Genomic DNA, 144,179 nt, shown 5'->3' with positions numbered 1-144,179 from the left:
TGCTATCCAATAGTCATTGAAATAGCCTTCCGTTTACGGTCTACTACAAAAAAAGGGTCTCTGTATAATTTCGAGCACAAAAGTTGAGAATACTTACAAGAAAAGATAATATTCAAAATATTATTTAATTTTGTACAGTATAACATAAGCTATCATTTAATAAAATAACTATTACATAGGGCTACTAAAACAAGCTCAGCCATGAAAATCCTGCAGGAGTTCTGTGATCTACATAACGTATAACTACTAGAAAACTTGGGGATTCTCTAGAGATACGTTACATACGTAACCAAGTAAATAACAGGCTCACATACGCGTAGAGGAAAGTTTAAGGATGTAAATTCGACTGAATAATTTAGACATAACTCAAGTACATCTATGGCTGTCAAGGAAAATATGTAAACTCTAGGTTTCGGGGTCCATTAATCTGGCGTAGAAATCTAACTATAGTTCAGTAAAAATGAGCTAAGAAGAAGCATTCATTCTCTAAGACTTTGATGTCTCCAGAGGGTAATATACACTCAGCCACGCGTTGAACAACAGGCCAATCATAAATTACGTAGACAAAGCTCATACTTAATACACTGTAAAACGAAACAAGCGTGTATTTATCGTTCCTAAAACTATCTGATAATCAGGTGGCATTGGATGTTTCTTTCAGATAAAAGTTTTTTTTACTTCTCTTCTTATATTTCACAGTCCCATACACATGTCTGTATCCACTAATTACGTTATATCTAGTTGACCCTTTAACTTTAGCTGTTAACCATGCTTTTGCTTGTTTGTTGTTGTTGTTGTTTTCAAAACATTACAGATCATACCGAAACTGAATCGCGTTTTTAGAACAGTGTTAGAAGGATTCATGTCTGTTATAAATATATATATTCTTATATATAAATTGGCGTACCGCATTAACCAGGTTTCGAGGACGTTGCATATTCTTAGGAAGTTGTTTTCATTAACCAGGTTTTGTAGAACGTTAGATATTCTTAGGAATCTAGAAAGGCAAATCATACCTTTTAGAACACTGCAGATTCTTAGAAAGTTGACAATTTTAATACACGATTTCCATCGTTCAAGACTATCGCAGATCATAAAAACTGAACCACGTGCACCCAACTTCAAATAACTATGTCTAACTATGACCCAAATGTTTTATCTTCTGGAGAAAAAAGTCATGATAAAGAAACTTAGTAAATAAATGTAAAGTGAATAAACTGATGTAATAATTTTTTAAAATATTAATCTGTTAATATTTCACGGAAGTCGTTTTTTTGGTTGAATATATTAATATTCATATTTAATATATATTAATATTTATATTAATCTAAGCAGAAACTGTTCAGTATCAGAAAAGGGTTTTTGTCTTATGAACTAATAAAACACAAATGGAATCTCGTGTTACTGATGAAATCCAAACTGCTAGGGATGTGGCTTTAAGGACGGTTTTTTTTTATTTAGGAGATGGGAGCGGATAATTGTATATGTTAATATTATCCCTGTAATGGTTGTGAATGCTAACGAAAACAAGTCATTATGAAATCAGTGAAATAATTATTTTTTACAAGCTTATAGCTGTGTAATTTATCAAACGATTTTATATCTTGTTGATTAGTTTATTGATACTTACATTAACGTACTATTATAAATTAAGCCTATTGCTTAAAGGCTATTACTTCTATGCGCAGAATAGATGTACAGCATGGGTACGTGAATGTTACCCAGACTGTTACAACGTGAATATATTTTCAATTCCGATGTTATTGGTTTAAAAGAAAGTACTCTAAATGAACGTCCGATATCAAAATGGTTGTTTACGACTTTAAAATTCTGAGTAAATTCTTCATCTTGTGTGACACTGGTTTATTGTTGTTTTATCACAGTTTTGATATGAGCTATATATTGTCTTTCCACATCGGGGAATGGAGCACTGTAATTTAGTGTTATAAGTCTGTAAACTTACTTGGAAATTTAATTTATTCTGTGACTCATTACTCATTGTATTATGAGGTTTGAAAAAAGAAACATTGGCTGAAGTTGAGAAAGCGGCTGGTGTTTTATCAACGTCTAGAGATTAAGAGATTACAGGACATTAAATGGTTAGGAAATTATTAGAGGCAGCTGCCGCATTTTCCTTCAACATTAAAATCGTGTTTCTTTAAGAAAGAAATATAAAAACGGAAGTTTAACAGAAGAAAGAAAAATGCCGGTAGATGTGAGAGAGACCCAATAAACCAAGAGTGAGGTGAAGAAAGAAATAACTGCAACCAGTAAGAAATAAAATCTAGTTATTAGTCTATTTGTTTTTGATTATTCTAATATAAAGCTGTTTGTTATATATATGAGGCAATTCCTAATAAAAATAAGTAAATATTTCATAAAGTTGAAGGGAAGCGAAGTGCGATAACATTAAAGTGCTGTCAAAACCGTCGTATGTGTTTGTGTGTTTGTTACAGCAATACCCACATCAAGCTATCTGCTGAGCCCACCGAGGGAAACCGAACCCCTGATTCTAGCGTTATAAACCCGTAGACGTACCGCTGTACTAGCGGGGGGCAAAACCGTCGTAACAAAATTATGTATGAAGCGGTCTACTACACTGCTGGCCAAAATCTTAAGGCCAATGAAGATAAAGAAAAAATACGCATTTTGCGTTGTTAGACTCAATTACTTATTTGAGTAGAGCTTCGAAAGATGACAATAAGAAAAGGAAAAATAAAAATAAAAACTTTTTAGCATTTAATAGGGAAAAGGTGAACACTATGAAATTAGCCTAAATACTAGCCGGTCAAAAGTTTAAGACCGTACTGAAACAAAGCGTTAATCGGTAAACAGGTAACAAAATTTAATCATTTGTGTTCAAGCATTAGCGTTGTCAACATCTTCCACTGACATCTCTTGTGTTACATTGGGTTACATGGCAAAGGCTAAAAAGTTGACAGAGTTTAAACGTGGCAGAATTTTGGAGCTGCAAAAGCAAGGTCTCTCTCAACGTGCCATCGCTGGTGAGATTGAGCATAGTAAAACTGCTCTTGCAAATTTTGTTTAAAAATCCTGAGGGATACGGAACGAGAATTTCAAGTGGTCATCCCAAGAAAACTTCGCCAGCGTTGAGCAGGAGGATTTGACGTGTTGTCCGGCAAGACACTAGCCGATCGTCGAACCAGATTAAGGCCCATACGGACACAGAATGCAGCTCAAAAACAATAAGAGGGCATCTACGAAAGAAAGGCCTTAAAAAACGTCTTTAAAGGCCACGCCTCCTTTCACACCACGAAACAGCTCGGTTAAACTTTGCTGAGAAGCACCAAACATGTGACGCAGAAGAGTGGAAGAAGGTTTCATTCTCTGATGAGAAAAAAATTAACATTGATGGTCCAGACAGCTTCCAACGTTACTGGCACGCTAAGGATATCCCACCGGAGACATTTTCTACACGACACAGTGGAGAAGGTGGTTCCATCATGATCTGGGGTTGCTTTCTCCTTCCATAGAACAATAAAGTTTCAGGTTATACAGGGGCGTCAAACAGCAGCTGGCTACATTGGCATGTTGGAGAGAGCATCCATATTGACTGAAGGCCCTCGCTTGTGTGGAAATGATTGGATCTTTCAACAGGACAACGCTGCAATCCACAATGCCCGCAGGACAAAGGACTTTTTCATGGCGAATAACATGATTCTTTTGGACCATCCAGCGTGCTCGCCCGAAATGAAACCCATTGAAAATATTTTAGGGTAGATAGCAAAGAAAATTTATAGAAATGGACGTCAATTCCAAACACTGCATGATCTTCGTGAAGCCATCATCACCACTTGAAATAACATTCCAGCCAACATTCAAGCGTTCTGCAAACGCTTATATCGACCATGCCAAAGAGAATATTTGAAGTTATTCGCAATGACGGCCGTGCAACTCACTACTGAGACCTCTTGTTGGGTATTTTCTACCCTGTTTAGGACGTCTTTTTGATATGGTCTGAAACTTTTGACAAGCTAATATTCAGGCTAATTTCATAGTGTTCACGTTTTCCCTATTAAATGCTAAAATAAGTGGTTGAGTCTACCAATGTTTTTTCTTTGTGTTCAGTGGCCTTAAGATTTTGGCCAGCAGTGTATACGTTGATTTAAATATTTTAATTCTTTTTACGTCATTCGTTTAAAAGTATAATAAAACCAACTGACCTGCTTGTTATTCTATATTATTTGTTTTAAAATTCTGCCATAAAATTTCCTTTTATGTTGCTGGATGTAAAAATGTCCTCATTAAAATTAAAATCTTATGTTGATGTAATTTTGTTTTCCATTTATTTAAAGTTCTTTAAGTTAGCTCCCTACGAAACTACTACTTCCAGTGTGATATTTATAAAAATTCACACAAGTTTTTACCGGTTGATCATGGTAAAAACATTGTGAATAAAATAAACAAAAGTTTTACAATGTACAACCAGAAAAGTTTGTGTACAATTTTAAAACATAGTTCTTCATAACATTGTAACAAGTTATTTTAACAATTACTATAAGTCACTGGTAAAATCAACTATAACATTAAAAGGCCTGTGTGTGTGTTTTTATAACAAAGCCACATTAAGCTATCTACTGAATCCACCGAGGGGAATCGAACCCCGGATTTTAGCGTTTTAAATCCGTAGACTTACCATTGTACTCGAGGGTGGCCATTAAAATGTATGGCTTCAAACCCTTGGCGGATACAATACAAATAATCCATTGATTTTCACTCAACAAAAATAATATAAACCTTTTACTTTTATTATGATATCAATAAAGAAAAAACTTGGTTTTAAGGTTTTACCAGTATTAAAGCATGTATTACGTTATGCCTAAATATATCAAAACGTTATAACCGACAAATAAAAATGTGGCTAACCCTAATTAGTTTTAATATAAAGGTAAAAGAGCAAAGCAGCTGATAATGTTAGTTTTTAAGCCCCACGCTAGTACAGCGGAAAGTCTACGGGTTTACAACGCTAAAATCATGGATTCGATTCCCCTTGGTGGGCTCAGCAGATAGCCCAATGTGGCTTTGCTATAATAAAACACAAACACATGTTAGTTTTTAAGCGTTCTCTGACATATCTATAACACCAGTCGACGAATCATATAAATTGTACTTTCTAGATTTTATATTTACTTTTATCACTTGCATGAGCTGTAACTCTAGCTCCGACATAAACATTCGCAAACTATTATTATGATTAGCATCAATTATTTAAATTTGAATTGTGTTTTCCCAGGAATGGACTACGTTTCGTGCCTCGACTATGTGCAAGATGATACGTAGAAAAGTTATAAAGCACATGTAGAGTAGCCTTTTTTCTTTCATTGGTGTATGTAATACACGTGGTAAAAGAAATGTTGCCATTTTATTAGCAACATTTAACTCAGGTTTGTAAGAGAGTATGGTGTTTAAACTTAGAAGCAAGCAAAGGTGTCCTATTTTTTTCTTTTTTCAAGTGATGGAAGCTCATGAATAATTAATATTCTTTGTTTTATCCTTGGTAGGCATTCTTTTCTTTCCAGCTGACTTAATTAATTTGGAGTTTGTGGAAATAGTGGTAGGTCATAGCGTGTCTGGCGTCATATGAAACGGAAATGTGTTTCAGGTTGGAAAGGTACTGAATGGAACAAAAAGGTAACTAACTAGTGATTTAACCTATGTATCTCTTCAGAATATCAGCACAAAAAGGATATAAGAAACCGGATAGCTTAAAATTGAAAGAATGTCCTACAACAATAAAAAAATTAAAATCCTCCACTGGTCATGAGACACTTAATGTTTTAAAAGTTATTGTTGTTTAAATGCCAAAAGAAGCCTCCGGTAGCGGTGAAAAGAAAGGAAATATGTGTATATTCTATTTAGAATTATTAAATTTTGAAAACAAAAGAACACAACATGTTGAAGAAGGGAAGACTCGTCAGTGTTATCGATGAATGTGGAAGCATTTAGAACAGCAGGATGCTTAGGACATCGTAGGCTCTGAAACCACGCCCCTTGTCGAAGCCTTCATACACAAAGTGACCATTATGGTTGCAAGAGAAAACCGCAAAACTACAAAGCTGGTAGAATATTCTACTGTTATTACCAGGAAAATAAAAGAAAAATTGAAAGTGATGAAGTAAACGGTTCACAAGGTTTCAGGGAAATTTAAAAGTCAACATTTATTTTCACGGAAAAGACAATCGCAGATACTACAATCACAACAATTTCGTTCAATAACATATCTGTTAAGCCTTTTGATACAGCTTCAATAGATTTGCTTGTTTGTTTAGAATTAAGCACAAAACTACACAATGGGTTACCTGTGCTCTGTCCACTAAGGGTGTCGAAACCCGGTTTTAGCAGTGTGAGTCTGCAGACATACCGTTGTTTCACTGGGGGGCGCTTCAATGGATTATTGTTTCTTTGATCTAGCTAAAAATAGGCGTAACAGTCAGAGACCTTTACTGGCTTTCTTGAAAATATCGCTAGCGGAAGGGTGTAAAAGTGGCGACAAGGCTTTTCTTCGAGAAACCCTGATTTTAATGAAATACCACTGCAGAGTTGTTGTTAAAAGAGAAGGAAAACAGACAGAACAGTAGAAAATGTTCTTTAATACGATATATTGGACACAGTCATCGTTTTATTACACTAAAGTTCAAAATATGACTCCCATTGATGTTTATTTTGTTGATGCTTTTAAAACTTACTTGAAAGACGTTGTTATTTAAAGGATGTCTCACGTCACGTTAAAGAATCATATAATTGTTTTCACTTTTTGAATGTGGAATTTTCTACTATTACGCAGAAATTGTTTTAAAAGTCTTTAAGAATAGGTTATATGTTTGAGTGTAATCAGTTTATTTTGTTATGATAAATTCTAACACATTTCAAACATTTATTCCACCTTAACTCTGCTTTTGTTTCTATAACCTTCCAAGCATATGAAAAATAAAACTATTCTTCAAATAACCGTGTCATTTAAATTTCAGATAATACGAGTTCACATTGAACTTTAATTAAAATTACTTTATATCACGTAAATATTTTCAATGAACAATAATTTGGTTAAAAACTTTCAAAATTAAGGGCGAATTTAGCAATATTTCAATTGTGTATAATCAGTATGGCTTTTTTTCTTTCGTTAATCCAATAACCTTTTAAACTTTGCTTCGAAATTAAATTTTCTGTTAAGTGACAAACCTCGTGTGCCATTAGAAACATCACCTCATGCACTCAACGGGAGTCTGGCATTTACAGTTCAACTAAGTGACAAACAGGGATAAAGGAATGTTTGGTGACTCAGAGAAACTGGGCCAACACGAACGCTTGACTTTAGCACTATAATAATGTAATGCATAAACTTAAATTTACGTTATTATTGCTATTATTTGTTATGCCTTAGACGTTAATCGCATTATCTATGCCTCTGGGAAATCCGGGGTACGTCAAATTTTACAAAACATTTTTCATAAAATCTTTAGTGTGAGTACGTTATGTTAAATTATATACAGATGTAGCTTATTCACACAAAGTAGTTACTCTAGACATGTTTTACTTCAATAACATGACCATCATTCAAGACTGGTAATTATGTACAGTAAATAAGTTGCCGGAAATCTTGTAATTCATGTTCGTATTGTTCTGAAATTGTTATTTTATTTGTTCTGTACATGAGATTCTGATAACAATAATGCTAGTCATCGTATCTGAACAAAAACCTGACATTGAAGCATCTGAGAGACTTATAAATATATAGAAAAGAAGAAATAAACTGATAGATGACACTATGTTTAAACGATACAGAGCTTATTATTATGTTAAAAAATCCTTACATTTCCGTAGGTTTATTATTTGGTTTAGTTACGAGAGCAGATAGTGTCGATCAATGATTCGTTAAAGTTCTGACGAAGATGTATGATGATGCTATGTTTGTGTCAAAACATGTGTTTTTAACGTGCTTAAACAGTTTACGTGTAAATAATTAAAATGTGTGCAATTGTAAAACAGTATTTTTGCGCTATCTAAAATGATTTACATAAATCAAGATTTACTTCACTAAAGCTTTAGTCTTATTTTTTTAAAAGATTTTCTCACCATACCTGCTGTGTGATAAAACAAAAGCAGCCATGCGTTATTCTTGGCAACTTCATTAGGAAATCTAAAACACCGCTCTGTATTAGTAATAAACGTGAAATTACTTTTTGTAAATACGTGAGCAGAAAAACGTAATTTATAGTACTCATTACATTTTATCACAGCTAGTTTCTCTCAGAAACTACTAATGTGGTATTCTAAACTCAATTAACACATCTAGGAACTTGGAGTTTCGAAATTTAGAGTTTGAAGTGTATTACAAAACTGATGGAATCAATAACAATGTTGTAAGTAATAGAGGGACCTCTATACTTGAAAAATGAAACAATTACAATAAAATGGTGTTTTTCTACCCCATTTTCACTGTCTATAGTTTTTAATCTATAAGAATATTAATTTTTATGCAAGTGAGTAGGAGAAGTGGAATATCAACCATATCGGAAGTGTACCACAATCACAGCGTAATACTATATAATTGTGTACCACAGATGAAACATGTAGTTTTATATGAAATGTGAATACTCTTGTAAAAGTATTTATTAAATCATTTCTCATGATCATAAGTTTCATATGAACTTAACATAATCATATACAAGTATTTATTAAATCATTTCTCATGACCATAAGTTTCATATAAACTTAAAATAATCATATAGAAGATTTATTAAATCATTTCTCATGGCCATAAGTTTCACAGAAAGTTTAAATGTCCATATAAAAGTATTTATTAAATCAATTCTCATAACCATAAGTTTCATATAAACTGTATACGTTCACAAAGTTCTCATTAAAATAAATGTTTGACATACACATCTCCAGGTTAATTATCAGTTCTTACGGTAATTATAATTAATTTCATATAAACTTTAAATATTTATATGAAAACGTTCATGAACTTACTTAAAATATTAATATTTTTACACTAATTTATATGTATGGGTTCCTTGAAATCAAAGTTTACGTAAATCTACATTTAAATGAACGTTGAAATTATTTCACATAACCTTAAGTTTTATGTAAACCGTAACTTATTATATGAAGGTACTCACTAAAATCATAAATCTATATGTTGGTGTTTATGAAATCATTTGAAGTGAACACAAGTTTTATGTAAACTGCATGTACTTGTATGAAGATGTTAACTGAAATCAGTTATAATTATTTTAAGTTGTATGTGAATTGTAAATGCTTAAAAGAAAATATTTAAGTCATTTTTGGTGTTCTTGTGACTCATGTAAACTAGAAGCAAGATATTTATTTCAATCGAGACACATCATCATAACTTTGGTTTCTAAAAATAAAATGATTGGCTATATGTACATTAAACGAAAACCTTTTTCTGTTATTGCTCAGTCGACAGTTAGAGGGAACAATACCAAGGTAAATAAGGCTTAAAATCGTTTTAGAAAAATAGTTTATCTGTTGCATTTAATATACACTAAGAAAATTTCGTGTTTTGACTTATTGTGTTACTAGGTACATAAAGGAAATTTAACGTTATGACTAAGGCTATTCATATTTAATATAATAAACAAGCTATGTTACTGTGTTTGTGTTTTCCTTATAGCAAATCCACATCGGGCTGTCTGCTGAGTCCACCGAAGGGAATCGAACTCCTTATTTTAGCGCTGTAAATCCCTAAACTTACCGCTGTACCAGTAGGGAACAGTTATGTTACTACTTCTAAGATAATAGTGAAAGTTTTTACGATGTTTTTAGTACCTTAGTACTAAAACTGTTAGAGACGAAAAGCTTTTTGTACCATGGAGTTAATATCTTGTTTATCGGATAACTTGGATATGTAAAATTACTTTAAAATATCCTAAGTAATTAGAAACTGGTATTTAACATTGTTGTAATTAAGATGAGTCATTGCACTTGTTTGTTTGTAAGATAAAACTTTGTTACACACCAAAATTTAAAAAAATGTAAGAAACCAGAAGACCATTTCTATAATTTTCAATATACAAAGAATAAAAATAACAATTTTCTGCGCCACTGCTAAAGCTTTAAATTATGTTACACGAATGAAATTACAACTTAGGATATGTTTCTCACGTGAAACTCTTTCATTAATAAAAAAACAGTAAAAAAACCTTCTTACCCTAACGCGAGGCGAAGTGCTCGAGATAAAATATTATGCATTAAGAATTGAAACAGCAACATCTTAAAACAATTGAAATTCCCCATTTACTATTAAATCTGTTTCGTGTGCATGTAACAGTTCGATCTCACTTTAGTTTTATATAAATAACGCGCGAGTTTGTTTGTTTTTTCTGGACGTAATAAAAAGTGTTTGTCAGCTTACGAGTAATAATTATTTATCATTAAAAACGTGATGCAGTTGGTTTCCCAAAGCAACACCCACAAGGAAACATCAATTACTAATAAACAATATACAGAGTAATTATAAAAATACACAATATACATAGTAACTATAATATATATATACACAATATACAGAGTAACTATAATATATATATACACAATATACAGAGTAACTATAATATATATATACACAATATACAGAGTAACTATAATATATATATATACACAATATACAGAGTAATTATAATATATATATATATACACAATATACAGAGTAACTATAATATATATATACACAATATACAGAGTAAGTATAATATATATATATACACAATATACAGAGTAATTATAAAAATATACAATATACAGGATACTTATAAGAAATATACGATAAAACATCTCACACTTGATATAACTGTATATTAAAAACTACTTATCAGAAATATAGAGTATTATAGATTGGTACATATGAAAATATATTTCAAAAACTGTCTTATAAAAATGTTCATTATGCAATATGCATTCCGTCATTTGCAATCAGCCCTTCAAGTCAAGTCCGGAAGGAAGTTTTATTATTTAAATCAACAATCTAACAATGCTGTTATATTGTTGAATGTTAACTTAAATAATTATCAGCATCAACTAAATCATAAAACCTTAATAATAGGCCAGTTTTGATGTAATCTCCCTCTTCACAGAAGTCCCAACAACTGAAGCCTGCAAGATAGCCTTAAAATTTTATATCCAAGATCCCAACCCATTAATACACACCCCCAGCAACCAATTAGCAACCCTTATATAATTCACTACACAACAATAACTTTATGTTCAATAACCAAAACTACCTGCAAATAAATGGCCTAAGTATGGGCAATCTCGTATCACCAGTTCTAGTCAACATTTTTATGTCAGATTGAATCACAAACAATTAATTCAGCCTTACACCCACCACTATACTGGTACAGGCATGTTGATGATACAATTGCTGGATTCACATCTACAGAATACGCACTTTTTTTTTCCAACTTCGTTAACTCTAAACACCCCAACATTAATTTCACCTGTGAACAGGAAAGAACTAACCAAATGGCATTTCTGAACCTCAAGATCACAAGAATCGATACAAAGTTCAAAACAGAAATCCAGAGAAAAATCACTCATAATGTACTGTACATTCACTGGGACTCAGTACATGACACAAAACAAAAACTCAACATATTAAGAAACCAAATAAACACAGCCACAAAACTATGTTCACCCGATAAAATTAACGACGAAATCAACAAAATAAAACAACACTTCATCAACATCAATATATTTCCTGGAAAAACCGTGGAAAAAATTCTACGCACACACCTAGACCAACAACAAACAACAATGAATCCCAAGATACAACAAACTACAAAACCTTATACTGCTGCATACCATATGTTCCCGACATCAGCAAAAAATAACCAACATTTGGAAAAAACCTTATAACAAAACACAACATTCCAGTAAACACCAAATTTATTCATAAACCAGGTACAAAACTAAGGTCTATACTATGTAAAAACTACACTGACAAACACAACACCAAATATCATTTATAAAATACAATGCAACAACTGCCACGACTTCTATATTGAAAGAACAAGCGGAAAAATGGAAACTAGATTCAAAGAACAAAAAGAATACCTTCACACGTTTATGAACACTGTAAATAAAATAAACACAACATAACCATAGAAAACGCCAAGATACTAAGTTGGTAAACAAATATAAACAAACGCAAAATCAAAGAAGCCCAGTTTATACAACAACTAAAACCAAAATTAAACCAATATAAAGGAATATCTTTATAGCTATATTAATTAATATCCTAACATTTAACTTAACGATCCATACAATCCTGTACCCGTTTATACTCTCGTCCCTATGATATGTGTCTGTCAACGGTCAGCTGCAAACTCTCTCTTTGTTAACCTAAAGATGAGCTAAAAAAGTCGAAACTGTGTTCTCTGCTTTATTAGTGAAAGTGTTAATACCCATACCAGCCGTTCTGAGATACATTTTTACTTCGAGTGTGTTTCTCGTCATCACGAATAAATAACAATCTAACAATGTATAAACGTGCACAAGTTTGTAACATGCTGTTTATTTTGTAATTGTCTCGTACAAGCATCAGCATTTTAAGTACGTCTGACTTGCTTTGTTTACATGCGCAAAATATAAGCAAAGTTAAGAAACTTTGTTTCGTGCCTTTTTATCATTATTTTTCGTTTTCGTATATACGTAAAGTCTGTCCATACTGACCAGGTCTATTTTATATTATTATATCGGTATAGTCGCTCGTGGAAAGAGTTCATAGGTTCAAGTTTTGATAAAATCTAAAGTATGCGCAGGTAGACTGAAATGATAAATACAGAAGCATGCGTGGATAAAATGATACACCGGCAGGCCTTTTACAAAATAAGAACTTGCTTCACACGAAAAAGGATTCATTTCAAAAACTGAAAAATTCACTTTCGAGATGGAAGTCGAATTAATTGTATAAAATTTTGTATTGTGTATTTAAGGATCGAACAACACTTTAAATGTGAAAAAGATCACCTGTAAAAGAAAGTGTTCACTTTGATAAGACCACTTTATTGTTGAAATAATCTATTTAGAAAAAGATTGACCCATTTTAATTTTAATGCTCAGATAGTTTATTGTATTGTTTATAACGGAGAAAAATAAAAAAATGTGCCTTTGAAAGTCCTCGGCCTCCTTATAAATTTCAAAGGATTATGGTTATTAAGCATGGCCAGGTGGTTAAGGCACTCGTAATTCAAAGATCGCGGGATCGAATCCCTGTCATACCAAACATGCTTGCCCTTTCAGCCGTTGGGGCATTATATTAATACGGTCAATCCCACTAGTTGTTGGTAAGAGAGTAGCCCAAGAGTTGGCGGTGGATGGTGATGACTAGCTGCCTTCCCTATAGTCTTACACTGCCAAATTAGGGACGGCTAGTGCAGATAGCGCTCGTGTAGCTTTGATCGAAATTCAAAACAAACCAAAACATTAAGTATGTTTCATCGACTGTAAGCATTTAGTACAATATGAGAGCGTCTGTCTTTTAAACTTGTACCTTTATCTGATGAGCTAAATTTACCGAAATAAAGTTTGTTTCAAATGCTATTTCTTTTTATACGGTGTTTCACGTTCAAAATACACATTCTATTTTTATTATACGGTGTTTCACGTTCAAAATACACATTCTATTTTTATTATACGGTGTTTCACGTTCAAAATACACATTCTATTTTTATTATACGGTGTTTCACGTTCAAAATACACATTCTATTTTTATTATACGGTGTTTCACGTTCAAAATACATATTCTATTTTTATTTCTGATGACAAAGTTCATTATTTAACGAAAGTGAAACTTTATATTGATCAAATTTATTAAGCATAAAAACTGGTTTAAATTATAAAAATAAATAACCTCCGTAAAGCTTTATTGCAAAAAATATATATAATCATTGTGTTATTGCATTAATCACCTACATTTTGAATATTTTTTAGAATTTCGCTAAGCAATTTAATCCGTTTGAAAGTAAACCTCCTCGAAGTAAAACCTTGATAAGCCTGGCTTTTATTTTTATTTTTAAGTAAATTTCTTTGCCTGCATGAGCAGTTCTACTAGGAAAGTAATATTTTCCTAAAGCAATCTCAAGATCAACCATTTATCTCAATGATTTACTCACTTATGCAGTGAAACTTTCCACTTTCTTTTTCTCTCTATCCTATTAAGTAAAAATAACAAACTTAGACGAATATCTTCAGGTTTAAACATAACTTTTCTAACTATAAACTAAATTCTTCCATTTTTAAATGAGCCATTAATATAAAGATATTTTATCCTATCATTTCTTGTAACGTAGGCAGTTACATATTTAAAATCGTCGTTCTGTGTTGTTAGAATCGAGAGCTAATTAGTGTTGTTTAAGGAACTACTTTCCAGTGACAACACTGAATTCGTCTGGATATATTTTATTAGAAGATGGCGCTACAAACGAAAGGTTTCTCAGTCACAATATTCAACACTCTTTAAAAGAACGACTTTCCAGTATTATAACCCCGAATTCGTGAAGATATATTTTTATTATGAAGCGAATAAAAAGATACCACTACAGATGAAACGTTTCTCAATCACATTATCCAAAGTCTTTAAAAGCTAATTTTCACTATTGTGTTCCGCCCGCAAACTCTTCTTTATACTGACGTAATTAAAACACACCTACTCAAGTAAAATATTTCTCAACCACAGCTCCTTTAAGGAGAAGAAAGTTTGTTTCGAATTACCCGCAGAGTTACACGAGTGCTATCTGCACTAACCGTCCCTAATTTAGCAGTGTAAGATTAGAGAGAAGGCAGCTAGTCATCACCGCCAACTCTTGGGCTACTCTTTTACCAACGAATAGTGGTATTGACCGTCACAATATAACGCCCCCACGACTGAAAGGAAGAATATGTTTGGTGAGACACTCGGATTAGGAGTCGAGTGCCTTAACCACCTGGCCATACCGTGCCTGAATGAAAAAAAATAACTAAAAATATTATTAAAAATTAAAGGATGCAAGGTGAGATTAGGGTACAAAAAGAACAGAAGGAAGGGTAATTCAGCTTAGAAACTGCTGATGATTAGCATCCCTATATAGTTAATATAAAGCTCTTTTCGTCATACTCTTTCCTTCTTTCTATATCGTCTTACATTCCTCGTCTCTCTGTATCTTAGAAGTTATTGTTTATTAACCTTACTGTTTCTTTTGTTTTTTATTTCAGTCACTGACCTGGTTATTTTCCACTTACTGCTTTTCAATTTCAGTTCAATCTTATTTAGTTATAAAACTAAAACAGTTCATTATTTTTTTCGTAAGGGCTATATAATTTTAACCTAAATTTGAATAATGAATATTTCTTAAAATCACATTTCTTATCGTGTAAAGGCAAATTAATGTAAGAACTGGAATAGATTAAAATTTTAGTTAACTTATTAAGTTGATGTGTTTAATGTTTTAGAAACATTTGTCATTTTGTCTTAACTTTCACACGTACTGAAAGAAATGGTATTTGGCTGTCTACAAGCCAATCATTTCAGGTCACAACCAGTGATCATGTTGAGAATAGCATAACTGTACATCATTTTTACCATAGTCCTTTTTAACTACGTTAATTTTTTACCCACTGTTCCTCGAACTTAATCACTGTTTGTTTTTGAAATTCGCGCAAAGCTACACGAGGGCTATCTGCGCTAGCCGTCTCTAATTTAGCAGTGTAAAACTAAAGGGAAGGTAGCTAGTCATCACCACCCACCGTCAATTCTTGGGCTAATCTTTTACCAACAAATAGTAGGATTGACCATCACATTAAAGCATCCCCACATATGAAAGAGCGAGTATGTTTAGTGGGACCAGCGGCCCTGAGTTTGCGAGTTAAGCCCCTGAACCTACTGGTCATGCCGGGGCCAAATATTTAAAGTTTTGAGAGTTCTAGGATTTCTGCCAAGATGAGTTTCAGAAACACACATCTAAATCCAAAAGCTTCTTGAACTTCAAGGAACATGAACGATACATCAAATGTAACCACTGGGCTACGTCACACAGACTGGTTAAGATTTTCAAAATAATTTGTTTATAAGTTGTTAAGTACAAAGCTACACAATGGTCTATCTATGTTCTGTTCAATGCAGGTATCAGAATCCGATGTTTTAAAAACCCTCACTGAGCCAACAAGTTCTTTGAAATGGTAAATAGAGCTTTAGTGCTAAAAATAAGTAAAAACTAAACGTGTATCTAGAAACTTCCCTGAGTAATTCTCAAAGGTTTTGAAAGGTGACAAAAACGAACAAATGGATTCAGAACATTTCAATTAGCTGAAGGGCTCGAATATCCGTGGTTTTTAAAATTTCATATTTAAGTGTGAAGATGTTTTGTTTTTTTAAATATACTAAAGTCTATTAAATAGACGATTCTAACTTCAATAAGATCAGTCCTAAATAACTTTAATTTAGTTTCATCACTTGACATGCAATGCATTTATTATTAAACTCTTCTTCGAAATAGCCACACCATTGTCTTTGTCTGTTTTAAACATAATAAATATTTTTTTTAAATTCCCTTAAGGAATTTTCCTTTGAAGAACTTAAAATCGAAGAAATTAGTTTAAGTGTAGACAAGGAAGCCGATATTTTAACACAATAAGATGAAGAAATGGGTTTGGTTGGAAATATCAGGAACAAAACTAAAGCTGGTTTAACAATCAGCGTGAACTAGCTTGAAGCTTTAGAAGTTCTTTCAGTTTTTATTGTTCGTATGTGAGAAAGGTGTAAGTTAAATTTTAATTTCAATTTTTTTTCGTGAAAATTCAAACATAATATCCTTTATGTGTCACAGAAGTGTAGGTTGAGATGTTACTTGTGCACTCTTTTTCGATTCATCCCGCTTTAAGCCAATTTGATTTTATCTTTCACACAAAGTACGACATTTCCTTTTTCAAGTTTAATTAATTAGTTTAATATTAGATACTTTATTTGAGTTCCGAAACATAAAAGTCTTTCAGCAACATGAATAGACGTCCACTAAAGTCCGAAGTTGCTAAGTTGGCTAGACCATTTCCAACTTGTAATTTTTCTTGTTAAAGGAAGAAATCAAAGATGTTTTCTCAGCAAATGATAGTTTCTCATTTTTTATTTGGATCAACAATCTTACGATACAGAATGATGGAATCGAATTTGTTCTATGTTTGTGCAATGCTTCAAATATGTGTGTCCAATCCTTATTCATTAATTGAATACTAATTTTCCGAAAAGTCAAAAGAAAATCCATAGGAAGTCCGTGTAAAATAATCAAACTAAAGAGTGATACCGAGAAAACGTTCAATAGTACAGCGGTAAGTCTGTGGAGTTACAACACTAAAATCAAGAGCTCGATTCCTCTTGATAGAAACAGCAGATACCCTCATGTAGCTTTGCTAAAATAACAACGCACATACATTTTAGGTGCCACGAAAAGTAAAATTTTATCTGTTAGAAGCAATTAATTGGTTGTTGAAAAACAAAACCCTAAATTCCACCTGATATATTCAGTTAGTTAGCTTGATCTTACCTATATAAACTTGCAAAATATGCCAATAAATAAGTCGTATTTTTGTCAGAGTTTTAGTCTTAATATAACCGAAAAATAGCAAATTATAAACAGGGACTTTCTTACATGCAAGTATTAATAGGTGCTTATTGTTTTCTGTTAGAAAGATTTGAACATTTAATCACAAAGAATTAAATAAATAATAGTATTATGGTACGTTTCTCACCAACTCATTCTTCTATCTATGTAACTTTGTGTTATGTCTTTGTTAAAGAAAGAAAAAACATTTCTTTTGGATTTAGTTCTACAATGTCATATTACTACTTTTGATTCTTTATATTTACGATAAATTATGTTCATGTAGTCATACTCACGTATTATGCGTTTATGTTTAGTATAGTTTGTGAAAATAACCGATTAGCAAGTTCAGAATCTGATTAAGAAAGTAAAGATGAGTTTGATAAAATTTACGTCGAATTTTTATAATTACAATTTTATTACCCAAACAAAATCTCTGAGTTAGAATAAGATTTGCTCTCCTAGTCTTGTAGTTATTTCAAATCGATGTCCTCATTCGGAGACAGTCCGGTAAGTTATTAAATTTCTCGTAAACTTTCTACGTTTCTACAGAACAACTATATTCTAATTTCCGGAAGCCCGTAGTTGGTAGCACGGTTATTATTTGCCAAGTGCGTGAAAGCTGGAGCATAATTATATAAACAGTTGTTTCCAGTTAAACTTCCTGCTGTTCTGCCATCTTTGGATATTTCAAACGACGACGACGACTGCACTATAATTCTGTGAATATTCATGAGTTACCCATCAACCAGGGGAACTTGGAAGAAAGATGTGGTCTTTGTTGGCAAAACGAGAGTTTGTTCAAAGTGAATCTCCATATCCGCCTGTCTGCTAATTGAAAATCTTAAGCAGTGCTGTAAGTTCATTGCACGTGCAAGTTGAGAAAACTTCATTGATTTTCCCAACTTGTTTAATAGAGCAGTTATATAGTTTAGTTTAAACAGTCGCACCTATACGCATCTTTGGCTTCTGGTTTTGAATCCATAGATGCAAACATTTCTTTATGCGTTTGAGATATTTCTAGTGTGTTTAGATATTGCTAGTGTGTTCAGATATGGCTAGTGTGTTTAGTATTGCTAGTGTGTTTAGATATGGCTAGTGTGTTTAGATATTGCTAGTGTGTTAAGATATGGCTAGTGTGTTTAGGAGGTTGATTTATTTCGTACAAGGATGGAAAGTTGACAACAAATTTAATGAATGCTTTCCTGTCAGCTGTTTAAAAACTTGAATTTTTTTCTATCTCATATAACACCCTGCATCGCTCAAATGTATTTGTAGAAAGTCGATATCAAAGGTGAAATTAAAATTTCTCTTCACAAAACTCTGCGATTATATAACACGTTACTGTTTATTCTTGTGATGACATCTTACGCATTTATAAACTAATATTATGAAGAATGTATTTAACATTTCATTATATTGTAATTGTTGGAATACTTAAATGTTTGCAGGGCATATTGCACATATTAGTTATAATGGTAAGTCCAAAGAATATTTAGATGCAAATAATTAAAATTTAAAACATATATGTTTTAATTCATGATAAGTTTCTCTTCCCTTACAACGTATACAACGTATATGGTATATATTACTTACAAGGGAAATGAATAATTTTCATGTATAGATGCAAATAATTCACCTTCAGGATATATGTGTTTAATTCAGGTGATATTTTTTTCCTTGCGAAACGAAGACTCCTACATGTAATATATTACTTATAGGCGAAATGAATAATCTTCATAAATATCTAAAGCACAAGTTGTTAATATTTTTCGCATGAGTGCCGTGGTACGAAATAAGATACATTACTCCTAACATCACTAGATATAACGTCTAGTTTGACTTTTGTCAGGCTCAAGGCACAGTTAAAGATGTGATTATATATGAGATAAGAAGCTCACACTTGTGTGTGTCGATACCAGTTTACTATCAGTAAATACCATGTAACAAATGTCAGACTTGATTAGTTTCTGTTAATTCTCTTGTCGTCCAAAAACTCTCAAGAAAAACAAAGAGATTTTTTAACATTTTTCGCTTTTCGTATTTTTAATTTTATCTTCCTGTGTTTTCCCAATAATAAGTCGGATTATTCTTTATTTTACCCAATTATGAGAAGAAAACTTCCCTATAAACGGATTCTGAGTGGATAAGAGAATATGATAGATAATGACGTATCTACGTTATGCCTGACGGCGTTGTTTGATTCTATATATCTGAATCAAACCTTTTAGCTCTAGTTCAATTGAAAAAGAAAATTATATACTTTCTAAAAACAATTGTGATCAACACTGTGTTATTTCACAACAACACAACTGTTGCTTGCAGTGAAAAAATACAATTTTTTGTGTTTTTCATTTCATAATTGTGTTTATTTAAATATATAGTTTGGTGGTTAAGTCACATTTTATTACGTGTATGTAAATTGTGTAACACTTAAACACACAGACTTTAGATCAACCAATACAGTTATGTTATGTTTCGTTATTCTTGCTCAGAAGAAACCCTCTTAAAGTAAAAACGTTTCTCAGAACGGCTTGTATGAGTATTAACACTTTTACCAAAATAAAGCAGTTGAACAACGTTTCGACCCTCTGAAGTTTAACTGAAGATGACCTAAGAAAGTAGAAACGTTCTTTTCTACTTTATTGGTAAAGGTGTTAATATCCATATAAGTCGACCTCAAATACATTTTTATGTTTCGTTTGTTCCCAATGATTGGCGTATACGTGTTCAAAACACATTTTCTTGTTTTTAACACATTATATCACAAGAGCACTGCCAAGTAATGTTTTGACAAAATATGTCATATCAGCACTGTAATGTTTTTACATGTTATGTAATATCAACTTTGAAAAGTGATGTTTCTAACACAGTATATCATATCAGTACTGTCACGTCTACAACAGAGTATATCATATCAGCACTGTCATGTTTTTAACACGCTATATCATATGAACACTTTAATGTTTTCACACAGTATATCATATCAGCACTACATCTTTTTAACACAGTATGTCATATCATACTATAAAATAATGTGTTTAACGCAGTATATCAAATCACATTGTAAGGTTTAACACAATATATCACATCAGGTCTGTAATATTTCTAACACTGTATATCATATCAGTACTGCATTGTTTTTAACACAGAATATCGTATCAGCAGTTATATTTTTAATACTGTATATCATATTAGCACTACCAACAAATGTTTTAATGCAATGTATCATATCAGCATATTAGTGTTTAAACACGGTATTTTATACCAGCACTGTAATGTTTTTACACAGTATACTATATCACAACTGTCATGTTTTTACCACATTATGTCATATCAGCACTGTCATCTTTTTAGAACAGTATATCATGTCATACCGTAAAGTGATGTTTTTAACACAGTATATCATATCAGCACTCCCAAGTAATGTTTTCACACAATATATCATATCAGCACTGTACTGTATTAACACAGTATGTCACATCAACTGTAATGTTTTTAACACAGTATATCATATGAGCACGTTAATGTTTTAACACAGTATATTATATCAGCACTGTAATGTTTTTGAAACAGTATATGATGTCAGTACTCTAAAGTATTTAACACAGCATATCATATCAACATAGGTATGTTTCAAATCAGAATATCATATCAACATAGGTATGTTTCAAATCAGAATATCATATCAGCACTGTAATGTTTTAAAACAGTATATCATATCAGCACTGTAATGTTTTAACACAGTATATCATATCAGCACTGTAAATTTTAATGCATTATATAATATCAGCACAGTCATGTTTTAACACGTTATATAATATCAGCTCTCTAATGGTGTTAACACAGTATATCATATCAGCACAGTAATGTTTTAATAAAGTATATCATATTAACACTGTCATGGTTTAAAATTTGTATATCATATCATCACTGAAAAGTGATGTTTTTAAGAGAGTATGTGACATCAGCTCTGCAAAGTAATGTATTTTATATCATATCAGAACTGCAAAGTAATTTTTAAACAACATATCATATCAGCACTGCAAAGTGATTTTAACCAATATATCATATAAGCACTATCATGTTTTTAACATAGTACATCATATCAGTCCTTAAAGTGATGTTTTTAACACAGTATATCATTTCACGTTGTAAAGTAGTTGATATGATATAGTGTGTTAAAGGTATAACAGGCTGATATGATATACTATATTAAAAACTTTACTATGCATCATGATATATTGTGTTAAATATATTACAGGGCTGATATCATATACTGTGTTAAAAACATTACAGTGTTATCATATTAGCACTTTCTTGTTTTAAACACAGTATATCATATTACACTGTTATGCTTTTAACCCAATAAATCCCATTAGCACTTTAATGTATTTAACACGGTTTTTCGTACCAGCGGTGTCATTTTTTTAATCCAGTATATCATATCACACTGTTATATTTTAACACAATATATCATATCACACTATAATGTTTTAACACAGTATATGATATCAGACCTGTAATATATTTAACACAATACATCATAATGCATTGTAAAGTTTTTAACATAGTATATCATATCACACTGTTATATTTTTAACACAGTATATCATATCAACACTGTAATGTTTTAAAACAATATATTCTATCAGCACTTTAATGTATTTAAGACGGTGTATGGTTCCAACACTGTCATGTTTTTAACACAGTATATCCAATCACACTGTTATATTTTTAACATAGTGTATCACATGAGCTCTGTAATGATTTTAACACAGTATATCATTACAGCACTTTAATGTTTTTAGCACAGTATATCATATCAGCTCTGTACTGTTTTTAACACAGTATATCGTATCACACTCTAATGTGATGTTCTATTTGTATTTTACATCTTATGTAATTACTCATGATTTCCCTTCTTTATTTCTTCGTACCAACCAGTAATAAATATTTCTGTGACTAAACGTTTTCATGATCAGTTTGTCGCATTATGAACTCTATTTCCAATTAAAATATTTTTAAGAAAAAAACGTTTTTTATGATCTAGTTATGAGGAGAATTCAAAGGTTATGTTAAGCAGCCTCGTCGTTAAATTCTATTCCACTTCTTGACAATAGCTCTGCAGCCTAGTTTCCCTTATTAAAGATTTCGTCTAAACTTTGTAATCTCTAGGCGCATCATTCCTCCCTTCTAGAGTGAATTAGCGATGATTCTGTTGGCTTATAACACTAATAAATGGTTTAGATAATCGCGGTGGGCACAGGACAGATAGCCTATTCTGTATCTCCTTATAACTCCCTTGCTAGTGACTATAACCCATCTAAAATAAACAAAGATAACAGCTTCCCAGTGCTAGTTCAGATATTTCCCTTGCTCTTTGTGTTTTGTTTGTTTTTTTAATTTCGCGCAAAGCTACTCGAGGGTTATCTGCTCTAGCCGTCCCGCATTTAGCAGTGTAAGACTAGAGAGAAGGCAGCTAGACATCACCACCCACCGCCAACTCTTGGGCTACTCTTTTACCAACGAATAATGGTATTGACCGTCACATTATAACGTCCCCATGGCTGAAAGGGCGAACATGTTTGGTGTGACGGGCATTCGAACCCGCGACCCTCTGATTACGATTCGAGTGCCTTAACCGACCTGGCTATGCCGGGCCATTTCCCTTGCACAAAAATCCAATGGTACTGCGAATGATGGCGTGAGTGGTATATCGTAATATAGAATAGATTGAATATCCCTTGTTTAGTACACTAGTTTCTATTCTAGTACATTTTGTTATGTTTTACAGTGTGTGGTCCACAAATTCTCACTTGTTACTAGTTTCTTTCTGAATGTTTTGGTACTCCAAGTTGATCCCTTAGAACAAATGATATCACTGTTTTGGAAATTCTAAATGTCCAACGTGAATACATCTCTATAATCTGAGTGTCAGCATAATTTTCGTCGGAATGGGTTGTTTCAAACCCTATCCAGAAACTAACAGACTTCGGTGGCGTCAAACTACCCACGAAACAAGAAACAATATGAAAAAATGTGATTCTGATACATTCCGTTTTATCACAATTTTATATTGGCTGTGGTTGTCACATAAGTTTCTGATTTGCTTATTCAAAATCGTTTTTATATGTTGGATAACAGAATAACTGTGTAACGAATTCTATTCACTCGTCTTCGACCATGTAATGCAGGAAATGGATTTTTTTTTTCTTTGATATGCCGTGTTTTCTCATAATTTTCAGTGAACTTCAAGACGTGCCCAAATTCTGAAAGTAATAGGATAGTGGAGAGTAAACGACTGACGAGAATAGCACATCATGTACGATTTAAAATGTCGTAACCTAGACTAGCTTGAATAAATGACGTGTATTGAGCGAAAGGCCTCATCCGTATCAATGTGCAATAAATTAGGCGTAGTCAAAATAATTTTATACGCTCACATCAGAAACCAGTACTGAATGGATTAAATATTGAGAATAATCAACAATTCTCTTCGCTTTAAATCCATTTTTTGTTTGGTTTTTATTTAATTACTAATGACATTCTCAGAGTATTTTAGTATAGATATAAATAATATAGAACATAATTTGGGATTCTAAAAGTATCTTGCTAAATAATGGTGTGATATATTCTAATAATTGTCATGTAGACCTGTCTTTGGTAACTTGGAAGTAATAGGGAATTGGCAGGGTGATAAAGCAGAAAATAACCCTACGATTCTTTGTCTTCATCTGTTGAACGGGTATTAGTTGACCCCCAGCTTGGCGTAAATGTGATAGTAGACATGTTACACAGTAAAATATCATAGCTTTACTGATACTAGAGTGTCAAAGTTGTAATAAGAAACTTGTTTGTAGCTTAATAATAAATAACTGAAACTAAAACCGGTAAAGAAAAATATTTTTATTTGATCTTTTTCCTAAAAACGTCCTCTGGATTAACAGTTTTTAGGGAATTTATTTTCAAAGTTACTTTACGAAATTTCTTCCGTAAACTTCATTAATAAGAATCGTAGTGTCATACTTTGGCAGTTTTTTTAAAGTCTGTTCTGTTTCTCGCATATAACATACTACGAATCTAGAAAACTTAATCAGCAAGTAAGCCAATAATGAAATAATTAATTCCATATCTAGAATACCAGGTAACTTCGGTCCATTTATCATTAGATATACTTTCGCAAGGTCTTCGAAAGTGTACTGTTTTGAGAATAAATAAAACCAAAATTAAAAGAAACAAACTGTTGTTTTATTTCTTGCTTTTAAAGTTCGTATGTCGTGCTGTGTTGTAGCCTACAGAGTGCATAAATTTTTTCGTGATTTATGGCATGCGCACGTTTTACTTGACATCATATTAATACAAAATGAAACGTGGGGTTATTCTAGTGGCCACCGACTGACTGACCGGCAACACACTAATGGATAGTGGTGCAAGTGGTTAAAACAGGGGGCCATCGGATCCCTTTCGGGGAAATGAGAAAGATCCCTAAAAGCTCTTGAAATCGTAACTTGAAAGTAAAGCAACAACTTTAACCTTTTATTATTATTAAATCTGGTCTTCCGTAGCTTTTACTTAGCGCTTTTCAAACAAAAACATCTTCAGAATGAATGGTTCTGATTTTATGAAAACAAACCAGTTCATTTTCTGCACTCCTTAATAGGGTATGGGCGTGGGCCAATGATTAATGTGCTGGAAAGTGAATAATGTAGGAAAATCGTGCCTAGTACTGTGTAGCCTTAGCTGCAATATTTTATCAGAATAAAAATAGCTCAGAAGTTGTAGAGTGATGCTGTTGACTAGCTGCCTTTTTATTGGTTCTTCATATAAAATTAAGAACTGCTAGGTACATGTGACAGTTGTGTAGTTTTATGCAAACATCCGATACAAAAAGAAAACTAATATGTATAGAAGTACTTCAAATCTATCATGTTTCTATAACGTGTATGTTCCGCAGCGAGCACTTCACGTGACTGAAAGAAACATTTAGGAAATTATTCTCTCCACCGTAAATCGCTGAAAAGCCAAGTTTTCCTTTCGGAACGTATATCCTACTTTGTAAATAAAAGTCCTAAATTTAAAAAAAAAAGAATTTTCTTCAACTGTTTTTACTGTGATATAACACTCAGATTCCTAATATATATTATGTTTACCCTGATTGTTGTGCACAATTTAAGGGTCGCGAGTTCGAATCCCCGTCTCACTAAACATGCTCGCCGTTTCGGCCGTGGAAGCGCTATACAATGACGGTCAAATCCACTGTTCGTTTGTTAAGTGTAGTCCAAGAGTTGGAGATTGGTGGTGATGACTTGCTGCCTTCTTTCCAGCCATTCACTACTAAATCTCATTCGAATTTCAAATCAAACCTTCTTACTTGTCTTCTATACGTTGATAAACAAAGAGTGCACGTAGCAGTAAATGCTTATATAAATGTTAATATTGTATGTTTATGTGGCAGGAAGTATTTGTGTATGTATACATGTGCGTCTGTGTAGTAACTTTGTTTGTTCCGAAAATTAGCGCAAAGCTGCAGAGTGACTAGGGGGAACTAGAGGAAAAGCAGCTAGTCAACAGCATCCATCTTTAACTCTTGTGCTATTCTAATCAAATGTTAGGATTTTACTGTAGCTCTTATAGCACATCAAAACCTAAAGCTCGAAGCGAGTTTTAGCTGTAGTAGGACGCAAAGCATGAACCCATAGGTTCACCGTTCGGCAAAATAAACAATAGGACCACGTCTGGTACTTGTATGGAAAGAAGTACTTATGCAGCAGTGTGATGTAGGGTCCAGTATGGCCAAGTGGTTAAGGCACTCGACTCGCAATCCGACATTCGCGGGTTCGAATCCCCGTCACACTATACATGCTCACCCTTTCAGCCATGGGGGCGTTATAACGTGACGGTCAATTCCACTATTCGTTGGTTAAAGAGTAACCCAAGAATTAGCGATGGGTGGTGATGACTAGCTACCTTCCCTCTAGTCTTACACTGCTAAATTAAAGACAGTTAACGCAAATAGCCCTCGTTTAGCTTTGCGCGAAATTCAAAACAAAACAAACCGTATGATTTATTTGCGTAAAAGGTAATACTTAACGAACAGTTGATGATGGTGAGGTCTATCGGTACCAGCCGTACTTTCTTATTGAGGTCTATCGGTACCAGCCGTACTTTCTGATTGAGGTCTATCGGTACCAGCCGTACTTTCTTATTGATTTCACAAGATAGAAGACCAATGAACTACACAATTATAAAGTAGTCTAGACATGACACACAAATATTGGCAACTTTTTACAGAGAAAAATAATAACCGCTTTCGTTAAAGCTTCCACTAGTAGATTGTTGTTTCATTTTGAAGTTTAAACGTTTCGCTGTTGCCAAGCAAGCTGTTTTTATTTATTTTATAGTTTATTTTTTGTTTGCAAATAACCAAACACTTATCTTAACTCCATATTGTCATATCCCTCATATGCTTAGCTTCCTACCATGCAGGTCATGCTTATAATTATGGAACCATTAATTTCGCAAGTTGATTTTATTTGAAGATTGTTAAGAAAGGTTTTTGATACAGTTTTGCACTAAAGTCAACTTTCCATAGGTGCCATATGTATTTGGCGATTTTCTCAAAAACAATGTTCAGGATGTTTGATATAAGAATAGGAGAAATCAAAGACAAAGGAAAATAATTATTGTTTGGACATTGTTGTCACAATAATCTCAAAGATAGGAATGTGTGCGACTTAATTCTGTCGGATTTCAGTCGATTCTCGAAGATTCATGGTACAAACTGATATACTTGAAGATATGTTGTTGTTATCTTTTACTCAAGTTTACAGATAAAAAAATCTGAAGTATCCAGTCGTACGTAATTTTATGGAGAAAACGGAATTATCTTTTTCTCGCTCACAAAACTATTTTTTTTTCCAAAAATTAAATAAAATTTGTTTCATTTCATTATCGATGATTTAAAACAACAACACTGTTGGTGTGTTTTTATACATGTTAACAAAACATTTCAGAAAGTCATTCATTCCACTTGGTGAACAGTTTCGTAATTACTGAATTACATATTATTGTCTCTGAAAAGTTTTAAGTCACTCATTGTTTCGCTTTTTAAAATATCAGCTTCATATTTATCATTTGCACCATCTTTGACGCTAACAACACAAAGTCAAATAATTCAGCACTTTAAGTTTAAATATCCTATATTCATAATTCTCTCAGAAGAAGTTAGATAAATGTCTGCTTAACTTTTGCTCTCTTACAAATCATGTTATAAAAAACTAATCACGTCTGTTTTACGAGAAATTAAGGAAACTGTATGCTTAATGTATAATTCGAAACCAGATTTAATCTATTCTTCCCGCGGAAATAAGTTACAAAAAAAATTACACATGTAATTTCCTGTGGTACGATCTGAAGTATTAAAGTATTTTCGTTATCACCAATCATCTATTTTTGGATTGCTGCATTTATAAATCATGGGGAAGACAGATTATTAACTGATGAGGAGAACACATGAACGTAGGCCTTCTTTTATTACTTTAATATTAATACAAAATCAGTAAATCGAGAGGTTCAGCTAAAGTCAATGTGGACACAATGAAAGGGTTACAAATCTTAAGGTAAAAGTGTTGTAAAGCTTTTGTTAAAATATTTTGTGCACGGAAATGTCTTCATAATAAATACCTGAGAAAAAGCAAAATCACAGAAATTTGAATTAATTGTCTTTGCACTTAAGTCTTTTAATCATTATTAAGAAAATGAAAACTGTCTTTTTCATGTGTTTTCATTTTGGAACCATCATATAACATTCAGAAGTATTGAGTATATTTGTCTCTCGTAACTCAAATCATTTGTTTTCAATCTCATATTTTGAAAAGTAACAGCCATTCGAAAATATGGCAAAGGCACTCGTTTGTTTGTTTTTGGAATTTCGCATAAAGCTACTCGAGGGTTATCTGTGCTAGCCGTCCCTAATTTAGCAGTTTAAGACTAGAGGGAAGGCAGCTAGTCATCACCACCCACTGTCAACTCTTGGGGTACTCTTTTGCCAACGAATAGTGGGATTGACCGTCACATTATAACGCCCCCACGGCTGGGAAGGCGAGCATGTTTGGCGCGACGGGGATGCGAACCCGCGACCCTCAGATTACGAGTCGTACGCCTTAACGTGCTAGGCCATGCCAGGCCTATCGGCAAAGGCACTCGACTCCTACTCCGAGGGTCAAGGGTTCGAATCCTCGTCACACCAAACACGCTCGCACTTTCAGCCGTGAGGATGTTATAATGTGCGGTAAATCCCACTATTCGTTGGCAAAAGAGTAGCCCAAGAGTTGGTGGTGGGTGGTGATGACTAGCTGTCTTCCCTCTAGTCTTACACTGCAAAATTAGAGATGGCTAGCGCATATAGCTCTCGTGTAGCTTTGCGCGAAATTCAAAGCAAACCAAACCAATCAAATGTCATACTTAAAAACTAACACTTCCATTATTTGTTATTAAAATGTACTCACTCCGAAGTTAAAATATTAATTTTAAGTAAAAATAATAGAATGTTTTCTATTTTTTAAGTCATTCATCTGAGTACTCCAACGTCTGTTAGCGAAACCTATTACCTTTATTATTTGTTAACTTCCTACTATCTACAGGCAAACTAAATACGGATTTAATGTTTCTGAGCTAAATATAAGGTTTCAAATAAAAATAGCTTTTCAATCTAATCAGATTCCTCGTTTTCTAAAATATATCTATACACATTATTAGATGTTTAATGTTAAGTAGGGAATGATTAAAGCCATCGTCTCTGTGTTTTGATTTGTATATTTAAGTTCATAGGGTTTGGTCGTCTTTGCTATGCTTACAACGGGTATCTGAACCCTGAGTATGAGCATTTTAAGCCATAAGACTAACGGCTAACCTCTAGCTTTAGTGTCACAGACCATTACAAAGGGTAATCATAGTAACAAGGAAAGTGAGTTGTAAACAAAGTAAACAAGTTTTAAATGCAGTTTAATGTACACTATCTATGTTAAAGATACAAATATAAACAGCTAGTCCTTCTTCCTTCACAGATGTGTTCTATATGATGGTCCTGATATTAATAAAAAAATCTATTTTTCGCTGGACGAGACGCAATACCCGAAGTTTTATGATGTCCTCTCCTTTTTACATTGTGAGATAGCAAATTCTTTTTTTTATAATTATGGTTGTGTTTATTGTTTATTTATCACTTCCTTCTATCTTTTAGTTTGTCTATGAATTTGCAGCTGCATTAAAACGCTAACTCATCTTCTCGTTAATCGTTTGTATTTTGAGTGTGTATGATGAAACTGACATCAGCTTCCCTAACAGTGACGTACAAATACTATTAATGCAGCAGAAAAATATGTAAATTTATGATCAAATGAGGCTGTACTCTCATGACATACACAGTGAATAAATACCCTGCAAGAAGCTTCATTAAGAAAGAGAGTAAGGAGACAGTTAGTAAATTACTTCTTTTTATCACTCGATATTATTATTGGTATTGAAAGGTGTTTTGGAATATTGTATTTGACGTTTTTTTTTTCTTGGAATTAAATATATCTTTCTAGTCCGTATTCCATTAGTTGAAAGAATATTAGTATTTATAATATATTGTTTATTCGTATTGGTATGATGTCCTGGTCCAGTACTTGTTTATTAAATGTGTTTCCATAAATGTTGAATTTATTTATACGTGTTGTTATTGTTGAATAACTTATTGTTGTTATAAGGTTGGGGCACTTGTAAATGCTAATTTTAAGTTCAGTGAGAAAGCTGCAAAGGCCATTTGCCATCGTATTTAATTTTGAACTATTAACCAGAGGGAAAGCAGCCACTCGGTCAACAGTACCCTACCGTTCACCACCCATGCTAAGGGTATGACTCTGATAACGACTCCAAACTTTAAAGTACGGGCATATTTTGTAATATCGCAAAAACTGGAACGGTATCTATAGCTGTACCACATAACTAACAGATATTCTAAAAAATAGGAAGAAATAGTTCCGACTCCAATTAACCCGATAGTTTACAAACATTTTTTGGAATATCTGTTAGTAATATGGTACAGCTATAAATGCCATTCCAGTTTTTGCGATATTACAAAATATGCCCGTATTTTAAAGTTTGGATTCGTTATCAGTGTCATACCCTTAGCATAGGTGGTGAATGGTAGGGTACTGTTGACTGAGTGGCTGCCTTCCCTCTGGTTAGTAGTTCAAAATTAAATACGATGGCAAATGGCCTTTGCAGCTTTCTCAAATACAAAATGTAAATACATTAACACTCCATTTCTTTAAAATGATACGATAGAGCTAAAATATACACTACCTATGTTTGTACAGCAGTTAGAAATTGGAATTCTTGGCGAATGTAATGGACAACCTATTTGACAAATAATTTTGTTTTGGGTGCGAAAACTCTAATAACACAAGCCTGTGATGGTTTTATTCTTTTGAAATATTTGCATGTTCTACAGTAATTCCTGTACGCTGATCCTAAAAAGAGTATCCGTTATTCTCTTTAACGTACAGATTTTTCACAAACGTCATATGTACTCGTTCTTAAAAGAACGTTTTTATTGAAATTGGTTCACATTTTGTTATGCTTACAATGTTGATTGTTTTTTTTAATTCCGCGCAAAGCTACAGGGCTATTTGTGTTAGCCGTTCCTAATTTAGTAGTGTACGACTAGAGAAAAGGCAGCTAATCATCACCACCCACCGCCAACTCTTAGACAACTCTTTTACCAGTGAATAATGGGATTGACCGTTACATTATAACGCCCCTACGGCTGAAAGGGCGAGCATGTTTGGTACGATGGGGATTTGAACCCGCGACCCTCAGATTACGAGGCAAACACCTTAACCCCCATGGCCATGCTTGACATAAAATGTTGAAAACCACAGTCTATAGACTTCTCTAGGCCAATCGGGACGTAAGTCTTATCGATCGTTCTAGAACCGATTAGAAATACATCGCTAGTAAATAAACTGTTAACAGGCTGTATGATGTGTACTTTTGGGCAGTATGTTTTTATGCGTGCACTTTGTCATTATTTGCAATATTATCTATTTATCTCTATAACAACAGTACGTTGTGTAAATGATTCAAACACATTGTTATATTTGTAATAAATATTTTGTAAAATTGATCTAAACAAAAAGAGTAGTTGTTTTTCTTATTCTCAATTTGTTTGTTTGTTTATTTTAAGCTAACCAAGAACTTCCACAATGGACTATTTGTGTTCTTCTCACCACTGTTATCGAGTGCTCGTGTGTTTCCTTATAGCAAAGCCACCTCAGGCTATCTGCCGAGTTCACAGCGGGGAATCGAATCCCTGATTTTAGCGTTGTAATTCCGTAGCCTCGCCGCTGTACCAGCGGGGAACACACTGTTATCGAAACCTGGTTTCTAACGTTAGAAGTCCGTAAACATACCCCTAAGTCGCTGGGGGCTTCTGGTTTTGTAAAAAAAAAAAATTCTTACGTTATTGAATAATTATTATTTTCAAAATCTGCACAGCTGAATCATGAAACATCCGGTATTAAAACCACAACAACTGTTGTGAAATTTAAAGTCGCAGGACTGTGTAATCCAGAGAAGACTAAAAACAAAGGGATGATTTATTAGCTAATTTTCGCGTGCTACAACTGCGGTTCGTGAAGTTCATTAAAACAGTATTCAAAAGCAATATTTCTAATTGAACAATTGAAGTTATCAGTGTACGACAAACGTAATTAAATATTGATACGAAATGCTAACTTTAAAATTGTCTGCACAAAACGCACCAGATCACTTCTCGTATGTTCTGCTAATTTTTCTAAGTAAAATAGACAGATGGAAAGTCGAGTTATCTATAAAAACACTGAACAGGTGGCTTACGATTTAATTTGTTTAGGTTATTTGACACTTCCCCTCAAATTTTGCTTTCTCACTAAATAAATATGTTATATGGATAGGTACATGTGGGTTTCCAAGTTTCTCCCAAAACGTCTTCAATCAAATTTAAAACTAAAATATGCCAGTTGTTGTACCTTACTGTGACATATAGTACTAACCAAGTGGTTTATGAACTTGGAAAAGTCTTAATTTTAGCAACTGCTACAATGTACGAGCGATAAGAAAAATGACGTCGCCTCATAATCAATTTAATCCATTATCATTTAATGCTTCGCTGAAAGTAACTGAAAGAAGTACTGATCTAGTGAAAAATATTATAGTCAAGACATTTTAGGTCACTTTGACTGTATTGTACAACACCCATACAATTACTTTTAAAAAATGTCAACACATCCGTTTGGTCGAATAGTCTTCGTTACATGGATTTTGGCCGGAGGTTATATGGTTCACTGTAAGTTAAAGTCAGAGAGAGAGCGTTTACTGCTGTTAAAGCTCAAAAACATTTGCTTAGGCAAATTAACTGTTAACTGTTGTTTTTTTTTAAGATTTGTGTTCATTAAGACGAACATTATGAATTGAGTCCAGAAATTAAAAAAAAAAAGGAAGACCGAAAAGTCATAGTTAAAAATTACCAGAACAAGTTTAAATAACACAAATTTGTTTACATTTGGAAATAGTTAATAAAAGTTCCATGGGAATAACTTAACTAAGGAAGAATTTGTTTAAAGAACTTACTAAATCAATGATGTTAAATTCGTGCTCTTAACTAAAAATAAGGCCTCAAATAAACATATTTAAAGTATTACGATATGGAGGAGCTTATTAATTAATATTACCCTGAGTAAGCTAAAAAATATATCTAATATAAGACTGTTTTCTGGATGACGAGAAACCCCCTTAAAATAAAAATGTATTTCACAATGGCTTGTATTGGTATTAACACTTTTATTGATAAGCAGAGAACAATGTTTCGGCCTTCCTCCATCCATCTTCAGGTTAACAAAGTAGAGTTTGCAACTGACTGTTGCCAGGCGTGTGTAAGACTGTTTTAGAAAGGTTTTCAACCTACAATATTGTTACCAACATATGTCATCCGAACTTTATATGTAGCCATTCCGTGAAAATATTTTTGGTATATGCAATAAATACCTCAGAGTTGGAGAGTGTTAATAAAACGTGTAAATTACACTTGGATAAATTAAAAAAACTAATAATAACAAACCACAAGATACAGGTGTAATTTATCAACCGTTAAGACCCATTCGAACACACAGTTTAACTTAAATTCTACAGTGTAAAACAGAATCTTGATTAAAGCGTCAAGGAATTGAAATGTGAAAGAAACGTTATTGTATGTGTATCACATTATATTAGAACACACAGTTATAATTGCTAGATTTTATTGTTACTATTATTACGAAAACTGTCTCGTTTGCATTTTTCTTGATGTGTATTGTTAAACCGTGAAATTATGAGCCATTTGCTCCTAAATAACTTGATACATCATTACAACAAATTAGTTAAATTATTCCCAGTTGAATGTCAACTGATAAACAGTTGTGAATATGAATCCTCTAAAATGCAAGGCAAGTGTGCGCTGAAGAGAAAGAAATATTTGAGATATATTTACTTTTTGTAAAGTATTTAACTCTAGAAAACAAATGTGTTGTACATTGAAGCAGATTTATAGTAAATATGTTCTATTACATATCGTATTATTTCTTGTCGCATAAACTCGCTTTATTACTTTAAATATACAACCTATTTTTTTAGTTATGTGTATATTATATTTAAAATAAATAACTATAAACTTCACAAATTTTTCCAACATAGTTTATTTAGATAGGACATTCTCAAGTTTATTTTACGCTGTAGTCGTGTGAGTACATTTACCTAATTTCACCTAATTTTTTTTAATCATCTCAGTGAAGAGAAATATAATACTTTTGATAAAACTACAAACTTCTAGCGATTACTCAAACACCAAGAGAACAACGCCACAATTCAAATAGCACTGGTCTAATATAGCTTAACATGGACTGGAAATAATCCTCTGCTAGAAAACACGAAATACAAAATAAAACCTTGCAAACAAAAGAAAAAAATCGAGGTTAGAATGAATAGACTCATTTCCAAACACGCTCAGGTCACGTGCAAGATCTCGTCACATACACTGTAGAAGTCGAAACTTTACCGAGTAGAATTACAAACTTGTTAGATAATGTTTTTAAACAATTTTCTAGTGTGGCCACAATCCTTCACGTAATGAGCATATTATCAAAGTTTTTTAGTTGTTGTTGTTTTGTGAAGGAACACAAAAGCTAAACTTTTCGACAGTCTGTCGAATTCTTCGATCTGTATATCAGGTTTCTTTCTCTACTCATCTTGCTCTGTATCCAAAACCTGTCAGAGACTGAAAAACTCTGTTGTTAAGGATATTATCAGGCCAGCCACCACCAAACTGAAACTAACAGCAAAGTACGAAGAATTTGTTCCAGATGCTGCAATAAGAAGTAGCAAGTAAATCAGAAAGTTTTAAACTAGTATTTTTACTGAAACTATTTCGAAGTGCATCAGATTTAAGTACATATAGTTTAATATTTCAAATTAATTTGAACCTTTGAATCGAATATCCCTTAGAATATACGAAAATGGTTTTAATTTTTCACTCAAGGTCTATTTAATATTAATAATTCAACTTATATGTGGTCATATATTGACCATCTAGTGTGTGATCTTCACCTAAAAATTATTTATTGTCTGTTTATTGTACTTGTATTTCCAAACCTTTATGGCCAAATTCAGTAACCTCCATAACACCTTGTATTTAACTTTGTTTGCTCTAGAAAAAACCACATTGAGCTATCTGCTGTGTACACTGCGAGGAATCGACCCGCGGATTTTAGAGTTTTAAGTCAGAAAACTTACCGCTGTCCCACCGAGGTTTATTTATACGGTTGATTATTTTAGCGTAAAGCCACATTGAGCTATTTTATATGTCTACTGCGAAGAATCGAATCCTGGATTTTAAAGTTATAAGTCGGAAAACTTACCGTTGTTCCACCGAAGGACGTGTGTTTAAGAAACCACTTTGTTAGTATGCGTACATCAACTAAGACAGTAAAAATGACTGATAGATAACATTATTTTCGTTCAGGTTCTACTGATAAATAGAAAAATGGCATTAACTGTGTTAGTCCTAGTACTTCGTATTTAGGTAACTATTTATAGAACTATTTTAAGTGAATTAATTAACCGTTTGTTATGTTTACCTTCCACCATCATAACTTTCTGGAGTGCCGCTGTCCTGAAAGAAGGGGAATCCGCTGAAACTTCACATTCAAATATCCCTCCTGCTGACACCTGCACGTCCCTGATGTATACTGTCATATTGTCTGATCTGCTAAGCTGTTATAAAATAGCAAGATATCAAAATAGCTATAACGCTCTATATTATCAGTTAGCACAAGAAAATGTTCCGAAACTGCAGTGATTTGTAACAAACGAACACAAAGAAACTGACTTATTGCAATTTATATGTGTATGCAGTAACGGAAATATTTACGGAACACAGGCGTAATACACACGCACAGGAGACACAAACGATAGGTAAGGACAACTGGGTGGAGTCGATTTGTTAATGGTACAAAACATAATCATAGAAAATACAAGAACAAAAACGAAAAGTAATGCGTTGTATGACGCAATAGCATTTTGTATGCGAGCGCTTTGCATTACACACACAGAGCGTTACAACCTGTCGTCTTGTTTCGGTCTACTTTATCAATTTCCACAGTAGTGGAATATTGTTCCAAGTGTCTTATGTGAATGTTCCATTAACGTCTTCATCATCATGTACTTTTCTATACAAGGGCTTATATTGTGTTGTTGGAAGATAAGGCTTTACCTAATGAGTTGTATTCCTAAGGGAAGAACATGATGGATCAGTATTTCCCTGTACTTGTCACCAGTCAGATTGGCATCAGTTTTCTGTAGATCAATGACACTGATGATTAAAATCCAGCATCAAATAATACTCAAATTTACATATTGTACAGTGACTATAATACCGTTTTCTCTCCACCACAGAATAAACTTTCGTTGACTATCGCTGAGACTATTTTAAATATCTCATTGCACTTCTTGTGGCCTGATACCATTTGGACGTTTTCGAGTAGTTACCTCTTCCCAGCAACAGCTCTGAGTAGCTGTATATACATGCAAACAATTTTGTATTAATGTTTGTTTACAGTTAAGCACATGCTACACAATGGGCTGTCTGTGCTGTGATCACCATGGATATCGAAACCCGGTTTCCAGCGTTGTAAGTCAGCAAACTTGCTGCTATTCTACTTTAGAGGGGAGGGGGGATTTGTATAAATGTACATTTTATTTGTATTAATGTACATTTTATTAGTGTATAAATAACTTTAGTACCATTATTTACAACCAGGTTATTAACAATTTATGTGTTAGACTTCCTCTATCTCAAACATACCTTGAGATATTCTAAACCACTTTTGAAGAGTTTCATTGTTCTATCTGGGCCAATCCGATTATTAATGATAACAGTTTTACATACCAGCATTAAAGTCTTGAATACAACTTCTAATGAATCATTGTGTTTTGCTACAATTGTTTGACAATTAATCAACCAGAACTCTGCGTTCTGCACTATTATTGTACATCACATCAAACTAGTGGATCAACACTGAATAAATAAGACTAATAATGGATATATCATATCTTTATGCTGAGTTGGCACTTTCCTGTTGGTTGCATGGCAACCAATCATACTGTAAACTATTAAGAAAAAGTTCACTCTGGTGCAATTCATTTACAGATGGCAAAGGGGATGTGGGGGTGCTTTTATACCATTTTCTTATCATTTCTGTAATTAGTTCCAACATCGTAAGCTCATTAAAATATAGGTTACCTTGTTTTCCTCGGGATATAATTTGTATTTATTGAAAAGTGAAATTAGCCATTCATAATTGAAATACATTTTTGAAATACTCGTTTATATATTTTTTTCTTGCTAGAGAGATAAAAAGTCACGTTTTCGCCTTAAAATATCTCTAGAAAGAGGTTTATTTGTACTTTATGTGAATGGCTTGTGTGTATTTTATCATTACCACCACACTATAGATATGAGACGCAGTACCACAAACGACATGTTTAGCATCTTTATGCTTGTTTCATAGCATTTTCCCAAATATTCTACAAAGCAGTGTCGCCACAGAAACTTATGGCTGAAGGCATCTTTTAGAGTCTTTGAATTTTTTATAGACATTTTTAAGCAACGTAAAACAAAGAACGCAATATTTTGAAAAAAAGGATCCTTTCAAGCTTTTCACGAAAATGGAAGAGGAAAACCTCATATATGCAGAGCATGTAAGACAATAACAAGCACCATGATAACGCTCCAAGTCAATTCGAGTAACATTTGCGAAACTAAAGCTATGGTTACGAAAGAGAACCTTCCGAATCATAAGGTCATTGTAGTAGAAATGGCCATATCACTTGTTAATAAACAAGGATTTGAAGTCAACGAAGGCTCACAACCGTTCAACCACATCTTAAAATCAGTAGTAGTTATTATGAAAATGACGTAATATTCAAAATTTCGTTATATATCCCAAAAATAGATCGATCGTACTGCAAATTACAGCTAATGACGCCGTCTGTGTGAAAAATGACTATTAAAGAAAATCCGGCCGCCATGCTGAAAATATTGTAAAATGACCATTTGTTTCATTTAATCACAGAAAGCACATTCGACCACATACCAGTTAAGACTCCCGATTTTTTTCAGTATATCTTCGCGCTTTTAATTTGCCTAAACGAGATCTTTAAAACCAAGAAGGGTTTTGGATAATTTATCAAGACGAATGGTCTAAAACTGATCTTGTTTTTCTTAGCAGAAACACATTACTATGGAAACTTCAGTGTATGGTGATAAGAGGTAATCGTGGCTATCAGAATAACTACGGTTGAAAGGAAATAGTTCCAGGCAGAACTCGACTTTGAACATTGTTTTTGTCGCGATTAACCTCAGTAATCCACAAAAACCATAACGTTAACACTATACAAAATTCTTTTTTTTGTGTGTGGGTTATTAAAACATGAAAGGTTATTCAGGTATTACACATCGTCTATGGTTCACCTTGTTGATATCATCATGACACTAAAAGATAAAAATAAAAATATATCATAATAAAAAGCTAGACAGTGTATGATACATTAAATTTAAAACATTTATTTATAAAAATATAATTACAAATATCAGGTGTATAAATATGTTTTGTTATCCTAAAAATATTAATATAACGTTATTTACTGTGCATTATTTCTGTCTATATAGCAATATTTATTTTTATCCTACTGGTTTTTGTGCTTTATTTGGTTATTTAAATTTAATAATTTTTCCTTTTTGCATGCGCTTACTTATGATAGATTCTTCAACACTAAATTTTAAAACTTCTACTGTATTAGAAACAATGAAAGGAGTTCTGATTTGTTGGCTGAACGAATTTTGATATGTTTAGTTGTAATCAAATGACGGAATTATTCTCTTATTCAACTTTTAAAATATTCTCACACTGATTCAATGTTTAGTATGAAGTTTCCCGCCATGCATTACTTGGATTTGATATGTAGCTTCTCACTATTTTCATTCACTTTGATTTGAGTTTTCCCGTTATGGCTTACTTGAGTTTCGTTTGAGGTTTCCCCACATGTTTTACTTGAGATTGATATGAAATTTCTTTAAATATGCTTGGTTGCAGATTCTTGCCGTGTCTTACTTGGGTTTGGTTTGAGTTTTTTCTCACCATGACTTATTTACATTGGGAAGCATGGCATGGGCTAATGTTCAAGGCACTCGACTCGCAACCTGCAGATCACGGATTCGAATCTCGTTACCGAAGATGATCGCCCTCTTAGCCATAACAGCATTATATTGATAATTACCATTATTCCTTGGTAAAAGAGTTGGCGGCGGGCGGTGCTGACTAGCTGCCTTTCCTCTAATCTATCACTTCTTAAGTTGGAATTACTAGCAAAGATGACTCTCTAATAGCTTTCGGCGAAATTCAACAAACAAACAAACTTTAAACTTAGTAAAGGTTACAATGAAAATTGCAGTGTAGAGTAATAATACGTCATCGTGACAATCAGTTGACAGGAAATAGTTTCACGCAGAACTGGATTTTGAACATTGTTTTTGTGAAGTGTAATTAAGCTCATTAATGCACAAAATCATAACGTTAACACGATACAAAAATCGTTCTTTTGTGTAGTTATTAAAAGAGGAAATATTTAGTACGAAGTTTATTGTCAGGATAGAACATGAGGGTTACAAAACTTAACAAGGAAACAAAACTTGAACTTGGTACGAAAATTTCTGGCGTATTTTACTCAAGTTTGATACAAAGTTTCTCACTGGAAGTTGATTTCAGTTTCCTCGCCATATCTTATTTCTATTTGCCATGTCGTTTCTTGCCATATCTTATTTGAAATTGATACGAAAATTTCCATCATGTTTTACTTCAGTTTCATATAAAGTTTCCCATCACATGTTAGAGCGTGTTCTGTAATTCTACGAATTTGTCTGATCAGATCGGTAAGGTATTTTTATAAACTAAATAATTCGTGAATGGCAGTGAGTTAACTATTGTTTTTTTTCAAATCGTAATTTTCTTCATAAAGTATACTCTCAGATAATTTAAAAACCTAATAATGAGAGTTTTACTTAATGTTTCGAATACCACTAACAGTAGCTATAAAATCGTCCCCAAGTGGCGCAAGAATATGTCTGCGGACTCACACTTTTACAACACGGTTTTGATACCCGTCGTGTGAAGAGCACAGATAACTCATCGTGAAGCTTTGTGCTTCCAAAACAGACAAAATTACAATAAAAATGAATTCCACTTCATACAATCTCACGGTTCTCTTAAACTTATCATTCAGTTTTAGTGTGGATTTCTTGTGGTGGCCATGACTCACAAACTGAAGTTACAGTAATTTATATATATTATCATTTAATAAAATCTGAGTTTTACACTGGGCTGCTGTGTGATCTATAAATAGATTATGCTTTCATATTTTTCTTTTCTTATAAACGTAACAGCCACTGTCCAATCACAGCTCCTAAAAGCTCTTTCTCATTTCCTTTGCGGTATGGCGACATTTTATAACAAGCTCTGAATCACCTACCTTTATTCCCCTATAGGCGGCGCCACAAGAACTTTCTCCAATCTGCTGGTTTTTGTGTAGATGGAAATGGCGGCAGAATGAAATTATGGTGGTACTCATCGTTTCCTCGGTAATCCCAGTAGATCGGTACAGACGCTTACAAATAATTCCGACTTGACAAGTCATTCTAGGTTGTCCAAATCAACGACCTTCTGAAGCAGACTAGCTTTCCAACAATGCTCTTATCCGTATCGACTTTGTAGAGTCTCATTTTATATTAATGTAGAATATTCGACATTTGATTCTTTTTTGTTACAAGGAAAACTCGTTTTTTCTCTTTTACTTCATCAAAATGTGCTGAAGAAATGAGCAGATTTATAAATGAAGAAGGACTTAAATTATGAACACATATTTGATTCTGTTGATGGCATACGAGATGTGCTTGAATTTTTAACTATTCTGAAACTGTAAATATTCTTATAAAAAAGTGCCAGAAGTCCCTAATTGAGATTAATATACTGTAATAATCATTAGTTTCAACGATTTGTCACAATTATTTGATGACATGTTTTTTAAGCCTTGTTTATTGGTTTGTTCGTATGCTTTACTCAGACAACCTTCTGGTAATATTAAACACCATCATAAGCGGATATTTCCAAGTTTTATACATTCTATAAGATGTCTCATAACATACATGCAAAAAACCTTTGCCTCTGCTTTTATAGGTTAATCGTTAGTCCAGCTACAAGTGGTTTCTCTTTCAGTATAACTTAGAAATACGAAGTATACCTACACTTATGTTGCACAGACAAATGGAAGAAAATATCTAAAGTATTTTAAAAAATGAAAAACAAACCTGTCTTATACTAATTAAATATGAGTTGTTTTTGCTGTGTCTCCACCTTTTATATAAACAAAAGTATTAATTTCAAAAATTTGTTTCTTTGTTATTTCTTACCCCAATTGTACACAATGCGCTGTTTATGCTATACTTACCAAGGGTATGTAAGCTCAATTCTTAGTATCACAAACCTTTAAAAGTGCCATTGAAAAGCGACGATGACAATTTCTACAGTTAAAGAACTATGCCACCTTCTATTTTTTTAAACATACGAATAACTATGATAGATATAGGAACTAGTAAAAAAACAGCTAAGAATATGTAGAAAATGAGTAACATCATATTGTAAAAATTGTTTTCTTAAGCAAAAGAATCTTCTTGTCATATATATGTGTGTATCTAATTGTTTTATGTTGTTGTGGTTTCTAATTTAGATAGCTGTCCAATGTTCGAAGTTTTAGCTGAGAATCGCATTTCCTTTTTTTAAGTCCAGCTAACTGTTGTCTTCGATGCTTTGTCTTTTTTCTTTATTATTTCAGTGTCTTATTTTATTTTTTCTTGGTTTTACTTTCGAAATACTCAACTGTCATTCAAAGCTTAGGTAGAGAAGGGTATATGATGCCCTGCATGGGAATAAATCACCTCAACTCAAACCGAAACATCATTACTTTCAAAGCAATTGTTTGTGAAAGATGTAGATTTTAGAATATATATATATATAAAACAATGACTATATACAGTTCAGAGTCATTTATTCTGATATATTTTTACTTTTTTACTGCAATACGGTTCTCAAGGCGAATTTTATGTTATTACGTAAAAGGGTTTTGATGGATGAGCTCAAGATTAATATTGTGTCTTTGTAGGTACCCTTTATATCAAACATAACTATTTTATTAGTAACTATTACAGTGGTGACATTTTCATTGGCGTCGTATTTCTACAGAAACGGAATCTCTCTAACAATAACAAATTTATTTCAATAGGATTAAATAAATAGTTCCTGTTTATTATCCTATGAGCATTCGCGACGTAAACCAATCAACAAAATAATGTGGTGGAACAATATCTTAATTAATTGGCAAAATACATTGTCTAACATAGGAAAACTTCAACAAAACTTTGAATAAACAAGTTTTTCGTGTATAATATTATACAAAAACTCAACTCAACAGAATTTTTTTTTACGATATAATGAAGAAAAATTGTTAATATTGTCTTTTTATATAATTATATACTTACAACATATTTCGAAAATGCTTATGGATTTCACTAAATAATTAAAACAATAACCAAGAAATAGAAGTCAATAAAAACAAAATAACATCTAAAAAAAAGGCAGATACATGATTATGCTGAGAAAAGACGACAACTGAAGGAGGTTTCTGATCACATAGAGAAAACACGACAGTTGAGGAGGATTTCTTATTGCATAGAGAAAAGATAACAGCTGAGGGACGATTCTGAATACACAGAGAAAAGTAACAACTGACGGAGATTTCTGATTACATAGAGAAAAGACGACGTCTGAGAGAGGTTTCAGATTATTTAAAGAAAAAACAACAAAGGGACATTTATGACAAAGAGAGCAGTTGGGAGAGATTTCTGGTTACATAGAGATAGAACAACAACTAATAAAGGTTTCTGATTACATAGACAAAAGACTACAATTGAGGGACGTTTTTGATTATATAGATTAATAAACAACTAAGGGACGTTTCTGATTACAATAAAAAACAGACAACAACTGAGAGAGGTTTCTGATTACATAGAGAAAAGATAGCAACTGAGAGAGGTTTCTAATTCCATAGAGAAAATACAACAACTAAGAGAAATTTCTGGTTACATAGAGAAAAGATAAAAATTGGTGTAGGTTTCAGATTACATAGAGAGAAAACAATAGCTAAGGGAGGTTTTTGATTACATAGAAATAAGACAACAGCTGAAGGAGGTTTCTACTTACATAGAGGAAACACCACAAATGATGTAGATTTCTGATTACATAGAGAAAACACTAAGGGACGTTTCTGGTTTGATAGAGATAAGACAGCGCCTGAGGGAGGTTTCTGATTACATAGAGAAAGGACAGCAGCTAATAAAGGTTTCTGATTACATAGAGAAAAGACGACAGCTGAGGCAAGTTTTTGATTGTATAGATTAAAAACAACTAAGGGACGTTCCTGATTACATTGAAAAAGACAGCAGCTGACGAAGATTTCTAATTTCACAGACAAAAGACAACAACTGAGAAAGGTTTCTGATTACATTGAAAAAAGACAGCAGCTGAGGGAGATTTCTAATTACATAGAAATAAGACAACTCACAAAGGTTTCTCATTACATAAAAAAGCAACTAAGGGACGTTTCTCATCACATAAAAAAGCAACTAAGGGACGTTTCTCATTGCACTGAAAAAAGACAGCAGCTAAGGGACGTTTCTGATTACATAGAGAGAAGACAGCAGTTGATGGAGGTTTCTGATTATATAAAGAAAATACAACAGCTGAGGGAGGTTTCTGATTACATAGAGAAAAGACAGCAGTTGAGAGAGGTTTCTAATTACGTAAAAAAAAAAAAAAAGCTAAAGGACGTTTCTGATTACATGGAGAAAAGACAACACCTGAAGGAAGTTTCTGCTTACATAGACGAAACACCACAACTGATGTAGGTTTCTGATTACATAGAGAAAAAACTAAGGGATGTTTCTGATTACATAGAGAAAAGACAACAGCTGAAGGAAGTTTGTGATTATATTGATAAAAGGCAACAGCTGGTGGAAATTTCTGATTACACAGAGTAAAGACAGTAACTAAGGAAGGTTTCTGATTACATAGAGAAAACACAGCAACGAATTAGGTTCTATTACACAAACACAAAAGTAACTAAGAGAGGTTTTCTCATTACATATAGAAAAGACAGCAGCTGTTGGAAGTTTCTTATTGCACAGAGAAAAACAACAACTAAGAGAGGTTTCTGATTACGTGCAGGAAAGACTACAATTGAAGAAGGTTTCTTATTACATAGAGATAAAACTAAGAGACGTTTCTGATTACATAACGAATAAACAACAGCTGAGAAAGGTTTCTGATTACATAAAGATAAGACAACAGCTTGTAGGATGTTTCTACTTACATAGAGGAAAGACCACAACTGATGTAGGTTTCTGATTACATAGAGAAAACACTAAGGGACGTCTTTGATTACACTGAGAAAAGACAGCAGCTGAGGGAGGTTTCTGATTACGTAGAGAAAATACAATAACTGACGCAGTTTTCAGATTACATAGAGAAAAGACAACAGCTAAGGGAGGTATCTGATTACATAGATAAAAGAAAAAAGCTGAGGAAGGTTTCTGATTGCACAGAGAAAAACAACAGCTGAGGGAGATTTCTGATTACATAGAGTATAGACAGTAACTGAGGGATATTTCTGTTTACATACAAAAACAACTAAAAGAAGTTCTTGATTACATAGAGAAAAGACAGCGGCTTAGGGATGTTTCTGATTACATAAAGAAAAGACAACTAAAAGAGGTTTCTGATTATATAGATAAAAGACAACAACTAAGGGAGGTTTCTGATTATATAGATAAAACACAAAAGCTGAGGGAGGTTTCCGATTACACAGAGAAAAGACGACAGCTGATTACGTAGAGTAAAGACAGTAACTGAGAGATATGTCTATTTACACACAAAAAAAAAACAACTAAGAGAGGTTTCTGATTACATAGAGAAAAGACAGCAACTGATGTAGGTTTCTGATTACATAGAGAAATGACAGCAGCTGAGGGAGATTTGTGATTACATAGAGAAAATACAACAGCTAAAGGGAGACTTAAGATTACATAGAGATAAAAACAACTAAGGAACGTTTCTGCTTACATAGAGAAAATTAGGAGATGAGAGAGGTTTCTGATTACATATAGAAAAGAGAACATCTGAGGGAAGTTTCTGATTTCCTAGAAAAAGGACGACAACTGAGGGAGGTTTCTGATTACATAGAGAAATGCAACAGCTGAAGGAGATTTCTGATTACGTAGAAAAAAAACAAATACATGACATTTCTGATTACATAGAAAAAACAACTAAATGACATTTCTGATTATACTGAAAAAAGGCAGCAGCTGAGAGAGATTTCTGACTACATAGAGAAAAGGCAAAAGCTGAGGGAAATTTCTGATTACATACAGAAAAGACAACAACTGAGAGAGGTGTCTGGTTATTTAGAAAAAAGACAACAGCTGAAGTAAGGTTCTGATTACATAAAGTAAAAACAACTAAGAAGAGTTTCTGATTTTTTTTAGAAAAAAGGCAGCAGCTGAGGGAGATATCTGATTACATAGGGAAAAGACAACAACTGATAAAGGTTTCTGATTACATAGAAAAATGACAACATCAGAGGGACGTTTCTAATTACCTATAAAAAAGACAGCAGCTGAGGGATGTTTCTGATTTCATAGAGAAAAGACAGCCGCTGAGGGAAATTTCTGATTACATAGAGAAAAACAACAGCTGATGGAGATTTCTGATTACATAAAGAAAAGACAACAACTAAGAGAGGTTTTTGATACATAGACAAAAGAGACTACAACTGAGGGACGTTTCTAATTATATAGATAAAGAAAACAACTAAATGACGTTTCTGATTACATAAAGTAAAGACAACAGCTGAGAGAGGTTTCTTATTACATAGAGAAAAACAACTAAGGGGCGTTTCTGATTACATAAAGAGAAGGTAGCAGCTGATGGAGGTTTCTGATTACATATGGAAAAAACAACAGCTGAGGGAGGTTTCTTATCACATAGAGAAAAAAACAACAGCTGAGGAAGGTTTCTGATAACATAGACAAAAGACAACAACTGAGAAAGGTTTCTGATTACATAGAGAAAAGACAGCAGCTGAGGGACGTTTCTGATTTCATAGAGAAAAGGCAGCAGCTGAGGGAGGTTTCTGACTATATAGAGAAAAGACAACAGCTGACGGAGGTTTATGATTACTTAAAGAAACGACAACAACTGATGGAGGTTTATGAATACATAGAGAAAAAACAACTAAATGACATTTTTGATCACCTTGAAAATAGACAACAGCTGAAGGAGGTTTTTGATTACATAGAGAAAAGGAAACAGCTCAGGGAGTTTCTGATTACATAGTGAAAAGAAAAAAGCTGAGGGAGGTTTCTGACTGCACAGAGAAAAACAACAGCTGATGGAGATGTCTGATTACGTAGAGGAGAAGAATAACTAAGGGACGTTTCTGATAACATAGACTAAAGACAACAGCTGAGGGAGATTTCTCATTACATAGAGAAAAGACAACAACTAAGAGAGGTTTCTAATACATAGACAAAAGACTACAACTGAGGGACGTTTCTAATTATATAGGTAAAGAAAACAACTAAATGACGTTTTTGATTACATAAAGAAAAGACAACAGCTGAGAGAGGTTTCTTATTACATAGAGAAAAAACAGCACCTGAGGGATGTTTCTGATTTCATACAAAAAAGACCGCAGCTGAGAGAAGTTTCTGATAACATGAAGAAAAGACAGCAACTGAAGTAGGTTTCAGATTATATAGAGAAAAGACAACAGCTTAAGGAGGCTTATGATTACTTAGAAAAATGACAACAACTGATGGAGGTTTATGATTACACAGAGAAAACTGAGGGACGTTTCTGATTACGTAGGGAAAAAACAGCAGCTGAGGGAGGTTTCTGATTACATAGAGAAAAGACAGCAGCTAAGAGAAGTTTCTAATTTCATAGAGAAAAGACAGCAACCGAAGTAGGTTTCAGATTATATAGAGAAAAGACAACAGTTGAAGTTATGATTACTTAGAAAAATGACAACAACTGATGGAGGTTTATGATTACACAGAGAAAAAATGAGAGACGTTTCTGATTACATAGAGAAAAGACAGCAGCTGAGGAAGATTTCTGTTTCTGATTACATAGAGAGAAGATAGTAGCAAAAGGACGTTTTTTAATCAAATCGAAAGAGGAAAGCAGCTAATATGGAATTTCTGATCATATCGAGGGAGGACAATAGTAAATATGAGGTTTCTAATCAAATCAAGAGAGGTAAAAAGCTAAAAGAGAATTTCTGATTCCATAAAGGGAGGACAGCAACTAAAAAGAATGTTTCTAATCATGTAAAAAAGAAAAAGACAGCTTGTGAGACATTTATGATGAGACGATAGAAGACCGTTTGAAAAATTGGTGAAGACGCAATCTAATTGGATATTATAGGAAGAAAAGGCAATAAGTGTGTATATATATATATATTCACAGTTAAATAAGACAGCCTATTATTTCTTGTTCTTCTTTTCAACACTAAAAAAAAAAAAAAAGAATTAACGTTATCGAGACAAAACTTTATCCATCATATAATGTCTTGCGGAAGGATATAGATCACAATAAAAGAACAGAACACAGCATGGAAGATAAATGTTAATATCAATATTAGATATGACGTGATCTCGTGAGATTGGTGCACGTCACGGCGAGAGAACTTGTGTTGTTCAGAAAGATCGCTACAGATTTTAGTCAAAAAACGATAGTTTCAAAAGAGATATGTAAATCAGAAGGAAAAAGAAAGAGCCTTATAGGAAACTATTGTTCATCAGAAGAAGGGTCATCTTCGAGTTAAAAGTCGGGGAAATAATTGTATAATTACATTTTGTTAGATACTTTGTTGTTAACAACTTGAAAGTACAGTCAGCACCTAGACAATGGGTCTCCATTGTAATAATGTTTTATAAGATATCACACGGAGCTAAAGATGTATCTAAAATGTGTTGAATAAAATATCTGACCATATAAATATTATTAAACAATCTACTTATGACAGCGTTCAACTTTAGATTAAGCAACAGTTAAAAGAAGAAAGAGAAATATAAGCCACCAGCTAGAAGACGGAAGTTAATTACAATCATATAAGGTGTCATCTAATGTAAATAGTGTATACAATCTCACCACGGTTCGTAAAACCAAAGATTTGACACTCCCTAACATATTTTCATTAAAAATTGATTTAGAAAGTGAAGTCGGGTACTTTCGTTCAGTAAATTAGGTCACGTGTCTCTTTCTTACATACCATAATATCATTCTTAGAGAACTGCGTTAATAATTTACTGAAATCATCCATCTGGTATTTTGTACAAGATATTTTCTTTAAGTTAAGATATTTGACATTGTAAATTACGTCAAGCGTTTCCCAAATATAAAATGCACATCTTAAAATGAGTCAGTAAATTATATTATTCGTTCCAAATATCTTAAAATAATCACTTCAGTGAATGACGTCATCGTTCTTCATATGCGAAATAACATTTAGTAATTACAATATGTTCCCTACATCCAAAGCTCAGTGATTTAATAAATCGCATAAAATATTCCAACGTCCTAAAATAAATCACTTACTAAGGTTATATCAAATTATCCTAGAATCTCAAAATGAATAACTCAGTAAATTACGTCATATACTTCCACTCCCAAAAATATCTTTGATAATTTACTTTAAAAACTTCAATCATCACAGTACAATTATTTAGTAAATTATGCCATTTGTATTTTTTTGATCACAAAATAAATTATTTAGTAAATTGTTTCATATAATCCGCATGCCTAACAAAATATTTAGAAATTTGTGTGGAAAGCTTCGCGCATTCTAGGATAATAATTAAGTAAGTTACACCATATAATTCCCAGATTACAAAATTAATAATTTAGTAAGTTATAATACTTACCACATACTAAAAGAAATCTCTCTCATAACATCCTTTGATCTTACTTCATTGTCTTACAAGGATATTTCTATATAACGCAGCGTATATTCAATTTGAAAAATGTATGAAATAACCCTTCATAAGAGAAAAAAACATGAACACAAGTAATTAAGCAAACTATCTCAGCCATTTTCCACAATGAAGGCTGGCTAGTTTATTAAGTGTTTGTGAATTACCGCTAGGTTAAAATAAATCACACGCTGAGATTATTAATCTTATTTTCACATTCTTAGATAAACTTACGTCAGCCATAAAACATGAAATATTAAGTAAGTTTTTTTATACAAAAATAATTCAGTAGGCTTAGGCCATTTATACCCCTTATGCTAATACAAATCAGTTTAATGTACAACAGTAATACCTCGAATACCAAAGTATTTCAGTAAGCTTACATCAGTTATATTTCATACATTACAATAAACATTTTAGTAACTTGAAGTTAGCTATACCTGATATACCAAAGCAAGTTTTAAGGTCACATTACGCCATTTGTTAAGCATATGTCAGATGTACTTTATATACTGACGCAAGTATGTCAGTAAATTTGCATCAGTTAGTTACACTTCATATGCCAAGACAAATCTTTCAGTAAACTTATGTGAGATGTACCCATATATAGTACAAGTGTTACAAGTTTACGTCTGTTACACTTCATATGCCAAGACAAATCTTTCAGTAAACTTATGTGAGATGTACCGCATATATCAATACAAGTGTTTCAGCAAGTTTACGTCTGTTACACTTCATATGCCAAGACAAATCTTTCAGTAAACTTATGTGATATGTACCGCATATATCAATACAAGTGTTTCAGCAAGTTTACGTCTGTTACACTTCATATACCAAAGCAAGTCTTTCAGATGTATACTGCGTGTCAACACGAGGTTTCAGTAAACTTACGTCAGTTATATCTCATATACCAAGTCAAATCTTTCAGTACGCTTATACATCTGTATTTTATGTACTAAAACAAGTCCTCCAGTAAGTTTATGTAATCTCTTAACATAAATCATTCAGTATGCTTACGTCAACTATAATTCCATCTAGCGGAAAGTACTGCTTTTGTGGCGCGTCCTTCGGAACAAATCGGTAAAATTCTTTATCATCTCTGTACCACTTGATAGAGTAAAGCCTGTCTCCCTCTAGATCGTATAAACATGTCAGTTTCACTTCTTTGCCTGATTTCACTTTCTTCGGAATATCGAGTGAAACTATGCGAAGGGTTGCAACTACTGAAAAGTAGGCAAAATATATTGATTAGTACTGTATCAAAAACATTTGTAATGGTTAAAATTAAATACTTTTGTTACAGTTATTTCTGGATATAATTAAATACTTGAGTTACAGTTACTTCTGATTGTGAATAAATATTTATTTTACAGTTACTTCTGGTTGTGAATAAATATTTATTTTACAGTTACTTCTGTTTATGAATATATTCTTATATTACAGGTACTTCTGTTTATAAATAAATACTTATTTTACAGTTACTTCTGTTCATAAATAACTACTTGTATTACAGTCACTACTGTTTATAAATAAATACTGTGTTACAGTTACTTCTGTTTATAAATAAATACTTGTGTTACAGTTACTTCTGGTTATGAATAAATACTTATTTTACAGTAACTTCTTGTTATGAATAAATACTTGTGTTACAGTTTCTTCTGTTTATGAATAAATACTTATTTTACAGTTATTTCTGGTTATAAATAAATACTTATTTTACAGTTACTTCTGTTTATAAATAAATACTTGAGTTACGGTTACTTCTTATTCTTCTCTTCAAAAAGTCAATTGATCCAAAAGTAGACTATGGCTTATTAGAAGTCTCATCGTGACCTAGTATTTCATTTAAAAATGAAAACAAATCTGATATTTGTGTTTGAAAGTTTTTGTTACACTTGACCTATTACAGAGCAGAATGAATGTCTTTGATGTCGTCTTGTATTGCAAGAATAACGTGATTATGAAGGTAAGCAGGTATTAAAATGTGTTAGAAAGCACTATGTGTGAAAGTTAGTGTTTCTATGGCAACATATTTCAAGCCAGAATAACAGTTTTTGTCTTGTTGCAAGACGTATAAGCACTAGCAACGCTAGACTAACATATAATTTTCTTATCATACCTTTTAATATCCAGTCACTACTTTACAAACTATGAATAACTCAATACGAAGTTATATTTGAACAGCATTTAAAATGAGACAAACATCGGATTGATTACTTCCCTAGAGTTTCATAACAGTCATGTATTGTGATTGATTGACCAATGTTTAATGTAAAATTACGCTACAATATACACGTATAAAGCAATTATATGAAATATATGATAGAGTATTTATATTTAATTTGTCAAAAGATTACATATATTAAAGATTTTTGCATTCCTCAATTATTGAAACCTCACACTCATTTTTATCTTTACTAAATTAAAAAAAAAATCGAGAGAAAATTTTGATTTTTTTATACCTTAGAGGTCTTGCCAGAATGACGTTAAAACAAATGTAACAATAAAAGATTAAAGGTTCTAGAACAATCAAGGTATAGTTTGAATTAAAGTGTACAATAACTAATGTTCATACTGCAGTGATTTACATAACGAACAAAATAAATAATTTATCCTGAAAATAGTTATCTAATTACGTTGCTAGTAAAATTAATATTAATGAAATGGAAATAACTTTCGGATAAGAACATTTACAATTATCAGGAATAAGGACACGTGTCCCAAGTTTTGGAATCCTATTCAGTGTTATATGATTGCAACTGTCAAAAAATAATATCAATTTAAAGTAGCCCTAATTTATAGTGATTAAGGTCATCCATGCTATTCATTCGCTGTAAATGCAAGTGAATGAACTTATTTTATGTCCATCAACGCATGTTAATAATTTTCAAATACACGTAATTACGAGACCCAGTAATTTAACGGCTAGAAACTCCAGAGTAAATACAAAACTCTCTAGTTTCGCTCGATGCCTCGTCAAAATTTTTAAAGAAAACTTATACGTCAAATGTAATGTAAATTTCTACCGTGCATCATTAGTTGTTCATTCAAAAATAATTTGATCCAGCATGAGACTGAGTCAGCGTTAGAAACCCTCGACGGATATGATGTGGTCTTTCTAAGACATGTTTGTAAAGAAAACGCGATTTGTCGTGCACTTGCGTGTTTAATAAGAAAGAAAATATATTTTTTCGAAACTTACTAAGCAGAACAAATACTTTTCCCTCTTTTATATTTATTTTGTATGCGTTTTTCTAATAGCAAAGCCACATCGGGCTATCTGCTGTGTCCACCGAGGGGAATCGAGCCCCTGATTTTAGAGTGCAAATAAGAAGACTTACTACTGTCCCAACGGGAAACTTTTCTATATTTTTTACGAGTGTAGCTTTTCGTGAAATTCAAAGCAAACCAAACAAACCAATCTTTGTTTTTCTGCTGTTGGTGGTGATGGTTATTCGTTTGGTAGTTTTACTTATTTTGTTTCTGGAGATAAGATACTTATTTTAACGGATATATCTTCAAAAAACATGGCTAGAACAAAAAATCTCACATTATGAAAACACATATAGAATTCTTTAATTCATGTGAAGCAAACCCTTCACCTTGTTGACAGACTGAAGAAAACAGAAATCACGAGTTTTTTCCTCACAAAATGGCTATTTATTTGTTAATTGTTAAGTTCAAAGCTACACGATAGGTTATTAGTTCTGTGCTCGTCGCGGGTATTTAAACTTGGTTTTTAACGTTATAATCATCTAGACTTACCTCTGAGCCGCTAGAGGATATCACAAAATGTACGTTTTTGTTTCCTGTGGAAAACAATCATGACGGAGTACTTTTATACAAAAATGATTCTTCTTTTTTAATTTCAACTTTATTTAAAGTTCTATATTTCTGCTAAATGGCCTAAGTTCAGAAAACTGACTAACTAAAAATGTATATCGTATGAGCTCAGAGTAAAACAACACAACATATTTTTTCGTTAGGCACAAAGCTACCTAGTGAACTAGTTGTACTGTGTCCTTCACAGACAAATAGAATGAACAATATATTTAATAAAACTCATGGACTAAAAGTAATCTAACAACTCTATTCAAGCAAAATATTAACGTTTGTAAGCAAACTTTACTTAACGAAACTCCTCTTTAAAGATTGTTAAAGTTATGTAATTGATTTTATCTCGATTTTTCTGTCTGTGTTAATAAAATGCTTTCTTTCACATAAATTATTAAACCTTATTCGCAAATTATGATGAGTCATTTGTCAGTCATATTTAATAAACCTGAAAACAGTGGCATGAAAATACAAAATTGTATTATTCATTGTGCTTTCTAATATGTTTGTATGTTACTGTTCAGGAATTTAAGAGAATTACTATAGTTGAGCTATCAGACAACTGACTACACCTGTCCGTTAAAACACTGTTCGTGTTTATGTATATATATATATATGTACATATAATTAGGGATTCAGTGTCATCGCTTAATGGCATGCATTGTTCTTGTTTTATATCTTTCACAAATTTGCATAATAAATCATATTTTATTTGTTTGAAGTTAAGTACAAAGCTATACAATGAGCTATCTGTGCTCTGTCCACTACGGGTATCGAATCCCGGCTTCTGGCATTATAAGTCCGCAGACTTACAGCTGTACCACTGGGTGGAGCAATAAATTATATGTTGAGGTCCATCTTTTGATGACATCTACTGTTTTTGTTTTATACTTTTCATAAACTTACATAATAAATATCGTATTCGATGGCATCAATTAGTGGCATTCACTGTCCCTGTCCTATACGTTTTATAAACTGATATAATTAATCGTGTTGAGGGAGCATCAGTAGAGAGCCTGCAGTGTCCTCTCACGATCTATTAGTCATTGATTATCATGACATTTTGATTCACAAAACCTTTGAATAAATATGAAAGTCACTTATTGAGCGTGAAGTGATATCATTGTTCCCTTCTGTGCAAATCAGATATTCATATCAAACCCCAAATAATAACAAGACACGAATACTAAATGGTTTATAGTTTATAATGTTATCAACACTATTTAACCAGTAGAATTAGAAAATACTTCAATATCTAATACAGAAGCACATTACATAAGATTTAGAAATTCAAATAATTGATAAGGATATCAATGTAAATATTTTTAACAGAATAAAATATTTTGACTTTCCAATATATGATGTACCCTATTTTAATAGTAATGTACCATACCTTTCTGTTATGAGCATTATAACTTCGAAATTATTCAGGCATTGCAAAATTTGTAACAAATTACAATATTTTATCAGTAATGATAAAATACTGATAAATCCATTACTTTTTTTTTTTGTAATAAAGAAGCTTTAAATCAAATTATTAAACTATTCTGTAATAAATGTAAGAATGTATTAAATAAATATAAAGAAATAAAAATCAGAGAAATTTTACTAAAAATTTCAAATAACAATTTTTAGTTAAGAAAAATTGGAATGCTAACTTCAAGAAGTAAGTTTGTAACTTACGTATCCCAAAATGGTAGTACCTTATTTTTCTTATTCTTATTTTCATTTTTCAATTATTTTTTTCTTCTTTACCTTCGAAAGCAGTCACCTTCCCATAACTGTCTGCAGGCAGTGAAAGAGGGTATAGACGTGTGACGTTGTGGGCTGCAGCACCCACATTTCGCTCTCCTAATTTCTTTATCTTATTTCTTTATGTGAGACTGGCGAATGGAGGTTAAGACTAATAGACGGTGTATCCCCACCGCAATGTGGGTCCTATTCCGCAGTCATCTCCAAAATCTAGGGTACATTTTATATCCCACACTATAGTTTGTACCCTGGGATTTTTTTAATTAGTGCTGGGTCTTTTGTTCATTATTATTTACTTTATTTTTATTTCGGCTTGTTCTTAGATTGTAACAAAGTAACATAATTAGTCAGAGGTTTCGATTTGCTGTTTTTAACGCAGTCCTTTTGATTTTCTTTACTTAACTTTATAAATATTAACTTTCTCTGAATGTATATATATATATAATAAAAATATAGTGTGAAATATACTGACCCATATCTCAGAACAGTCGAACTGCTATCAAGAGACTGGAATCTCACTGAATGGTTAAATTCACTACTGATGGAGTTTACAATGGATATGTTTCCTAAAGCAATTTAAATTACATCGTTTCAAACCCTGGCAGCGTGATATCTTCAGGTATTGTATGATTAGCAACTATTATAAATTAAATAAATAACCTTACAATCCTGAAAAATAGTTCAACAATTATCTAACCGTAAATTTTATTTGTTTAGATGTTTTGGTTACAGGTTTTAAATTAAAAAAATCAATATATTAAAATTTTAATATCTTCACAGAACAAAATCTCTTCATAGTTTTTTATTGGATCAAGTTGCTTCTGAGGGTGATGTTGTGAATAATTAATAGAAGAAACTTTTCTATGCACCAAGTAGGGTTCTCTGAGTCAATTTAACTCTTGATGTTTAACAGCACAGAGGATCAAATCAGCGTGACGTGTGGTTTGCTACAGTGGGTATACTATAAACCTTGGAAGCTACAACTGTGATTAGCGCTTATTAATCGGGAACTTCAAGTACGACCAGGAACATTTATAAATTTCGAAAACTATAAACCGTTTAACTTCAGTGGATTAACATCGGAGGTTAAAGTTTTAACGAAAACATTATATAATTTCAACTGTGAAACACTCACGTGTGATCAACGAAGAGCTACCTAGCTTTTTTCAAGTAAATTGTACCAATACCAACTCGAAATTAATTCAGTCATTGTGAACCCTCGATAAAATATCAAGTTACACATCAGATAGAAGACTCAATATCGTTTGTAAGTTTGAAAAACTTTGTATACACAAATCATTATATGTAAAAACCATCAATAAGAATTTTATTGTTATTTGTATATTAGAATATATGTATTAATAAATAAAACTGTGTGTATCAGTCTTGTTGGCCAATATCGTAAATTTGATACACATCGATATTTTTTAACTTCTAAACATATATTATCATCTAACTCAGTTTCAGACTATTTCAAATTGTAATACTTACGAGAACATAAGACATACTTATTTGTAAAAAATCACTGACAATTGATGAATCAAATAATAAATTAGACATTTTTTTCACTATTTTAAACAGATTATCTGGCTAAATAATCCTTAAGATTAAATTAGTAGGATTTAATCCTCGCATTCTTAAAATTTCTATTTAAATATAGGATTACTTTGTAAGTAATAAAACTTTCAAAACACCATACATATAATGTTATCTCTAATATTATATCAGCCCCAACTTTATTCTTTCAGTTTACCTTTATTGGAGATTAGTGATTGGAGGTGGAATTTCAAGTAATTACTTTATTATCGAAAGAGATATAACCGTTATCTTTATAGTGAGAAGTTTTGGAAGATAAACGTGTTTTGGTTTATACTCCTTCTAATAGGGAGGATTAATAAAGAAAAAATTCGGGTGGAATATCCTGAATCGGATACAATTTGTTGATAAGTAGTAAATAAAATAATAGATCGAATTTCACATTTAATATTTGGTATCTTAAGTAGCTTTTCTGATTTCTTAAACATAGGCAAAGTTTACTTCAATGCAAGTAATAATTAGAAGGTTTAATTTTTGTTAAATATTTTAATGACGGATAAAGTAATGATTCATGTTTAATAACGTAAGCAGATTTACAATGGAAATACACTATATGGCCAAAGTATGTGGACACCCGACCATCACACTCATATGTGCTTGTTGAACATCTCATTCCAAAATCATGGGCATTAATATGGGTTGGTCTTTCCTTTGCTGCTATAACAGCTTTCACTCTTCTGGGAACGCTTTTCATTAGATGTTGGAACATGACTGCGGGGATTCGTTCCTATTCAGCCACAAGAGCATTAGTGAGGTCGAGCGAGAAGGCCTGGCTCCCAGTCGGCGTTCGTGTTCATCCCAAAGATGTTCGATGGGGTTGAGGTCAGGGCTCTGTGCAGGCTAATCAAATTCTTTACATCAACCTCAGTAAATCATGTCTTTATGGACCTTGCTTTTTGCACGGGGCCATTGTCATGCTGAAACAAAAAAGGGCCTTCCCCAAATTGTTGCCACAAAGCTAGAAACACACAATTCTCTAGAATATCATTGTATGCAGTAGCATTAAGTTTCCCCTTCACTGGAACTAAAGAGCCTAGGCCAAACCATCAAAAACAGCCCCATACCATTATTTCTCCTCCACAAAACTTTACAGTTGGCACTATGCATTCAGGCAGGTAGCGTTCTCCTGGCATCAGCCAAGCCCAGATTCGTCCGTTAGACTGCCAGATAGTGAAGTGTGATTCATCACTCCAGACAAAGCATTTCTACTGCTCCAGAGTACAACGACGGTGTGCTTTACACCATTCCAGCCGACGCTTGACATTGCGCATAGTGATCTTAGACTCTTGTGAGGGTGCTCAGCCACAGAAACCTATTTCATGAAACTCCCGACAAACAGTTCTTGTGATGACGTTTGGGATTCGGTAGCGAGTGTTGCAACTGTGAACAGACGATTTCTACGCGCTTCAGCACTCGATGTTCCCGTTCTGTGAGCTTGTGTCGCCTATCGCTTCGTGGCTGAGCTGTTGTTGCTTCCAAACGTTTCCACTTTACAATAGCAGCACTTACAGTTGACCAGGGCAGCTCTAGCAGAGCAGAAAATTGACGAACTGACTTGTTGGAAAGGTGGCATCATATGACAATGCCACGTTGAAAGTCACTGAGCTCTTCATTACGACCCATTCTGCTGCCAATGTTTGTCTATGGAGATTCCATGGCTGAATGCTTGATTTTATGCATCTGTTAGCAATGGGTGTGGCTGAAACAGCCGAATCCACTAATTAGAAGGGGTGCCCATATACATTTGGCCATATAGTGTATTTCTAAAGCCCATAGGAGAGGACAATCTTCAGACAACTTATTATTAACAGCAGTTACATATTCCAAGTGTAACAGTTATTCCAAGCAGTACACATATTGAGCTATAAGTATTTTACATAGGTGGAGCCAATTATTTATAGAAATTGTGAAATTACAAAACACGAAAAAAGTGGGAAAAACAATAGTGTAGAATTAGAGATGGAGAGGAATTCCAACATCTGTTCAAAGAAAGTATCAGATCATCCCATAAGTAATGTTCGATAATTTAATACAGAAAGTGCATCATCGTTTCTGTCTTTGTAGAAGGTTTTAATGACTAAAATATATAGTAGGACGTGTATAAAAATATTTAAACAAAGAAAAGAAACTAATCAAGCTCCACTATTTCAAATCATTAATCAAATAAACTCTTATGAAGAAGGATGTGACTGAGGAGCACATTAATCATATAATGCTTTGTGAGTTTAAAAAGGCAATAATGCAGTAGAAACTTACAAAACATTCAAAGTGTTTATGGTGCGGAGTCTCTCAATGAAAGAAAATGTCGAAGGTGGTTTCAGAAGTTCAGATCAGGTGACTACAGCTTGAGTGATGTGCCACGTTCAGGTCATCCTGTTGAGCTTAATGATGACTTGCTGCTGGCTGCACTTGATGAACATTGTGCTGTAACAGTTGAGAACTTGCACAAAAGCCTAATTCGACCCATTCAACAGTTTGGAAAGGTGTCAAAACTTGGAAAATGAGTCTTCCATGATTTGGCAGAAACCACCCTTAGAATAAAAGTGGATACTTGCAATTCTCTACACTCTCGTGAATGCAGGTTAGTGACGGGAGATAAAAAACGGATATATTATAAAAATGTTAAGCGCCGCAGACAATGGCTCAGTGCAGGTAAACTGGCTAAAGCATAGCCCATAATGAACCTCCACCCTAGGAAAGTCTTGTTAAGTGTTTTGGTGGAATATTGTTGGTGTGATTCACTTTAAGTTGCTACCACTCAATGTAATGATTACATTAGACTTCTATTGTCAACAGTTAGAGTTCTTGAATGTTGCACTGAAAGAAAAGAGGCCTGCTTTGATCAACTGCAACGGTGTTGTGTTACACCAGGATAATACACGACCCCATACAGCAAGCATCACATCTGCAAAGATTGAAGAGCTATACTGGGGAAAACTTCCACATCTTTATTCTCCAGACCTTGCACCATCTGATTGTCATCCATTCCGAAGATTGCAGAACTATCTTGATGGAAAAGATCTTGGAACACATGAAGATGTCAAAACTTCCCTCTCTCTATTTTTCCTCTAAACCCCAAGAATTTTAAAGAAGGGGAATTCAGAAGCTTGTGAATCATTGGCAGGAAGTAATTAATAATAATGGAGAATACATTATTGATTAAATAATATTAAAAGCGTTTGAAGTCCTTTCTCTTTTTCTGAACCTAATATCGGGCATTACTTAAGAGATGACCTGATAGAAATTTTTTAATCACTATAACTTTTACTAATTTCATTCCGTTTATAACGCAGTTGTTATTCCTATTATTGAAAATGTAAACAACAACCTTGCCGGAATAAGTAAAGATCTCATTAGAAAGCAAAATAAATTATTACAATTTCGTTAATCGTACAAAACTCAGGAATGAAAATAAAGAACAACATTGGAAAAAAAAATTTCGTAACAGAAAGACACCAAATAAATATCTGTTTTATATCCTCGATAAAATAACGAGTAAACCTATTGAATCACTTTATCCTGTACGATGTTATTACAGGTAAAACAACAAGAGGTAAATTAGCTTAAAGTATTTTACCTATTGTATAAAAAGTAATTTTCGTGGTGACGAGAAACACACTTGAAGTAAAACTATATCTCAGAACTAATAAAGCAGAGAACAACATTTCGACCTTCTTAGGTCATCTTCTGATCAACCTAAGCCGTTCTGAGATATAAAAAGTAAGTTTATTAGTTAATCATATAATCTTTCTCAAAAGTAATTTGAGCGAACTAGAACTATGAATGGAATGTTCTGTAACTAGTTACAGAATTTGATATTTTATTTATAACCTATAACCAAAACATCAAAAGAAATACAAAACAAGGTTGAATTATTCTAGAATCAGTCTGCAGAAGTATAAAAGTTATTTGATAGAGTAAAGTACACTAATAAGTGATTAAAAAACAGGTTTATCAATTTGTCATTTCATCGGTAAAAAAAACTTATTCGATGAAACAGATGAGAATTCCTTTCAGAAAAAATGTTCTCATTTTGTCGGTATAAAAACCTTTATGGTCTCAAACTAAAAACAATATGCAATGAAACAGCAAAGAATTGCTAAAGACTAGTTTTTCAGTGTTATAATATATATCTTTATTTCTTTTCTTCCTCTGATGGGGTCCGCTTCTGGCAACTGATTCCAGAAATAAAAGGAAATGGAAAGAGTTAGCTTTCGGCGATAATATGGCCTCGGATAAGAGCGACTGTTTGAGAAGTTGCTGTCTTGGTAGGGTTATATAAATAAAATTACGTGATATATCACACATTACTGCCAACAACAACAAGTATAAATATATATAAGTCGAAACGGACTAGTGCATTTTGTTCCTCCGCCAAGAAAAATAACAGGTATAGACGGCGTTCTTAACATTCTTATACCATTTATTGTAATACAATATCTACTTTAATATATGCAACTTGACGGCTTAACAGCATGTCTTAAGGCTTATAACGCTAAAGATGAGCTTCCTTACCTGCGGCGGGTAGCAGCCTAATGTGTAGTTTTCCGATTAACAAACTTTAATATATATATATATATATACATATAATGTTTACAGAAACTCACCTCTCCCATATAAATCATTAGACTTAAAATGATTAGTTAAAGCTTGATAATCTGCACATATTGCTTTATTTGCAGTATTTTAGGTTTGATGTTCTAGTGTCTACATGAAACAACCTTGCTGTATTTCAGTTTTCTTACGATTATAAAATTTTATTTCACTAACTTTTCTTGAGTGGCAAAATTTATTTACATTTATTGACAAAAAAAATGTTTTTAGAGACAGAAATGGAACAAATGTTTCGTTATTAATCTAAAAGGCCCGGCATGGCCAAACGTGTTAAGGCGTGCGACTCGTAATCTAAGGGTCGCGGGTTCACATCCCCGTCGTGCCAAACATGCTCGCCCTTACAGCCTTGAAGGCGTTATAATGTGACGGTCAATCCCACTATTCGTTGGTAAAAGAGTGGCGGTGGGTGGTGATGACTAGCTGCCTTCTATCTAGTCTTACACTGCTAAATTAGGGACGGCTAGCACAGATAACCCTCGAATAGCTTTGTGCGAAATTCTAAAACAAACAAACAAACAAATATTAATCTAAAAAAGTCGAAAAATATCTTGCAGGTTAAACAACGAGAGATTTGAAACGACAACTGTTGACTACAAGTCTAATTTGTAACTCAAATGTTAATAACATTTATCACATCCCTGACATTATGTGGATCCCTATGAAATATCACTACTTTCAGCTTTTCTCCAAACATGGTTATCGGGGTAAAAAATTAAAAAAGAAGCATGATCTGTCACATTGTTACAAAAAAGGGGTGATAAATTAAACAGAGCACAAGCATGTGCTATTTTATACAATAAAAAACATTTAAACCACAACAACAGATTAAAAAATACTTTAATTATAAGGATTCGTTTCGGGATGGTGCCTTTATGTGAGCTTAAGGTAATACATAGTAAAGATGATGTTTTAGATACAAATGACCTCATCAACTACAACATAATAAAATGTAAAGACGACGTTTAGGGCAAATCTGGGTCATATTAAATAATGTCAATTATATTATAAATTTTATTTGCCTGAAAGCCCGTAATAATTGTTATATAATTACCTTTGTTGTCGGGTTGTTTTTCTGTTTACTTTTAGCAAAGCTCCATTGGGCTATCTGATAACTATCTGTAAGTTCATAAAACTAGTCGCTGTCCTACCAGAGGACGTGTATGCTCTTCACATCAATGGTCGTATTGTCTTTTCAGTACTATTTATTCTGGGTTTATGTCGTAACTACACAATATATATCGAAGATGTCAGATAGACTTTTATACAGACTTTATCAGTTAGTGTTTAAATTGTGATTTCTTTCTCTATGCAGTTACAGAATGGATCAGTGAGTAGAATATTTTCTCCACATGTTTCAACACGTGTGTTGAAGCACTGACAGAAGCATTTTATTGAGACAAAATTGTATCTACTGTGTGATTTTAAACATACTTTGTGTCTGCTAAAGTAATAAAAGAAACGTATTAAATTCTACCCATATACCCAGCAAACGAGTTCATTAAGGTTAATTGGTTTGCAGCGCCCTCTAAGTACTTAAGTACTAAGTACAGATGGCTTTAAGGTTTTCTTTACATAAACTTAACGGTTATATTTTTTGTATTGTGTGTGTGTGTGTGTGTGTTTTCCTATAGCAAAGCCAAATCGGGCTATCTGCTGAGCCCACCGAAGGGAATCGAACCTCTGATTTGAGCGTTATAAATCCGTAGACTTACCACTGTACCAGTGGGGGACTTTTTGTGTTCAGACATTTTTTTCTTTGTATAAGTATGTATTTTGTATTTTCTATTTTTTTTGAAAAGTTATAGTCTCTTGTATTAGACTGAAAAATGTGGTTGACAATTGTTTTATTGAAATAGAACCATTTCTTTCTAATGAGATGCCACTTTTATGCAACAAGGTGATGAAGTTTTTGCAACAATGTGTAATTTCTCGTCTTGAAAAAAATACAAACTATAATTACCAAATTACCTACCTAATTATATTCTCACTTAGAAACAAACACTGTTTTGAAGTAATTTTCTTGACATAATTAAGTTCTCACCTCAAAGCAAACAAACCTAAACTTGCAAACAAACTTTCAAGATATCTTCAAAAAAGTAATAATAAATAAATAAAATGGTAGACTATATAAAAAAAATATCCAGTTAAGACACTTTTTTTTTTTTTTTGCAAAACCTGGTAAGACTTTGTCCTGTGAAGCATTGTCCGTGTCCCATTTTATAGTTATGACTTTCTTCATTGTTTATATACTTTTTTACCTCATTGTCTAGTCTAGCTATATTTTTATTTGCCTTTAGGGCAAATCTGGGTCATATTAAATAATGTCAATTATATTATAAATTTTATTTGTCTGAAAGCCCGTAATAATTGTTATATAATTACCTTTGTTGTCGGGTTGTTTTTCTGTTTTCTTTTAGCAAAGCTCCTTTGGGCTATCTGATAACTATCTGTAAGTTCATAAAACTAGCTCACCTATTTTCCAGATTATATTAAAACACCAAAAGAAGGTTCTTCTTGCAGCAGGTTCAAATCCCCGTCGCACCAAACATGATCGCCCTTTCAGCCGTTGAGGCGTTATAATGTTACGGTCAATCCCAATATTCTTTAGTAAAAGAGTAACCTAAGTGTTGGCAGTGGGTGGTGATGACTAGCTGCCTTCCCTCTAGTCTTACACTGATAAATTAGGGACGGCTAGCGCAGATAGCCCTCGTGTAGCTTTGCGCGAAATTAAAAAACAAAACAAACAAAATCCTCTTGCAATGACTTATGGATACCAAATTCGTAATTAATTACGTAAAACAAATGTTAAGTTATTAGTCGTGTAAGTTCATGGTCTGGCCAGATAAAAGAAAGTTTGAAGACACAAAGTTGGATGTACGATAGACAGTGGGGAGGTGTCACGCTCGAATTGTGATAAGTAAAATATTTGATTTTTCTAAAACGATATCAGTGCAAATACACTCTTGATTGTAAATTATGATCTAATTGTTTCTTTAGAAGTATTGAATGTTATTTTGAATACGATTAAAACTTAAGTTTATGTTAAGGTTTTTGTTTTCCTGATTCATTGATTTTATTATTATTTTGTGATTTAATTGTTAACAAGATGATTATTTTTGTATTTTATCTTTTAGTTTTTTTCAATTACAAACAGTTACCCTCCGCCAACTCTTGAATTACTATTTTACCAACAAATAGATGGATTGTCCGTCACATTATAATGCCCCCACGACTGAAAGGACGAGCATGTTTTGTGTGACGAGGACCGTCATATCTTAACCGATTTGAGATCTAATTACAGTTTTGGACACAGGAAGTCAGACTCTTTCGATTGACGTTTTTGACCACGCCCAAGGTCTTATAGTTTAATTTCCTCTAATGCTGCCTAAAATAACCTCGTGGTTAGTTGATATGATCCAGTTTCGACAGTCGCGGGGAACAGCAAAAAATGGGTTATTATAAACGAAATCATTCACATTTTTCAAATAGCCCTTACGTAGGTTTACGTGAAATTGTTAAAAGAATCTACCATTACTAATGATAAGTACAACCAGTTTCACTGAAAATGAATAAAGGTGTAGCAATACAGAGGTACAATACTATTATCGTATCGTGAAGCCGTAATACGACTGTATCGATACATCGTCCGATTCGATATTATATGTACCTTCAAGAATTTTGGTGAGTCTTCAGTGAACATTACAAATCTTTCGTACAGAAAAAAATTCAGAATTTTTAACGGTGTATTTTTATTTCAATTAAAATTAATGATTCAATAAATGAAGATGAGTGTTGAGCACTACATGTTGTGTTCATTTCTTTTATCAAAAACATTACGTGCAAAGTAACATAACAAATTAACTATAATAAAGTAGACAAATAGACATTAATTTTATTTTACTTCTCTTGCCAGCTGCCCTATGATTTATCAAACCTGAGAATTTGAAAAAGTGTTAAGTACCTAAATAAGACAATATACGGTAATGTAGGTAATAAATTACAGACAAAACTGTCATACTTTGTTTGTTTTGAATTTCGAGCAAAGCTATACGACTGTCACATTATAACGCCCCCACAGCGGAAAGGGCGAACATGTTTGGTGCGACGGGGATTCGAGCCCCTTACCCTCAGATTACGTGTCGAGCGCCTTAAACCACCTACTCATGCTTGGCCTTAGCAATTTTTATACACTTGACCACGAAACGTGGTAAATAAAAGTTGACAGGATGGGATTTTCTTCCTTTAAAGTAGAATTCGCATGAAGTGAAAATTGATTAGGCATACATAAAAACATAATCTTTGTATTTTTTTTAATTGTCTGAATGGGCGTGGTCAAGTGGTTAGTGTCTCCGAACTTTGAATTCAAAGGCTCATGGTTTGCGTTTTGTGACCGCAAAGAAAAGAAAAATACAAGAGAAAGTGCTCGGTAGTTTAAGGTCGTGTGCGCTAAGCATGATGATCAGATTCCCCTGTTCTATTAGAAAAGAGTTGACGGTGGGTGCTGTTAACTAGTTGCCTTCCTTCTAGTCTTAAATTGTTAAATTAGGGACGGCTAGCGCAAATAACCCTCGTGCACTTTGCGCGAAATTTAAAACAAACAAATATCACTTTGATCCAATCTTATGATCAAATATTAGTTATATTTCTCACGTTCTCTGATCAAATGTGAAAATCACGTTATTGTCCACTTCTACCTTCAAGTATATATAAGTATTAGATCTTTTGGACCAATTTCTATACAATTTTTTTTATAAGTTCAACTGTAAAGTATAACAGCGTCACACTTATTTTGTTTTTAGTATAAATGGTAACACTAATACTCTGTTTTATGTTGAACATTCGATAGATTTTGACCTATGACATTCCTAATAGTTAATGCTGTAAAATTTATATAAATACCGATCAACTTTTAGTTATAGAAAACAACCATTTTCACAACTTTTGACCCTTGTAATACCTAATTTAGCAGTTGCATCAATTTTAACAACTGACCATATGGCCTGATTAAACAGTCAATATGTTATTTTACAGTTTAACATTACTCATGCAATTGTAATGGCATTTGAACAAGATGAAGTAAGCAATGTTGTTTAATACAATAAACTTAATTATAATGTGTATCATTTACACAGCTCTAAATATGTATTATCCTCGGCAGTTTGTTTCACAATCTTTATATATCTTTTAGTGCATCATAGTCATGAGATTTTCAATCATAGAAAAAACAACAAAGATATGAGCTTTTGGTGAATTTTGAGAGCTTTAAAATCTTCTTTTTATGATATAACCACATATAGTAATTTTTTTACTTGGTAATCTTTACCATTTTTAGTGTTTAATATATATTGATTAAGCTTATCTCTGGCTGTAGATCAAAGGCCTTCTAAGTGAATTTGTTTAGTGGCGCCCTCTTATAAACATCATACAATTCATACATTCACAACTGCTTTGTTAGTTTAAGGATAAAGTTACACAACAGACTGATTGCGCTGCACCAACTATAGAGATTTAACTCGAACTTGTATATCAAGCATTGTTCCTTATTTACATAACTGTTTACCAAATTCACGTTCCTAACCATAACTGATATTTAATGGTTTTCTTGGAAGACCTTTCTTTCCTCAAATAGTTTCATATGTTAAGCGACTAGATTAACTGATGTTTAAAGTATTTCATTTCAGGCATATAAAAAATATATCAATCGTCCTGGAAAGGACAAACAAAACTGTGACATCAAATAATACAGACGAGTCAGATTTAAAATGAATGATGTTAATATAAATTCGTTACACGTTTCTTAACACTAAGCATAATGAACTCAAAGTAAACTACTCTCAAAGAAATATTCACAAACATTGCGATTTCATAAAAAAAAGTTACTTAACTCTATTCATACAAACTTGGAGGTTCATGAGAAAATGATAATTAGCTCCATTAACACAAACATTGAGGGTTCGTGAGAAAATGGTAATTAACTCTATTCACACAAACATTGGAGTTTCATGAGAAAATTTTAATTAGCTCCATTCATATAAACATTGGAGTTTCTTAAAAAATGTTAATTAGCTCCATTCACACAAACATTTGGTTTCATTAGAAATTGTTAATTATTTTCATGTACACCAAATGTTGTAGTTTAATAAATTGTTTATAATTCCATGTAGTGTGCTTTACTTTTTTCTTTCTTTTTTTTACTAAATCTTTTCAATACCTACCTTTCTCTGCCCCCCAGTGGCTCAGCTGTACGTCTGCGCGCTAACAACCGGGTATCGATACCCGTGGTGGACAGAGTACAGATAGCCCATTGCGTAGCTTTGTGCTTAATTACAAACAACAACAACATACCTTTCTCAGTTCACTATTGTTATCAATTCGTGATAAAATTATTTTAGCTATTGTTAAAATTCAGCAACCTAGCTTGGCTTAGAAGTTTACGCAGAAAGAAAACAAAATAAAAACATTTCACAAAAAAATTACAAATAGTCATTTTCACAGCAGGATTTAGCGGTAAGTCTTCGGATTTAGAAAGCTAAAATCAGGGATTCGATTCCTCTCGGTGAACACAGCAGATAGCCTGATGTAGCTTTACTAAAAGAAAACCATACACACGCCCGCATTTAGTAAACGGTTCGCATGAAAATGCGCAAGGAAACAACATTTTAAATAGAATTATAAACAACTTTAATCACATTTCTTTACTCGTGAGAATAAATCAAACACATCTAAAGTGTTAAGCATCAAGATTATATCAGAACACATAAAAGTACAGCACTCATACATAAATTGTATGAGAAACAGAGAAAAAAAACCACTGCACTAGGATAGTATAAATTTATGTTAACCTGAAAATGACCTAAAAATGTCAAAACTTTGTTCTCTACTTTACTTTGAGATACATTTTTATTTCAAGTGGGATTTTTCTTCTTCACGTATAAATTAGGGACCGCTAGAGCAAATAGTTCTCGTATAGCTTTACGCGAAATTGTGTGATTTGTGATGTGATTTTTTTATAGCAAATCCACATTAAGCTATCTGCTGAGTCCACCACGCGAAATTCAAAAACAAGCATAAATTAATTCATTCTTAATGCTTCAAAAATATATATAATTTATAAAAAAAAAAGGAATATTACTACATGCGTTGTTCTGTCTCTTAAGTCTATAAACATAAAATGTTATTCGCTTGAGAATAAAAAATATAAAATAAAAGTTACGGAAGTTCTTTCATTTAAACTACATAAAAATGCTCCGCTGAACAAAATAGTTTAAACTAACTGCTTTTCTTTTTAAAAGTGCTCTTGTTTGTTTTGAATTTCACGCAAAGCTACACGAAGACTATCTGTGCTAGCCGTTCCTAATTTAGCAGTGTAAGACTAGAGGGAAGGCAGCTAGTCATCACCACACACCGCCAACTCTTGGGCTCTTGGACTACTCTTTTACCAACGCATAGTGGGGACCGTCATATTATAACTTTACACGGTGAAAGGGCGAGCATGTTTGGGGCGACAGGGATCTCTCTCTCTCTCTCTATTCTGGTATTTGTTTTGAAATAAGATTAATATTTCCTCAGAGGAACTGTATTAACAAACGTAAAACTTTAACACTGTTACAGGTACACTGAACAAGGTAATGAACCGTATTAACAAATGTGGAACTTTAACACTGTTACAGGTATACTGGACCAGGTTAGGAAATGTATTACCAAACATGGAACTTTAACACTGTTACGGGTATTTCCTCAGAAATATTAACCCTCAGGGGCGTTCGAAGACTAAACAGTCTGTGACAGGGATTGGAACCCGCAACCCTTAAAATGCGAGTTCAGCGCCCTGGCCACTTAGCCATGCTATGCTAGGCCCTACATTTTTCTTACTATGATAGAAAGTATCTATATTTTTAAATGAGAATAATATAAGTGACAAAATTTTAGTAATAAAAAATCACAAAATACGTCAAAAGCTTAAAAAATTAACTTTTAGCAGGTCCGCTCAGTGGAAAACATCCTTCATGCATCGCGCAGGTCCGTTCAGTGGAAAACATCCTTCATCATAAGTCCAATCCTTTATTTTTGTAATTCCAATATCACCCCTGTTTGAAAATTCGATAATTAAGCCTCAAAACAGAAAACTAATTGCAAGCTAAACACTTCATAATCGTTAACAACTATGTTGTTTGTAATCAAGCACAAAGCTATACAAAGGACTGTCTGCCCACTACATGTATCAAAACTCGGTTTTTAGCGTTGGAAGTCCGTAGACATACAGCTGTGCCAATGGAGGTCTGTTAACAACGTACTAGTTCCGGCATGGCCAGGTGGATAAGGCGCTCGATTCGTAATCCGAGGGTTGCGAGTTCAAATCTCCGTCGCACCAAACATGCTCGCCCTTTCAGCAGTGAGAACGTTATAAAGTGACGGTCAACCCCACTATTCGTTGGTAAAAGAACTGGCGTTGGGTTGTGATGATTAGCTGCATTTCCTCTAATCTTACACTACGAAATTAGGGACAGGTAGCACAGATAGCCCTCGTGTAACTTTGAGCGAACTTAAAAAACAAACAAACAACGAACTAGATAAATATATCGTGAATTAAAAATGCGGTAAGAGAGAATAATAAAACAGATTGCTAGTTAAATTGCTGTGTTAATTAAAGCAAACTAATTTTAAGCTAGCAACAAATATCAGACCATTTTAATAGAATAAAACAATGTTATAACTCCAGATTTGTAATTTATCTTTAACTGAATACTCAATGTTTCGCTTAACAGATTCTACAAAAGAATAACACTGAAAGACAAACCGTAACTAACAAATAGTTCAAAGCTTCATTTAGTTAAACACTTCTGAAGACACTGTAAAGCGAAACGTTGAGTGTTCAGTTAAAGAAAAATAGCAAATTAGGCGTTATAAGATGGTTTATTTCTAGTATTAAAATGTCTTTTATATATCAATATGCACTACAGAAATTAAATAATGAATTATCAAACCCTTTCAAGACGTTTAATTTCATAGTCGTGAGTCCTACATAAAAATGTTTACAAACAATAAATATTATTTCATCCAAACGAAGGAGTTATTCTTGAAATGCTCTAAAAGCAGTAGTTTCCTAACACGCGTATTAAGTCCTATAAACAAAAAAAAAAGGGTGCACGATCCTGGAAACGCTTGAAAAGAATGTTTATAACAAAACAAAAGTATGGCAGGCTAAGAGACGGATATGATATTTGCTACATAAATTTTTAGACGGTTTCACAAAAATTAACAAATAACTATATAAAAGAAGAGGGGTTATAACAATAACAACTGATTTTTTTTTTTAGACAGGATTACAGTAAGTTAATCTGTGATACTATTTTTACTAGCTATATTTTTGTGGAACAATAATACCAACGATTCAGTTTCATTATTCGTCAGGATATCAACGAGAGTACCCTCAAACTGAAATTTTTTTTAGGCAGGATAATAATAAATTAATCAATGAGATATTCAACGTGGTCAAATACATTAATCGAAAAGATTTGACATCGTGAGTCAAAAACTGTAATTAGATCTCAAATCGGCCAAAAGATGACGGAGTTGTGAACTAAAAGTTTGTACTTAAAAAAAAAAACAAACAGAGCCGTTCTGTGAACCGGTATGTCGCGGCTAAAAAGTCAGATTTCATATCAAATGAATCGGGGTGAATGACAACTTGCAAACCACGTTTCGTCATATACTATTACTCAAGCCTCGTGTTTTAAAAACAAGTCTTAGACGATAACCACCTTATACACCCACTCAGAACTTAATCAGAATATTTTTGAACTTTCTAACTCTTTGAATCCATACAAACCTTCTTTTGCTGATTTTATTAGATGGTTGAAAATGTTTTGTTAAATATATATTAGGCAAACAGTAGCACTGCCTTCGTAGAGGTAGCCTTGTTCATCGATATGGTATTTTGAATATCTCCTCAACAGATCATCATACCTTTACAATAATATACAATGATTCCTTTTATAACAATAGTTATGTTATGACTGAGTCATATGTTTTATGGATATCTGTAAATAACACATCTTCTTTCTTCTATTTTTATTACATGGTACCTCAAAAACCAAGACAATGTTGTCAACCAGTTTCACTGAGGTGACATAGTGTCAAATAGGATATCTGCTTTTATAAGTATTATTAATAACTAGTAGAAAAATTTTAAACAATCATGATTTTAGTATAAACAAAAAGTTAGCGTTACCCCTTGAAGTTTGCTTTCTTACAGATATTTGTCATTAAAAAGCTTAAGTGTAGGATGAAGAAGAAATTATTAACCAACAATAGATAAACAGCAAATATTAAAATCGGAACCTCATTGTATTTTAAACTTCATTATGGATGTAATATTTCTATGTTTATTGAGATACTGCATTAAAAACCAAGCAGACAAGTATTAAAAAACTTTTCAATAAATGAAGCAAATGTAACGATGGCTAATATTAATCTTTCAAAATGAATGCAAACAAGATATTATGAATGGCATTTGCATCGTGCCAACTATCTAGTTTACACTGTTTTTGAAGGATTAATATTAGCCATCCCTACATTTGCTTTTTTTATCGAAAGTTTTTTGTTTACCTTATATATACACCCTGGATCGAAATATTTAAGAAAAGGGAAGTATTGAAGCGGCCAGTGATTGTTTGTTTCTTGTTAAGTACAAAACTTCACAAAGGGCTGTCTCAGCTATGCCTACCACGGGTAACAAAATGCCGTTTCTAGGGTTGTAGGCTCGTAGGCTAGCCGCTGTGCCACCGCGGTGCATTTTGCTTGAAACAAATTTAATGTTTGAAATGAAGGCACATCTATACTTGTACTTGTTAGCCTTCTTACAATACCTAGCTCTAATTAGTTTGGGTGGTATGCAGGTAGAGTAATCATACATGGGTGTGAACCCAATACTGATCAGGTTAGCGCTGCTTCTGGCCATAACTGAATAAAAATAACCATATAAATAAAATACAATGATTTGATGTTTTAAGGAAAACGTTTTACCATTTCTTAAAAGACATCTACACGTCTACTCACATAGATTGATGCGAAAAACTCTTAAAACAGACTGTTAACTTTCGTGACTTCATCAAGAAGTTTTATTCGTTGTTATGTAAAACTAAAAATATTTTAAATAGTTTCCAGTATTTTGCTCACTTATCAACAAAGTTCGCTGTCGACATGCTGAGTCATGGGTATAAGGTAATGTTTCTAGATTATAGATTTAAGTTCTGATTGAAATTATTTGTACGTAAACATAACTTATAGTAATATCGTAGTTATAAATACGCACAAACATTAATTTTTCATGTAGAATGATTTGTACAAATCTAAGCTACTCTACATAGAGCTAGCACAAAATAAGTCTAGATATAATCATATAGTTGATATGAGAACAGTATAACCTACAGCTTTTTTAGTTAATATAGGTATATGTGCGATTGGAACACATTTATGAAAATAAAAGGCTATAGGTGATGACCTTTGTTCATTTCGTCAGTGCAGTTCAAAGTGTAAGTTTTTTCACAGCTCATTCATTTATTAAGTAGTAGAACTAATAAAATAATCGACGCTAACAGTTGCGAAAATATCATATTTAATATTACGTAATGCACGTGAATATAGTTCAAGCTGCTATATGTCATGTCCCACCTTGTTTGAGATTTTGTTCAAATGGGCCAAAATTATAAGCCTGATCTCACAAACAACTTATCAACATCAATTCTGAAACTGTTGTAAGCCTAATAAACTAATAACGTTTAAGAAAAATATGCTCGATTGATAACAAACCTAAGTTACTGAGTAACTGATGTTAATCAGTTTACTCTCAATCAACAACTATTCCATTTTTTACATTTGAATCCAGGATCACCAATCAATAATTTTTCTAACTTATTATTCAGTTATTACTAGTATTTACAAACAGTGTACCATTAGTTAGATATTAATATCTGTTACTAGAGTCTGCAACTCATCGTGAACTTTCTAAATATTCTTCTAATACTTTTATAAATTCTGTTGGTCCTAACATCATGCGCCCTCTAAACAACGTTTAAATTAAAATGTTAAAAGTATAACGTAGAACAGTATTCTTAAGATTAATTGTTTGTTTGTTTTTCGCACAAAGCTACTCGAGGGGTATCTGCGCTAGCCGTCCCTAATTTAGTAGTATAAGACTATAGGGAAGGCAGCTAGTCATCTTTATTTGGAATTAAGCACAAATTTACACAATAGACTATTTGTGCTCTGCCCACCAGGGGCTATCGAAATCCGGTAGACAAGTCGACAAGATTATAATTGACGTCATAATCAGTAAAAAATACGTTTAAAAAGCTAATAACACAGGCATTTTATTCTGAACCACAAACTTAACTTTTACAATAAATTTGAACGTGTTAAATCACATTGTAATTTTAATAAAAATCTAAAACCTAAAAATTACCTAAATTAAGTTATTTTTCGGTAGACCATGTGAAAAATAGTGTCCTTGTAAGTGGCATGATCTTGGACTGTATTGAAAACACAACTTTTATTGTTTAAATAAAAAAATTCAAGAAGCAAGTGAAAAAGAAAGCTTAAATACACATAAACGTTTATTTGTTTGTTTGTTTGTTTGTTTTAAAATTTCCGGCAAAGCTACTCGAGAGCTATCTGCGCTAGTCGTTCCTAATTTTGCAGTGTAAGACTAGAGGTCAGGCAGCTAGTTATCACCATCCTCTGCCAACTCTTTGGCTACTCTTTTACCAACGAATAGTGGGATTGACTATCATATTATAATGCCCCCACGACTGAAAGGGCGAGCATGTTTGGTGCGACAGGGATTCGAGCCCGCGACTCTCAGATTACGAGTCGAACGCCTTAACACATCTGGCCATGCCGGGCCTAAACGTTTATTAGGCAACGTGGGTAGGGCGCTCGACTCGCAGTTTTAGGATGCAATTCCCGTAACACCAAACGTGCTCGCCCTATCAGTCGTGTGGGTGTTATAAAACACAATTAACCCCACTCTTCTTTGGTAAAATTAAAGCATAATAGTTACTTATGAAATGCTAAACTTTTAATTAATTATTAATTTCAATTAGGTAATTTATCTAATATCTCTGGCCAAAAGTACGCGTTAAAGGTCAATTTTCGTTTAAAAGAGTAGCCCAAGAGTTGGCGGTATAGCCCTCGAGTAGCTTTGTGCGAAATTCCAAAAACAAACAAACAATCTTCTTTTGTTGTTATGGTAGCTTTTAGAGAAAATGTTTAGTTTTTAGTACGATTTTTCGAACCTGTGTCAGTTTTTATGTTTCATGTTACATGTGTTATTGCGCATCTATAGCAAATACTTCAACAGCTTTTATCTCAGATCTCGAGTGAAAATCCTTCATTAAATATTGTATTTGTTGTCTGTTATTAGTATTAACGGCCAATAACTTCAAGATTTTTTCTTTAGATTTAAATTTAAAATTAAGTAATTTATGTGACAACTTCCAAAAATTCACCTAACAGTGAAGTAATAAATATATGTCTAACTGATAACGCAAACAAAAACACAAATCAAATTTTGATACTTAATTGATGTGATATGCCACTATTTATGTATATTAATTCACTTTTCTTTGTGTATGGAATTGTTTGTCCGCAAACTCCTGTCACAGAAAGCAAGATCGAACTTTGCTGTCTTGATGGTATCTATATAGCGTAACTCCCCTACCTGATAAAGATTAGGGGTATCCAAACAATATAGATGTGTCTGGAAAGTCACACAGTGATAATGGAGGTCTATGAATACATTTGTGTAATTTCTGAACTCTAATCTAGAATCAGAATACAATTTTTGGAACTATGTTCATACCCCCCCCCCCTTACAAGCTAACGGGACCAAATATGGTAAAAGTGCTCAAATACCGAGGACAAGTTAACGGGTATGTTTAGGGTAGTTCACAAGTAACTGAAGATAATTGAAGAGCTCACCCGATACACTGAAGCTTCTGTGAACCATGAGAGACTCTTTGAATATAGCAGATGGTACTTTATGCTAGCTTGATCGAAAAGTAAAAAAAAATAATAATTGGTTTAACTGGTTTCATTTCTATTTTGATAAGATCAATATTCTGTAAAACTAGTTTAATGGATGTCTTTAGTGCTCCTATGAAATCAATATCATGTAAAACTAGTTTAATGGATGTCTTTAGTACTCCTATAAGATCAATATCATGTAAAACTAGTTTAATGAATGTCTTTAGTACTCCTATAAGATCAATATCATGTAAAACTAGTTTAATGAATGTCTTTAGTACTCCTATAAGATCAATATCATGTAAAACTAGTTTAATGAATGTCTTTAGTACTCCTATAAGATCAATAAGTTCACATTGCGATTCATATTTTTCATTTCCTTACAACAGAAAAAAAAATATTTATACGCATAAATATATTCTGGAAAGGTTAAATTAATACTTAAATAGAATTATTGCTTTTACAATTAAATTGTGTTATTGTGTTTAATTTGAATATAACAATGTCAAACTTTGAAACGCTTTTCAAAGAAAATAAAAAATTATTAAAGAGTCAAAAATGCACAAAAGCGCACAGAATGTTTCACGCAGTTTTTGTTTTTACGCAACGTATTTATAACATTCTTTAACACATACCAGGACAGACACTTTATTGATTTATTTCAAAACTATAATGATATATTTCCAATGTAATAACTTCAAGAATATTGTTGATATATTCTCTCTTTTGTCAATACTTTTGTTTAATAAAATAAAAACAAGTTTTAGTAACATTTAAAAGAATATATAACACTACTTTTCTTTCTCTCATTCTATATTTTATTATATGAGTGTTACATCGGTATCTAATGGTAGCATAACTATTCTGGTCCGTATATAAATTAAACTAGTACATAAAACAATTTTGTATTTGTTTCAGAAGAAGGAAAATGTTTATTAAACACAGTCACCGTTAAATTCAATAAATAGTGCCGTATATGAAAACTGTGAATATTCTGAATATGTATATTCATTTATAAACAGCTCCGAGTAAGATTTATAAAAGCATACAACCCACTGACATGAAATATTTCCGAATGATGTATTACAAATTAAGGAAAAAATTATAAGTCCTAATAGCGGGTGAATTTACTTTACATGTAAGTTAAACTATCACATAAATATTTTATTATTCCCTTACCTTTCCCACGAGTGATTTATAACCCACGTCATCGGTCATAAAGCCTAACACAGGAATTCAAATCGTCACAAAAAATTGTTCAAGTATTGTGTTTGTGTGTTGTTGTTGTTTAACACAAGAAAAATATACAAGATATTACGTGCTAGAGTCAAATTCAACTGTCTCGTATGATCTTGATGTATTACTTACAATAGTTTTTGTACCGGTATCTTATTTGTTTCAAGATCCTCGTAGTTGATCTATGAATTGTGAAGTTTCTAAAACTTTAAACATTTTGTTCCTCTGGTTTTGAGTATGGTCAGTTTAATCATAAATATTGTCCGTAAATCATTTGAAACCTTATATCTAAAGCATGTGGCGTATGTTACGTGTGTCGCTTTACGAGGAACTTTAAAGGAAATAGCCCAGACAACAATAAAAAAACACCCTGCAATCCATATGCTGAAATGGATATTTAGAAAATGCTCTGATACACGATCACCTTTGTTGCTGCAGTGCTCACAACATTGCCTTGACACTAAATTATACAGATTTATAGATAACTCTCAAAATCAACATTATTTTTGCTTTTTATGGCGCCCTCTAGCGTACACTAATTGCAATACATATTTAGAAAAAGTTTTGATACACGATCCTTCTTGTTTCTGCAGTGTTCAGAACATCGCCATGATACTAAATTATAGAGATGTATAGATAAAAACTCATAAAATTAATATTATATTTGCTATTCATTGCGTCCTCTAGTGTATATTAATTACAATACATTACACTCAAAGCCGTTTACAAATTGTGCATGATAATCACAATAGATATTAGCAAATAAAACTTTATTTAATGGAATAATTCAACTTATTTTAGTCATGATTTTTATTTAGTATTAATAATGGTGTTTGGAACCTCATAGTTTTGGAGATTCACGAACAATTAATTAAGCATTTGTTATAAGGGTTGAGAAGGTCAAATTGAATTTCACCAAAAATATACTTTTTATATGAAGAGCGAAAATAAACTTTATATTTTGTTTCGTGCAAAGCTACACGAGTATTATCCGCACTAGCCGTCCTTAATTTAGTAGTGTAAGATTACACACCACCTACCGCTAACTCTTTTACCCACAAATATTATAACGTCCCCACAGCTGAAAGGGCCAGCATATTTGGTGGGACGGGGATTCGAAACCGCGCCCCTCATATTACGAGATGAGCGCCTTAACTACCTGATCATGCCGGATCACTATAATTTTAATAGTTTTACTAAGTCTTTGAATATTTTAATATACAATTAAAACACTCATAAATTCATATTCTGAACTTAACAATAAATGGTTTATAAACGCGGGTAAAATATACTTGATTTTAAAAACATTTGATATTACAGAATAGCTTTACGACAAACACAAATTTATACGGTTTTGTTTAACGTCTAGATATTAAAACACTTAATAGATACATAACTAAAGAAAGAATTTTTTTAATTTCAAATATTATTGTAGTACCTTATGTCTGTTTCATTGCGTTCAGATCAGCTGTTCAAAACTGATATTATATTAATATTTTGTTTCCATTGTTTTTTGCTTGTTTTGTTTTTAAATGTATATATTAATATATGCTCCGTGAAGTAATTTTTCGGTAAATGTTTTCAAGTTCCAAAATTTCAGGTTTTCAATTTTTGTCCAAATTACTACTGAGTAACCTACTGTAGATACTAAAATAATCTTGTTAGTCGCTCCATGACAGCTGATAGTAATATTTAGAAATATTCGCAAACTTTATATTACTTTAAATGTTTTACTTCCACATTCTCTATGACTTATAAAAAACAATCCACTTGTTTATACCAAAATGTAGTAATTACTAATATTATTTATAAAGATGTATTAATTATTAAGAATGTGATATATATATCATCATCAATAATTAATAATAATCTCGGTACTCTTTTGTGTCAGCAGGCTTAGTCCCTCGCTGGAACAGCGGTAAGTCTACGGATTTGCAACGTTAAAACCAGGAGTTTCATCTCCTCTCAGGGAACATAGCAGATAGCCCCCCTGTGGTTTTGCTATACGAAAATACACACTTATATGCAAAAACGTCTCGTTTGGGTTGAGAAAATATTTTACGTAGAAGAGCGAACAACGCTTCGACCTTCTTCGGTCATCGTCAGGTTCACAAGCCGAAGAAGGTCGAAACGTTGTTCGCTCTTCTACGTAAAATATTTTCTCAACCCAAACCAGCCGTTTTTACATATATATTTCTCTACAAGTGGGTTTTCTCGACATCACTGAAAATACAGGGCCCCGGCATGGCCAGGTGGTTAAGATATTCGACTGGAAATCTGAGGGTCGCGGGTTCGAATCCCCGTCGCATCAAACATGCTCGCCCTTTCAGCCGTGTGGGTGTTATAATCTGACGGTAAATCCAACTTTTCGTTGGTAAAATAGTAGTCCAAGAGATAGCGGTGGGTGGTGATGACTAGCTGCCTTCCCTCTAATCTTACACTGCTAAATTACAGACGGCCAGCACAGATAGCCCTCGTCTAACTTCGCGAGAAGTTCAAAACAAACAAACAAAACAATGGGCTGTCTATGCTCTACCCACTACAAGTATCTCAACCCGAATATTAGTTCTGTAAATCTGCTGATTTACTCTTCAGCCAATGAGGACTTTCTTTCACGAAAAGAAGAGTAAACATAACATTACAAAACTATGTAGAATTATTTACTCAAAACCAGTAGTAATTCCGTTGTAAGGGATATTTATTGATACAATAAAATGTAGGTGTCGCGTAAGATGGGAGTTTTTTAAAGTTTGAATGAATGCGTCATCGAACATTTTATTTGGTTTATTTTGAATTTCGCGCAAAGCTACACAAGGGCTATCTGCGCTAGCCGTCTCTAATTTAGTAGTGTAAAACTAGATGAAAGGCAGCTAGTCATCACCACCCACCGCCAACTTTTGGGTTATTCTTTTAACCAATGAACAGTGGGATTGATCACACATTATAACGCCCCCACGGCTGAAAGGGCGCACATATTTGGTGTGACAAAGATTCGAACCCGCAGTCCTCAGAATAAGAGTCAAGTGCCTTAACCACCTCACCATGCCGGATCTTCATCCACCACACTTCTAAAAAATATATTTAAGAAACTCATACAGGTAGTTACGACTATTTAACAAGTAACAAATCTATAAACTTCCATATTTAACTTAGATTTCTTGAAAACAGGAAATACGTCCGTAATATGTGAATCATTCGTTACATATTTTATAGAATTAAAGATTTGAAAATTTGACACTGGTTAATTGTTTGTTAAGCACAAAGCTACACAATGGGCTATCTGCGCCCTGACCACCACAGGTATCGATACTGGTTAAAGAAGAGAACAATTGTTGTTTGTATTAACCCCAATAATCAATAATTAATACTAATTAACTGTAATATTCATTAAATATTCCAGGATAAAATTTATGGTTGAGATATTTTATGAGATTCCGTTATTTAAATTATTATTTTATTACATCTACTTCAAAATTTGGATTTAAAATATTCTTTATAAAAATTATTATGTAAGCAAAAAAGCTTATAGTTAAACCACATTAATGTAATTAGTTTGAATCCCCGCCCTCTCAGCCGTGGGGTTGTTATAATGTTACAGTCAATCCCACTCTTCGTTGGTAAAAGAGTAGTGATGGCTAGCTGCCTTCCCTCTAGTCTTACACTACTAAATTAGGGACTGCTAGCACAGTTAGCCCTCGTGTAGCCTTGCGCGAAATTCAAAGAAACAAACTGTTCCTGCTTTATCTTTCAAATCTTTCTCTTTAACCATGTGCAACTAAATATTTTAAAATTTGTCAAATTTTACACTAAAAATAATTTCATAAGCTAGATCATCATAAATTATTTTTTTTTTACATTTTAAAATGTGTAATAACACATATATAATGATTTTGTACATTGAAATGCGTTCCCTTATCGTGACATGACTAATTAATCTTCCAATACACTCTTGTTATACATTTATCAACGTAATTTTGTACTTAAAAAATAAGATTTTAAAGAAAATTATTCATTTTTTTTAGTTTTTCTTTAAAATTATAAGTCAATTAAAATCTGGCACTTCTCTTGTTACAGCAATTGAGCTTCGACCTAATTGGAAAGCCCACTTTCATTTATCATTTAAAAAGAACAAATACAACAGCGAGTGTGCGAACCAGTAATTTCTTTTCGACCTAATTACCAAACTACCTAGCCTTAAAACAAACATATAACATACAAAACAGAAACTGCTAAAATTGATAGATTTTAAACTGTGGTTTACTGTTATTCTTTATAAATTATGCAATCACGGTGTAAGTATAAATTCATCTTATTTGCAACCAATAAAAAAAAATGAGTGAACCAGTACCTGAACCGTTTGTTCTTTGTACTTATTTGGCTTATTTCTGTATCATGATGAAAATAAGACTCTGCATGCTAAAATATCTTTACAATTTTAATTGCCTTATTTGGGCTTCATTGTTTATCAGATTTAATATAGAATTTCTCAGAAAGGTACTTACTGTTTATAGTACCAACATGTAATATATCTTAAGGTTTACCTGTTTACATTGCGAAATATTATCATCTGAGGCAGTCATTAATGTAAACACACGTTTTCAATAATTAATTATAATTATTTCCCCCAATTTTTAAAGAAAGCTTTGATTTGTGTATTCACTCCATATTACCATGCATTCACTCCGTATTACCATTCTTCCTGGTTTTAGTTTTTATTGTGTTACTTTTATTTTTATATTCGTCAGTATTAGGTTGTTTAACTTTTAATTAACGTCTCAACCACCTCCTTCCCAGTTTTCCGTTTGGTTTATGTATAACATTTTGGATATTTTCTTCTTTCTATCAAAATCAACTCTAATTTTTCACACATTTTATGAGTATTCCCCATTAAAAACACTTCCAAATACAATATGATAATATGATTAAAAAAAAAACACTTCAAAAAGAGCGTATGTGAAATATATATAGTAAATACGCACATAATATAAACTCAGCGTTGAATTGGTATTTGATGGCGAGGAACCTACTTATTAAAAATAAAAGTTTGAAAAATTAGAGTTGATTTTGATAGAAAGGAAAAAATATCCAAATTGTTAAACATAAACCAAACGGATTACGTTATCCTGAAGTACATAACTTTGTCGAAACGTCGTAATATTATTATAAAAATGTTTTCTTCATTACCGAGTCAAGCTTACTCCAAACTTTTATAAATAAGTTGTGCTTTATATAACAAAAATAATTTTTCTCTCTCTCTTTCTCGCTTTCAAGACACACAGTAATGTGTTGTGCAGCCAAAACAACCTGCAGGCTACACTGTGTTATTAACAGGAATGGCAGTTTAGCGATATTCTACCTTCTTTAACTCGGACTGTGGTAATCCAGATTAACTCAGTATTTCCTCAGTTGATGTTCTCTATTAGACTCTTAATTCGCATACCAAGTTTAAAGGCAATCCATTAAACAACACCTGAGATATAACATTTCTAATTAACACTGACTTTCAACCTTTTTTTTTCCTTTTCTTCGCACCAAAAGTACGGAAAGTTTCTGTGATAGAAAAATGTACTTGATTTTTCTGGACTTGCTGTAACTTTCGTACACAGATATATCTTTACAAAATTATCTAACAAAAACTGTTCAAATTTGACGATACTGTTTGCACACATCTACACAAATAAGTCACAAAAGCTATTGATCTAACATTTTTATTACAGATTCATCTAAAAGTAAAACTAAACAGATTTTAATTTTTTGCTATTCGTATTAAAGATATCTGGCTTAGAGCAGCAAAATAATAAGATGAAAGGACGTGCAGATACATAAGTATTGGTTAAGTTAACCAAACTAGATTAACAGTTTCTGGCCAAAGTTTTTAAAAGAAGCATACGGGTGTACGGTTATTATTTATTATTGACTGCCAACTTTTCAGCAAAAAGATTATTAAATTTTATGAAATTGTCCCAATGAAAGAGAGTTTAGCGTCACATGATATCAGCTTAAGCAATTAGCACGAATAATGATACTTAATGTGGCTCTATCAGTTGCATGAGGGTGATGACAAGAAGCTGTTAATCTACATTCCATGGCATTCTTATAAAAGAACATATTAACACTGTTTTACAGTGTAAAATCTACCACGATATATTTCAAAGAATCTGGTTGGTTATACAAAGTATAAGTGTGTTCCGAATAATAGTGTTGCGATCCCAATGCTAATGTTGGTTACTATCGAGTGTCACGTTCTTACATCATATGATTTACTGATATGTATTGACAAAAAATCATGAAAAAGGATTGAGCATTCGACGTAAAGGAATGAAATCAAAACTGATGGAAAACTGGTACCATTAATGTAAGTTTATTATTTTGTTTTAACCATCATCATGCCCCAAATTAACCATAAAATGCGGCCTGGCTAATTAAGGAATGAATATTTGCTGTAAAATTAATTTCAATGTTATAAGTGTAGCTACCAGTTTAGTCGTGTTTCTACCAGTTTAGTCACCAGTTTTGATTTCGTTTTTTTTTATTTCTTCACTTTTTCTTGGCTACACTTTTTTTCACACCTAAAGGTGTTTTTTAACAGATTTTTTCTTGTCAAGATGGAAGACATTTCGCAGAGGTTTTACTCTTCCCCCGTTTAAAGCCCAAAAAGCCGCGTTATTAGCTGAAAACTTACATTAACATTGAAACAAATCACTGTCTATTTTAACACGTACTTAAACGTTACCATTGAAAGAAGGGATATTTGTATCTATGTTGTTACAGTAGTCGTCGTATAATTTCACAAGATCATAACTAACTTCAATCTATTATACTTTGATCCAGTTGACTATTTCTTCTTCTTTCCGCTGTTTCGCTCTAGTGAATTCATCATCAAAAATCGAAAACAGACAAGTAAAAGAAAAACCTAAAAATGAAAAAATAGTTCCTTTATAAATAGTTAATCGTTATTCCATTTGCTCATAGCCGAAAGCGAAAGAAGCGGTGATCTTTAGAATAGGAAATGAAACCAGTAACAAATGGAATTGAATTTTAATATTAATTCCTCTTTGCATATTATATAAGATCTTATATTAACTTGTTTTGCGTTTATCTCTAAAAGCCGAGGAGATTTCATTATAAGCATATGAATATTTCGAAACGCTGAATGTTAAAATTTATTATAAAGTAATGCTGGCTGCATAATAGACAATAAGGCTAACCGAAATAGAATTATTCACTTTGTACACCGACAGATGACATATTTTTTTATTTGTGTTTTCAATTCCATAATATACATGTTGTGTTATTATAATTCCTGAAAACTATTTACGTGTCCATAAAGTTTTAAAATGAATAAACTACTTTTTTCCGTTGCTGTCAAAGCCGCGCCACCTTTTAGGATTCAGCCACAGTTCAGCTAAAAGTTGCTAGAAATAAAAAAGGTACAACTGAAAATTCAATTTATCTTTTGACAGTTATTTGCTGGTCGGCTAAATCTCAATCATTTACCCTTAGTGTATTGCGTCGAAGTTTTGTTTCTAAATATCTTCAAATTATAAACAACATGAAAATAATCGTCTGAGTTTCGTAGCTAACTAAAACTTCACTAACCGTGATTAACGTGCATTTAATTTAATGTTTATGAAATTGTGGCAAAGTTCGCAAAATGAAACTTATCTAAACTGGCAATCATTATAAAAGTTTTTTATTAAATCCTTAAAAAGTAATGCGTAGCACTTCTGTCTAGCATAGAAAACTCAATAATTAAATACTCATATTTTAATTATAAACAGCATGCAGAATATTTTACATTTCGCTTATATCTTATCAAAACTGGTAATTACCCCGGAAGCAATCAAGGACACACAGATTCACTCGCTATAAAATCCTTACTCCCAGCTAAAACCTCACTTGCTGACAAAAAGTAGACGAACCACAGCGGTATTGTCTTCCAAGATATTTATATACAAAAATTTAAAAACTGTGTTTAGAATTAAATTTCCACTTCAGTTTATTACGTTTACTTAACTCTGTAAAAAAAATAATTCAGTCAGATAGTTCATTTGATGTAACCGTAAAACTGAAAGTTTCACCCAATATGGATTTATTCACATGTTTTATCCATTTTCCTCTAGATCAATAACTTATGTATTGAGGTCTATATCCAGTGGATCTTCTGTTACAGGCTGGATGATTTTATTTACCTAGTGGTAATAGAATTCCCAAGATACTTCAGTTCACTGTCTTCAAAATATTAAAGTTATTCACTCATGTGCTTCGTACTAACTGAGGGTCTACGATTATTCAGATAACGTACCGTCTTTAGATCCATTATTTATTTAATACTTCATTTAATTTCACACAGTAGAGATATACGGTATCATCCTTGCTATACACACGATTCTTTGAGACGTGGCGAACGACAGGAACACGCTTATATATACCGAAATAACTTTCGTCATGTTATTATTTCATCTTGGATGACCTTAGGCCTGTGTTTCGTTCATCCAAAACTTGTAACTGCTACATCTTTATTTAATTTTGGAAAACTAGCAGAAGCGACCTCTATGTGCTGCTGTTTGTGCTATTTAATTACTAGTTTAGACTTAGCGAATATTTTTTTAAAGGATTTTCTACCTGAAAAACTTATTTTATTATTCCAAACCATGCAGTTCATACGTTCTTATATCATCTTAAAAAGAACTAAATACATATTTTCAAGGCAAGTAGTTGCTGCATTTTTGAAAAATAATATATTTTTGACGTGACAGATGAGTGGTCGATTTTTTATATGATAAAGAAAGTTATTATTATGTTTGTTTTGAATTTCGTTCCTAATTTACCAATGAAACACTAGAGGGAAGACAGCTAGTAATCACCACTCACCGTCATCTCTTAAGATACTCTTTTGTCAACGAATAGTAGGATTGACCAGAACTTTATAACACCCCCTCAACTGAAAGGGCGAGCATGTTTAATAACGTATGGATTCGAACCTGTACCCCTCAAATTACGAGTCAAACGCTCTAACTGTATTATGCCGAGCGTTGATGTCATATTCCTATGTATAGAGGGCGTTTAAAAATTAGTGTGTATTTATTTTATCTCATAGCAAAGCCATATCAGTCTGCCTGCTGTGTCCACCAAGAAGAACCGAGCCCTTGAGTTTTATGTTATAATTTCGTATACTTACCACTCTCTCAGTGAGAGATTTTAAAAACAAGCATTTGTTTGTTAAACACAAAGTTGAACAATGGGGTATTTGTGATCTATCCAATACTGGTATTGAAACCCGATTCCCAGCGTTGTAAGTCTGCAAACATACCACTATGCCACTAAGGGGCCTAAACCTACATTAAGTCTGAATGCATTGTATTTTTAACTAGTTCTGTTGAATGAACTGTAAAATGTTAATGTGTGTGGATCTTAGGCGTTTTCTTAATCTAATTCATTTCCCTATTGAAATATGAGACGTTTTCTTGATCTAACTCATTTTCCTATTAAAGTATGAGACGTTTTCTTGATCTAACTCATTTTCCTATTAAAGTATGAGACGTTTTTATGAGCTAACTCATTTCCCTATTGAAGTATGAGACATTTCCTTGTTCTAACTCATTTCCCTATTGAAGTATGAGACGCTTTCTTGGCCTAAACCCTACTCGATATTAAAGCTTGAGATATTTTCTTCACACAATTCAATCAGGTGTTGAAGTTTTAGAAGTTTTTTTGGACTAATTTAATTCGTATTGAATTTTCTTGATCTAAATTAATTCAGTGATGAGTTTGATTCGTTTTCTTGATCTAACTTAATCCGGTGTTAAAGATCGAGACATTTTCTTGTTCTAATATAAATCGGTATCAAAGTTTAAGACGCTTCTCTGTCTGACACACTTTGGTGTCGAACTCTGAGTCATTAGTTTAATTCAATTTCTTGTTGCTATAAAAAAAGCATCGTTCATAATCGAACAAAGATATTTTATCGCAAGCCTTCGCAGTGAGCGACAACGGTACGCTTGAAAAGATTTACTAATGTGAAATGCTGCATATTAGAATAACAAGTATATTTACGAAAAACGTTTTTGTTCAGAAGTGTTTAATTTATTTGCTTTTACTTAGGCAGAGCCCCCCCCCTCCAGTTGAGGAATATTCGGGGTTTGAACTTATAATTGAGTTGCTACTGGAATCAGTCAGATAAGACAAACAATACACCAATCCGTTGGGTTAGTTAATAACATCCTTTAGAAATCGTTTTCCCAATGTTTAGTTTTTGTAACTCAAAATGGTATGCGACTAGAACTAAGTCCAAATGGATAGCCAATACCGGTACTTATGTAGTTGTTAATGTAGCGAGATTCATGGTCTTCGAAATCACTTTCTCTCCTCACGAGTGCTAGTTTTATAAACGGTAAACTAGATATGTTATCAACTTTAAGAGTTTTTAGGGCAAAGCTACGCAATAGACCTTCTGCTCTTTGCCCAATGCAGGTAATAATACCACAAATTTTAGAGTTGCAAGTCCGTAAAACTACCGCGAACCTACTGAGTAGACCAACTTTCAAAAAACGTTTCATCCTCACACAGGCCAGATGGTTAGGGCGCTCGACTCGCAATTTAAGAATCATGAGTTCGAATCCCCGTCTCATCAAACATGCTCGTCCTTTTAGCCATGGGACGTTATAACGTGACGGTGGACGGTGATGACTAGTTGCCTTTACCCTTTCACTGCTAAATTACATATGGCCCAGATCGCTCTTATGTAACTTTGGCCGAAATTCAAAACAAAACAATCATCTTCAAACTTGTTATACAATGCCATAGGCAATGATACTTAGTTTTAGTTTCGAATCGCACAGTAATCAAATTAAATATAATTTTCACGCTTTGTTCGGTTGCTCAGAAAACATTTCGTTCAAAATCGAACAAAAATATTTTGCTGTAATAATAATAAGACATGTATGTAAGGAAAATGACTTTAAGAATTAAATTACGTCACTACATGATCATAAGCCTTTGTAGTGAGCATGATAAGTAAAATGTTTGCCTACAAACATCTTCAATTTCGAATGTATAACAAATACATGCTGTCATTTTCAATAACAATATTGTGACATCAGGAAATTCAGAGTTATACTGTTTTGATATTCGAATATAAAATATCCATGTTTTTCTTATTTGTGTATCACATTTTTCCCTTTTATTCATTATTTTATTTTTCACGTTTTGCTATGGTGTTTTTTATTCATTCTTTTCAATTTCACTATATTTCATCCGCATATATCGAACAGGTATACTTTAGCATTGATTTTGTAATGCTAGTTTCTTGATAACATTTCTTTCTATATCACTTTCTTTCTTTTTTTACTTTTGCCCACTGCTTCCGCTACATATTACCACTGTTTCTACTGTCTTTCACGTGTTTGTTGCTAAGCTTCTAGGGGTTACAACTTTATCTGGACACAAATCGATTTCTTTGAAACCTACACGTTTTTCGTTTCTTATCGCAGTCCATCATGGTGAGATGAATACTTTTCCTCCCATCGTATTCAACCAACGTTCTTTGATGTGGACACTGAACTCCCTGCTTGGTAAGGGATTAATTTTCCATGAATGTGGAATTGTGTTTGGCATGGAAATTTGGCAATTCCGTAAAATCCAAACAACCTATAAAGGTATTTTTTGGAGCTTTGTTACTATATTTCACATAAAACGTTCTTTCTTTACTATTATCAACAGTACATAAAATACATTTGTTCACTTTTATTACTTGAAAACTCTTAAACGTAGACTAAAATCGTAAGCTTTAAAAATTCTTGGTTGATTCTAATCTTGTATTATACTAACGTGAAATGTAATGATTAATTTATCAGGATGCTGTTTGTTCCTAAGGTCCATCCACAACAAACTTCTGAATTCTGAAGGTATATTATAACAGTCGTAACAAACTTAATATTATATATTTATTTTAATATCTGTGTTTATTTCATTTTAATATATAGAATTTTAGAAACGCACGTAACTTACAATGTTATGTATGTGTTGCGAAATTACCACTTATTCCTTAAATTTGTAGAAGATTACTAAGGGTAAGAATCAGCAATATATGCTTTACATTGTTGCTAAGTGAACTATCAAGAACAGCGCCTAAGGTTCATAAAACTACACACGGAGAGATACTTTAATATTGTTGGTCTGCTACAGTTGGTATACTACAAGCTTCGGAAGCTATAATTGTGATTAACGCTTATAAATCGGGAAAGTGAAGATATTTTGACCAGAAACGTTTATAGATTTCGAACGTTACCAGCCCTTTAACTTCAGTGAATTAACTACGGAAGTTAATATTTCTACGAGGACACTAAGCAATTTCGTCTGCAAAAAATTCATGTGTGAGAAGCAAGAGGTAGCTTACACTTTAAGTGAACTGTTCCTGTATTAACATAGAATTAATTCGTTCGTCGCGAACTGTCGATAAAATATTAAGTTCCAAATCATATAGAAGACTCAGTATTGTTTGTAAGTTTGTTAAACGTTTGTACATAAATCATTATTTGTAATAATCGTTATTATGAATTGTATTGTTGTTTGTACATTTAAACACATTTGTGTCAAGAAAGAAAATTACGTGTATCAGACTTGTTGGCAAATATCATAAATTTGATATATATGGACATTCAATCAACTTACAAATTTAAATTTTCACCTATTTGAAGTTGTAATACTTAACGTACATAAGTCGAGGTTCATTCGAGATAAATTATACTACGTAACAGAGTGACAGTCAGTCTTTGTGCTAAAGGGAGTCGTTTAGGCGAGAGTGAAGTTATTGCTGAGAGATTTACCTCCACCTGGTCAATAGTTTTAAATTAGGAATAGTTATAGAAACGCCTTTGAGTCTCAGACTTGGCCTTTTAACCCATGGTTGCACAAGTTAACATTCAGATTAACAATAACAATACCAAATAGTTAGTAAATTTTATCATGTATAATTATCATATGACGAGAAAAAGTGGGGAAATGTTTTGGTTATTTCGCTTAATATTTCACTCATTTATTACTGAGAGGTAAATATACTGTAAAGCAAAAAATAACTTCACTAAAAAAGGAAACCAAGGTATTAATGAGTTCAGTTACTAACATAATGAATTAACGTCTAACCATGAAGTTTTTTCATCTAATAAAAATAGTTTGTCAGCATCGTGTGGTATCACATTAAGAGTGTCTATGTATTTGGGCCAAGCATGACCAGGTGGGTTAAGGCGTTCAACTCATAATCCGAGAGTCGCGGGTTCGCATCCCCATCGCGCCAAACATGCTCGCCCTTTCAGCCGTGAGGGCGTTATAATGTGACGTTCATTCCCACTATTCGTTGGCAAAAGAGTAGCCCAAGAGTTGGCGGTGGGTGGTGATGACTAGCTGCCTTCCTTCTAGTCTTACATTGCTAAATTATGGACGACTAGCGCAGATAGCCCTCGAGTAGCTTTGCGCGAAATTCAAAAAACAAAACAAACAAACAATTTATGTATTTACTTATTATACCACTCTCAGCGTAAATTATTGTCAAAAAAAGGGTAAAACTGCTCAATTTCTACATGAAATGCTCATGAAACCCCAGCAGCATTTAGTAGAATTAACAATTCTTGCTACATTGATTGTACTCTTTCTTAAAAATTATTTGTGTTACTGACAAAGTTATGGATCCACGAGTAATCTGGTGCATAAATACGTCAAAAAACGAGATGGAGTCCATCAAAAATAATAAATAAGTCAGTGAAATCTTGTATATAACGAAAATGGTGTTTAAATGAGATGGGTTTGTGACTATTGATTTTGTATCTTGTATATAATGAAAGTGATGTTTAAATGAGATGGGTTTGTGACTATTGATTTTGTATCTTGTATATAATGAAAGTGATGTTTAAATGAGATGGGTTTGTGACTATTGATTTTGTATCTTGTATATAATGAAAGTGATGTTTAAATGAGATGGGTTTGTGACTATTGATTTTGTATCTTGTATATAATGAAAGTGATGTTTAAATGAGATGGGTTTGTGGCTATTGATTTTGTATCTTGTATATAACGAAAGTGATGTTTAAATGAGATGGGTTTGTGACTATTGATTTTGTATCTTGTACATAATAAAAGTGATGTTTAAATGAGATGGGTTTGTGACTATTTATTTTGTATCTTGTACATAATGAAAGTGATGTTTAAATGAGATGGGTTTGTGACTATTGATTTTGTATCTTGTATATAACGAAAGTGATGTTTAAATGAGATGGGTTTGTGACTATTTATTTTGTATCTTGTATATAATGAAAGTGATGTTTAAATGAGATGGGTTTGTGACTATTTATTTTGTATCTTGTATATAACGAAAGTGATGTTTAAATGAGATGGGTTTGTGACTATTTTTTTGTATCTTGTATATAATGAAAGTGATGTTTAAATGAGATGGGTTTGTGACTATTTATTTTGTATCTTGTATATAATGAAAGTGATGTTTAAATGAGATGGGTTTGTGACTATTGATTTTGTATCTTGTATATAATGAAAGTGATGTTTAAATGAGATGGGTTTGTGACTATTTATTTTGTATCTTGTACATAATAAAAGTGATGTTTAAATGAGATGGGTTTGTGACTATTTATTTTGTATCTTGTATATAATGTAAGTGATGTTTAAATGAGATGGGTTTGTGACTATTTATTTTGTTACTAACGTTCTCTGAATCTTTCAGTAAACACATGTGAAGGGTCGCATAGTTATAAAGTTTTATATATTTAATAGTTTTGTAATCAACGCCATAATTGTAAACATTTCGACAAAATGTTCAATATCCATTAACATTTATTTTTAAAAACGAAGTATTGTTATTTATTTATATCAACCACATTTTACAACAGTGAATATTGACCTGTTACGAATCCCATAGTTAATATTTCCAATCAGTTTCTTTTAAAATACACTCATAATCAATGAAGCTCAATAATTACTTGTATTTTACCTGTAGATTGCGCTGTGAAACGTTCTCTGGGGCAGATATGACGGTTCATTGTAAAGCGTATGTTTTCTCACAGCAAAGCCACATTGGGCAATCTACTGAGCGCAGTGAGGGGAATCGAACTCATGATATTAGCGTTGCAAATGCGTAGACTTACTGCTGTACTAGTGGGGGGCTCATTGCAAAGCACTGTTTAATATTTGTTATAGAAGTAGTTGCCTTAATATTATCAGCATATCATATATTTAGTTAAATAAAACTTTAAAATTAGAACTTGCCATGCGAACTTGCCATGCCCAAGTGGTATAATGACATTTAATCGCCAATAAAATAAGTAAAAAAGGCATCTTAAAAACTTCAAATCAATATGGTAAATGTTATTATATAAACAAGTTAACTCTGTACTAACTCAAATGATATAAAGTATATATAACTCATCTCGTCCCGCCTTATTCTGTTTTAACAACCATGTTGTTTAGACTTCTAAATATTTGCTGACAGCCTATTTGATCTAATACAATTCGAACTTTTCCAGCCTCACAAAGTTATATGATGCTGTTTGCAGAAGATAAATCAAAAAGTAACCATCGTTTATCAACATTTCAAACTTTTGTAATTGAGTTAATTAGTAATTTTAAGTCATTAAAGAGACATATTTTATCCCAGTTTACTTACTACCTTTTATATGAATCCCATTAAACAATTGTTTTATTACCAGTTAATATAAGTTCTAATTGATTACCCGCCAACAGTAGGTTGATCTATAGAAACAACTCTCTCGCGAAATTACTTTGTGCATATTAAACGTCGTGTTATTTACGGAAGGTTAAGAAAGAATGGATGTAATTTTTTTTTTTTCAGTTATAAGGCAGTTCGTTTAAGATATCTTCTTTTCCGCTTTAAAACTACCGATTTGTTTCTTATATCGTTCCTCACCGGTATAGTTTGGTTTGTTTGGAATTACGGGCAAAGCTACACTAAGGCTATCTGTGCTAACCGTCCGTAAGTTAGCAGCACAAGATTAGAGAGAAGACAGTTAGGCATCACTACTCACCGCCAACTCTTGGGCTGCTCTTTTACCAACGAATAGTGAGATTTACCGTCACTTTATAACGTCCCCACGGCTGAAAGGGCGAACATGTTTAGTGTGACGGGAATTCGAACTCGTGACCCTCAGATTACGAGTCGGGTGCCTGAGCCGAGCAGTGAGGTCCATATACGAAAGGACATCGAAAGTTCCGTTTTACTGTTTTAACAGAGAGCCTAAATTTAGATCTGATTAAACAAATCGAATGAAATCATTGATTTTCTGTGTAAAACGCATAAAGAACAAACGTTAATTAGTGATATAAGCTGCAATATGGATAATATTTTTGTTTTAACTTTTTTGTATCCACGTTCTTTTCTAGTAGTTCTGTTCACAACAATTTCGTGGACCCACAAGCAATTTCGTGCAACAACAATTATTAGGGTTAATGACCCTTTTGTCCCACTTTGGGAGAAAGGTAAGTGATTCTTCAGAATTACAAGAATTCGTTTTCCCTTCGATGGGTCCGGCATGGCCAGGTGGGTCGCGGGTTCGAATCCCTGTCACACCAAACATGCTCGCCCGTTCAGCCGTAGGGGCATTATAATGTGACAGTCAATCCAACTATTCGTTGGCAAAAGAGTAGCCCAAGAGTTGGCGGTGGGTGGTGATGACTAGTTGCCTTCCCTCTAATCTTACACTGCTAAATGAGGAACGGCTAGCGCAAATAGCCTTTATGTAGCTTTGCGCAAAATTCAAAAACAAACAAACCTTTTGATGGACAGAGCAGATAGTCCAACGTGGCTTTGCTGTAAAAAAAAACAAACATACAATGACCATTTAAAAAAAAACATGACACACACTAAACACTGTTACTCAGGCTTCACAAACTAAAGCTTTGAACGACTATCATTGTGTATATACCGCAGCTTAACCAAACTTGTGGCAAAAGTTTAATGCCTAAAAACACAGTATATTGATGGTTCTTCATAAACCAATTACACTCGTTACTACATGGATAATGGTACCAACATCCTTTCACTCAGTGGATGTCAACAATAAAATAAATGAGGTTCGATCAGTTAAGCAGTTTTGGTTTAGTGAAAACCAACAATTCCACTAATATTAATAAATGTAATTAACATTAAAAAACGATGTCTCGACAGTAAACCTTAGGAATTTACAACGCAAAAATTCGAGGTTCGTTCCATGCATCGATCACGTCTCAGAAACACCATAATGCATTTTGATGTTAAACAAATATTCTAAAACAAATAATAAAACTATTTCACTCATTTTAATAAATAAGATGAAATTAAACTAAGTCTAAGCAAAATAGAATAGGCTGTTACTTACAAAGCACATCAATTGATTAGTTGTTTTCTGTTTATTTTCATGCGGTTGTTTATCAACAAACGAAACGCTATCTTACATTTAATACATCATTTTATATGCAATAATGCGCAGCAAACTTCACAAACTAGTTAAACTTACAAAAATGATTTAAATTCTTAAGTATTTGCATACTATCCGCCTATCTGTGAATGGTGTAGATGTTCTGCCGCTATGAATTAAATAATATACAATATACAACAATATACGCAGTATAAGAGAGAAATACCAATGCACTGTCTATCCATCTTTACACAAAAATAATCAATATCTGTAAATAGAATTACGTAGGTAGCAAAGAGTTTTATTTCGCAAAACAAGTAAAGTGGGCATGAACACAGTGAAACAGTATATATATATATATATCGGCTCTAATTTGGCATAGGTAATAGATTCTGGTTTTGTGACACTGTTATACGTGAATGGCGATACTAATTTCTACAAGTATGTTTTTATTTGGAATTAATTCGTTTTAGTACGGTTATAAAGTATAGTAACTTACCTTATAAAAAGTAGAGTGCCCAGCATGGTCAGGTGGGTTAAGGCGTTCGACTCGTAATCTGAGGATCGCGGGTTCGAATCCCCGTCGCAACAAACATGCTCGCCCTTTCAGCCGTGGGGACGTTATAATATAACGGTCAATCCCACTATTCGTTGGTAAAATAGTAGCCCAAAAGTTGGCGGTGTGTGGTGAAGACTAGCTGCCTTCCCTTCTAGTCTTACACTGCTAAATTAGAGACGACTAGCACAGATAGACCTCATGTAGCTTTGCGCGAAATTAAAAAGAAAAAAGGCAATAAAAACTAGAAACGTGTAAACAACAGTACAACGTACTATATAGTGAGTATAATAAAACTAGAAACGTGTAAACAGATGCGTATATCTACAATGAACAGCAGTTGTGGAAAGTATCCTTAAGTAATTTACTGTAAACATATGTCTATTTTAATGTTCCTTCCGATTTGAAATTATAATAGACACATAGATGAATATATAGAGAAATATTTACAAAATCTCCCATCAATGGCTGGGTATATCAAACTGTTTATATTAACAATATGAAACAGAACTGTATGTTTTGTCTAAAACGATTGTTTAAGCAATATATTCTACTAGTATTTTATTAGAAACAATTAGCGCTTCAGATAACAGCACACCTGCATCACATATTGTAAAACCGAGTCTCAAAACCACCGAGTTGTTTCTATTTAATCAGCTCATTAGGAGACCTACTTTTATCACCCGAATCATATTTTACTGAAAGAAGCAGCTTAGCTAAGAGGCGGCCTCAGCATGGAGTCCGCAACAACATCGGTGTCAAGACAAAGAAGGGAAAAAAATTGGCGGTTGCTGGCCATAAATAGCAAGACTTTCGCTAACCCTACTCTTTACGTTCATGAAGCGGTTCACAAAGCTTACGTCATTGAACGCTGAACACATAAAAACAGACATATCTCTATCAATCTAACAATATATCTAAACAAAACTGCAACTAATTAATAATTAGACTTAGATGGTCGTATATCTTACTAGCCATGACGACGATTTATCTAACTGTCTGTCTCTTCCTCTATCCTTCTATCTAACTATGTAAACATAATAAATTATGTAATTTAAATATATTCACATTAAGCCATTTCCTTTATGACTTACCCAAACCATATTTGTTTCAATACTAAATTCCTGTTTCTTTAAATAGGGACAATAAATTAATGAGTGGGTAAAGCATTGAAGAATTACAACAATAATCTACAAGAAAATACAAACCGGAAACAGATCAACGTATCGCTGAAACTATATTGGGAAAATATTTTAAAAAATATTTATTCATATGCTCAGAAAAGGCATATTTCAAGAATATTTTGTAACTTTACAAGTTCCAAAGTAGTTTACGTCGTCCAGTCAAAAAGCCACTCAACTGAATGAAATAACATCAACATTCTGGAAAAAAAAAATGTGTATATATCGCAAACATAAGGATTAAAACGTACCTAATAATCAAAACATCGGATGACGGCATAATCAAAGGGGAGAGGTGTAATTCAGTAATTAAAACCGTGAAGGTATAATTAATTAAAAGAACTTTTCGTGTCTCTTTTTTGTTTTTTCGTTACGTGGCATTTTAAGCAACATTTGTTATTGTAATCATGTTTTTTAGAAGATTTCCACGATTATGAAAATGATAAATTTATCATTCTTTTATTTTGTTTTTAATTGTTTTCTGCCCGATTAAATATTACTAAAACAAGACAGAGAAAAAAACAAACTATTTTTTAAAGCAGCAGTAATGTAACATAAATCTAATTTTACCAATGAGATTACTACAGTATTTCATCTGCTCAAGTCAGATATAGTTTGATATTTAATTATATCATAGTTACATCTGAAATTTACAACATGTTGTAATAATCCAGAAATGTAGGTTTGGGTTTCTTTTTAACGGAGACTTTACAGTTACGAGATTGGGTTTTGTTTTGTTTTTGTTTGTTTTTGAATTTCGCACAAAGGTACTCGAGGGCTATCTGTACTAGCCGTCCCTAATTTAGCAGTGTAAGACTAGAAAGAAGGCAGCTAGTCATCACCACCCACCGCCAACTCTTGGGCTACCTTTTTACCAACGAATAGTGGGATTGACCGTCACAATTTTAACGTCCCCACGGATGAAAGGGCGAGCATGTTTGGCGCGACGGGGCCTATGAGATTGGGAAGAAGTAATCTATGTATTAAGTATATTTAATATCACAACAACGCTTAGATTTACTTACAAAGTTAAGCAAATTACGAATGAAATGAAAATCGCGAGATCTTATCTTCATGATAAAATAAATTCTATATGCTCACTTTATTAGTATCAAAACCAGAATTTTAGCGTTGTAAGCCTACAGACTTACAGCTGAACCACTAAAGGAGAAGATTATTATTGAAATATTCGAGCTTAATCATTACTGTAATTACCAAAGTTTTGTTTGTTTGTTAGTTTTTGAATTTCAGAAAGCTACACCAGCGCTATGTGCGCTAGCCATTCCTAATTTACCAGTGTAAGACTAGAGGGAAGGCAACTATTCGTGGGTCTCACTGTAGTTGCGTTAGAAGAGTGGTCGTCAAATCTATTCTATTGAAGTAGCTAAAGAGTTGATGGTGTGTTTGTTGACTAGTTGCCCCTCTTCTAATCTATCAGTTCAAATTTAGGGATAGGTTGTTTGTTTTACGGAAATTCGCGCAAAGCTACATGAGGGCTATCTGCGCTAGCCGTCCGTAATTTAGCAGTGTAAGACTAGAGAAAAGACAACTAATCATCATAACCTACCGCCAACTCTTGAGGCACTCTTTTACCAACGAATAGTGGGATTGACTGTCACTTTATAACACCCCTACGGCGTAAAATGTCGGATAAAATTGTATCATATTGTTAAATTAAAAAATGGAAAACCGACAACAGTGAACTTCTAAGTCACCAAAGTAAAGACTGTATTAAAATACTACGTTCTACGAAAGTGTAACTTACTGGTTGTTAAATTGTACCTCGACTTCGGTTACCAATAACAAATAAGTAAAAAGAAGTTATTTCTTATTATTATTTCACCCAGTGCTTCCTTCAGTCGAGATCTTAGGTAAATCACTCAAGGAAAATGAAAATTAATTGTTTGTCAGCAGCTAAATTCATACCAACTATGATAGAAAGAGCTCAAATGTTGCGCTTCATCAAATTCATACCAACTATGATAGAAAGAGCTCAAATGTTGCGCTTCATCAAATTCATACCAACTATGATAGAAAGAGCTCAAACGTTGCGCTTCATCAAATTCATACCAACTATGATAGAAAGAGCTCAAATGTTGCGCTTCATCAAATTCGTGCCAATATTGTGATTTTTTTGTCTCCTAGAGTCTCAGCGGTAAACCTGAGAGCTTATGCACCAAAATCTGAATTCGAAACCAGGTGGCGAGCACAGTGTAGATAGCCCATGATGTAGTTTTGCACTGAAATAAAAAAAAAAATGTGACTTCTCTTGCTATCACGTCTGTCCCGAGAAGTTTAATAATTGCAGTTACTTAGAAACCAGTTTCCAGGTACACATCTTACATAACAATTACTTGAAATGGAGACTAGGTTTCAGGTATGCTCTTACATAACAATTGCTTGAAATGGAGACCAGCTTTCAGGTATGCTTCTTACATAATAACTACGCTGAAATTTAGAGACTATATTCCAGGTATGCGTTTCAATTTATAATTACTTGAAATTTTTAAGAATGTTTTTGTGGCCTTACATCAAACATAGTTAAAGTCTGGTGGTCTGTATATCAGGCTTCGCATTACAAGTAGTTGAAATCTGCAGAACTATGTTCCAGGTCTCACATCCCAAGTAACTGAAGTTTGAAAGACTGCATTCCAAGACTTACATCACAAATAGTTTAAATCTGGAGAACTGTATTTCAGGTCTCACATCATAAGTAGTTAAAGTTTAAAACACTGCGTTCCAGGACTTGCATCATAAATAGTTGAAGTTTGGAGGACTATGTTTCAGGACTTATATCTCGAGTAACTGAAGTTTGAAGTGCTTTGTTCCAAGACTTACATCACAAGTAGTTGAAGTTGGAGGACTGTGTTCCAAGACTTACATCATAGGTAGTTGATGTTTGTAGGTCTGTGTTCCAAGACTTACATCACAAGTAGTTGAAGTTGGAGGACTGTGTTCTAGAACTTACATCATAGGTAGTTGATGTTTGGAGATCAGTATTCCAAGACTTATATCACAAGTAGTTAAAGTTGGGGGACTGTGTTCCAAGACTTACATTACAAATAGTTGATGTTTGGAGGTATGTGTTTCAAGTGGACACTAGAATAGTTCGTAAGACAGCAAAAAATAACGAAAAACACATTATTTTCAGTAACTATTCAATTAACAAAGTATAGTTTTTTATCTTGTGCTACTGAAATAGTAACAAACTTTGCCCTGCATTCAGGTTTCTAAATCATCATTACTATCTGGTGGCTTTGTATAATCTCGAAAATCAGTTGAAATTCTCAAAAAAAAAAAAAGAAAGTGTGGATCCTGTTGTTCACCCTAAACCGTTATAAAAATAGATAATTTTGTTCGTTCTAGAAGTTTTGCAAGGAGCTTTACTAGCTCTGTCTATGTTTAGTGTCCCTAATTGTGAACTAAAGGGAAGGCAGCTAGTCTGTACACACAATGCCAACTTTTGGAATTCTCTTTTGTGAAGGAGCAGTAAAATTAGACTGTCACTCTTATAAAAATCCATACATACAAAATGTGAAGTATGCCTTTTACTGGACACAAATCTCAAAGCTTCTGATTTATTGTTCAGACACAATAACTGCTATACTACGTCAGATCATTAAAAAATCACATCCTTGATCTCTCGACAATCACGAATCTGTGAAAGATCTTACTTTGATCAACAAAATCATAAAGTATCTAAATACTCTTTCTGGATATGCTGTTCCTTTAAACGCGAGCGCTTTATATGTTGTAGAAACGCATTATTAATATTTTAACATACGCTGTTCCTTTAGATTCAGATATTTGAAGTCGTGCAAAATCAAAATAATAATATTTCGATATACTCTGTTTCTTAAAACTGAGACACGTTTTATATCTCTTAAATAACATCAAAATCGCCTAAATTATTTAGTCGAAAACAATAAGTTCTTCTTCTACTATTCACGAAATAATCTCCAACATTAAAACAATTACCAAGTTTAAACTTTAAAAAACTAACAAAACCGAATGAGGATATTATTTGTAGTCATTCTTATCCACATAACTAATATAAAAAAATCATACCGAAATATTTTATTGTTAATTAGCAAACAAAATCCTTCTCATAATTAGCAAGTGGTTTGGTGTGTTTTCAATTTTGCTCAAAGCCACACGAGGGCTATCTACGCCAGCTGTCCCTCAATTACCATTATAGCACTAAATGGAACGCAGCTAGTCATCACCACCCACTGCCAGCTCTTGGGCTACTCTTTTACCAACGAATAGTGGGATTGACCGAACATTATAAAGCCCCCACGGCTGAAAGGACGAGCAAGTTTGGTGTTACAGGGATTCGAACTCACGACTCTTGGATTACGAATCGAGTGCCTTAACCACCTGGCCATGCCGAGCCAATTAGCAAGTGAACATTCCATAAAAAAATCTGTAATGATGAATAAAACGGCGAGCCAGCTACAGCAAAAAAAAAAACACGTTTTTTTCAGTGATAATATAATTCAAGAAATAACTTCTGAATCTCTATTCTTATAATTTCATATCCCGTATTACTGTTTTCTCTTTGTTTGTTTTTTTATGCTAATTATGCTCTTATCCTAAGAATCTTATATTCAGTAACAATGTATAAAACTATCTAACGTAGAACATAAGACTATTCCGCAACGAACATGTATTAACTAAAATACGCGGTGTCTTTGTATCGATTATCCATTTATTCAGATAACAGATTGAGAGAGGAAGTGTGCCTTGAACTGATAATTTACTTAAACGTTATGTTAAATTGAGTCACTCACTTTAAGTGGTTCAAGCGATAAGATGACACATTTGGTAGAATGTTATATCTATGGCTTAAATAAGGTTACCTGCTATACTTAACAGACTCTGCTGTAGAATGCTGCTGTTAGTGGACATACGAATACCTCCTGTCTCGAGTTCCAGTTAAATAAATTATTTACTTCCATTTAACTTTAAAAACAAACAACTCGGGTCAGTATAAAATAGTTTAATAAGAAAAATAATTGGTCGGTTTTATTTTGCTACATTAATATTCGAAAGAAAAAAATGTATAATTATTGTTTATAACTACTTTCTATTGCAGACTCAGTGATTCAGCTGCAAACTCTTTCACATAAAAACTACAAATGATTATAAGCAAAGCCAAAATAACTATAGGATATTCACTGTTATCGACAAAGATACAGATTTTAAAAAAGAAACACAGGTACAAGGTTCGGTTTGGCTACGTGGTTAGAGCTCTCGACTCGTAATCTGAGAGTCGGGGGTTCGAATCTCCGACACTCCAAACATGCTCACCCCTTTCAGCCGTGGGAGCGTTATAATGTGAGAGTCAATCCCACTATTCGTTGGTAAAAGAGTAGCCCAAGAGTTGGCGGTGGGTGATGATGACAAACTCCCGTCCTTCTAATCTTACACTGCTAAATTAGAGATGGTTAGCGCAGATAGCCCTGGTATAGATATGCACGAAATTAAACAAACAAAGAAGCAAAATAGAGGTACAAAGTGGGAAAAGAGAAAATTATAATGAGACGTGTAAAATTTATAACTGTTTATATCTTACTTTACTTAATCTTACATTTATTAAGACATACTACTTTAACAAAATGTAAAACTTTACCTAAAAAACTGCTGAATGTCTTTTTTTCTCCTTGTCATTTTTTCCACGAATATAAAAACTCCATATTTGTTAAGAATTATTTTTATCGCAAACATCAACACATTTCTGACTATTTCATTTCTCACTTCCATTTTTCGGTTTCTAATTTTCACCTGTTTTGTTTTTTTGTTGTTGTTGTTATAATATTACATTGTTATTGTAACACGGATGCATAATATTTTCTGTTTTTCTACGCTATGATAGGGAGTAGTTCTGTAACAATATCATTTTTCGTTCTATACATTTAATAAACTCCTAAGCTGAATAGATAGAACTGGTTTCAATTCGGTTGGTTTTTTTTAAGTTAATTTAGTTATTCTAATGCACATTATTACCAGCACAGTCGAATTGCTCGGCATTTAAAAGGTGATTTATTTGCACAGAAATATGAAACGAACAGAAATAATCACAAATTTATAAGATAGGCGAAAAACAGATGGAGAGATTTCTTGCAAAGGTACACAAGGCTTACCAAGCCATTCTTTTAAGTTATTACCGAATAGTGTAAATGGCCGTTACTTTTATAATGCAACAATGGCCCTACTCTGCATAGTAAGATTTTTATTTCTTATAGTGATAACGGGACGCAAACCACGAATCTTGAATGCTATATCCCAGGACGTTAACTACTGACCTTTACACAGATTTAAAAAAAAACATATTTGTACTTCGTTTTCAACTAGTTATCTTCTTGTTTTCTTTTTTTCAGTGTTTTTGTTTTTTCTTCTGAGCTGAACTAACTGAAAAACACGAGAAGAATAAGAAGTCTTTGTATCTGACAGAACAACGATTGTTCATTTCCTATGTTTATCCTTCTTTTAGACAAACTTTGCATTTTTATGTTTTCTTAAAATAATTCATAGGAAAACTTTATAGAAAATTATACAAAACCATGCATATAAACTGTAATAAAATAAAGGCAAGTTTTTAAAAAATCAGAAGGACATGGAGACTCACTCGACTGACTCTCTTGGAAAACCTAAATGATAGAAAATCAGATTTCACGTGCAAAATTTCTCATAGCCATTACTTTTCACTTAATCTATTGATTTCTTCTTTTTCACTTTAGCTTCCTGCATTTCCTTCTGGTATTTGCTCTCTGCATTCTTTTTTTTACTTTTCTCACACTTCAACTCCTACATTAAACTATCTTCGGTTTAACTAGTAAGCTATTCTTTAGATTTTTGTTGGGTAGTGGAGGAGAGTTATTCCTTTTCTATGTGCACTTCCATTCTCTGTATTTAATTTTGTTACTGTTAAACGCTTCCTTGTTTACTTCTATATCACATTCATTCTCATGCCCAATACTTTATATTAGCGAAAGATAATTCGTTTTATTATCCATAAAACATTCACTTCCTAGCTGCCTTCCCTCTAGTCTTACACTGGTAATTGAGGGACGGCTAGCGCAGATAGGCCTTGAGTAGCTTTGCGCAAAATTCAAAAAACAAACAAAAAACAAACAAATCTCCACTTGTTTACCCTATGTCACCTATAACTATTCCCAATATACCATTAGACATGATTCGCTTTACTGCCTATCAAACTTTATCTTATTTACCCTAATATCCCAATCACACTGATTCTCAATACATTTCATTTTGACATAATTTATTTTCGCATTCATTAAATCTATACTTTGTTCGACTTATATCACATTAGTTTTGTTTTATCAATATTTCTCTCGATCTATTTGTTTGTTTTTCCCGGTTTTTTTCTTTTAATATTTTCGCCATGCTTTACTTAAGTCATGAACATTTTTTCATGTACTTCGTTGTGTCATAGTTTTGTTTTTTACAGAGTACGATTATAACTACAACATACTATCAAACTATTGTGGGTTCTTAATAAAAGTTTGTTTGTTTGTTTTGGAATTTCGCACAAAGCTACTCGAGGGCTATCCGTGCTACCGTCCCTAATTTAGCAGTGTAAGACTAGAGGGAAGGCAGGTAGTCATCACCACCCACCGCCAACTCTTGGGCTACTTTTTACCAGCGAATAGTGGGATTGACCCTAACATTATAACGCCCCCACGGGTGAAAGGGCGATCATGTTTTGTGCGACTCGGGCGCGAACCCGCGACCCTCAGATTATGAAGCGCACGCCTTAACGCGCTAGGTCATGCCGGGCTCTCTTAATAAAATATTTTCCATTCATTTGATCTATGAATCATTGTTCTTGTTGTTATTGAAATAAAAAAATGTCTGTTTATACAATTACAAACAAATCGGTATTATGAAATGACATCGTGAATATTTATTTTTTGACACAGAAAAATCTTAAAATCCATTATTTTTTGTAAAGATTGTTTTTTTTGAATTTCGCGTAAAGCTACACGAGTGCTATCTGCACTAACCGTCCCTAATTTAGCAGTACAAGATTAATGGAAGGCAGCTAGTCATCACCACTCACCGTCAACTCTTGGGCTACTCTTTTACCAAAGAATAGTGGAATTGACCGTCACTTTATGAAAGGACGAGCATGTTTGGTGTGACGGGGATTCGAACACACGATCCTCAGATTTCGAGACTAGCGCTCTAACCACCTGGCCATACTGGGCCAGTTTTGTAAAGATACTGCTGAAAAGTTTAATTAATAATGGAATAATCATAGTCAATTGGTAATTAAAACCTGTCAATAAAAATATTTATTACATAAGTCGCTATTATCATAAAATTAATATCAACACACAGAAACTGATCTCAGAAGAAATAATTAATTTTCTGTACTACAAGTTGCTTTATAGTAATAAGTTAACATTTATATACATTTTCAATATCAAAGACATATTATTGAATTAGATTTATTTTTAGTTACTTAGACACTTATATTCATAATTATTAGAACAAGCGTTATATCTGTTCATGCGAGGTTAATACACCAACAATCTTAAAGACACTTGTCATTATACTGATAAGCATCAAACACACGAATTATAAATCTCAATATTCATGGTCATCAGAATTAGTAGTTTCTAAAACTGAAGATTTACATGTATAAATATATATCCTAATTATAAATATTGGAACATGCTTTCTCTCAAACTCATCTAAATACTTCATGTAACTAAAGTAAAATGATGCTGATGTGTAGTAACTATTGTGACGGATTTACTATTATATATTTATTTTAACATCAGTGTTTGTTTCAGTTAAGTATATATTTAGAAATGCTTGTAACTTATATTGTTAAATGATATTGTGAAATTCCCGCCTATTCACTAAATTTGTAGACGATTCTAAAGTGTAAGAATCAATAATATATATTGTGCAAAATCACTAGCGAATGCCAGTATTATTATTTTAGCTGAAATTTCTAGAATCTTGCCTATCTCTTATAAACCAACACGACGCGCGAATAGAAAGTATATATTGTTGGTTTTGCTACAGCTGACATACTGTAAACCTCGAAAGCTATAACTGTGATTAACGCTTATTAATTGAAAAAAAAAAAACTACAGATATTTTAACAGGAATATATATAGATTTCGAACATTACAAGCCGTTTAACCTCAGCAGATTAACATTGAACATTATTATTTTTACGAAGACTTATCATGCGACGAAAATGAGAAAAAAAATTAATGAATGAAAATAACAAGGAGCGTTTGAAGCGTAAAACGTGACAGTCACGAAATGTGTTTACAAGTCACTCTGTATGTGTCACAAAAATTACATAAAACCAGACTCTCAAAGTTGAAGAGAAACAATTAAAATATGACACATGTGAACAATAAGATGCATACGCAATTTGATATGACACATTTAAAAATTCACACACAAATATCACAATGAACATTTACAGTCCCATATGTAAGACTAGCAAAACCATGTAAAACAGAAGACCATAAGAGGTATTTATGGACACATACATGAATAACTCAAGAAACATTTACAACCTGACGCACAAGAGTTCGCCCCCCTGCTAGTATAGAGGTATGTCCAAGGATTTACAACACTAAAATCAGGCGTTCGATTCCCCTCGGTGGGCTCAGCAGATAGCCCGATGTGGCTTTGCTATAAGAAAACACACACACACCCACAAGAGTTACAACAACATAAAAAACCTGATACATTTGACCATAATCAATATTTACAAACCCATATATGAATCATACACAAGAAACATTCACAACTCAACTCAGAAGTCCTGATAAAACTACTTGCAATACTATTGGATAACCGCACGTATCATATGATATCGAAAATAATTATTTATTCTTGCTTTTCGTTTCTATTTTGACTGCAGTATTAAAATGTGTTGATGAATCTATCGTTTTAATACGCACTTCATGGTACCTAAAGAAACATTTAAAACCTTACATGTAGAGATCACAAAAAATGCAACATGGAACATGAAATTAGCAAGAAAGATTTTAAAATTAGTAAAACTTGACAGTCATGAAAAACTTTGAAATCACGATACGTGAAACCCACAAGAATCGTTCACATTAATATGGTGGAACATGAAAACATCAAAATCACTGCATGCGAAAACCACAAGAAATCTGTGTTGAAACCTTTCTCACAAAACTTCATAATATTTTTTTAGAATGAAATATTTAGTTTGAAGTAGGGAAAACAAAAATCGATACAAAATAAAGAAATCAAATTATTAAACTTCGTTGGGGAGGTTTGATCAAAGCAAACTACCAGAAACATCGAGAAAACTTGCGTCTCATTATTTTCCCAGTAATTTCAAACTACTCGTGTATTGTGTTGTTCTAATGCGAACTTCCAACATCAGTGTGTAATATGATTTTATATAACGTTAGTTTTGGTGTTGATTCATGTTTCTCGTGTAAAAAACTGAGCTTTTTGTTACGAGATTCGTTTTCTACTTAAAAACAATAAGAAAAATTGTATATTTTGCAGTGCGTTATAGTTTTTCATCCATACACTCATTAGATTCAATTTTAAAATAAAAGAATAAATAATAAATTTAGATTTTGTTTTATATAAAAAAAATCATTCAAATCTATAAACTTAATATATTCCAATGAGAGCTACGTTTGAATCACATTACTAGCGTTAATATAATGATACTCAGCTTACGGACACATCAATATGATCTGTATATTTGATTTACTGCTAAGCAAGGAAAACCGTATGTAACTCAAGTTGAAAAAGTCTTTAAAGATTTTCTAACAGTGGTAGATGTTTTGCCATTCTTACCTTCCGCCAGAACAGAGAGACAGAATACGATCCAATACATGCCTTTCGGTGAGTTCATGTTTTGATTATTTTTCTTTGTCTGCCACAATCACATTTTAAAAATCTATTCAGACAAAATATACGTATAATAAGTATATTGTGCGTGTCTGACTCGTTTCAACACTAAGTCACCGAAAAGCGCGTGGCAGTCGACAGCACTGAGTTCTCACTGTCGACACAAGTAACCTTCGTAACTGAAAGCAGTCAGTTGGGATATACGTAGCGCCACCATCGGTAAATTCGACTATGTTTTAAGTGAAAAACTCTTGTGAATGAAAGGTTGTCATGGAGAAAGAACCAAGAACCAATGCATTAACGTCGACAACTGAAATCAGTGTTGAGCTAAAACCACACCTTTCTTGAAACGGTATATATCTCAAGGGTAACAAATAGAAACTTGATAAATGCACGTATTTAAGTGAGGTAGAAAATGTTCCTTTATTCTTGTATTTAGTTCTACTTTGACTTTTATGGTAGAATCGAATGAGTCATATTGTTCTATGTCTGTAGAAATGAATCTTGGGAAAAATGAAATACTTAAACAAGTTCTATACACTGTTTTTCTGGATATTTGTTTTAGAGCATCTGTAAGTGTAAATTTTGCTAACTTATAAACTTTTCTTTTCATGTTATTGATATTTTATACTCGGAATTTTAAGCGCCTTATAAATAATATACAATAATACGGATGTTCGTCCATATAACAACTGAAAAAAACGTCTTCGTTATGAAACTACAGGGTTAATCAACAAAGTCAATGATACGGTGTACGAGAAGTGATAAATAACTGAGAAACATTTAAGGAAATTCTCATTTTTGTGAGAACTGCAGCGTGGAGTCTATGTAATCATTCACAGTTTCACTAGTAAAATATTGTTTCCTTGAAGGCCCAGGTTTTTAAGAACCTCGTTATAAATTTATATGGATGTTCGCTCGCGTAAGGACTGAAGAAAAATGTCTTCTTTATGAAAACAAACAGGCTACATGTTTCTGTTATTTATCAACTTTCCAAATAATACGCTCTATAAAAACTGATATAGGTATTTAGATATAAAATACAGCTTATGTTTAGGATTACCCAAATTACGTGTAGCGGAAAAACATTTAAGAAAATTATTTTTTAGGACTAAAACACGGAGTCCATGTGTTGAATATTTTTTGTGTTGGCGCCCAGTTTTTTAAGAACCTTATTGTATATTCATATGGATGATCACGCACGTAAAGACTGAATATAATGTCGTATTTATTAAACCACTAGCTATATGTTCTAATTATTTAACAGCTTTCTAAAATTATACCCTTTATAAAGAATGATATGATATACGTGGTGTTCAAATATTAAACATAATTTATATTTCGAAATACTTAATGCAAATATAACTGGAAAGCATTTAATAATTACTTTTTGAGAACTAAAGCATGTAGTCGATGTCGTCATTTACAGTTTAAACAGTTCAGTATTTATAAACAAAACAAAATTCCTTTATTTCTGTGGAAAGCCTTTCAAACACTGGAAATGCACAGTTGAAAAGATGTCATCAAAACACATCAAACATGCTCTCTCTTTCAGCCGTGGGTGCGTTATAGTGTAACGGTCAGTCCCATTATTCATTGGTAAAAGAGTAGCCCAAGAGTTGGCGATGGGTGGTGATGACTAGCTGCCTTCCTTCTAGTTTTACACTGCTAAATTAGGGACGGCTAGCGGAGTTAACCCTCGTGTAGCTTCGCGCGAAATTCAAACCAAACCAAACCAATGTCATCAAACATTTAGACTTACTGCTTTTTAATTCTAAATAATTCAAATTAGAAATCGCATTATACATTAGGGCATCCAACTAATAAATTACAAACACTATGCTTTACGTCTTTCCAATACCGCATCAATTCAACTTGAATTAAGTTAAAGAAGAACTAGTTGTCTTAAAATAAATATTGTATATTTGCATCACTTTTCATAAGTAATGAAAAAACAAAAGTATGTCTAAATATTTTAATGCTAATATGGGTGTCTCAAGAGAATATTTATTTTTTAATGAAACAACTCATATTTAAACTTCGAAACGCTGTATTTTTTTAAGTTATGTATGAATAACTGTATCAAATATAAGGCAAATAAAGTTAATTATAAAAGGAAATGTGATATTTCACATGTTATAGCATTCTGCATACAACAATCGCTCGTTAACTAACGTCAATACTTTATTTAGCATATATGTATGCAATTCATTGTTTGAACGGAACGCTTGTATTTGGTGGCGCACCCTTGTGGCTACTGATTTGAGCTTGTTTGTTTGACTTTTGAATTTCGTTCAAAGCTTCACGAGGACTATTTGCGTTAGCCATCCCTAATTTAGCAGTGTAAGACTAGAAGAAAAGCAGCTAGTCATCATCACCCACCGCCAACTCTTGAGCTACTCTTTTACCAACGAATGGTAGGATTAATTTTCACTTTATAATGCCCCACGTCTGAAAGAACGAGCATGTTCGGTGTAACATGTGTTCAAACCTCCACCCTCAGATTAAGGGTCGAACGCCCTAGCTACTTGGCCATGCTGGGACTAAGATTTGTAAGTGGAAGTTTTCGGGTTCGAAGCTTACCCGCACCTAATTGTTATGACAATGGGCATGTGACTGTATTCACAACTTTTGTTTTTCTACCAGCAAGAGTAATGCATAAACATTCTCATCTACTCTTCCAAAAGAAACGGGAATTAAGTTCCAACTCACATACCTATAAAACGTGGAAATAATTTGTTTGACTTAATCCATTCTATGAAACTTACAAACTTCATTTGAAACTAAATGTGAATTAATTTTATAATACATCATTGTAGAATACTTCCTAAACCAACAGTTAAACTTTATAAAGTGGTTTCAGTCCAGTCTTCTACTAAAAAAAAAAAAAAAAGGTTTTATTAACACGAAAGAAAAGTCATCGAAAACGTAAAAGAGGAAGTTTAACCTGTGGGAGAGCAGGAATTTTCTCGACTTTATAAAAGCTCTCTTCAGCATAATTAAGATATTTATAACCTGAAAATTCAAATCAAAACTTTTTTGTATGCTCATAGTGATGCAAATTTATTATGCTTTATGTATGAATTACTTAAGACCAAAAACACATCGATAGCTCATTTGAATTACGAATTACGTACCATAACACAATTATCGATCTACAACATGTGAATTATTTACATATTACATTGTTTAGCAAAGTGATGACATTGTACTTAAAGACATCAACTGATTCTTAAAACAAAGTTTCCCAACTCTTAACTACTAAATAGCCAGACGGTTTTTAATATAATATGAACGGAAGGAGTACCTGCTGTTATATATTTCAGTAAGTCTAGTAATACTCTATTAATAGTTTTAAAGTATAAAATCATGTTCATGTTCTGTGGTCCTTAACTTGAAAATTGCAGATATACATGTATGCCATTATACATTTTCATTTATACCAGTTGTCTTAAATGCATACCGTTCGTATTTACCCCACATAATATATAGCAACTGTCCTACATCTAGCATCAAATAGGCTACATCTAAACTAGTTTGTAAAGCATTTATAGAAAATGACTTATAGTTTTAGTAAACGAGTTACACCTAGTCTAGTAGTATTGTATTTATTCCAATTGACAGACGTTTCTACTATTTAGCTTAGACTTATACTAAAATATTTATATTTTAAGGTTCACATTTAGTTCATTCCTTTTTATATTTACACAAGCCTCTTGTGTCAACATTCATGTAATTTGTCTTAAAGATATAAAAGATGTTCGAAACGTAGATGAATTGCTGGATTGTTTTATGTTCGATGGATTTACTTACGTCTTCTGTGATGCACTTAAACAGGTTTTCTACCGTTTACATCATGTGTACCTGGTGGTTTATCTTCACACCACTTGATGCATAATTTATAACACATTACTTACCTAGGCCTCATTTCAATCGGTTATATTCAGTACTACTTGACTAACATTTACAGCTACTGGTTGGCATTTTTATATCATCCACTGGTGAATCAAGGATAAGCTAAAATTATGTACTTAATCCCAGCGATGGACTCAGCTTAGATAATCCTGTATTAATTGTGCGCTGAATCAAATAATCAAGCAAGGGTCTACATCACCTGTAGTATTTTATGTCAACTAACTTGTTAAATGGTACTTGGCAAACATTATGCTCATTCCAGTTGAAGTAATTTTGCATCAGTTTGGGTAACGTTGAACGGATAATTACACACACGTATTGTTTAACTTACATTTACATCAGTTAGTTAACATTTACACAACCTGATTTATATATACATGAATCGGCTTGCTGTAGTTTCCTTTCTACCATGGAACTGAAATTGTATCAGACTGTTAAATCAGTTAGTTAACATTCATACAGCCTGATTTATATATACACTAGCCGGCTTGCTTTAGTTTAATTTCTACCATGAAACTAAAATTGTATCAGTCAGTTTACATTCATACCAACTAGCCTGCAATTACACTTAGTTTAAGAAGGAAAACAATACTAGATACGATGGTAATCAAACCTAGAAAAACTTTAATTTGACAAGTTTAATCTATACAATTATATTCATACTTTTAAGTTTCATTTCTACATTTTTATTTGATAGTTTATATTTAAACCAGTTATTTGTAGAAATATATATATATATATGCTGGTTTATACATATCCATGTAAAATACATATGATATGCTTATTTACAAGATAGATTCATTTATCCACTTTAAATATATTTTCAAGATTAATTATTTACACGCATCTAATTGTTTCCTGGTGGCTTAGCAATAAGTCTAAGAGCTTATAATTCTAAGAATTGGATTTCGGTGTCCACAATGGGTAGATTATAGATAGCCCATTGTGTAGCTTTTTGCTTCAAGACAAAACAAACAAGTTCAATCATTTCTAGACAAGTTGTTTCATTTTTTCTAGTTCACATTTGTTACAAAACGCTAACATTTACATCATTTTACTTTCATTGGCTTCAATTTATATGAGTTCATAAGTCAGTCGAATTTGTAACAAGTGTAACAAATATTTACCACAAGACTCATACTTACACCAAATACATTGATCGGTTTCCCAACAGAAAATGTTACACATAAACAGATGCCTGGTTAATTGAGAAATGTAAGGCAGTTTCCTCTTATTCTCTTGAGATAAATATGAACTATTTACATTACGTAATAACCATGTTTTTCTTGGATGAAATAGATGAATTTTGGCAGGTCTCATTTTGAATTAATCCAGCAACCAAGGCCATCAAAGCTGCTTGTTTGTCCCTTGTCATGAAAGGACAGGCTCATTAGATGGACAACGACCCCAGTTCTTGTTAATTTATGCCATCATTTAGCGTTTCGGAGCACAAGCTAGAAGTATGACGGTGTCGAATCGCAGCAAGGTCAGACACTCTTGAAATAAGTAATTAGAAAAATCATCCACATGTGGAGGAGAAAAACAGAGAACTGTACTCCATAATAAATTACACAAACGTCTCCAGAAATCACCAAGAAATGGCGGTGAAGTTTTAGGGGACATCCTACAAATACTGCAGATCGAAAAACAAATATAAAGTGAGTTTCGATCAAACTATTACGTTATATATAAAGAAGGATCGTTTGATTTTGTATATATGTTAAAGAAATCTTGATATATATATATATATATATGTATAAACACGATTATTAAACAATTGATCAGTTGTATAACATCGAATAATAAATTCGACGAAATATCACATACCTAAATTAATTTAGACAAGTTTATCACATGGTAAAGTAAAACGGATTTAAAAAACCCACAGATCGTTTGATTTACTGTTTTCAATAAATACTACATTTCAGTTGTGTTACCCATAAAGTTCTCATGATGTTACAAAAACACGTAGGTTCAAGAAGTATTTATAGAAATAAATAAAATCATTATAACCTGAGCGCCTTCAAAAGGTGAACCTTTTTTTCTTCGAGGGCAATTGAATCCCCGCTAGTACAGCGGTATGTCTCCGGATTTACAACCCTACAATCAGGGTTCGATTCCCTTCGGTGGGCTGAGCAGATAACCATTTGTGGCTTTGTTATACGGAAAACACACGCAAATTGAAAATCTCTCTAATCATTTGGCTTTTATTCACCCATACATTTTTTATTCTTTTTAATTTCTTTATAATATATTTCTTATTAAATACAACAGAAATGTTAGTTTTCATGCCGAATAAAAATTAAAAATGTAAATATATTTGAAATAATGAATAATAAATACTAAAGGTTAATTTTTTATTTCGTAAATAAATGTTTGAAAATAGAATTGGTTTTAATGATACGAGATCTTCTTCGGAATTTTTTTAAAAGTAAACTCTACTTTCTATAGGTAAGAAGTGACTAATCATTTGTCCGTAGCTTCCAGGAGGCTCTCCCCGGCATGACCAGGTGGTTAAGGCACTCGACTCACTCGAAGGTGGCGGGTTCGAATCCCCGTCATACCAAACATGGTTGCCCTTTCAGTCTTGGGGGCGTTATAATGTGACGGTCAATCCCACTATTCATTGGTAAAAAAGTAGCCCAAGAGTTGGTGGTGGGCGGTGATGATTAGTTGCCTTCCCTCTAGTCTTACACTGCTAAATTACGGACGGCTAACGTAGATAGCCCTAGTGTAGCTTTTCGCAAAATTCAAGACAAATCAAACAAACAAAACCAATCCACGAGGATCCTAGCTTTGTTGAGCCGGACGTGTCCAAGTTGTTTGCGTGCCGAACTGGTGAATCTGAAGATTCATGGCTCGCGTCTTACTTCCTCAAAAGCGTACTCCACAGTTTGAGGTCTTAGGTACTTTTTAATAATTATTATCAAACCTCATTATTAGATTTAACAAGTGTAGCCAAAGAATTAGCGGTGGCTATTGTAGACTAGCTGCCTTCACTCTAGTCCATTATTATTAACAAATGGACAAAATTAGATACAGCTATGCTAAAATTGACCTTCTGGAGGCTTGTTTGAAATTGTAAGACAAATAGAAAAATTTTAGCTTTGCTGACGGACACTATTCTTAATCAATTTTAATGAAAATTGTGTCGCGTTTTTTCTTGATTGTTAATTAAGCCAACTTTGTTTTTATATATTTTGGTGAGTCTTTGGTATAGTTTTATTGAATCAACTGAAAAAAGCTTATTAAAGAAACTATCTACAACATTCACTTTCACTAATGTTATCCTAATATGGTTGTTTGACCTAATCAATAATCCTAAGTACTGTGTGTGTGTGACGTATGATGACACGTCACTGTATGCCTACCAAGACCCACTTTTCTGAAGCTATAGAGTTACAGATATTTCCTGTATTATTTATTTACTAATATACTAAAGAATTTGTTCTTTTTACGCACTTTCTAGCAAAGTGTATATTTGTTTTTACCCCAAAACTACATAATGAACCAAAACTAGGACGTTTAGCGTTGTATGGCTAGAAACTTACCCTCAGACCCAAAGGATTTATAGCATTACATAAATGAGTATAATGCAACCTTACATGTCTAATGAAGGAGTGAATAAAACTGACAGGTAATAGATTAAGTTATGCGAAAACTTATTTTGCAAATGTAACCTTAATTTCTTTTAACTTCCCATTATGAGCTACCGTCAGTGAATGCATAGTTAGGTTAAAGACATTATGGATTTAAGCCTTTAAACCTAGTCCGCTAATAACTTCAGTTTTGTTAATCTGTTTCTGTAGAGTTGGTTCTCACCCGTATCGGTGCATATTTGAAGAGACGGGAAAGCTACGACGCCATTGAAATACTACACTATGTAGTTGCACACCAGTTGTGATTTTAAAGGGATTTGACACTGTTTTCTATTTTTGTCTTTGCGTAGATTTGAAAATTGTATATGCGTAAGTAGGGAGTAATGAATAAATGTTTAATAAGGTGGCAAAAATAATATTATTAATAAGTATAGATAGATAGATGGATAATTCGTGATGACAGAAAACCCACTCGAAGTAAAAATGTATCTCGGGACGGCTGGTATGGGTATTGACACTTTTACTAATAAAGCAGAGAACAACGGTTCGACCTTCTTAAGTCTCTTCAGGTTAACAAAGAGAGAGTTTTGCAGCCTTCCTGAGATACACAGATAGATGGATAGATAAAATTTAAGTTCTGAAAACTAAATTAAAATAAATACTTCGCAGATTTTAGAAAACAAAAAATTCATGAAAAGTAAGAACACAACCCAAAGAACGAAAGTGACTCGTCTGTAACTTGTGTATAGGTCACGGTAAATAGTCTTGTCTTCGTACGTGAATGATAAAACTTTAATAATTTTGTGCACGGTTATTATAGGTTTGAAATTTCACATACAAAAAAATAGTTCACTCTAACAAGAAATAAATGCCTGCTGTTCCTTGCAACATTTTCACAAACACACGTCGATGTAACTGCTTTGAATCTTGTATAATGGATAATTACTGCTATCATTTCTGTACTTTAACCATTTATATTTTATGAATTTAGTTAGTGAAACTGAACAAAGCAGCGAAGGTTTAAAGACACATAAATATAATCTTACCACTTCTATCGACATCTGGACTTTGTTAATGGAAGTATTTCCGAGTCGGTTTCCTTTTTCTTGAAAGGTTTATTATAGCATACTTGTTCCAGTCTAATTCTGTGATTGACTCATGGAAATAGAAATAAGAAAATCTGTAACTCACAGTTCTTTATTTGTTGGCGTTTAATATTACTCGAATGATAAAGTGTCGCACTACCAATCTTAAAGGGTCGTTAGCAAAGACAGTGTGGAATATAAGGTTTCAGTCTACAAGTGTTTCATTGAAATAGTGTCAAATATGCTGTTTAAGACAAGTTAAATCATTCAAACTAGCAAACTTGTTACATATAGACTTGCGTTATTATTTTTACTTGTTGTGATAAACTCATATCACTCTTAAACAGTAAACATTACTTTTAACCACCTTAGCAATTGAAATCAAATATAAATCTCTAATTTATTTTATACTTCGTAGCGGTCACACTACGTCGACTTTTCTAGAAACACTTCGGTGCATAGTCGTCTGTTAACTTCAAGCTCAGTTAAAGTTTCTCCAAAGTTGACGGGATTTCACAAAACATTATGTTATCGTCTGGTACTAATGTTCCTCAATAAACATGGGTTTACATGTGTACTTGTATCATACGATCATCAGTTTAGGACGTTCCAAGACCGTAGACCACACTGAGTAGCAATAGTTGGATTACGTGAACCTAGCGTGCAAAAGTTATTTATTCTTAGTTTGTTTTGTTTGTTTCTTGAATTTCTCGCAAAGCTACTCAAGAGCTATCTGCTCTAGCCATCCCTAATTTAGCAGTGTAAGACTAGAGGAAAGGCAGCTAGTCATCACCACCCACCGCCAACTCTTGGGCTACTCTTTTACCAACGAATAGTGGGATTGAACTTCACTTTATAACGCCCCCACGGCTGAAAAGGCGAGCATGTTTTGTATGTCGAATATTCGAATCCGCGACCCTCAAATTGCGAGTCGAGCGCACTTATCACATGACTATTTCGTGTAGGAAGATTCGATCACGAAGGCTAGCTACTATTTCATAGGACAGTTATATTACATATTGCTTATATGGAACTACATTATTATTACCACGTGGAGAAGTGATATCACTTTACACTTGTGACTGAAGTTAGTTACAGGGCAGCTTTTGGGAAAAAAATGTATATGATGAATTTAGTTTTGGCATTTTAATCTAGATTTATTTTTTCTTAAAAGAGTTTGGACTTGCTGTAAGGGCCTTTTCTCTCCGACCCGGCATGGCCAGGTGGTTAAGGCACATGGCTCGTAATTTGAGGGTCACGGGTTAGAATCATCGTAATACCAAATATGCTTGCCCTTTCAGCCTTTGGGGCGTTATAGATGAAGGTCACTTCCATTATTCGATGGTAAGAGAGTAGCTCAAGAGTTGGGGATTGATGGTGATGACTAGCTGCCTATCCTCTAGTCTTACACTGATAGATTATGGACGGCTACCGCAGATAGCCCTCGTGTCGCTTTGCGCGAAATTCAAACCAAATGAAACCTTTTTATCCTGAAAAACATTTTCTTCTCAGGATAATGATTGTATATAGTTATTCATTTATTAACAACACTGTCACTAATTTTTATTTTGGGTAGAGGTTTTCATTATCTATTTACTATTTTTAACGAATTCAAAATGTTTATTTCATTCTTTAAACTAAATGCAAAGCAATAATTGTTCCTAGCCGTCACCAGTCTGTGTAATTCAGTCTCTTGTTTTCTCTATTCGATAAAGAATTCCTCACAGTGAGTTTTATCTCTTTCATTCCACCTATAACAAATTTGTCCTTCCAAGAATCAGATCCAAAAACATCTCATTCTAGCGAAGGTCATTGTCCTTTTATTCCACATATAACAAACTTGTTTTTTTCATGTATCAGATCAAGATATGCTGCCAAGATCAGGTGACTGTACACTTGATTTAATCTTCGAATGCTACGTAATACATAACATGAAAACAATAGTAAAGTCGAATTCTTACAAATATGTTTTTATTTTCAACCTTTGGATCCGTCATTCTTTGCCATTATACTTTCTTCCACAAAAACGCAATTATTCCCACTTCTACAATACGCAAGTTATTTTACCTATGAATATATATAGATATTGCTGTAAGTAATGGTATTATATATTATTTAATGAAATGGTATTAAAAGCATAGTTAAGCCTTACTAGGATTCATATGTTAAGAAAACATTCGAAACACGATTAAACTTTCCTAGGCTTAAAATGCTAAGAAAACAAATAAAATACAGCTAAACCATACTTGGCTTGATATGTTAAGAAAACATTCAAAGACGTCCGCTGGCGCAGGGGTGAGTCTACGGATTTATAACGCAAAAATCAGGGGGTTCTATTCCTTTCGGTGGGCACAGCAGATAGTCCGACGTGGCTTTACTGTAAGAAAAACACGCATTAGCATTCAAAACACAGTTAAACCCTACTAGACTTAAGGTACTTAGAAAATATTTAAAACACAGCCATGTAGTTTTATTATTCCAAAAATATGTTATGTTGATATAACACTTTATTTATGCTTGATGATTTAATTATTTTAAAGAATTTAATTCATCTTATACGTCTTCTTACTATCGTGTTGCCTTTATGTGTGTGTTTTTTTCCTGGAAGGTATTATAAAACTGGACCCGGCATGGCCAAGTGGGTTAAGGCGTTCGACTAGTAATCTGAAGGTCGCGGATTCGAATCTCCGTCGCACCAAACATGCTCGCTCTTTCAGCCGTGGGGGCATTATAATGTTACGGTCAATACCACTATTCATTGGTAAAAGAGTAGCCCAAGAGTTGGCAGTGGCTGGTGATGACACTGCTAAATTAGGGATGGCTAGAGCAGATAGCTCTTGAGTAGCTTTGCGAGAAATTCAAAAATAAAACAAACAAAATTATAAAACTGAACGATCATTCACCAAGAGAAAAAGGTTCAAGTTCCCTGGGTCTCAGAATGTACGAAACAAAACAACATATATGTCTAGGTCAGACAAAATTCGAAGATACAGAAAATAGCTACGAGTTTTCCACACAGGGCCATCATCACTTATTCTCTCCCTTTTTCAATGTAAATCTAAACAATGCCCTGCATATTTACAGCAGTGCGATGAAAAAAAAACTAAGCTGGCGAAGCAGTGGCGAGTTTAGGATGTAGTGAAGGTGATGATGACTCTTGTTATTGAAGGAAACGGTTTCTCGGTAGCGAATTGCGGAAGACAAAAGATGAGTCTACAACGAGATTTTTACACATCTATGAATCAAGACCTGAAAGCACTAATTAAAAAAAACTGTTACACTCAAGTGTGATTTTAATACATATATTTTTAAACCTGAAAATAAACTCACCTCATAGTTATTAACTTAGTAAAAATGGGTTACTTTTATGACATCTTAACATTTATGTATATGGATTTTACTCTTCTTAAAATTAACATATTTGGGTTTCGTCTTTCTTCATAAAAGCCTGAATCATGTCAGAACATTAATCATTTATAGGTTCATGAATTTTACTTGCCTATATAGAACGTTCACCTTTAATGAAACAAAGATTTTCTAGAAATCAGTCAGAAAACGTTTGTGAATCATTTGGTTAGTTGAAATAAGTCCTATACGCATTATCTTTTATAGCTCTCTCCCTCTTTCTCTCTCTCTCTTTTGGGATAATAACTTCGTTTAGAGATATTAATATGAAATTATGGAACGATCAATTCGGTTGATAAATTGTTTAAAATCAACTAAGACTTGCATCAAGCTGACAGGGAAATAATTCCCTTGGAGAAAGTTGCTTTGGGCAACGATATTTTTCCCGCTGTTAGGACTTTATCAAAATTGTTCCTTCTAGCTTAGTTTAACATTTTTCCACATTTTACATGAAAAAACTGGAATTTGTTTACAAAAAAAAAAATTATCCAAGTAGTTCATTCTACTAACTTTCTTTCACAAACACGCATGTATATAATACACTGTATTAAAGTAAACGGTAAATATACCTTTTTTGTATTTTTGTTTAATAAATTATATATGTACACTCATGGATATAGTCTTATTTTATTTCTGTTTGCAAGCCATCAAGCTTCGTGTGTTACCTGAAAACTAATTTCGAGAACATATACACACTGGTTTAGCAATCTAAAATAATCCCGTCTTCTACATCTATTCAGTACATATGTACGACAGATTCAATTATTTATTTCAGATTTTCACAACAGTGCAAAAAGCGTTTCATAGACTTCAAACCTATGAATTATCAAATTGTTAACGCGTTTGTTTTGTTTTGGTTTGTTGTTGATTTTATGAAACGCTACAGATTTCAGAAAAACAGTTTCGATTTCGGAAATCAGATTTTTGCACCCTGCCCTCCATTGGTTTGTCTTAAAAACAATTTAAACTAAAACTAATTTTTAGTACTTTATTTGAAAACATATATTTCTGGTACATTGTTTGCATTTTTATATTGTTACTTCATAAGTATTAAATAAAGCTTATTAAATAAGCTTTCAATTTATTACATTAATTTACAGACACTAAATATTTTCCGAACTAAATTTAATCTAAATAATGACGGAGGGAACGTGACTGTGAGTGAACTCTGACATCTGATAAGTAGTGTATCTCTCACTTGATCAGTCAGAATATCTTTTCTTACTTTTTGGTTTTATGATTAACGTGCCGAATTTCGGAATGGTAAAGTCCAAAGCTCGAGCCTAATATGCTGTTAAATATGATTCATACTTTCAACTGCACATGAAGACATTAAAACTGTCACACTTAATTTCCGCTATTGGGTTACGAGTAACAAGATGAAAAATTATTTGTTTATATTGCTGAACTTCGTTCAATGCTATTCGATGGGTATCTGCGCTAGCTATCCCTAGTTTTAAAAGCATACACTAGAGGAAAGGCAGTTAGACAACACCATATCCACAGCCAACTTATATGAAACCCTTTACCTACAAATGATGGTATTGATAATCACATTTATTAGCACCCACGGCTAAAAAGGGCAAGCATGCTCGATAACGGATTTCAGTCCCACAAACTATTAGCAGGAAAGAGTTAATCGGAAAGTCTAAAAAGGGATAGCTATGCCTGAACTCTAGGAGTCTTAGAGCCATTCTTATAACAAATAAGGACTGTTCGGGTTTGAAATGTCAAATACCAGTTCCAGTAATTTCTTTTAAATATTTAGTGTCAACATTCATCATTATCAACTTAAACACTTAATATTTCTTACTTGGCATGGCCAGGTGGTTGAAGCACTCGATTCGTCATCTGAGGGTCGTAAGTTCGAATCCCTGCTGCATCAAACATGCTCTCCCTTTCAGCCGTAGAGACGTTATAATGTTACGGTCAATCCCACTATTCGTTGGTAAAAGAGTAGCCCAAGAGTTGGCGGTGGGTGGTGATGACTAGCTGCTCTCCCTCTAGTCTTACACTGGTAAATTAGAGATGGCTAGCGCAGATAGCCCTTGTATAGCTTTGCGCGAAATTCAAAAACAAACAAACATTAAAGTATTTAAAAACTACTACGTTTCTACGTTACAGTATTACAGAAAATAGTGAGATTACTAACCAAAGCTGTTTTATAACCACACATTTTACATCAGTAAACATACACTTATTTCTCATAAAATTAGTAAGAATTGTAAGTTAATAAGTCATCAAAAACGTAACAGATCTTTTTAGTTAAAATAGCAATATAAAGAGAAAACACTGTTATTTATGTAGTTTAGAAACGCCAATAAATCCTCCAAGCTCGCCCAGACCTATAACACTGTAAACCAGGTTTTGATACCTGTAGTGTGCTCGGAAAAAATAGTCCAATGTGTAGGTTTGCGCTTAACTACAAATAAATAAGTCCTTCAGTGATATTATAAAGAATCATTGTGATATGTAGCTACACCTTCAGACAATAACAAAAATCTAGATGTTAAACTATGCTTTAAAAGAGCAAATAACTTTGAATTATTCGAAATATCACTTACAAAAGTGGATCATTGAAACATGCTGTACTTCATAGAGAACATTCCTTTGAACATGTGAAAGCTTTTATAGCATCATTATGTTTGGTACATTAAAATTTATGTAACACATAAACGTTATGTGGTTATTAATCTTGAGTCATACTTTTTTTCTCGGTCTGAGACAGAAGTTTATAAAGAATTAAAAGATAGAATTAATGGTTTTAAAATTGCTAAATTATTCCCTAGGGGGCAGTTGTTTTTATAAATGTACATTTAGTTAGTAAGGATGTTCGTATAAGCCATATGGAGTAAAATATGTAGGAAACACCCATTTTACAACTACGTTTTGTTGGATTTTCAAAGTTTCTAAACGTTAAAAGTAACATTCGACAAACTGTGTTAATAAGCCATGATATAGAAAGTAAAATTTAATCTGTAACAAACTCGGTAATCGAAATAAAACATAAAATGTATAAACATAAAGTCTACAGTTTCGAAATATAAGAACAAATGTAACATAGTTATATAAGAGATTTATACAAAAGGAAAAAATAAGGTCATGAAACGAAAATAGATATATATATGTGTATACGAGATAGGTTGAAGTTGGTAATCGAAATCAGATAAAAAGGTCAAACTAGCTTCTATACTCAGACTGTAATCGCACAGCAAGAAGTTATTTTATATCCCATCATATCATGCCAAAATCACAAACAAGTTAACCACCTTTAAATCCGTTTTAATCGAAATTAAATTAAAAGTTATCGTAAACTTAATCACATGATATAAGATCTCGTATATACCTATAATTAATTTCAGAAATATTATTGAGTCAAATTTGGTCTAAGTTTGTGTTATATGAATATCAGATGTAGTTGGTGTAGTCACAGAGGTATGTCTGCTGACCTACAACGTTAAAACCCGGGTTACGATACCCGTGGTGGACAAAGAACAGATAACCTACCGTGTGACATGGTGTTTAACTTAAAATAAGCAAATAAATCAACAGTCAATGCCACAAATGGCTTCATTAACAACGTAGTCTGGAGTATTTAGTTATAAGATTATCTGACTCCAATTCACCAACGGTTAGATTTGTTTTCTCGAAAAATACAAAATTCACTTTTCAGAATTTTACAAAAACTAAATTATAATTCGATTATAACATTAAATATTTCAGAAGTATAGCAGCTGAAATATTATACAAATATATAAATTTTACTTTTTTAGAAACTACAACAGTGTGTTATACGTGTACACACGTCAAGTCCTTTCGAAGATACAACTTAATTGTAATTGGAGTGCACATGCTTCAACGTTACAAAAACGAAATTACTTATATATACTTGATTTAGTTGTCGTGATTTCTGAATTTCAGAGTTATGTACTTTGTTTCGCCAAATTACTTGGCCTTAACAAAATACATGACATCATTAGGGGATGTTTGATATCGGAAGTGAGACAGGAAGTTCCAATAATCATACTTTGTACATGGTCAAGTAATTTAACTAGATACATGTATCTGTACTTGATTACTGAAACAAAGTTTACAATAGAGCAAATTAGTTATATACTTCTTTCATTTAGTTTGAACAATTATCAAGTTACAAAAACATACGAAGTAGGAACTGTTAGAGCGATGGTCACACCCATTTTAAGGTTGCACGTGTCAAAAACCATTAATTGTTGTAATGTTTTCCCGCCCATTCCTACCTTAATTCCTTACCTTCTTGTGCTCCCATTCCTACTTACTGATTTATTTTTTATATAAATGTTTTTTTACACTTGTCTCATAGCATTTTGTGGTACCAAGTCTCAAGAGTGACTGGAGTTTACATTTTCACTTCTCGTAGCTTTTCTTACAACTGTGATTTGTCATGTGATAACTCACAGAGCATGTTCATAATCATAGAATATGGCTACTAGTGTACTGTTAGCTTGTTAATAGTCTTGCAAAATGATTATTGTTATTACTTGCTATTGCCAGAGTTATAACTAAAACTAAGAAAAACGCTTTTAGTCAAGGTAACGTTATCCAGTTATGTGCATTTAAGTTTGAATAAGGTGAAGGCTAGAAAATAGTAAGATTAACATATTTATGGTTTTGTGAAATATTTCTTTTTACTCTTCTAATTTTTCAAATACTTTGGTGGCTTGTTACTCTGCAGTTTGTTTGTTTACTACTCAACAGTGTGTGTGTAAAGTGCTTATAAAGTTTTGTTTACGTACTGTTTGCAGTATGTTTGATATTTTAATTTGTACTGCACATGTGGCCCATTCCTACTATAAAGTACTACCGTATTTAGGATGCTTCAAAATGTTTGAAATAGTCATAAACTACGAAAATATAGTTCAATAATGATAACTAAAACAAGTATGTACATAGTTCAACATTTAAAATTTACCAACACAAAAACTTTATAAGAAATACAATCGACAATTAGAAATTACGACTTTTCACAAGTTACAACAACTAAACTAAAGTCACTTTGAATAGTCGTACATAATTTCAATTTTTCTTATTGAAGTATATTTTAAATTTTTATGACTACTTACTTTAGTTATTATTACAACAACTAAACTAAAGTCACTTTTAAAAAAAGGTTTCAATTAAATTCGTTTCTTTTCAATTTTCCATAACTAAGAATCAGAAGTATCCATGATTCTGAAAGCTGGAGCCAACCAAGATTTGGAAAGCTAACACCAAACAGTATTATGAAAGCTGGCACCAACTATGATTCTGAAAGTTAGCACCTACCAAGATTCTAAAAGCTGACACCAAACATGATTTTGAAAGCAGGAACCAAACGTGATTCTGAAGGCTGACACCAGCCAAGATTCTGAAAGTTGACACCAGCCACAACTCTGGAAGGTAGCAGCAATCATGCCCCATCATTGTTTAGACTCGCCATTAATAACAATATCATTTAGATATATTTAGAGTAGTCGATTTATTCATATACGACTTATACATTTTTCTGGGTTTATAACACTGAATTTTATGTGCCATTTATGTAAACAGTTAATAGGTTGTCGTGTGAAATAGGAAGTGTTAGTCTAACAATACAGAGGTTTAAATATACAAGTATACGAATTAGCCAAACTTATTCAAAACTTCAACATATATAACCTAAATAACACTTCATTTATTAACATATTATGTCATATACTACATAAACCTACCTATACACCCTAAATGTATTTACACATTATATGATGTAATATTTAATATATGTACACACACTCCATTTATTTACGTTATATCGTATGATAAATAACCTAAGCGTACACTCTCCGTTATTTACAATTACAAGTTATATGTAATATAACTATAAACACTAGTTTTTATAAGTTACAACAGGGCGTATGTAAACTAAATACATCTACAGAGCTCAGTCTTTAGAAGATAAAAACAACTGATACAGATATAATTATGATATTGTATCTGAGAAAGTATTGTATTCTTTGTCTTTAGAATAAACCTACATTAGAATATCTGATGTGTCCACAACATGGAATCGAATCCCGGATTTTAGCGTTGCGAAACTACGGATTTACCGCTATTCCACCGAGGAATTACAGCGTTCTAAAATATCTATTTAGCCTCTAACAACCCGCACGATTAATACAATAAAAATTGCTTATTATTTTCTATTTATCTACTGCGTGTTACATGATATTTTTGTTTGTTAGACGATAGATGAGACGTAACATCCTCAGTCTTCTGTGTTATACTTCAAATTACTTATATATTGTACAATTTCCTCGAAGAGCTGATTCGAACGTGCTGAGAGCTTTGGCCAATTAACTTTTGGATGCAATGAAGAAATATGTCCTGTCTTTTGTTGTATTTTTCTGATGTTATAGTAAACCCAGAAAACACAAATGTGGTCAGATATTTATGGTCACGTTTTTTTACTTTAATTAGTACGGTTAGACGGCATTAATTTATGTATAATATAAAACAAACTACTCGTTTATAAAAACATTAAGTAATAAAAAATATAGGTATTTCTTCTAGAATAGAAACTAATTATGCGAACTAGCTATAAAACTGATAACACTTTGGTTATGCCACCTGATGTTCAAACATGTATAAAATGTATACATCTATATCAATTAATAAAAATCTGTCAATAGAAACATTATTTTGGATATTTCCTGCCCCTAGTGGCACAGCGTTATGTCTACGGATTAATACTGCTAAACCCGTGTTTCGATAGCCGTGGTGGGCAAAGCACGAAAACTCATTCTGTAGCTTTCTGCTTAAGTTCAAACAAAATACAAACAAACACTTTGGAGATTTCCTTGCCTTGCTTCGTTTACTTCAATTAACAATTCATTTGATGGAGAAAACGCTCATTTCTTCCAGTTGAATAATTGTTTGAATAGCAGAAATTACAATAAATGCGATTTAAATATCAGTTCTTTCACAGAGTATGTTGTGCAGAATCATTATGCCAAGAATCTTGTCATATGTTGATTATTAAAATATGTCCAAGATCTTTAACTACTTGTTATCCACTTACAGACACTTTGACAAATAATTACCCATTCAGATATGATAATATATAGTTATTGATATACGTTAATAATTGTCAATATAAAAATAAAATAACTTACGATTTTTTGTCGTAGTTTAAAAAATTGTGGCAGGTATATAAATAAGTTGTTCATATATTTAATTTTCGTATAATTGGATCTCATAATGTTTTTCAAGGATCCACATTTCTCTTTTTATGATTATTGAATTTAGGTTAATCCCTTTAGAATAATAAAGATTCAAAGTTTTAAACATATTACATTAACATGAAAACTTAATTAGCAGAACATCGTCCGGGAAAGTGCCAACTTTCTTAAGATTGTATATATTTCATACTTAAGCAATGATAGACGGTACTTTTCTATGGAAAAGTCCACTGATAAAACATCAGATCGGGAGGAAGTTAATTTAAAATTGTTTATTACTTTTTTCAGGATAAAGCATGATGTGCCATGATATAAAAAAAACTGTTCAATGTGGATGTTATTAATTTATTTATTTTGTGAGTGAATATTTTATGATTGTTTAGTTTTTCTTCACAAAACAATTAGAAGCAATTGTATTAAAATGAACTTGTGACAAGTTTAGTTACATAATTCAGTAAGAGTTGTTCGTTGTGTTTATAATTTATTGATGTTGAGATCATAGAATGTCGCGTGAAATTTATTAATGTCGATGATATATAACGAGCAAGCAATTCGGTAATAAACATGTAAATGGTATGAGATAAGCGGAAGACAGAAAAACAAAGACAACGCAAACAAGAAATAAAGTCACGTAAAACAGACGTACGAACAGAGAAGAAAGGCCTAACAGTTGATATATATTAGAGAGAGACTAACAGGGTTGAAGGAAATAAGAAAAATAGTTTATTTAGCTAAAGAGAGTTCTAAAGTAATTGAACCTGCCTGTGTGGACTTTGACAAAAAGTAAACGTAGGCTTAAATACGGAAAAGGAAGAAGACGATTTTAGAAATATAATAATAGAGAAAAATAGTTCGGCTTGTTAATTGAAATTCTAAAGCAACCGAATAGGCTTAAGTGGACTTTTGACAAAAAGAAGAGAATTGTATAATGTTTTTGGCATGTTTATGATTATCTATTGTGTAAAGAATTTGTTGAACGTACGTTAAACTAGTTCCGAATATATATGTTATTTTGAAAATAATTAAAGTGAGTGTTGTTCGTTTATTTTTATTTTTTCGAAGTTACCGCCAACAAGTCACAGACACCAACTGCAGAACAATCCTTATTCCCAATAACAATATACAATAAAGATTTTAACTTACTATATATAATGCAAAAAGTAAATTTGCTTGACATATATTGAAATTTAAATCATATTCAAGTGTTTCTTTAAAATTAGTTTGATTAACAGTATTGGTTGTTTTGTGTAAAATATGTGTACATGTAACTGTCTAAAACATCCAAGTTATAATATAAATGACAATCATGTAGCGACTGGATATCAAAAAAGAGCTTAGCTATATAAAAGATTCTATCCAGTTAATGTAAATGTAAAAGATATGATACAAAAGTGGGTAAGGACAAGTAAAATTCGAGAATATGTCTCAAGAAGAAATAAAACAAGATATTAATATCCTCGATACACGGTATATTAAGAGATTTTGGAAAACTATCATTGATGGAAACCTGGAATTAAACTTGCAGCAAGCGACGCAGGAAACCGGATGGAAAATGGTGAAGATAAGATTGGCATCTCTTTACCTCCCTCTACCACATCTCTCCATTTCTTTCCAGTTATCCATTTCCACGGATCTCCACTGACGCATCATTTAGATATAACGTTTAGTTTCGTTGTCGTTTTTAGTAACTTAATGTTGATTAAATAAACATTGTAATAAAATGTATATCAGGTTACCACGCCTATCGTAATATTTCAGTTTCTAGCCAGCGACTGACTCTAGCAATGTTCTTCTATTCTATACTATGTGATGTAAGGTCTATCGAGAGCCTGACACATCTAGACAGTTTGACACTATGAAATTTGTTGTTGTTTCTCTGTTTTATTTATTTCTACATGTTTTATTTATTTCTACATTTATTTCTTTTATCCTATATTTGACTTATATATAAAACACCTAATACCGAAACGAAAAATATAGCTAACACTCTTAACAGTACTTCTAAGTTATTTATCCATTATGTTTGGTTTCCTGAATGAAAAGGTAAATAAAAACAGTTACATCATGAGTCAATTTGTAAAATATATAATATGGGCAGATGGTTAAGGCTTTTGACTCGTAATCGCACCAAACATGCTCGCCCTTTCAGCCGTGGGGGCGTTATAATGGGACAGTCAATCCCACTATTCGTTGGTAAAAAAAGCAGCCCCAGAGTTGGCGATGGATGGTGATTATTAGCTGCCTTCCCTCTACTCTTACACTGCTAAATTAGGAACGGATAGCGGATATAGCTCTCGTGTAGCTTTATGCAAAATTCAAAACAAGCCAACATACATAAGTTACGTCATTTTTAATTGCTGTCGTTGTTTTGTGGGTTTTTTCTTTTTACCTTTATTGCATCGAATAACATTGTTTCCTCTTCAGTTCTTGTGTAACTTATCTCAAGATGTCTGAAATAACTAACTGTGTTTAAAAAAATTTTCAACTAGAACAACACCTAAAGTGATGCAAGGGCTAAACAGCAACTAGGTCAAAGACCCCGAGAATTCAGGTACAACTGTCCCTAGCTTTGAGTAATTGGTCAAAAATAAAAACCATTTAACAGAAGCATCTGCCACATTAATTTCTGTCTGGCTCTTTGTACCAAAGGATAAGACTGACTATTAACAAAGTGCCCGAACTTGCTCGAGCCGTGGACCCTTCGATCCGCAGCTTGGTATGCTGTGACCAATAGCCAGGGCTACTAGACTAGGACAAACATTTTATGCGAAATTGAGAAGATGAGTTTGTTCATATTTGTAATAGATTTTGAGGCGTTTTAGAAGTTATTATATTCATAAGTGCTTGTCATAACTAAACAGACATTTTAGTTAGGCTTACTACAGGATATCCTGTTGACAGTAGCAAATGTTGTAGATAAACTAAACACATGAAGGTGTTATACTTAACAGTATAATTGAACATGTCTTTCACGGAATATTCTGATAAACTCAGCAACGGGAATGCCAAATATATATATCACTTTTAAAATGTTACCATTGCAAGGTTCCTAATATACCTTCAGATTTTAAAGATACTTATCAAAGAATATTTCAATTACGATTTAAAGTACATGACTGAATTCTAACTTTAAACACTTCAATCCTTAAATGAGTTTTAAGTGGAAAATATTTTGTATCTATGACAACTGTCCATAGCTGGAACAGCAGTAAGTCTTTGGAGTTACAACGCTAAAATTAAGAGTCTGATATCCCTCGGTAGACGCAGCAGATAGCCCGACGTAGCTTTGCTATAAGAGAACACACACACTATGACAACTCATTAAAAAGGTGTGGAACAAGTACGAACGAAAATACAAATAACAATATTTGTCAAAAAAATTGTTTTCAAAAATCCTTTACTGTATCATTGAACAGTCTCTTAATGTGATTTACGTTAGAAAGAGATTATAATAGTACGAACAAGTAATTTAGTAATGATCTTTTGGAGTTAGAAAATGTTTGCGAAAACTTAGACTAGAACTTTAGTTGACGTCGTTTGTGAAAGTTTATCCATACGAAACACTCGAATTATCTTTAGATAATGTAACGGATTTATTAATATATATTTATTTTAATATCTATGTGTGTTGTAGCTTAATATGTACCTGTTCTCTAAACTTGTATTAATATGTACCTGTTCTCTAAACATGTATTAATATGTACCTGTTCTCTAAACTTGTATTAATATGTACCTGTTCTCTAAACTTGTATTAATATGTACCTGTTCTCTAAACATGTATTAATATGTACCTGTTCTCTAAACATGTATTAATATGTACCTGTTCTCTAAACTTGTATTAATATGTACCTGTTCTCTAAACATGTATTAATATGTACCTGTTCTCTAAACTTGTATTAATATGTACCTGTTCTCTAAACTTGTATTAATATGTACCTGTTCTCTAAACTTGTATTAATATGTACCTGTTCTCTAAACATGTATTAATATGTACCTGTTCTCTAAACTTGTATTAATATGTACCTGTTCTCTAAACTTGTATTAATATGTAACCTGTTCTCTAAACTTGTATTAATATGTACCTGTTCTCTAAACTTGTATTAATATGTACCTGTTCTCTAAACTTGTATTAATATGTACCTGTTCTCTAAACTTGTATTAATATGTACCTGTTCTCTAAACTTGTATTAATATGTACCTGTTCTCTAAACTTGTATTAATATGTACCTGTTCTCTAAACTTGTATTAATATGTACCTGTTCTCTAAACTTGTATTAATATGTACCTGTTCTCTAAACTTGTATTAATATGTACCTGTTCTCTAAACTTGTATTAATATGTACCTGTTCTCTAAACTTGTATTAATATGTACCTGTTCTCTAAACTTGTATTAATATGTACCTGTTCTCTAAACTTGTATTAATATGTACCTGTTCTCTAAACTTGTATTAATATGTACCTGTTCTCTAAACTTGTATTAATATGTACCTGTTCTCTAAACTTGTATTAATATGTACCTGTTCTCTAAACTTGTATTAATATGTACCTGTTCTCTAAACTTGTATTAATATGTACCTGTTCTCTAAACTTGTATTAATATGTACCTGTTCTCTAAACTTGTATTAATATGTACCTGTTCTCTAAACTTGTATTAATATGTACCTGTTCTCTAAACTTGTATTAATATGTACCTGTTCTCTAAACATGTATTAATATGTGCCTGTTCTCTAAACTTGTATTAATATGTACCTGTTCTCTAAACTTGTATTAATATGTACCTGTTCTCTAAACTTGTATTAATATGTACCTGTTCTCTAAACTTGTATTAATATGTACCTGTTCTCTAAACTTGTATTAATATGTACCTGTTCTCTAAACTTGTATTAATATGTACCTGTTCTCTAAACTTGTATTAATATGTACCTGTTCTCTAAACTTGTATTAATATGTACCTGTTCTCTAAACTTGTATTAATATGTACCTGTTCTCTAAACTTGTATTAATATGTACCTGTTCTCTAAACTTGTATTAATATGTACCTGTTCTCTAAACATGTATTAATATGTACCTGTTCTCTAAACTTGTATTAATATGTACCTGTTCTTTAAACTTGTATTAATATGTACCTGTTCTTTAAACTTGTATTAATATGTACCTGTTCTCTAAACATGTATTAATATGTACCTGTTCTCTAAACTTGTATTAATATGTACCTGTTCTCTAAACTTGTATTAATATGTACCTGTTCTCTAAACTTGTAGAAGATTCTCGAGCATAAGAATTAACAGTTTATATGTCTACCTAAATACCAGTTGAGCCAACTGAATTTTGAGAACTTTGCCTAAATATTATACATCAACGCACCAAGAGACAGTTTAATAAAATTGTTGGTCTGCTACAATCAGTATACTACAGACCTTGGAAGCTTTAATTGTGATAAACGCTTATTAATCGGAAAACTCCAGATATTTTACCAGGAAGGTTTATAGATTTCGAACATTACAAATCGTTTACTTTCCGTGAATTAACTTCGAAAGTTAGTATTTCTACGAAGACGTTAGATACTGTGGTCGGTAAAAAACTTAAGTGTGCTTCAAGCTAGTTAGTTGTCTGTATCAACTCAGAATTAATTCTTCGCTCGTCGTAGACTTGAACCGTCGATAAAATGTTCAGTTCCAGACCAAGATAAAAGACTAAATATTGTTTGCGAGTTTCTATAACTTTTGCGTATAAATCATTAGTTGTAATAACCGTTATTTGTAACGGTATTGTTGTCTGTCTATTAAACTATATTTGTGTGTTAGGAAAGAAAATTATGTGTAAAGAAAGAACACTGTGTGTTCCAGTTTTGTTGGCAAATCTCGACTTTTAATTAACTTCTAAATTAAAATTAACATTTCCGGCTATTTGAAATCGTAAGAAGATAAGTTCGTCCGAGATAAATTTTAATACCTAACAATAAAAATGTGATTTAGCTAAATTTGACATCAATTGAAAGCCAGTTGGATAATAAATATACTAGATAACCCACACGTAAATGTAATTCAACGTTGATTAAGACTACATGAATGAATCTACCAAATGGCTCTATTTACTAATTGTGTCCACTTGCAAATAGCCATAACAGTAGAAATGATCTGATCGGGCCTATAGTTACCTGGTCACACGAAATTTGAATCAAATTATATCACTTGTAGGAAATGGATTAAATACAGACATTTATAAACATATGTTAGTTACTTTATTTACATGCACTATGGAAACTATAGACCTTGTTAGTGCGAACAGATGTATGTAACGTAATATTTAAAAATAATTTTAGAGACATGCTGTAACCCGATGATCAATACCATCACAACAAGAAACGATTTCAAAATAGAAACAGAGCAGTTGCATTGATACAGGTAAATACCTTTTCCAGTTTAGTGAAATTACCGAAGGCATTGTAAAAGTGATGTAGCAGCCAGGTTGTCAATAGATAGATAGATTACAGGCTAACGATAGATAGGTAGAGTACAGGTTGGCAATAGATAAGTAGATTACAGCCTGACAATAGATAGGTATATTACAGATTGACAATAGATAGGTAGATTATCCTTGTCATTGGAAGCCAGAAATATTATTTACATATAACAATAAAATATCCACTGTTACCATAAAGTACTTAAATAATAAGTTAAAAATTACCATCTGACGTGAAAAAATTAATTCATTTCCAGTTATAATTCTGTTATAAATCGTTTATTATAACTAACGCTTTTAGTTAATATAAAATAGTCACAACACGTGTTTTTTTTTATTCTTAGAGTAAAATAACAATAATCAAACCTTTTAAAGTTATAATTGATACTCAAAGGATATTGAAAAAGAGTAATTTCTTCAGCTGAGAAGTGTAGGTACCCGCATCCTGAGATCCAATATAATTATTAAATCCTTGACAGTCGTTGTTCTAACAAAGATCAACACTATGATGTCAAATTGAAAATGTTAACGTAACATCAAACTTATAAAATTTGCATTTTGTTTTCAGCTAATAAGGTATAAACTTTTTCTTCAAGTCATAAAAGCTATATTCTTCGCAAAACAAAGAAATCTGGCTAGCCCTTAATTGATGCATTTTGTCATATTACTTTGAAATTAAAAACGTCAGGTGGAGCTACTAAAACTTTTAATGTATACCAATGAGTATTAGCCACAGTTTGATCAAGTGCCAGATTACATGTAAGGATAAAGATATGATACATTACTTTTAGCCAAATAGCTTAGGACTTTGTTTTTAATTCATTTTTAACTAACTTAAAGAATTAGTAAAAACAACCTGTAGTGTTCCAATTAAATTTCATTGGACAACCTACAATTTTTCTCCATTTTTCAGCCCACACACCATCTATTTCTTTAAACTTCGAATCGAACATAAAACTAAGCACAGTAGTTTCACGTTCGGTAAGTGAAAATTAACATCAACTAACATGTTAGTATCTCTTCTTATAATTTAAGTAAATTTGAAAGAAAATAATAATCTTGTTGTAACTTTTCATTTTTTCTGAAGGTTTAATTAACATTATTGTAATTATGTTAAATTCCCTGGAGCTTTAAACAACCTTCCCATGATTAATGCAAGCTTCCCATGCAAGTTCGACTCATAATCTGAGAGTCATGGATTCGAATCCCGTCACATCAAACGCGCTCGCCCTTTCAGCCGTGGGGGCATTATAATATGACGATCAATTTCACTAGTCATCGGTAAAAAAGTAGCCCAAGAGTTGGCGGGGGGTGATAATAACTAGATGCCTTCTCTCCAGCCTTACACTGCTAAATTAGGGACAGCTAGCGCAGATAGCCCTTGTGTAGCTTTTGTGAAATTCAAAACAAACAAACAGTCCATCAATAGTTTTAAGAAACTTACGACGCATTGTTCGCGGTCAGATCTATCCATCAAACAAATACATAAAAACAAGATGTAGAAAGACAGATGGTACTCCTGTTTTAAAATACTATACATAGTCAACCAGTGTTTCATGTCAGAAGTTGATGTGATCACAATCAAGTATAATTTTTAATTCAGCATTTCTCATTAAGATAGCCTTTTCCACTATGACTTAGAAAGTATCAGCTTTTAGACTTTTCTCGCTAACCCAATCCGACAGCCCATTTCCAAACTTTATGGAACGTCCTTCATTCGCACAGGACATGGTAAAATCAAGAACAGAAAAAACAGCTGTTTTGCTTCAAACGATACTGTTAATTAAACCGCAGTAGAAAAAGTAGTCCTTGAGAAAGTTAAAAGATAAAAGCGAGCAGATTATAAAATGTTGCAACCCGTGACTCAATCTTTTTTTACTAATTCATTTGTTACAAGTTAGAGAAACTGAGGCAATTTGATTAATTATCCAAAATAAAGAAGTTAAGGCAAGTTTTTAGATCTAATAAATATAAATACGTATGCAAACTCGTTTAGGTATTATGTTACGATGTAAAAAGTAGTACTGTACATGTAAACACGTTTAAAGACAGTGGTAATGACGAAACATCATGAACCACGATAGTAGTTCATAATAAGGATCGCTTATTATTTTTATTCTACCAGTCTACAATGAAAAGACGTGACTTTTACAATTAAAAGTGATTATTGCGCATTGCATAAGGTACTTTTTAAATTGTTCCTATATATTGTACATGTAAATACTCAAAGTTTTTAGTGTTGTAAGCCCATAGACATGCGTCTGTACCACTGGGGGGCACACATTTATAGAATAATTACTTTAAATGACAAGAAGGTTTATTTCAAGCGATGTTTTAGACTTATATGTTTTATTTGAGAAAAGCTGCTTTTCTTCTGGTATAATTTTATACTCGCTTAGTAGCGGTTGTATTTAGTTCTAGACATATATATTTGCCCATTGATATGCATTACATATAAAGAATTTAGTTAAACAGTGACTATAAATGCTCAGCATATTGTCATACAAATCTCCCTGATAATTTCAAACTGCAGACTAAATTTTCACCTCTAACTAACGTTAAAACAGTTTAAAGCTACAGTATCAGCTAGTCTCCCACAACAGATGTTTTTAAGCCGTATTTTATAAAAATAGCACCAAGCTCATTTTCGTGATTGCCGATCCTAAGTGTCTAATAATAGCCCACACTGCCTGATTGCGAATGTTATAGATACTCCAGATAGTTTAGCCATCATTGAAGTTCACTATAAGGATCGGCAAGTACCGTGCAAGCAGGAGATAGGGAAAACGATGGTAATTTTAGGCGAAAGTGAGGCAAAAATGTCGTAGCAATACGTTTTATTTAGACAACAATTAGTTTCAGATTTAGATAAAATATGCCACAAAGGCAGCCCACCGGAGTTTAGGGTCACCACAGTGGAAGAGGGTCGTTATAACCCGTTCAAATTTGGCAATTAGCTTATATGGAAATGAATGCGGTGTATTAATATTACAAACACGCGTAGGCATTGGTTATGATGCAACATTGAAAGTAGTACTTCGAATGTAAACTCGTATAGACGTTGGTTATGAAGCAATGTTCAAACCGATACTTCGGAGGTAAACACATGTAGACATTGATTATGGTGCAACATTGAAAGTGGTACTTGGCAATGGAAAACAAAGCAATAAATGTTTTAAATATTTACCATATCATACACTTTATCTAACTGTGTTTTACTTTGAGTTGCACAAAGCTGTTTATTTTATACTATTTTGTATAGCGTAATAATAGCTAGACTTTACTTCTAAGGTGGCGCTGTTAGAGTTTGAGAAGACATATAATTGATAATCTTATAATTGGATATATTAGAAAATATCAAAAGGTATGTGAGACGATTTCCAGAAGTGCTCTTTTTGTTTACATCAGTAGAATATTGTTCTGTATCTCAGAACAGGTTGTATGGGTATTAACACTTCCTACGTCATCTTCAGGTTAAGAAGTGGGTTTCTCGTCATCAAGAATATTATTCTGCTTCTGTTATTAGTTTCCTAATCACCAAATCGATAAGACTGTTACTATTAAACTTAACAGTGCTTGAAATGTTCAAGCTTAGTTACAAAACTTTAAAAAAAAAGTATTCATAGGAATACATGTATAAGTATACACTATGGACCATAAAAAGTGTCTTCTTATCTTACCCATTTTAATGTATTTGTTTAATTTCTTTTTCACTGTTTTCCAAATTACCAGCTAATACAATTCAATAGATCCAGCATATATTCTGAGAGAGAACTTGGTTTTTCTTCAACCAGAAAAATCTACTAAATATTAAACATGGTTTGTTTGTTTGTTGTTGTTGTCTTCTGTCTAGTAATCTAATAAGTCTTGCCGAAGTCACGTCTCTATAGAGCACGACTCCATTGAGATTTCACTCTTCGTCAGGTAAACTTCCTATCTTCTGGGTCGCAGTATGCAAACGAAAGTTTCCACAATGTTTGTTTTTCCAGCTCATCAGCCAATGAGGTGTGTTTGAAATGCATAGGAACTAGTGTTTTCCTTCCTTCACTTATGGAATGACGTCGTGATGCATACCTAACAAGTGGATCAACATAGAACAAGGATGGTAAATAAGAATGGCTATATCTGCACCGCTTACCAAATAGCAAGTTCCCTCAATTATTCTATCTAACGCAATACGTATTAGAAAAGCGTATTTTCCCCCGAATTTGATTGTGTACGCCTATGCACGATACACAGCATGAAACTCGTGCAATACATTACCAGTTACCTTGGCGACTAGCCACAAGAAATAACAATGACTATTTCACTTTTAGGCTTAGGACACTTCTTTCCCATCCTATCCACAACTTTCTATGTTAGTTACTTTAGCGACTAAATACAAAAAATAACCATGTGTGTGTAACTATGTGTGTGTAACCATGTGTGTGTCATTTTTTGAGCTCAGAATTCCTTTCGATCTTCTCAACAATTAACTTCTTCATTTAGTTTTTTACCCTTTGAACTAATATTATTTAATGTGAAACAAAAACCGTTTTCCCGTTAAACGAATTATACAAATTTCACACGCCTTGTAACTCGATTTCTTGCAAAAAAAATTCAGTATTTCCGAAATGTTACTGTACACGAGGACGAAAGATTTTATTTTTGTTAATAAGTGAATATATAATTTGAATTAATTAGCGATCACATTAATTCTCCTTAGCCAGGCCACTCAGAACTTTTGTATTGCATTAGTCGATCTGTTATTTTGTAAAATACTTCACACACAGCTGTACAAACGTTTCAGCCTTTCGTGTACGGTATTTTCATGTTCATCGTATAACGGGCCCGGCATGGCCAAGTGGGTTAAGGCATTCGATTCATAATCTAGGTTTCACGGGTTCGAATCCCCGTCGCACCAAATATGCTCGCTCTTTCAGCCGTGGGGCGTTATAATGTTACGGTGAATCCCACTACTCGCTGGTAAAAGAGCCGGTGGTTGGTGGTGATGACTAGCTGCCTTCCATCTAGTCTTACACTGCTAAACTAGGGACGACTAGAGCAAATAGCCCTCGAGAAGCTTTGCACGAAATTAAAAAACAAACAAGCAAAACAGTCATCGTATAACCAGACTTTTATTGCATTTCATAATCACAAATGAAAAGAACGAATCTGTAAAGTGCCAGACTAATTATTTTGGTTTAACCTATATTTAACACCTTTGTTAAATATATTTCTTTATGTTAATCTCACATAAAGTTTCTGAAAATGTGTCCGTCATGTCTAACACTCTGATCCTTTCCGTTTTTAACTATTGATTAAGGCATAAATTATTAATTTATAATGTTAATTTCATATATATAACTACTATACCAAGTAACTCTGTGTTGTATCGAAACCTAGTTTTTCAGCTTTATAAGCCTTCAAACTTACCTCTGTATCAGTAAGTAGACAATAAGAATATAACAGAAACTACTATTGTAACATTGTAAAAATGCTTATCTAGATAATTTTCGATTTTGACCTCTGGCCAATGTACCCTTGTATGGTAAACCTATTAAGTTAAATTTACAGATCCAATGACAGACAGCGCCATGCATTCAGTGTTTATTTTAATTACATAAAACGTTTTGTTTTATCTGATTTTCACTATCTCGACCATTCTTTCGTTCAAAAATGATATCTGGTTCTAATTATATTTCTCAACTGTTCGCTGAATTTAACGAGTTAATGTATGATGTCGCTTTCACAAACAGTCCAAATTTAAAAGTGAATTTGTTGAGCAGGCTGGAAACGACATTTAATTAAAACTATGGGTAATAACCATTATTCCGCTGGTATTTCAGTTACTATACCCTTGTACGAGTGAAATCAGTTACACTCTTGGATATTCAGTATTAGTACGAAAACTAATAAATAAAGATGTAGCAAATAAGAAGTCCAAATTTGGTCATAAAATTCAAAAAAAGAAATACTTCTGTATAAACGTTGTTAAGACATGAGAGGTATTTTAAATTGTTTCTTTCTTTGTTTCGAACTTCACGCAAAGCTACACGAGAGTTTATCTGCGCTAGACGTCACTAAGTTAGCAGTGTAAGACTAGAGGGATGGCACCTAGCAATCATCACCCACAACCAACTCTTAGAGTACTCTTTTACCAACAAATAGTGGTATTGGTTGTCACGTTATAACGACCCAATGACTGAAAGTCCGAGCATGTTTGGTGAGACGGGGATTCGAACCCACGACTCTCAGATTATGAATCGAGCAACCCCCAACCACTTGGTCATACTAGGTCCAAAGAGTTAAATAGATTTTGTTGTTTGACATAGAATATTTGTTTACCTTCAGTGTCACTACTCACCCATATCAAGGCTTTATGTTGTTATATTTAGCATAAATATATATGTTGCAGCCAAAACCCAAAATATTTTTTAACCTGTAATTACCCCCCACTATGAGCAATTGTTGGGCGTTTTAGCCAATGTCTGAAATAATTAGAAAAATCAAGAATTTCAAGTTTTGACCATACATCATTGCTGATGATCAATTTGCGAATGTCGAAATAGTTCGTTTCGAATTTTGGTCGATCAAATTGGTCATTGTGTATAACAGCTAGCTATTATCAGCATTGACCAATTTTGGGTTTGGGTGTAATATATACATAGATTGTTACACCATCTTATTGCTGTTATTTAAACACTCCCTTCTACTGGTTCCATTTCTCCTAAAAGAAGAGTCGTCTTTACAAACCTTCCACGGCCTTTTTAACTGTTAGGCTAAGTAATATATCTCATAGTTTGGGTATGATAAAAGTTAGGTTTAGTATTAAAACCGACATTTATAGCTTTATACCAGTGTGATGTCACTCTTTCAATCGGCTTATTAAAAAAAATATATTTTTCATAACCAGATTAACTCCTTTAAGAAACATCCCTTAATACCTTTCAGATATATCCTAAATAATACAAAATCACCCTTAAAAGATATATTATTTTCCAATTAATTCCTTTCAGAAATATCCAGCTAAACTGATATTATCGTAGACTAATTATTAATGTAACATAATATAACAATTACGAATCATTACTTGAAGTAATATATAGATAATTATTCTAAAGTCTATAACAATAAAGTGTGTTTTTCGATATCGGTCTTTCCAAAGTTATTCATAGTTTTTCAATACAAGCTCGTTCAGTGATACGACATACATTATACCCTTAGTTTTATTAATTTACAGGTGACACACAAAAGAAATATTATTTCACTATTATTTCGTTTCCGCTTCTTATTTTCTTTGAAATTCTGCATTGCATTTAAAGAGCTCGAAACACGTGTTTCAAATCTTGCTAGAAATCTTGTCTGTACATACGCGTCTATGCATGCGTTCCGTAATATAAGGGAATAATATTCTTATTAAAGTAAATGAGGCTGGATTAAAAGGAAAAGAGCTAATTGTAAAAGTATACAAAGCATATTAATTAATTAATTAAGGAAGATCTTGTGTGAAAAACAACATTTCCACTCAGATCTTATTTAGCTCCATAATTAATCATGATTGCATTGATACTTAAAATTAGAGCTTCATTAGTAGTTTATTTTTTTAAACAAAAAAATGGTATGATTTTAGTGTACTTTTCCTATGTTGGACATACTGTTTAATTTATTAATTGAGGCAAAAACTGGTCTCCTTTTATTTTAATTTTTAACAATTAAAATTATACTATATACCAAGAATTACCTTAGAGCTTAGATAAAATTAACTTTCAATATTTTTAAAGTGATTCCATTCAAACATGTTATACGAAATATCATAAATATTGGCTTCGTCTTTAGTAAAAGATTTTCCTTTTATTAAATACTGTAAGTTAAAGAATAAGCATCAAGTATACAACAAATCAAATGTCAGTTTTACTATGTAGGTACAACAGGAACTAGTACGATTACATATACAGTTTTACTATGTAGGTACAACAGGAACTAGTACGATTACACATAGACTTTTACTATGTAGGTACAACAGGAACTAGTACGATTACACATAGAGTTTTACTATGTAGGTACAACAGGAACTAGTACGATTACATATACAGTTTTACTATGTAGGTACAACAGGAACTAGTACGATTACATATACAGTTTTACTATGTAGGTACAACAGGAACTAGTACGATTACATACACAGTTTTATTATGCAGGTACAACAAGAACTAGTACGATTACATATACAGTTTTACTATGTAGGTACAACAGGAACTAGTACGATTACATATACAGTTTTACAATGTAGGTACAACAGGAACTAGTACGATTACATATACAGTTTTACTATGTAGGTACAACAGGAACTAGTACGATTACATATACAGTTTTACTATCTAGGTACAACAGGAACTAGTACGATTACACATAGAGTTTTACTATGTAGGTACAACAGGAACTAGTACGATTACATATACAGTTTTACTATGCAGGTACAACAGGAACTAGTACGATTACACATAGAGTTTTACTATGTAGGTACAACAGGAACTAGTACGATTACATACACAGTTTTATTATGCAGGTACAACAAGAACTAGAACGATTACATATACAGTTTTACTATGTAGGTACAACAAGAACTAGAACGATTACATATACAGTTTTACTATGTAGGTACAACAGGAACTAGTACGATTACATATACAGTTTTACTATGCAGGTACAACAGGAACTAGTACGATTACACATAGAGTTTTACTATGTAGGTACAACAGGAACTAGTACGATTACATACACAGTTTTATTATGCAGGTACAACAGGAACTAGTACGATTACATACACAGTTTTATTATGCAGGTACAACAATAACTAGAACGATTACATACACAGTTTTACTGTGCAGGTACAACAAGAACTAGAACGATTACATATACAGTTTTACTGTGCAGGTACAACAAGAACTAGAACGATTACATATACAGTTTTACTGTGCAGGTACAACAAGAACTAGAACGATTACATATACAGTTTTACTGTGCAGGTACAAAAGGAACTAGTACGATTACACATACAATTTTTTTCGTTAAGTTTCATAAAACAGGGTCTTGGTGTAATGTTTGTATTTTGAAGTTGTTGATTTTTAAAGAATTAACTCTAATACGCTGTACTATTATTTCACTGTTAATAGTTCCATATGACAAAAAATTGACTAAAAAGCAGTTCTTGCAAATACAAATGTAATACGTTTGAAATTGAGGCTTTGAAACCTATTAGTGTGCTGGTAATGAAATTATTGTATGATCAGTTTCATAAACAGTACCATATGGTTCAGCATACCACTATTCCTACTTGACACAATGATATGACAAATTATCGTATGATCAGTTTCATAAACAGTACCATATGGTTCAGCATACCACTATTCCTACTTGACACAATGATATGACAAATTATTGTATGATCAGTTTCATAAACAGTACCATATGGTTCAGCATACCACTATTCCTACTTGACACAATGATATGACAAATTATTGTATGATCAGTTTCATAAACAGTACCATATGGTTCAGCATACCACTATTCCTACTTGACACAATGATATGACAAATTATTGTATGATCAGTTTCATAAACAGTACCATATGGTTCAGCATACCACTATTCCTACTTGACACAATGATATGACAAATTATTGTATGATCAGTTTCATAAACAGTACCATATGGTTCAGCATACCACTATTCCTACTTGACACAATGATATGACAAATTATTGTATGATCAGTTTCATAAACAGTACCATATGGTTCAGCATACCACTATTCCTACTTGACACAATGATATGACAAATTATTGTATGATCAGTTTCATAAACAGTACCATATGGTTCAGCATACCACTATTCCTACTTGACACAATGATATGACAAATTATTGTATGATCAGTTTCATAAACAGTACCATATGGTTCAGCATACCACTATTCCTACTTGACACAATGATATGACAAATTATTGTATGATCAGTTTCATAAACAGTACCATATGGTTCAGCATACCACTATTCCTACTTGACACAATGATATGACAAATTATTGTATGATCAGTTTCATAAACAGTACCATATGGTTCAGCATACCACTATTCCTACTTGAGACAATGATATGACAAATTATCGTATGATCAGTTTCATAAACAGTACCATATGGTTCAGCATACCACTATTCCTACTTGACACAATGATATGACAAATTATCGTATGATCAATTTCATAAACAGTACCATATGGTTCAGCATACCACTATTCCTACTTGACACAATGATATGACAAATTATCGTATGATCAGTTTCATAAACAGTTCCATATGGTTCAGCATACCACTATTCCTACTTGACACAATGATATGACAAATTATCGTATGATCAGTTTCATAAACAGTACCATATGGTTCAGCATACCACTATTCCTACTTGACACAATGATATGACAAATTATTGTATGATCAGTTTCATAAACAGTACCATATGGTTCAGCATACCACTATTCCTACTTGACACAATGATATGACAAATTATCGTATGATCAGTTTCATAAACAGTACCATATGGTTCAGCATACCACTATTCCTACTTGACACAATGATATGACAAATTATCGTATGATCAGTTTCATAAACAGTACCATATGGTTCAGCATACCACTATTCCTACTTGACACAATGATATGACAAATTATTGTATGATCAGTTTCATAAACAGTACCATATGGTTCAGCATACCACTATTCCTACTTGACACAATGATATGACAAATTATCGTATGATCAGTTTCATAAACACTACCATATGGTTCAGCATACCACTATTCCTACTTGACACAATGATATGACAAATTATCGTATGATCAGTTTCATAAACAGTACCATATGGTTCAGCATACCACTATTCCTACTTGACACAATGATATGACAAATTATCGTATGATCAGTTTCATAAACAGTACCATATGGTTCAGCATACCACTATTCCTACTTGACACAATGATATGACAAATTATCGTATGATCAGTTTCATAAACAGTACCATATGGTTCAGCATACCACTATTCCTACTTGACACAATGATATGACAAATTATCGTATGATCAGTTTCATAAACAGTACCATATGGTTCAGCATACCACTATTCCTACTTGACACAATGATATGACAAATTATTGTATGATCAGTTTCATAAACAGTACCATATGGTTCAGCATACCACTATTCCTACTTGACACAATGATATGACAAATTATCGTATGATCAGTTTCATAAACAGTACCATATGGTTCAGCATACCACTATTCCTACTTGACACAATGATATGACAAATTATCGTATGATCAGTTTCATAAACAGTACCATATGGTTCAGCATACCACTATTCCTACTTGACACAATGATATGACAAATTATCGTATGATCAGTTTCATAAACAGTACCATATGGTTCAGCATACCACTATTCCTACTTGACACAATGATATGACAAATTATTGTATGATCAGTTTCATAAACAGTACCATATGGTTCAGCATACCACTATTCCTACTTGACACAATGATATGACAAATTATTGTATGATCAGTTTCATAAACAGTACCATATGGTTCAGCATACCACTATTCCTACTTGACACAATGATATGACAAATTATCGTATGATCAGTTTCATAAACAGTACCATATGGTTCAGCATACCACTATTCCTACTTGACACAATGATATGACAAATTATTGTATGATCAGTTTCATAAACAGTACCATATGGTTCAGCATACCACTATTCCTACTTGACACAATGATATGACAAATTATCGTATGATCAGTTTCATAAACAGTACCATATGGTTCAGCATACCACTATTCCTACTTGACACAATGATATGACAAATTATCGTATGATCAGTTTCATAAACAGTACCATATGGTTCAGCATACCACTATTCCTACTTGACACAATGATATGACAAATTATTGTATGATCAGTTTCATAA

At 32.8% G+C, this 144,179-nt stretch overlaps 1 protein-coding gene and 1 long non-coding RNA gene across 5 annotated transcripts; both read right to left on the bottom strand.

Annotated features, from left to right (window-relative positions):
• Positions 1-34,356: 34,356 nt before the first annotated feature.
• LOC143258591 (uncharacterized) lies at positions 34,357-106,664 on the bottom strand. 4 transcript variants are annotated; one of them, XM_076517776.1, is made up of 5 exons: positions 106,428-106,664; positions 69,140-69,254; positions 50,389-50,594; positions 35,810-35,945; positions 34,357-34,950 (listed from the first exon to the last, which is right to left on the bottom strand). In XM_076517776.1, exons 2-5 carry the CDS (start codon positions 69,204-69,206, stop codon positions 34,859-34,861), a joined length of 501 nt encoding a protein of 166 aa, XP_076373891.1. In that variant the 5' UTR covers positions 69,207-69,254; positions 106,428-106,664; the 3' UTR covers positions 34,357-34,858. The 4 variants fall into 4 exon arrangements, with proteins under 4 accessions (XP_076373891.1, XP_076373892.1, XP_076373893.1 ...); XM_076517777.1 differs by lacking the exon at positions 69,140-69,254 and having other exon boundaries at positions 34,357-35,038; positions 106,428-106,663; XM_076517778.1 differs by lacking the exon at positions 69,140-69,254 and having other exon boundaries at positions 34,357-35,038; positions 50,389-50,591; positions 106,428-106,659.
• A 4,518-nt stretch (positions 106,665-111,182) lies between these two features.
• Positions 111,183-117,454, bottom strand: LOC143224101 (uncharacterized). Its single transcript, XR_013013210.1, has 3 exons — positions 117,327-117,454; positions 115,042-115,140; positions 111,183-112,029 (listed from the first exon to the last, which is right to left on the bottom strand). It is a non-coding gene; the product is annotated as an uncharacterized LOC143224101 (long non-coding RNA).
• Positions 117,455-144,179: the final 26,725 nt, after the last annotated feature.

This window comes from Tachypleus tridentatus, chromosome 8 (genome assembly GCF_004210375.1).
Source record: "Tachypleus tridentatus isolate NWPU-2018 chromosome 8, ASM421037v1, whole genome shotgun sequence".
Taxonomy (NCBI): domain Eukaryota; kingdom Metazoa; phylum Arthropoda; class Merostomata; order Xiphosura; family Limulidae; genus Tachypleus; species Tachypleus tridentatus.
The sequence above is the reverse complement of the archived record's forward strand: the minus strand, read 5'-3'. Positions and strand labels throughout refer to the sequence as shown.

Bases quoted from the DNA above. Each gene is read 5' to 3' on its own strand.
- LOC143258591 (XM_076517776.1), bottom strand. From the start codon at position 69,206: ATGTTTTCCACTGAACGGACCTGCGCGATGCATGAAGGATGTTTTCCA. The intron at 50,595-69,139 runs GTTAATTTTTTA...CCTACTTTTCAG, and splicing joins ACTGAGCGGACCTGCTAAAA to TAGTTGCAACCCTTCGCATA. The intron at 34,951-35,809 runs GTAAACATAACA...AGAGTTTTTCAG, and splicing joins GAAAGTTATGATGGTGGAAG to TCTCTGACAGGTTTTGGATA.